The sequence below is a fragment of the Mauremys mutica genome, chromosome 7, assembly GCF_020497125.1.
Source record: "Mauremys mutica isolate MM-2020 ecotype Southern chromosome 7, ASM2049712v1, whole genome shotgun sequence".
Lineage (NCBI taxonomy): Eukaryota > Metazoa > Chordata > Testudines > Geoemydidae > Mauremys > Mauremys mutica.
In genome coordinates this window covers 46,107,574-46,251,384 of record NC_059078.1, presented here as the reverse complement: position 1 = coordinate 46,251,384, position 143,811 = coordinate 46,107,574, and the positions used below count along the sequence as shown (strand labels likewise).

The 143,811-nt window shown below is 48.6% G+C and overlaps 2 protein-coding genes and 1 non-coding gene across 8 annotated transcripts; 2 read left to right on the top strand and 1 right to left on the bottom strand.

The window, feature by feature from the left end:
* Positions 1-42,376: 42,376 nt before the first annotated feature.
* Positions 42,377-105,290, bottom strand: HEMK1 (HemK methyltransferase family member 1). Of its 5 annotated transcripts, none has more exons than XM_045025067.1 (11): positions 104,931-105,290; positions 102,932-103,059; positions 101,931-102,022; positions 100,772-100,865; positions 70,145-70,306; positions 67,206-67,270; positions 62,633-62,682; positions 59,467-59,572; positions 56,578-56,673; positions 43,545-43,658; positions 42,378-43,202 (listed from the first exon to the last, which is right to left on the bottom strand). In XM_045025067.1, the coding sequence occupies exons 2-11, from the start codon at positions 103,010-103,012 to the stop codon at positions 43,103-43,105; spliced, it is 960 nt and encodes a 319-aa protein (XP_044881002.1). In that variant the 5' UTR covers positions 103,013-103,059; positions 104,931-105,290; the 3' UTR covers positions 42,378-43,102. The 5 variants fall into 5 exon arrangements, with proteins under 5 accessions (XP_044881001.1, XP_044881002.1, XP_044881000.1 ...); XM_045025065.1 differs by having other exon boundaries at positions 102,563-103,059; positions 104,931-104,950; XM_045025066.1 differs by lacking the exon at positions 56,578-56,673 and having other exon boundaries at positions 42,377-43,202; positions 102,563-103,059; positions 104,931-104,950.
* A 1,949-nt stretch (positions 105,291-107,239) lies between these two features.
* Positions 107,240-127,717, top strand: C7H3orf18 (chromosome 7 C3orf18 homolog). Of its 2 annotated transcripts, none has more exons than XM_045024872.1 (5): positions 107,240-107,720; positions 118,245-118,652; positions 122,836-122,861; positions 125,651-125,780; positions 126,593-127,717. In XM_045024872.1, exons 2-5 carry the CDS (start codon positions 118,419-118,421, stop codon positions 126,671-126,673), a joined length of 471 nt encoding a protein of 156 aa, XP_044880807.1. In that variant the 5' UTR covers positions 107,240-107,720; positions 118,245-118,418; the 3' UTR covers positions 126,674-127,717. The 2 variants fall into 2 exon arrangements, with proteins under 2 accessions (XP_044880807.1, XP_044880806.1); XM_045024871.1 differs by having other exon boundaries at positions 125,651-125,864.
* A 5,780-nt stretch (positions 127,718-133,497) lies between these two features.
* LOC123375226 lies at positions 133,498-133,601 on the top strand. Its single transcript, XR_006581348.1, has one exon. It is a non-coding gene; the product is annotated as a U6 spliceosomal RNA (small nuclear RNA).
* The last annotated feature ends 10,210 nt before the right edge of the window (positions 133,602-143,811 follow it).

Genomic DNA, 143,811 nt, shown 5'->3' with positions numbered 1-143,811 from the left:
CCTCTAGGTAACTATGATGCCAACAGACCAGCCATCAGTTCATGCCACGGCCCCCAAGCCTCACTGAACTAGGGTGACCAGATGTCCTGATTTTATAGGGACAGTCCCAATTTTGGGGTCTTTTTTTTATATAGACTCTTATTACACCCGACCCCCATCCCGATTTTTCACACTTGCTGTCTGGTCACCCTACACGGAACACTGATAAAAGCATAGCTAGAAACCAGTCTGGCTCACCTGTGTGCTAGCACTGTTCGCATAGATGTTAATTTGCTACGAATATGTTGAGTGTTTAGATTTGATGAAATGCTTGTAGGATGCTGCATGTATTGATCTGCATGGTATGAAGTTATATGGAGTGTTTGCTTTGTAAAGCTCTGTACTTGTGTAATTCCCCAAAAAGGAAAGAAGTGTTAACTAATGTTAAGTGCTGGTCCTGCACACAAGAAGGCCAACTGAAACCCAAGGAGCCATAGTGAAACATCAAAGGACAACAGCAGTGAAGATTGTCCTCCCACCCCCACACACCCATGAAGAGGAGGCAGGTACCAACACTTGCTGCATCCGTGAGAGCTCTGGGGGAAAGGAATAAAAGTCCCTGACCAGATGGAACCGTATCACTGTGGAATTTGGAGAAGGCAATATTTCTAAGCATAAGCAAGGGATCCCCAAGCCACTCAGCTTGGGTTAGCCGTAAGGGACATATAGAGTTTGCATATTACAGCAGCTTCTATTGCCTTTTGAAACCTAAGACTGTAACTCATTTGTATGTGTATATATGTTTACCTGCTTTAACCTTGTAATTAACTCTCATTTCTTTTTCCTAGTTAACAAATCTTTAGTTGGTTTATTAGCGGATTGGCTACAGGTGCTGTCTTTGTGGAGAGAGATAAGATACAACTGACCTGGGGTAAGTGACTGGGAGTAACCTGAATATTGTTGTGATTTTTGGTGTAAGGGACCATCTATCACAAAGGCAAGTTTGCGTAGGTGACTAGATAGACCTGAGTGCCGAAAGGGACTGTCTGTGACTCTATGTTAATGGTTGTTGTAGTGCTTGAGGAGTTCACACTTGATACTTCATTGGTGAAACCTAAATGTAGAACACACAACCAGTTTGGGGTTTGTGCCCTGTTTCTTAACAGTCTGTGCTGAGCTTGGCACTCATGGTCATAAGCCACTCTAGTTGGCTTGACAGTAGCATTATTGTAATGCTTTTTCTAGCCCAATGGCGACTGTGTTCAGTGTTGGATGAAGTGATCTTTGTGAACATGTACAGAGCAAAAATTCTTTCCTGAGACTTGAGATTCTGCTATGGCATTAAATATAGCTGTATGGATGCTGTGGGTCAGACTGGAGCTCAGGCTCTGAAGCCCAGGGTGGGGGTTTCATCCCTCACCATAGGCTTCAGAACCTAAGCTCCGCCTGAGCCGCAATTTAAAAGCGTTGTCTACCAGCTATTTTTAGTGCAAGCCTCAGTCTGTTGATCTAGACTTGGAGGCTCATGACAACTGGCTGTGTAGACACACCCAACGGGTACTCAGCACTTCTGAGTAAAAATTTCCAATACACCTAACTGACTCAGGAGCCTATGTCCCACTGAAAGGCTCCTAAGTAAGTTGGGTTCTTGGTGAATTTTACTCTAGGAGCCTAAATTTAAGCCTCTCTTTTTGAAAAGCATGGCCAACTGGCCCACGTGATTCTCTGCAGCCTTCTCTCCCTCAATTTGTTACTCAGCTGCTTTAGAACAAGTTAAAAGTTTCTCTACACTGATACTAGGGTGGTAAGAAAAGTATAAAAACCTAGATTTACCAATTGGTATCAGCTGGGGGTCTATGCCAGCCTCGTCTCTCTTTGCTTTGCACTGGGTTCTCTGTTCTACCCCGTAACACAGGCCTGCCCTCGAATGCTCTCCTCCAGTGAGAACATGACCCGTTCTTAGCACTGCTCACAATCAAGGTGCTGAGCCTCTTTTCTAAATCTCCAACCTATGGAGGCCTCAAGTGGGACAGAAACACAGAGTAGGTGCTGCTGTTTAAACAGCAGCTGAGTGGGTGCTCCACCAGCAGGAATTTTGTTAGAGCGAGATAATGCAGTCACCACTGGTATACATACTAGGAGGCTCCTGGGAGCTCTCTTGGTACGCTTGGTATGAATCCTGTTGACTCAGCTCATCATAAAAGACACTCAGCAAGAACGAGCACCAAGAGAGGTGTCTGTCTCAGCTGCTGCCAACCTCCTTGGGTGCTTCATTGTTTGCTTTATGCAACAGTCATAAAAAGCCTCAGTCTGTGAATATATAATTAGATATTTTACATCTTTTCTGCCTCTTTAATTTAGGATGAAACACAGCAAGACTTTCATGTAACAGAACAGGGAAGGAGAGTTTTGTGCTTACAGACCACATTTAGAGCAAGATCATTCAGTGTAAACACAGTGCATGTGCTTCAGAGGGCTCCATGCAAAAAGCAGGAGTTATGAAACAGCACATGCTTAACCCATTGGTCTGGAGCTATAAGCCCTTGCTTCTCTCCTCTCAGGAGCTATACTCAGCATTGTTTCCAGGAGCACCCTGACCAGGTACTTTTCCTCCCAGAAGCTGCACCCAGAACCCATTCAGTTCCTGTTCTTCTCCAAACAAGATGGGTCATTCCAGAATGAATGACTTAATGCAAACACGTTTGAAAAAAAAAAACCTCTTAAGCAGAAGAGAAATAGAGAGAAACACTTAAAAGCCTTAGTGATAAATTTAACTCGTCTTCCTTAACCGGCTTCAATTTAAATGTAAGCCTTTGGAGATTTATACAATATGTGGTGCTGTAGCGTGCAGTCAGAGACTTATTAGCACAAGTTTAGGATGGCTGCATTACTCACAAACATCAAAGCCACAAGAGAATGAGTTATGCAAATCATCCCAAACGAATGCTGAGACAACCTTTATCCCACTCTACCACATTGTGTGCATTTACCACATTTTACAAATGAGCTAGTTTAGAAATATTTGAGAGAGGTATTTTTGTTAGACTGTTTTTTAACTTCCTCTGCAAGTAAAGCTAAGGGGCTTTAATACCCCACGGGCAATTGTAGACGGCTCGGAGGTAGAGGAAAAGGATCATTTTAGAACCCTGTAAAAATACCATTGGTGTGCGTATGTTGGTGGTGGTCTGCCTGTATTTGTACTTGTACAGCTCCCTGGCATGAACAATAGCTGGAGAACATAGAAGAATTCTCTGGATGGCATGTGGTGGCAGACAGTGGTCAACTGACCATTATGAATGTCCTGGAAAATTAGGGTGAAATGCCCAATCCCTCTTACTTCACTCATCAGGTTTACCGTCTGCTGCCTATCAGGGAGGCTAGATGAGTTTGGTTGATTGATAATGAGTCAGAGAGCACCACTCACTTGTAGGGCACTAGAACAAATCTGGCCTCAGTTTATGGTGACATTTAATGCCACCTAATTTGCCATCAGTGACCTCTCTGAAAGGAGCTGGTCTCAGCCCTAGAGGATAGTCCAGTTTAAAAAACTCCCTTTTTCCAGGTGGCCAAACAGGTTTTGAACAAGCTAAATGGGCTTGTTTGTCTCCCACTGAATTGTTCAATGGAAGCCAAATGAACAATTCAAAAAGAACCTAAGTGAATTTCCAGTAGGGTATCCATTTTCTTGTGGACAGAAGCCAGCATTGCAAAAGTGGACCAGTCAAATCATTGTTGGAAAACTCAGTAGGAAGGCAGAGGACTGAATGGACTTGGAAAGTGACTAACACTCTGTCTCCTAAAGCAGTGGTTCTCAACCAGGGGTACACATACCCCTGGAGGTATGCAGAGGTCTTCCAGGGGATACATCAGCTTATCTAGATATTTGCCTGGTTTTACAATAGGTGACATAAAAAGCACTAGCAAAGTCAGTATAAACTAAAATTTCATACAGACAATGACTTGTTAATACTGCTCTATATACTATACCAGGGGTAGGCAACCTATGGCACATGTGCCAAAGGCAGCACATGAGCTGATTTTCAGTGGCACTCAAACTGCCCGGGTCCTGGACACCAGTCCGGAGAGCTCTGCATTTTAATTTAATTTTAAATGAAGCTTCTTAAACATTTAAAAAACCTTATTTACTTTACATACAACAATAGTTTAGTTATATATTATAGACTTATAGAAAGAGACCTTCTAAAAACGTTAACATGTATTACTGGCACGCAAAACCTTAAATTAGATTGAACACATGAAGACTCGGCACACTACTTCTGAAAAGTTGCCGACCCCTGTACTATACACTGAATTGTAAGTACAATATTTATATTCCAAATGATTTATTTTATAATTATATGGTAAACATGAGGAAGTCAGCAAGTTTTCAGTAGTAGTGTGCTGTGACACTTTTGTATTTTTATGTCTGATTTTGTAAGCAAGTAATTTTTAAAGAAGATGAAACTTGGGGTATGCAAGACAAATCAGACTCCTGAAAGGGGTACAATAGTCTGGAAAGACTGAGAACCACTGCCCTAGCGAAGATTCCTGAAGGTTCAGGGCATCTCAGCAATGTGGTGCAGACAAGCCTGGACTGTTGTTGCTCATGCTATACTTACTTTGCGGGGATAGACAGAGGGCTGCAGTCGCAAGAGCTGTTCATCCGGGACCTTTCACTTCATCTGCAAGAAGAAAAAGAAAAGAAAAGAAAAAAAAGAGCTCAGAAATCCACATTCTAGCACAGATACACGTGGTATTATTTGCAACCTGTGTGGGATCCCGCTTCTGACCAGAATATGCTTAACTTGCAAATCCAGGGCTATAATTCAAGAGAGAGAATATCAGTTTTTATTTGGACTCCATAGCACACTGTGAATACAGTAGGGGTGAATTTGGCACATTGCCTTGAAACCCTAACCCATATTTACTTTTACAGAGATTTTGCTTTTCCCAATACTCTCAGAACTCCTGAGTTTTTACATCTCTATTGTAATTTGATCCTGTTCATGCCTGTCATGTGACTGGCTCAATTTTTGTTATTTAAAGAACAAAAGACTAGTATTTTCCACTCTCTTGTACCTCTTATTAGATAAAAAAAATAGAGTGGAGATTTTATCTTAACTAGCCATTGCCACTCTGAAATGGGTAGTAAAGCACAGAGACTATATAACTTTTAGTGCCTCTCTGAAGGATCTATTCCAGGGGTTCCCAAACTTCATTGCACCGCGGCCCCCTTCTGACAACAAAAATTACTACACAACTCCAGGAGGGGAGACGAAAGCCTGAGCCTGTCCAAGCCCAGCCACCCCTGGTGTGGGAGGCCAAAGCCCAAGCCCAAGAGCTTCAGCCCTAGGCAAGGGGCCTGTAACCTGAGCCCCGCCACTCCAGCAAATTTAAACCAGCCCTGGTGACCCCATTAAAACAGGGTCACGACCCACTTTGGGGTCCCAACCCACAGTTTGAGAACTGCTGATCTATTATTCTACAGTAACTAACTCACACATATTAGGCACTCATAGCACCTAATATGCTGCTAGAGCAACACACAATTAATAATGAGGAGCAGAGCTATGAAATGAAAAATAAAAATGACCAAAATATAAAATTTAAAATTTGAAGGGGGGTTGATTTGTTTTCAGGTTTTTTGCAAAGGAAAAAATGGCATTTTTAACTTGGCCTAATAAGGACCTTCCCTTCTTATATCTATCAAAATGAATATTTTTATATTACTTTGGAGTCAGATTTTTCAAAAGCAGTCAGTGTTGGTCTAACTTTGCTCCCATGGAAATGAAGGAGAGTTTTATCACTGATTTCACTGGGATTAGAGTTAAGACAATGCTAAGTGCATTCAAAATCCCATTTTTAGCACACATCAGCCAGCAAGACTATTTTTATTAAACACATGATCTAAAGACAGACAAAGCAAAAAGTCTCCCATGCTGACACTGCCATCCTTATTCATACATATTGACATAATAAAGCAGCAAGAAAAGTTGGATGCAGGGGGAAGTTATTTCTGCACTGGTAGTGTTTTGGAATGTTGTGCAATGAACCACAACTAAAAAAAAAAAGAAAGTTATGCACAATTCTACGCTTTTCACTCCTTGGCTCTTTATACATGACCGGAATGCCATAGGAAGAGTTAGGAGTACAATTCAACAAACTTAAGATAGCCCCTATTATCACCTGGCTCAGTTTGTCTCTCTTTGTGTGGACACCAATCTGTGATGGCAACTGCTGAATCTGAAGTGCTGTTAGGTGACTGGTCATTATCCCTAGCTCTGGGTCTCGCAAGCAAACACCCAGATACACCGCCCAGTGTCTGAGACCCTTCTTGGACACTGGGACCCTGCAGCCCAGCTGCCAAGATCCTGGAAAAGACGGTTACTCACCTGTAGTAACTGTTGTTCTTCGAGATGTGTTGCTCCAATCCATTCCAGTTAGGTGTGCGCGCCGCGCGTGCACGGCTCTTCGGAAGATTTTTACCCTAGCAACTCCGGCGGGCCGGCTGGGCGCCCCCTGGAGTGGCGCCGCTATAGCGCAGAATATATACCCCAGCCGGCCCGTCTGCTCCTCAGTTCCTTCTTGCCGGCTACTCCGACAGTGGGGAAGGAGGGCGGGTCTGGAATGGATTGGAGCAACACATCTCGAAGAACAACAGTTACTACAGGTGAGTAACCGTCTTTTCTTCTTCGAGTGATTGCTCCAATGCATTCCAGTTAGGTGATTCCCAAGCCTTACCTAGGTGGTGGGGTCGGAGTGAGACGTGGCAGAGTGTAAAACTGCTGAGCCGAAGGCTGCGTCGTCTCGAGACTGCTGCACCAACGCGTAGTGGGAGGCGAAGGTGTGGACCGAAGACCATGTGGCCGCTCGACAGATGTCCTGGATGGGGACATGGCTCAGGAAGGCGGCAGACGAGGCTTGCGCCCTCGTGGAATGAGCGGTGAAGCGGCCCGGGGGCACGCGAGCCAGCTCGTAGCATGCTCTGATGCATTGAGTTACCCAGGAGGAGATGCGCTGGGAAGAGACCGGCTCGCCTTTCATGCGATCGGCGACTGCTATGAAGAGCTGTGTAGAACGCCGAAAAGGCTTTGTCCGCTCGATGTAAAAAGCGAGCGCTCTACGGACGTCGAGGGTGTGTAGCTGCTGTTCCCGAGGCGAGGCATGGGGCTTCGGGAAGAAGACCGGGAGAAAGATGTCCTGATTGAGGTGGAAAGCCGAGACCACTTTTGGCAGGAAGGCCGGATGCGGACGAAGCTGCACCTTGTCTGCGTGGAAGACGGTGTATGGCGGACCTACCGTCAGCGCCCGGAGCTCCGAGACTCGTCTGGCCGATGTTATGGCGACGAGGAAGGCCGTCTTCCAGGAGAGGTAAAGAAGAGAACATGTGGCCATAGGTTCGAATGGTGGACCCATGAGTTTGGACAGGACGAGGTTCAAATCCCAGGTTGGGGCCGGACGCCGCACCGGCGGGTACAATCGGTCTAGGCCTTTTAGGAAGCGGGAGACCATCGGATTGGAAAAGATGGAGCGACCTTCCAGAGAAGGACGAAAAGCGGACACCGCTGCCAGGTGTACCCGCAAGGAGGAGACCGCCAGACCTTGCTCCTTAAGGTACCAGAGGTAGTCCAGGATGGTAGGGACGGGGACGACGAAAGGGTTGAGTCCTCGTTGGTCACACCAGAGCGCGAACCTCTTCCATTTCGCCAGGTAGGTGGAGCGAGTGGAAGGCTTTCTGCTCTCAAGCAGGACTTGCTGCATGGCCGCCGAACAGTCCCTCTCTGCGTGGGTCAACCACGCAGGTACCAGGCTGTAAGATGGAGGGACTGCAGGTTCGGATGGTGGAGTCTGCCGAAGTCCTGCGTGATGAGGTCCGGCCATAGTGGGAGGGGGATGGGATCCCGAACGGAGAGCTCGAGCAGCAGGGTGTACCAATGCTGTCTCGGCCAGGCCGGAGCCACGAGTATGACGGTGGCTCGATCCCTCCGCAGCTTCTGGAGCACTCTGTGCACGAGCGGGAAAGGAGGGAAGGCATAGAGGAGGTGAGTCTGCCAGGGATACAGGAAGGCGTCCGACAGAGAGCCCGGCGAGTGACCCCGGAACGAGCAAAACTGGAGACACTTCCTGTTCGCCTTGGAGGCGAAGAGGTCGACCCGGGGAAACCCCCACCTCTGGAAAATCGTATGTGCAACGTCGGGACGAAGGGACCACTCGTGGGAGAGAAACGACCTGCTGAGATGGTCGGCCAGCGTGTTCTGCACTCCCGGAAGAAAAGACGCTTCTAGGTGAATGGAGTGGGTCACGCAGAAGTCCCACAGGAGGATCGCTTCCTCGCAGAGGGGGGAAGAGCGGGCTCCGCCCTGCTTGTTTACATAGTACATCGCAGCGGTGTTGTCCATGAGTACTGTTACACAACGGCGTTGTAGGTGGGAGCAGAAGGTTCGGCAGGCGAGGCGGATTGCCCGGAGCTCGCGGACATTGATGTATAGCGCGAGCTCCTGGGGCGACCAAAGGCCTTGTGTGTGAAGCTCGCCCAGGTGGGCCCCCCAACCGAGCGCTGAGGCATCTGTGGTCAGCGTGACGGATGGGCGAGGAGGATGGAACGGGACTCCCGCACACACGACCTCCGGGGTGAGCCACCAGCGGAGGGAGTCTAGGGCCGTCCTGTTGACCGTGACCACCATGTCGATGGGGTCTCGATGAGGCCGGTACACCGTCGCGAGCCAGGACTGGAAGGGGCGAAGATGGAGCCGCGCATATGCGGTGACATATGTGCAGGAGGCCATGTGACCCAGAAGGCGCAGGCAGGAGCGCACTGTTGTGGTCGGGAAGGCGACGAGATCCTGGATGATGGAAGCCATCGTCTGGTGCCGGGCGCGAGGAAGAGAGGCCCTGGCAACCGTGGAGTCGAGAACCGCTCCGATGAACTCCAGCCTCTGCGTTGGGAACAGGGTGGACTTCTCGGTGTTGATGAGAAGACCAAGGCGCTGAAAGAGAGACAGAATTTCCGCCATCTGTTCTATCACGAGCTGACGGGACTGAGCTCGGACCAGCCAGTCGTCGAGATACGGGTAGACGTGCACCTGACGACGGCGGAGGGCTGCTGCTACGACTGCCATGCATTTTGTAAATCCCCTCGGTGCCGTGGAGAGTCCAAATGGCAACACGGCAAACTGGTAGTGGGCGTTGTTGACCACAAACCGAAGGTAACGCCGATGAGGAGGATAGATCGCGACATGGAAGTAGGCGTCCTTCATGTCGAGGGCGGCAAACCAGTCTCCCGGATCCAGGGAGGGAATAATGGTCCCCAGGGTGACCATACGAAACTTGGGCTTGAGCAGGTATTTGTTCAGCTCGCGAAGGTCCAGGATAGGACGTAGCCCGCCTTTCGCCTTGGGGATGAGAAAATAACGGGAGTAGAATCCCCTGCCCCGCCTGTCTTGAGGCACAGCTTCTATGGCCCCCACGCTCAACAGAGTCTGAACCTCTTGCAAGAGGACTTGCTCGTGAGAGGGGTCCCTGAAGAGGGACAGGGAGGGTGGGTGGGAAGGCGGGGGTGAAACAAATTGAAGGCGGTATCCCGACTGGACTGTTTGAAGCACCCAGTTGTCCGATGTTAAGCGGGACCACGCCGAAAAGAAATGGGAAAGGCGGTTGTAAAATAAAGGGGAAGGATCCGGTAGGGAGAGTGATGGGCCGTCCTCGACCGCCCCATCAAAAGGCCTGCTTAGCCCCCTGAGGGGCCTTGGAAGCGGCCTGGCCCTGGTTGCGGCGGTTGCCGGACGGACGACGGCGATTTTGGGCCGGTCGTCGGCTGACATAGGGGCGATAGCGCTGTTGGTAGCGGGAGGGCTGCGGCCGGAAGGGCCTGCGCTGCGTCGCCGGCGTATGCATGCCTAGCGTGCGAATTGCAATGCGCCCGTCCTTCAGGGTCTGGATCCGAGAATCTGTCTTTTCGGAAAACAGACCCTGGGTGTCGAAGGGAAGGTCCTGGAGGGTATACTGCACCTCCGGCGGCAGGGTGGAGGACTGCAGCCAGGAGATGCGCCTCATTGTCACGCCGGATGCCAAGGTCCGCACCCCGGAGTCCGCTGCGTCGAGGGCGGCCGTAATAGATGACCGGGAGGACTTCTTTCCCTCGTCCAGTAAGGCGGAGAACTCCTGGTGTGATGTGGAAGGCAGGAGCTCCGTGAACTTCGCCAGGGACGTCAGGATGTCAAAGACGTACCTGGCGAGGAGGACCATGATGTTTGCGATCCTAAGCTGCAAACCCCCTGCGGAGTAGATCTTACGGCCGAGCAAGTCCATGCGCTTGGCGTCCTTGGACTTAGGCGCAGCGGCAGGCTGGCCGTGCCTCTCGCGGTCGTTAACAGATTGGACTACGAGGGAGTCCGGGGTTGGGTGGGAATAAAGGTACTCATAGCCTGATGGTGGGGCTGAGTACTTCCGCTCGACCCCGCGTGCTGTGGGTGGAATGGAAGCGGGGGTCTGCCAGAGCATAGTGACGTTTTTTTGAATGGTCCGGACAAAGGGTAACGCCACGCGGACGGGAGCGTCCGCACCCACCACGTTGGTGATTGGATCCTCGTCCTCTTGGACCTCCTCGACGGGAAGATTCATGGACGCCGCCACCCTGCGAAGCAGGTCTTGGAAGGCCCGGAGGTCAATGGGCGGGGGTTCGCTGGCCGCAGCACCTGCCACCGCCTCGTCCGGCGAGGATGACGAAGATGCACCCTGCAGAACCGGCTCAGGCTCTACGGCCGGTGGCTGAGCCTCCTCCGAATCGTGGGGCATGGGTGATTGGCGGGCCGGATGAGCAGAGGGCTCGTGCGGAGGCGAGGGAGGCGGCCGGCTAATAGTCGCTTCAGGGACCCTGGTGCCGGTGGTCACATCCCTCCTGGGAAACGGGATACCCTGCCCTTCATGCTGCCCCCATGGGACCCAGTAGCCCCACTGCTCGTGAGGGAGTCCTTGTGGGGTCGGCCACCGGTGGGTAGCATCATCGGCACCGGAGGCCACGGATGCTGTGCGGGATGGCCAAGGTGGTGCTGTGGTGCCGACGGACTGAACCGCTGAAGGTGGGAGGCCCTGCACCGACGGTACCGAGGGTCGATACGCAGAGCGCCGACGGGACGGTGACCGGGAGCGTGGGCTTCGGCGGTGCCGGGAGCTCGACCGGCGCCGGGAGCTCGACCGGCGCCGGGGGCTCGACCGGGAGCGGGATCCGCGGTGCTGGGAGTGACTCCGAGAGTCGCGGTGCCGAGACGACCTCTGACGGTACCGACGGTACGGTGACCTGGATCGGTGCTGGGAGTGCGACCGGTACCGAGATCGAGAGCGGTACCGGGACTCAGACCGGCGTTGGGATGGCGCTCGGTGCCGTGAAGAGGAGCGGCGACGAGATCCCGAACGGCGGGACGGGGACCTGCGCCGAGACCGGGACCGGGACCGGGACTGGGACCGGGACCGGGACCGTCTTCCATGCCGCTCGTCGATAGAGGGCGGTCTTGTCATCCTGGCTGGCTTGCCCAGAGAGACAACAGCCCGCACCGGTGGTGCCGGGGGCCGGAGGCTCGGAGCCTCTATGAGCCTGATGAGGTCTCTCGCGGAGGAGAAAGTCTCCGGCGTCGAAGGCAGCCTTGGCTCAACCTCGGTCGGTGCCGGGGAGCGGGGCGGTGCCGGACTCGACGGCGCTTGCGGAGCCGGAGTCGAGGGCTCAGGGCCCGCTTTACGCACTGCCTCAGCCACTCTCGTGGCGGTCTCTGTGCGTGCCTTCGCTACAGCCTTCGCCAGTCTCTGCTTGCGTGAAGGCGAGAGCGAGCGGTGCCGGGTCGTCTTAGGCGGCGGTTTGGGTACCGTGGCCACGGTGCCAGAGCCGGTCGGTGCCGCGGGTGCACTCTGCACCGAAGAAGCCCTCGGCGCCGGCGCTGACGGTGCCGCGGGCTGGAGGGACGCTTCCATAAGGAGCTGTTTGAGGCGACTGTCTCTGTCCTTACGGGTTCGCGGCTTAAAAGCCGAACAAATGGCACACTTGTCTGTGCGGTGTGCCTCGCCCAGGCAACGGAGGCAGGAGCCGTGAGGGTCACCCACTGGCATAGGCCTCTGGCACGCTGCACAGGGCTTAAAGCCCGGTGCCTTGGGCATGAGCCCGCACCGGGGAGGGGAAGGGAGGAAATACTCCCCCTATCCTTATCTAAAACGCTAACTAACTACTAAAACTAACTATACTAACAGTGAAGAACTATATACAACAACAAGTAGAGAGAGCTAGGGATGTGGAGGACTACTGAGCACTCCACAGTTCCGACTGCCGTCACGGGCGGGAAGAAGGAACTGAGGAGCGGACGGGCCGGCTGGGGTATATATTCTGCGCTATAGCGGCGCCACTCCAGGGGGCGCCCAGCCGGCCCGCCGGAGTTGCTAGGGTAAAAATCTTCTGAAGAGCCGTGCACGCGCGGCGCGCACACCTAACTGGAATGCATTGGAGCAATCACTCGAAGAAGAACCAGTATCTCAGCCCTCCTCAGCCCCCAGTTGCTTAGGCACGTTCCTTCCAGTGTTCACCTGGCTATACAAGCTATATTTTTCTCAACTAATCCCTTCAGTAAAGCCAGGAAACACAGGCTTAGCAAAGGAATTTCCTAAACACACACACTTTAGTCTTAGATCGCTCAGAAGAGTTACAGATCTGTAGAAAACAACACATTATTGAATTTAATACCCTTGGTCTGATCTTTTGTGAGTCTTTGGGTTTGGTCTAGATCCTTTAATGGGGGGAGGTGCAAGGCCTTCCTGCCTTCACTTCCTCCGGCTAGGACTTCTGTTTCTGGTGGTAAGATGGCTCGTTTTGCTGAGGAAGTATGCCTCTTCTAAAACAGCCTCTGACACCTTTTCTGTCTTCACTCTTCTCTGGCCTTGCAGGGGATTTTCCATTCACCAACCCCACAATCCCATGACCAAACTTCTGGGAAGAGTCATTCAAAGCCAGCAGTCCTGCTAGTTGAAACCCCACTGCTCCAGTAGGGAAGAGTTGTTGACGTTGATGACCCTGGATTGCTCTGTCACCACTTTCCAGGCACAGTCTCTGCACTACGAGTCAAGTTCCGACTACAGCATGAATGCTCAAAGTCCACTAAATATAACAGTCAAAATAGAGGCTGAAATACAACAGACATTCACAAAATAAAAATGGAATTCATAAGTTGACATAGACATAGCCCCTGGGCTGTCACAGCTCCATCTTATTAGCACATTAATGCCCCAGTTCAATCACCATGATGTTCAGAATTAATGAGCCTGATTCCTGTTTACATTAAGGCCCTTTTATGCTGCTCTGGCAATGCAAAGGTTGCACCGTAAAGTGGGTACAAAGTGGTGTGATGCAGCCTTAATGCAAATGAGAATCAGGCCCAGGTTACTTTATGTGCTCTTAATGCCGACATACATCTGATTTCTCTCTCTAACATACCATTAGATTCTGAATGACTCAAGCAGCAAGTGTAAGATGGGCATTTGGCATCCCACATCAGATAAACAGGGCCATTTGCCATGTGACTCATAGATTCCAGCCTCAGCCATTTAAAATGTGCTACAGACCACACTCACTAGCTCCTGGTCCACTACAATGTCCCAGCATGCACCATGTTAAATAACCATGGAGCCTTGCTGGTGACAGCCTACAGGGACTCAGGAAATGGGTTATTCTCATGTGATTGGTTGTTTTTAAGATTGCTTGATACTTTTAGAGATACAACACAGGAAACATAAGAGGCCATTAAATAAAACAAGCAAAACACCACTAAGTACAGCCCGTATGGGTTGTTCCCTGCTCTTGTGGTAGCTGTGATGTCACAGTGTGGGGCAGAGTCTGATATGTTCCAGCCAGACCTTCCAACAAGATGTCAGTAATCACTAGCAGATACAAGTGTAAAAAGAAGGAGGATCCACATTTTGAGGAATTATGCAGATACCAAAGTAGCAGCCCTCCAAATTCTTCCTTACAGAGAATCTATCAGAGCTGGTCCAGCAAACAAGGAGGTCACTAATCACTTATGATTCTCATTCCAACAGCCAACCTCCCTTAAACCCATTCTAGAAGCAACATGTTCAACCAGAATTGTGAGAAATTGTGAGCAAGGGGGGACAGGCAACAGATCAATCTGTGACAGTACACATTTCAGGTTCAATGGTTACAGTTTGGCAATGTTATAAGCAGTTAGAAAAAGTGGTCATAGTGGGAAGTGTTTGGCAACCTCAGTAACAGGCATTGCTACATGTGCACATTATAATAAATATCAGAAAAAATATTGCTGATATACATATTTAGATCAAAATGGTTTTATTTTATTGTGTTCTTCTCCCCCACACCTCTTAGATTGGAAACTCTTCAGGGCAGAGCCAATGTCTTCAAATGCCTTTGTGCACAAAGGGATCAGGGCCTCTAGGCTCTCCTCTAATGTAAATATTAAACAACAACAGACCATTGTCTCACATGGAAATCCAGAATTAATAGATGGGTAAGAAAGATAACCTAGTGCAGACTGGAGAAGTGGCAGTAGCAATAGCCCAATTTCTGCTATGACTCAAGAAGTAGAGCCAGAATGGGGACTCGAAAGGCAGTGTAAAAGAGAAGGGCAGATAGTAAACACATGAGGGAAATGGTGGGGGTTGGGTGCAGAACAGAGAATTGGAAACTTGATCACATTTGGCTGTGAAGAAATGTGTCCAGTGAGGCCCGCATCTGGCAGTGAGCTACAAAAGGCTGCACTGTGTTGTCTACACAGCAAAGATCTGAGTGGGGGATGATACCTGCCATGGGTGAAATTCTGGCCTCTTGAAATAAATGGAAAAACTCCCACTGATTTCAATGGTGGTTGGATTTCACTCCATGTACATTGGCAGCACGGGAAGGGTTAAAGACGGAGTGGCAGCCCTGACTCTATTTCCTGATTTGTGGGGTTTATCTCAGACTCTTACATTGTTTTCGTTGACTTCTGCTGTGCCTGATCTCCTCTCCATTGCCAGGCACCGCCCTCTGCTCCAAACCCAGACCCTTCCTGGTCTCCACTGCACGTCCCCTCCTTCCACTGTGCATCTATTTGTCAGTATAATTTTAGTGCAGTGAGAAGTCTGTGATGCTAGCTTCACTTGCCCTGAGATGTTAAAAGGAAATCTGGTCATTTTGGGGATATGCCTGTTGACAGCAGGGGCATCCATCCTCGTCACAGGTCTCCTGACGCCAATCAGCAGTACGCCTCTGTGGTAAGACAGCTTCTCCAGTCAGTCCTTTGGTGAGCCAGACATAGGGTAAGAGACACTCAGGGTCAAATCCAGTGCAAGTATCTTGTCTGGGCACTGGGACTCTCTGCTGGGGACGGTGGTTGTCAGAAGGTTTCCTCTGATTCATGAGGGAGAAGAGCAGGGTAACCTTAGTGGGCCTAGCACCCCTTACTCAGTTCATTTTGTCAGCTCACCCTCCAACCCCTTGGTCTATTCTGTCCACCTCTTGAGTTCAATCGGACACCCTATGCTGTGAGCGCTCCGGGGTCCTGACTGAACTGATTCTGCTACCAACCGTCCCTCCGCATCCAGCAAACTATGGGCAGAATCTGCCCCTCCAGGCCAGACTCTTCTCCTAGCCATGGTGGAATCTGGCCCTCTGTTGCGAGCAAAAGGTGAAATGACTAAAGGATAGCATCATGTCACTTGATGCTGAGCCAAGCTAAAGGGATTGGGTTTGGGTGTTGCTGTGTTCCCTCCCCAAGGAGCAATAAAAGGGGTATTTATAACCTGTTGTGGCTGGCTCATCTTTCAGGAAAGGCTGCAAGATCCAGTCCGCTAGTCCTTTGAGTTCTGCAAGGGAGGAGAGAAAGGAGGAGAGGCACAAAGCTCCTCGTGCCTTCCTGATGATGGCAGAGCTCCTTTTCAGCCATAACCTTTTCTCCAGGACGGCAGGGTGCCTGGCTCTCTGCAAGCAATCACACTGTAGTGATCTCCCTCTGAAAGTGGCCTCAGCTGCTAGGGCTGACAGAGGTGACATTCAGCAAATGCAAAGGGTGTTAGAATGATAGAATGGAAAGAGGGGTTCTCTTAAATCAATGTGCATTCAAATCTGGCTTCTCATGTCCTGTCTATCAGTGGTTGCCCAGCACCACCTGGGGGACACAGCCTCTCCTGGGTGAAGAGAGGAATTCACTCTTTGGGGTTACTCAACACAGGGCTTCCTCTTGACTGTTTTACAAGTAAATCTCCAACTGAGACTAGGAGAGGATCATACTCTCTCAAGGCGTGAGGAGGAGAGGAATTTAGTCTTGCCTTCTTGGGCCAGGGTGTTGTTTCATGCCACATCCTGAGGGGGTAGGACTGCACTTGTGTGTGGGAAAACTCATCTGTTGATTTAAAAAACCTCATTTCTTTCAACATGACCATCTTGGCTAGTTATCAAATAGCTTCCAGTTTCCTTTTATTGGAGAAAACTGACCGGGTAGCTCCAGGAACATCTATGCTTCCAACAGCTTGGGGGTGAGGGCTGGCACCATGCCATCATGTCACTGGGACAGCTCCGGTGAACGTGGTCATGTAATTGATTGTGTTGCCACTTGCCTGCATTAGCCTACTCTGCACTGAGCATCTGAGGAACCCTGGGCACCACAAAGGAGAGGTTACCCATTTTTGTGACTATTTCATCAACCTAAAGTGGGAAAACAAAGCCACACAAGAATGTGTTAATAGGAGATCTAGCTGAGCCCATTGCTCTGTCTCAGATGAAGTCTGGTCCTGCAGCTAAAGCACACGATCAGTAGCTAGAAGATGTGAGTTTTATTCCTGGCTCTGACATTGACTTTGGACAAGACACTTCAGATATTTTCCAAGTAGCTAATGATTTGGAGGAATTGTTGTGTTTGGTGCCCAATCTGAGCTCTAATAAGCATGAGTTATAGGATTGCTGAGCATGAGCAACTTCCACTGACTTCAAGTAGTAGCAGACATGTAATTGTGCAAGCTCAGCATGCGTGAAAAGCAGCTGCATGGTGCTCAGGCACTCTGCAGGAACTCATGCTGCAAAAGTGGACACGGGGCTTAGGAAAAATAAAAAGGGAATGATACTTTTTCCTAAAGTTCACTTAAAGTTTCCTCTCAAAATACTGCCTATTGGCTGGATCCTGCGCACCACTGAAATGGACAGTGTTGCCGATTACTTAAATGGAAGCAGGGTCAGGTTTTCAGAGCCCCAAACATATATTCTGACCTTTGTGGATTACTCTGAAGCAGTTTCTAAACCTTTATAAGGAGTGAGTACAGAAGTGGAAACATCAGCTAAGTGCAAACTAAAAAACAACAATACACTGGAAGGGCAAAGAGTGGCATACACATAGCCAAAGACAACCAACACTAACACAACAGACAAGTGGAGCATGTGCCATGCTAATGATTCTGTGCCTGCTTCTCCATTGCACAGATGTAAAGAACTGCCCAAGAGGCAGGGCAAAGGGGATGTGAAAAACAACTATTCTGATTGGTAGCAAAGAATCCTGTGGCACTTTATAGACTAACAGACGTTTTGCAGCATGAGCTTTCGTGGGTGAATACCCACTTCTTCGGATGCAAGCAGTGGAAATTTCCAGGGGCAGGTGTATATATAAGCAAGCAAAAAGCAAGCTAGAGATAACGAGGTTAGATCAATCAGGGAGGATGAGGCCCTGTTCCAGCAGCTGAGGTGTGAAAACCAAGGGAGGAGAAACTGGTTCTGTAATTGGCAAGCCATTCACAGTCTTTGTTTAGTCCTGAGCTAATGGTGTTAAATTTGCAGATGAACTGGAGCTCAGCAGTTTCTCTTTGAAGTCTGGTCCTAAAGTTTTTTTGCTGTAGGATGGCCACCTTAAAATCTGCTATTGTGTGGCCAGGGAGGTTGAAGTGTTCTCCTACAGGTTTTTGTATATTGCCATTCCTAATGTCTGATTTGTGTCCATTTATCCTTTTCCTTAGAGACTGTCCAGTTTGGCCGATGTACATAGCAGAGGGGCATTGCTGGCATATGATGGCATATATTACATTGGTGGACGTGCAGGTGAATGAACCGGTGATGGTGTGGCTGATCTGGTTAGGTCCTGTGATGGTGTTGCTGGTGTAGATATGTGGGCAGAGTTGGCATCGAGGTTTGTTGCATGGGTTGGTTCCTGAGCTAGAATTACTATGGTGCGGTGTGCAGTTGCTGGTGAGAATATGCTTCAGGTTGGCAGGTTGTCTGTGGGCGAGGACTGGCCTGCCACCCAAGGCCTGTGAAAGTGTGGGATCATTGTCCAGGATGGGTTGTAGATCCCTGATGATGCGTTGGAGGGGTTTGAGCTGGGGACTGTATGTGATGGCCAGTGGAGTCCTGTTGGTTTCTTTCTTGGGTTTGTCTTGCAGTAGGAGGCTTCTGGGTACACATCTGGCTCTGTTGATCTGTTTCCTTATTTCCTCGTGTGGCTACTGTAGTCTTGAGAATGCTTGGTGGAGATTTTCTAGGTGTTGGTCTCTGTCTGCGGGGTTAGAGCAGATACGGTTGTACCTCAGTGCTTGGCTGTAGACAATGGATCTTGTGGTGTGCCCGGGATGGAAGCTGGAGGCATGAAGGTAGGCATAGCGGTCGGTAGGTTTTCGGTATAGGGTGGTGTTAATGTGACCACCACTTATTTGCACCGTGGTGTCTAGGAAGTGGACCTCCCGTGTAGATAGGTCCAGGCTGAGGTTGATGGAGGGGTGGAAGCTGTTGAAATCATGGTGGAATTTTTCCAGAGTCTCCTTCCCATGGGTCCAGATGATGAAGATGTCATCAATGTAGCGTAGGTAGAGAAGGGGCGTGAGTGGACGGGAGCTGAGGAAGTGTTGTTCCAGGTCGGCCATAAAAATATTGGCATATTGTGGGGCCATGTGGGTGCCCATAGCGGTGCCACTGATCTGGAGATATATATTGTCATTAAATTTGAAATAGTTGTGTGTGAGGATAAAGGCACAGAGTTCAGCAACCAGTTGTGCTGTGGCATCATCAGGGATACTGTTCCTGACAGCTTGTATTCCATCAGTGTGTGGGATGTTTGTGTAGAGAGCCTCTACATCCATGGTGGCTAGGATGGTGTTTTCTGGAAGGTCACCAATGCATTGTAGTTTCCTCAGGAAATCAGTGGTGTCACGGAGATAGCTGGGAGTGCTGGTAACATAGGGTCTGAGTAGAGAGTCCACATATCCAGACAGTCCTTCAGTGAGAGTTCCAATGCCAGAGATGATGGGGCGTCCAGGATTTCCGGGTTTGTGGCTCTTGGGTAGTAGATAGAATAACCCTGGTCGGGGTTCTAAGGGTATGTTGATTTGTTCCGGTGTTAGTGTAGGGAGTGTCCTGAGTAGATGGTGCAGTTTCTTAGTGTATTCCTCAGTGGGATCTGAGGGAAGTAGCCTGTAAAATTTGGTATTGGAGAGTTGGTATTCTGATTGGGTGTAAATAGCTACACAAAGTGTAGGACAACTGAGAATTGGGCCTTCTGTCTTCACCATTGCTATTTGATGGGCTACTGAAGCAGGTGCCAGGAGGATATGTAAGGGTTTGTCTACATACAGAAGTTCAACAATTTAACTAACAGAGTTTACAAACCAATTTGGTTGAATCAGTACTTCAATATAAGGCACTCGAACGGATTTAACTTAAGCTGTCAGAGAGAGTGGCGTAGCAAAGGACGAGAGAGAAATAGAAAGGTTAAGTGGATAGAGAGCTATAGAAATGTGATTTTGCTACTCCTTGGTAGATGCTGTATGGACTACATTGTGAAAGTTTGTAGAAGCTCTTAGGAGAGAGAGAATTCCTTTCAGGTTACTTTTTCTTACCTATGAGGAAAATGTTCTCTATTCGAAGTATTGAGTAGGTCAGGGGTCGGCAACCTTTCAGAAGTGGTGTGCTGAGTCTTCATTTATTCACTCTAATTTAAGGGTTAAATTATTAAATTTAAATAATACATTGTACTGTTTTTAGAAGGTCTCTTTCTATAAGTCTATAATATATAACTAAACTATTGTTGTATGTAAAGTAAATAAGGTTTTTTAAATGTTTAAGAAGCTTCATTTAAAATTAAATTAAAATGCAGATCTCCCCAGACCGGTGGCCAGGACCCGGGCAATGTGAGTGCCACTGAAAATCAGCTTGCGTGCCGCCTTCGGCACCCATGCCATAGGTTGCCTACCCCTGGAGTAGATCCTCTGCTCCCATTCACTTAAAGAGAGGATCTTGATCTTTCCTATAGCATGTAAACTCACTGCTGCTCAGGCAGGTTTTCTAAACTACACTGGAATAGGGGTAATAGAAACCATTTGGCCAAGTGGATGAGGGGGCAGCATCTTCTGATACAGAGGCAAACAAAATTAAATAATTCTCAGAGAGAGCAAACTGTTAACACCTTTCAAAGGAAGCTAAAATGAAATCCCTGCTACCCAAGGATTACAGATCCAGGCTCACCACACATGAATCTCATCTGTGAACGTCTTGCAAGCAGACAGAAATGCACCCAGACTCCATACCTTGGCATCTTGGTATCTAGAATGCTTAGAACCCCAAACTACAAAGGTGAGATAATGTTGTGGGAATTATTCTCTCTTGACAAATTCAGAGCTGCTAGAGTTGACAGTCTCCAGTTGGTGAGGAATGCTCCTTGTCTTTCAGTAACTGTTAATACTGCTGGCCTTCAAGTGCTGGTGACAGGGCTGTGAGATACAGGGCTGTGAAGACTGTTCTCAATAGACTGAGCTCATTGGCTCCTTGCTCATCTTTGTGTGTGTAAAATGAGACTTAGGCTTCAGTTCTGTCTCTTTGCCTTTACCGTATGCAGAAGAGGGCACTGGGGAGATCACAGAGCAACATGGGAGAACGTTTCTAAAAGCCTGGCAGCTGGAGCGGGTACTGCAAAGAGGCAGCCAGCAGGGGCAAGCAATGCTCTGGAAGGTACCGGAGCTCCTCACCAATGTCTAGCTTCCCCAGGTCACTCATGCACAACCACTGTAATATGATGGAGGGGAAAGAATTGTACAGAAACCAAAGGATCAAATCGATATCTGCCTTGAGAGTGAACTTCACTCCAAAGGGAGAAGTGCTCCAAGGTCTCTGGACCCTGAAGTGTGTGCTTCCTGGGAGTGGGGGTAAGGGAGATGGACCTTTGGTTGGGTTGAAGAGGAGAGCGGTTTGTTAACTGGTGGAGCTTCTATCAGATCATGCTGGGCTCAGCCCCCATGATTCCCTCCCAATGAAATCTCTGCTTCTAACAGAAAGAGCTTTTGAAAACGTGGAGACAGTATGACTTAGGGAGGTGGCAAAAAGCAAGACTGACAAGGCCAGATTACCCTTCCCCCTGATAAGTTATTACCAGAATTCTTGGGTTCCACCCAAGCCTCCTGGGAGGTGTGGAATTTTTCCTAGTCACTTTCTCCCTTAGCATCTCTCCCTCTGGCCTGTATCAGCCATTAATGGCAACATTTAAGCTGCTTTACTTAGGCAATTTGTCACGGCCAAGCCAGCATCAGGCATGAGACCAAATACCTTGTGTCTGCTCATGAGTCACAGAGAAAGCACGCAAGGAAGTGAAAATTAAGCAGAGCTGCATGATGGAGATTTTAGCAGGAACCAAGAGAAAAGCAGATTGTTGCAGGATGAGCAACTTTTTCTCCAGCCTCCCTTGAGATGCTCCTGACACCCTCTGTGTTATATCCTTGGGGGCAGCCGGTTTAGGAAGAAATCACTTGAGGCCAGACAGCAGACAGCTAACAAAACCACCATTTTATTTACAGACTCAGAGAACTCACCCAGCCAGCTGAAGCTGGCTGAGCTATCCCCTAATAATCTAACTCAGTTACCATAGGAACCAAAAACCATAACAACCAAATACACAACACTCTGGGTCAACTCTTGGTTGCACATCCCTTTACAATCCTCGGGGCCAGAATCCCACCCACCCACCGAGAAAGAGGCTACTCCTGTGAGGTGCTGAGCATCCTCAACTCCAGTTGACTTCATTGGGAGATGAGAGGCACTCAGCACTCTGCAGTACTTTGTACTCAGTACTTGGAGGGAATGGGAAGCAAAGTATTTGCCCTGGACATTAAAATTTGTCAAGGGGAACTGAGGCAGCCACCTGCTTCATATACTGTTCCTTCCTCCACCCCCCATGTTCTTCTCCCAGTCACATACGGGGACAGTGCTTCCTTCTTGCAACCCTTCTATTTCTGGCTAATTCTGTCTCCTAACAAATTTGTTTGCATTCTCAGAAACACCTCTTTACCTTTTTGTACTGGGAGCTAGTTTTCTGGCATGGCTGTTCACATTACCCTTCCATTTTCTGTCATCCAAAGGTTCAGATTATCCTACAGGAGAATGTTTGTGGCACTCAAAGCTACACCCAGGGACCCCCATATTCAACACTGTCATATAATTATGATATATTTTGTACACAGTATGCCTTGTGAGGTATCATTGTAAAAGTCTTGATCTGTTGAACATTAATAACCTGTTGGATTGTATGTGCTATCACTGTATGTGAGGTTAAAATATTGCTGCATATGCTACTGAAATATGTTGTAAGGTTGGGAACACCCACATCCAGTCTTTGAGGTACAACAATAGAGTAGCCAGATGTGCTGATAGCCCATTAAAGATAATCCACTATCCCAGGAACTGTCTACAATGGAAACTTCTCAGGGAGAGCACATAGACAATGGAGACTGCTTGACCTCATAGCAAAACGTCTTTCCAACAAACTGGAAGAAATTATAAAGAGGGGAAACGACATCATGACTTGGCCTCACTCCCCCCACAACTCAACACCTGGAAACATGTCTGGAGGACAAAGACTGAACTGGAGAGGGTGGTCCCAGGCTGGAATGTTAGGATATAGATATTCAGGCCTGTCTGCAAAGGCCTATACTTTAAGAATTTAGATGTATTTTTATCACTTAGCTAGTTATAGAGGTATAAAAGAAAGAATCAAAAATCACTGTCTGTGTAGTGGCCTTCTCTTACTGTGACACTCTGAGGCCTGGTTCTTTAGCAGCCACAAACTGGGAAATGTATGGTCATGTCCTCACATTCCAAACTAGTCATATTAAAATAAGGCAATCTGGGGCTGTTAGGAAGGTGATTCGATCTATCACCTCCAGAGAAAGGAAAGAGCCTATTAATTTAGTTTGATAATTTTCTGTCTGGTAAGAACTTACTTATCAATAGACACAGCTGCAGAACCCTTATGTCTGTATAGATGTAGTTGTGAAATCCTCACTTCTGTATTGTTTTGTATGTTTATTTGCATGGTCTCTGACTGCTGTATAATTAATTTTGCTAGGTGTAAACTAATTAAAGTGGTGGGATATAATTGGTTAGCTAATCATGTTACAATACGTTAGGATTGGTTAGGTAAATTTGAGTAGAATGATTGGTTAAGGTATAGCTGAAAATATTACTATATAAATTAGGGGCAAACAGGAAGTAAGTTGGGATTCGAAAATAAGGAAAAGGAACTTGAATTTAAGCTTGCTGGAAGTTCACCCCAATAAACATCGAATTGTTTGCACCTTTGGACTTCGGGTATTGTTGCTCTCTGTTCATGCGAGAAGGACCAGGGAAGGGTGAGAGTGAAGGAATAAGCTCTCTAACATCTTGGTGCCGTGACTCGGATGCATTGCATTGGATAGGTGAGTGGCAGCCTGTGAGTCCCCCTCTCCAACAGTCCGCGCAGCGGCTTGGAGGGGGTATGGCGAACTCTTGTGATGGTAGTTGCCGGTTCTGGCAAGCTGGGGTAACGGATTTTTTTAACAAATGGATAAGGGCCCATACCAGGTGCAGGGATCCACCTGGGGTAAGATTGAGAAGGAGATGGGGGAGGTTTTGAAAGACCCCAAGGGAAAGGAATGTATGAAAAAGGGAATGGTATTACAAGGTTTGTGTGCTGGGATGGCATACTGGGTAAAAAGGGAAACCGATCTCCTCCAACACATTAAGGATTTGGAGGGGATTGTGGATCAGCAGCGGATTTTAACAGAAAAATCTGTGTTAGCAGTAGAGGTGGCAGATTTGAAGGCACGGGATGCTGCACGGACAGAGGAGTCTTGTGAGGCAATCCGGAGAGAGAGGGATGAACTGCTGGGGAGGTAGGAAACTTAGAGGAGGAATTGTATCAATGTAAACATGGGGCAATGGACTTGGGGACCCCAGACCATCCGCCCCACTAATGGAGCTGAAGGAGACACCTCCACCACCCTATCCTGAAAAAACACTGTACCCACCACTGCCAGTGGAAGTTGTAAGCTGGCGATCCACTGTTACAGCCCCTGCGAGAAAGGCTACCCGGGAGGAACTACAGGAGGCAGGAATAGTGGCCCCAGTTGCAGGGTGGGGGGGATCATGCCCCACAAGTAGTAGAACAGGCAGAAATCCGCCCCTTGTCCCTGAAGGACCGGGAGGCAGTACTGGGCCATTTGGGAAAGGTACCCCAGGAGGATTGGGATCAGTTTGTGCTGTGGCTAGTGGAGGTGGGCAGGGAGATGGAGGGTCTAACTCGTGAGGACCAGGTGATCATATGGCGTAGTCTTTTGGAACGGGGCACCTTAGGAATTGATGTGGCAGGAGTGGCACATCCATTTCTAATCCCTGGACAGGTGGCAAAACAGTTGTTTGGGGTGTACTCTCGTACTGCGGGGATAAATAAGATGAAGCGAATCCCTGGGGAAACAGGGCAAGATGCACTTAATCGCATACAGGCATGGGCACAGTGCTGGGTGGATCCCCTAGACGGTCCATGGGTGATACCCCAGACAGGGGCACCAGGACCTGGTGGGGGTGTGGAGCATGGTAAGGGTGTGGAATTGCTGGAAAAATGGTTGGAGCTGAGCGATCCTCAGTTCGTGGGACATTTAAGGTTGCAGCATCCTGAACTTCTCCCAATCAGCTATCCCAGTTTCTGGTACAGGCAGATGTGTGAAGGCAGATGCATCGGGGGGAGAGCCGGTCCATGTTATTACTGAAGGGGATCAGTACAAGGTGGAAAGGGGTGGGTCAGCCCGGAGGGGAGGAGGTAGAGGGCGAGGTTGTGGCTTTGTGGGGGTAGTCAGGGATGAGAGGGCAGCTATAGAGCAACAGATCCAGAGACTGCAGGCTAGACTGACTACCCAGGATCTTACCAGATCAGGGGGAACGTGGCCCCGGAGGCCAGGGGATTGGGACTGCCTGAAATGCCAGACACACAATTTTGCTTGGAGACAGGAATGTCTTCGGTGCCAGGACCCCCGCCCCCCCTGTGAACCAGTGGGAGGGACAGAGGTGGATGCTGCGATTTAGGGGTGCCCTGGGAGGCATCCTGTCCATGTTCTCAGTTTAGGACGGGATGCATCTGGTCGCCCCACGCTCCAGGGAGCGATTGAAGGAGTCCCATGAGGGATTTTTTCATAGACACTAGAGCAGCCATCAGCTTAACCACATGAGGGCAGGGGAGGCCCTCAGAAGGAACTGTAACAATTGTAGGGGCAACGGGAGGGGAGACACAGTTAACCCTGAGGCGGGGACAGATCAAAGGAGTCTGGGGGGAAGGGGAGATTATGTGGGGTTGTAATGATGTGCTAAATCTGTTGGGGGCAGGAGATTTGCCAGGCACAACCCACCTCACAAGGTGCTAAAGGGACAATTAATGAGACAAGCCCCCAGGGGACCTTGGGAAAGGATACAAATTGATTACACAGGACCCCTACCACCAGATCACAGGAAAAACCGGTTCATGTTGGTGGTAGTGGATTCTTTCAGCAGGTGGGTGCAAGCTTTCCCCACAAAGTATCAAACTGCCCGCCTGGGTAACTGCTGCAATACTGGTAAATGAGGTATTCACTCGCTGGGGGGTCCCAAAGGTGATTGACTCACACCAAGGAGCTGCTTTCCGGTCAGATCTGTTAGGGGAGCTATCAGCCCTCACTGGAATCACACAATTGTTCCATATTGCTTATCACCCACAGGCTGCGGGGCAGGTGGAACGCATGAATCGCACCATTAAAAGTAAGCTAAGAAAGGGAGTGGAAATGGGAGGAAAAAACTGGTCACAGTTACTGCCCTTTGTCTTAATAAGAATAAGGGCCCGAGAATAAAAGGGCACAGGATTTTCTCCATACAAAGCTCTCATGGGAAGGCCCATGGAACGGTGGGAAAATCTACTTACCCCAGTACCTGGGGAAGTCACTACACACAGCTTAACGCAAAAATGAATTTTAACTCTAATTGACCATGTTAAACCGGTACAGCAGGCAGTGGCCTGCTGAGACGAGCAAGGAGCAGCAAAAGTCAAAGCATGGTATGACCTGCCCGGGGAGTGTAATTTACCCATGGTGGAAGACACGCTGGGTGTATAATGAGTTAACCGTTTTACAGAATGTAACCCTACAGGTAATATGAATGCCAAGTTGGAAGAATCCAAATTTAAAGTGGCCACAGCCTGGAGCTGAAAATATTCCCCGAAGAGCAAATGTATGGGAGTCATTGTGGAAGCAGGTGCAACCAGCACTTTTTAATGTGTCCTTTCACTCTATTACATGGGTGGTACGCCCCAAGGAATGGTGGGTGGACCAAGTTCATCCTAATTGTAGTACGTACATAAAAGGGTTGAAACAACAATTTAATTGGTGGGTGAGGGGACACACCTGGAATCGTCATCGGAAAAGGGGACTGTGGGCAGCGGGGAACACTATGCTGGGTACATGGAATCTGGGGGACGAGTGGGTAACCAAACAATTAGTAAGCCAAAATGTAAAATTTTAATAACAAATTAATAAATAATGGCACAGCAACTATCTGCAGTTGCCACAGGGTGGAGGACAGCAGTAGAGGTAAACTTGCAGTTAACTCATTGGGCAGGGGACCTGGTAACATGCGTTGGGGATGGCTTCAGAAGATTAACATGGGGAGAAGCATGTGTGGGTATTCAAAATGCTCAGTTAATAATGTTAATGGATATTATGAAAAATGCTTGGTCGGAACAGTGGCCTTCAGTATTAAATCGTAAGGCTAGCCCATATTTATCCACAATTGGAAAAACATACCCATCTACCAGGAAAATAACATCCCCCACCTGTGGGGAGAGTTCTTGTGTAATTGTTACTATAATACCATGGGAAGGAAATGCAAATAAGGTGGTCCCCTTGAACCCTATGGGAGTAACTAGGGAAGGGGGAGCACATTGGGAGCCATTAGGAAATAGGTGTGGGGGGGTGGAATAGGGTAAATTGGACTGTCATCACATTAAGCAGTTGTATATCCAGAGGAGGAATATGGATGTGCCCCTCGCCTATGACTATGGAGGAGCAGAATCAATGGCCTATTGCAAAGGGGGGGCATTTAGGGGTAATGTATATGGGGTATGGTGTATTCTGTTGGGAATGGATGCAGTCCTGCAATATAACACTAGGAGGCAAAATCCTTCCAGTATATGACCAAATTATGAACTTCTATACACTGCCACCTGGACTATGGTGCACCAATGGATCAGTGGACTTAATCGTTGTAAACAATCAAACCAGCACCCACTACCCCATGCCGTACCAAGTAGTTGAACTGGTTTGGACAATACCAAATTTCACTGTGAATATTCAATGGACACACAATATGGACAAAAGCACATAAAAATTACAAGAGCAACTTGCTGCAAGTGCCAACAGTTGGACACACTTACAATACACACTACAGGATGGTGCTGACAAAATTTTAACCCTATCAAAGGAGGAGAAGCAGTGTTTTTGGTGGTGGCCAGGATGTTGGACCATACTGCAGTGGTCAGGACTCTCAGTGTTGCTGTGGATTATCATAGCAGCTGGTGTATTGTTAACTGTATTTGTGTTACGTTGTATATGGAAACAATTAAGGGGGGCACAACCCCCTAGTAAACAGCCACTAATTATAACCTATACGTAATGTAGTAAGCCCTCCCCCTCAGTGCACTAAACAACCCAGACCCAACCTTCTCAGGCCCACTATAATGGAAAGTCTGGAACACTAATTGAACTAGGTGTGGTACGTCCATATGAAAGAAGGTGCAGGGCACTGTACTACACAAGGGGCAGTGGGACAAATGAAATATCGACACCTTCCACCTTGATGCCTGGCCCTATCAGAAAATGTGTCGCCATATGTCCTATGCTTTTCCAGGGATAGCTGGGCAGGAGGATCCCAAAAGAAAAAAAAAGAGGTGGAGTGTTAGGATATAGATATTCAGGCCTGTCTGCAAAGGCCTATACTTTAAGAATGTAGGTGTATTCTTATCACTTAGCTAGTTATAGAGGTATAAAAGAAAGAATCAAAAATCACTGTCTGTGTAGTGGCCTTCTCTTACTGTGACACTCTGAGGCCTGGTTCTTTAGCAGCCACAAACTGGGAAATGTATGTTCACGTCCTCACATTCCAAACTAGTCATATTAAAATAAGGCAATCTGGGGCTGTTAGGAAGGTGATTCGATCTATCACCTCCAGAGAAAGGAAAGAGCCTAGAAATTTAGTTTGATAGTTTTCTGTCTGGTAAGAATTCACTTATCAATAGACACAGCTGCAGAACCCTTATGTCTGTATAGATGTAGTTGTGAAATCCTCACTTCTGTATTGTTTTGTATGTTTATTTGCATGGTCTCTGTCTGGTTCTGTGATTGTCTCTGACTGCTGTATAATTAATTTTGCTAGGTGTAAACTAATTAAGGTGGTGGGATATAATTGGTTAGCTAATCATGTTACAATACGTTAGGATTGGTTAGGTAAATTTGAGTAGAATGATTGGTTAAGGTATAGCTGAAAATATTACTATATAAATTAGGGGCAAACAGGAAGTAAGTTGGGATTCGAAAATAAGGAAAAGGAACTTGAATTTAAGCTTGCTGGAAGTTCACCCCAATAAACATCGAATTGTTTGCACCTTTGGACTTCGGGTATTGTTGCTCTCTGTTCATGCGAGAAGGACCAGGGAAGGGTGAGAGTGAAGGAATAAGCTTTCTAACATGGAATGCAGTTCCAGCCTGTGTATTGAAGATCAGTGACCTGTTTGTACCATCTATCAGGTTGACACACTGCTTGATTCAAATCCTGTTTAGTTTATAGAACTCAGACTGTGAATTTACTTTTATTTTTTAGGTAACCAACTTGGATTTCTATGCTTACTACCTATAATCAGTTAAAATCTAACTTTCTGTAGTTAGTAAATCTGTTTTATATTTTATGTAAAACAGTGTTTTGGTTGAAGTGCAAAGGCTTGTGTATGTCCACTCTACATCAAAGGAGGAGCGGACTGGGTAATGAACTTACACTGGTCAGGCTTCTGACCAGTGCAAGACAGTACAGTTCTGGGGTGCAAGACTATGGAGAAGTGGCTGAGCCTCTCTATTGTTGGTTCATGAGTGGCTGGGAGAAGCATGCATGTAACTCAGTTGAGTGTGTCCCTGCCTGTGGCTGTCTGTGAAAGTGCAGCACCTGTCAGATTTGTAGCTTGGCAATAGCATCAAAGTGTGAGAGGCAGCCCAGATTGGTGGGACAGAGGGTTCGGTGATGCCACAGTCCAGGCTGCATGCCGGGAACCCCGTCACACTGTTCCTAAGCCCAAGTTGAGGTAGAACATTGTGCAGAAAGAAAACTTCAAGGAGCAATTTTTTCAATTGCCCACAAACCCCAAAACCTCCCCAGATGACTCTTTCAGCCAAGCTTCTGCTTTCAGCCAACGTGTGGGTTTTTGCAAGGGGCTTAGCCTCTCTTCTCAGGAATCTCTAACACGTGCTCTATTACACCCTCACTTTCCCCTTTTGTCATCATACTGTTTCACTGCAGGAGGTTGCCACTGAAGAATGGTGAAAATAGGGCAAATTGCAAAAAGTTTAAAGATTCCACTGGGTAGAACCCCAAGTGTGGGTGTTTAGCTGAACCACATCTAAGCATCTTAGGTCTGCAATTGCATGCCAACAGGCTCTCGTGACATTCCCAGCCCCTCTAATTTTGCTCCCAGCATTTATAGTACACCACCTTTCATCCACAGATTTCAAAATGCTTCACAAAGGTGGGTAAGTATCAGTCTCATAAACCGTTATAGAAGGGGAAATGGGGGCACAGAGAGGTAAAGTGACATTCCCAATGTCACGCTGCAGATCAGCACCAGGACAGAACAGAAACCAGGGGTGGATCCTGGCCCCATTGAAGTCAGTGATGTAAGATCATGTATGGGGGTGGAGGGTGTCAATCTATCACAGTGACAAAACTCCCATTGACTACATTGGAGCCAGAGATTTACCACAGGTTTCCTGAATTTCAGTCCCATGTCCTCTGCACTTAACCTCCTCTGAGAATTGGTTTTCTACTGGTGTTTGAAACTTCTGCTTTTAGCCAAAACCCAAAGAAAAATGGTGCAATAAATAAATACATACATACAGTGGACGCTGCTTAACAGCAGTCCCAATGTTAGCAACTTTTACCAGGAACTGATCCCATCCCACTGAATCTAATGTTAATGGGATTCACAATGATTTTGTGGAAGAAAGGTCCCAGCTGGAGGCAGGTTTGTGAGGCTGCCACCAGGACAAGAAATGCTAGGACGTGCAGCCCAAAAACATGTCCCAGGACTTTCTTCCCTGGCTGCAGCCCCACAAACGTAACTTTCACTTATTGGCAACTCTTCGATAATAGTAACTTTCTTCTGGGAACTGAAAGGTTGCTACTAAGTGCAATCCACCGTAGTTTAAAGACAAGTGAAAATATTTTCCTGTTTGGATGTGGTTAAATTCTGAACAAAGGTCTGGGGAGAAAAAAAATCTTATATTATCCAAACCCCAATTTGCTCTCATGAAAAGGGCAACAAAGAACATATGCTGTTTTGTGGAAAGTGAATCTTGTTGAGCACACTCCTGGAAACAGGTCCTTGGCTATTTTATTAGCATAGGTTCAGCAGCTGCTCCTATAGGCTGGCTCCTCCCATGCCTGTCTCCCTGGTGGCAGTGGAACCAGGTTTTTATGTTATAAGAATACACTAGCCTTGACTCAAATGCTGCTATCTTTTTCCTCCTCCTATGTGCCAGGTCCTGCTGTTACCAGGTCTTTAACTGGGGCTCATTCCTGTCTAGCTGTTGGCATTTCCATTCCTCCTTGTTGCAGGTCTTTGCCTGATGAATCACCCCTGTCTCTAGCACAATAGAGTCCCCTATGCTGGTACCATTGAAAAAGCTTTTCAAATATTTATAGCATTGGGAAACTAGCAATCCTGGCTGTATAAGGCCAGGCCAGCACAAGCAGGCACAATGCAAGCATACCCAAGATTCTTTATACCTTTAAAATACTGGTGTGCTGCGATGTATTGTGCAAAAGGAGACGAGAAATGGAATGGTTTTTCACTACAAAATCCTGTCTGCCCAACCCTGCTGCCATCCCAGTCCTGAGCCATATCACAGCACTGTCAAAGCACTTGCAGCCCTCTGCTATTTTAGTCTTGGTACCAATGCACCTCAGTCCAGCTATTCCAATCCTGGGCCTTTCTTGAATAAAAGTTATAATCACTGAAAGGTAACTTCATAAACAGCTCCCACCATATCAGCAGCAAACAAGTGACCCAACAGCCAAGCATCTTCCTCTCTCCCAATATTTCCCAGGTCTTTATATATGTAGTCGGATCATCCAGCCTCTTAAAGGGCCATACCACATGATGGGGTGGGCTGACCATTAGGCTCCACCATCCTTAAGGGGCAGACTACTCAATCACAGTTTTATTCTGCCTTTCTCCCCTGCAGGCAAACCAGCAGCCTTCTCTGTTCTCCCAACCACCACCAAAGCAACTCTGAGCTCCCTTTACACAGGAAAGGTCACACCCTTTGTGTGGGAGACTGCACATTTCACCTATGTCATGTACCTGAAACTAAAATGTTAAATGCCCACACACACACCTCTGCAGAAAAGACCTATCCTCTTCAGGGGTGGGCAGGAATCCCTCATCATCAGCAGCACACAGACAGTACCTCTCTCCCTGATGATTTCCACCTGTCCTGCTCCTGTCTGGGACATTAGGTATAGGCTATGAGCAATGGTAAATACTTAGGCAAAATCCAGAATCTACCAGTGCAAAGCCTGAAGACCAGAAGCTCACACTGTAGGATCAGAGAAGGCCTCGAGTTCCAGTCTTGAATGAGGAACTAGAGGATGTTGTGCCGCTAGAGGTACTTGCCCTTTTAACTCACCCCTTATCCCTGGCTCTCCCCTCGTAAAAGAGGGAAGAACTTACTACTGCCACAGGCCTTGGCTGGGAAGAAGGCAACCCTTTCCAAAGAGAGGGAGTCTACTCTCCCCCTTTCTCCCACATTGGCTTCTACCTCTTATCACAGTCAGTCCAAATGGAGGGACATGCCCTGGGACAGTCACCTCTGTTCTCCTGGCATTGCCATTACTGACCAACACATACCACACACTCAAGCAGTGCCTTAAATTGCACAAGTTACAGAATCACACAGCTTAAGCCACTACAGGAATGAAAACTGTGGACTTTGTTGATACAAATAAACAAACACACAAACACAAAATCACTGACCTAGCAGCTGAAGCACAACACCTGTTCGCAGCCTGAGTAACCCTGCCCATGTGGATGGATGGAATAGATCTCATTCAAGCAAGGTCTGATCTTAATCTGCTATGTCTGAGCATGAAGAGCATGAGTGCTGGTAAACTGTTAGCAGCACAGCTCCAATCCCAAGAAGCCCCATCCCTAACATAACCACATCAAGAGCAATGCAACGCTTTCTTTGGTAGAGCTTTTCGTACAAAATGTATCCTCAAATTATCTAGGGTTAAGTGATACACTTATCCAGTCCAATCATAAACAGTGAGAGCAGGGAAGATACTGGCAAGGGAGAAATGACAAGTCTCCTTTGGAAACTTGAAGAAAGATGGAAGGGGGACAAAGAGGAGAGAGCTAGGAAGGCAATTCCAGATGTCAGGAGCCACAGAGAAGGGTCTTACAGTAGCAGCAGGAAACAGGCTGCCCAAAGGGAAAGAGAAGAAGCCACTTCTAGATAAGCAGAGAGAGTGTGGAAGGGAGAGAGAATGTGAGGTCAGCTGTGTCAAGTCCCCAGACGTGTTCAAAAACAATAGCAGGGTGGTTACTTCATCCTGCTGGGGGCCAAATTCGAATGTGGAGTAGGAGGCTGCAGCTCCACTGAAGGCAATGGAGTTGTACCCACTTATACCTGTTCTGAATTTGGTCCTGGAACATCAAAGGCACCTTGCAAACATCACTAATTAACCATAACCCAAATGACAGCTGGGAATGTTGCAAGTTCTGCAAACGTCTCTATACACCAGAGTGAGGCAACAACGCCAACAGCCTTGTTGATGGCACTCAGACAAACCTCTGTAACAGACACTGAGAAGCTACAGCGGAGAAGCTGGTCTTCTGTTGGTTATCATTATTTACTATTTCTATGATGGCTGAGCCTGAGGATTCCAGCACAGGCATGAGGCCCCATTGTACTAGGCATGATGCAAACAAACCACCGCACAGAGTCTGTGCCCCAGAGAGCTCACAATATAGCTTTTAGACAAGACACAAGTGGTGCAGAAACTGACAAAGGGAGTGTAGAGGGAGGAACCAAAGTAACCTAAGGACAGGTGTGTTTGCATAAGACTTTGTAATCATAGCAGTCTGCCAGGATGAGATTGCTCAAGACACCACATCACTAAGTACAGGATGGTCCCGAGTGAGGAAAGGTTACCCACTGAGTCCCATACAGCCTGCCAAGAACCAATGCTGACAATGCAATTGCTGCTTACAGAAATGAAACACATACTTTAAACAGTGTTCCCATGCCTTCGCCAGTTCCAAGGGAGTAGTAGATACCAACCCCCATGATGTTGCGCTGTGTCTGCCATGGGGCTCTCTCCCTATTTAAAACCTAGGCCAAGCTGCCAGTCTAACAGGACAAGGGGACTGGTTCCCTCCTTTGCACACCCTTCCCCAGGAGGGGTTAATGGGGTGGGGTACTCATCTCCAATATGCGGTCTGCAATTTGTGGGACCCAGAGCCCTCCCACCGTCATCTCTGGGAAGCAGAGAAGGAATACATTCTAAGGTTGCCAATTTTGGTTGGACATATTCCTGGGAGTTTCATCACATGACAGTCCTGGAGGGTTGGCAACCCTAAATACATTAGAAGGGGATACCTCTTCCAAACCCCTAACACATCACATCAGCCAGCATTTCCTAAAGCGGCTTGGCCTTCTCCATACTGACCATGTGCCTTGTTCTTACCACCAGTTCCTTTCCCCTTCTATCATGTGACAAAATGATGAAGCCTGCTCTTCCCATTTTTGTCTGTTTAGATCCGGGGTATTTGGCGGTGGCTCTCATAGCAATCCATGCTGTGAAAGGCATTCTTATGACAAATACTGAGAGCAAGGGATGCAGTGATACTCAACATGTCTGAGTGATAAATTCTCCCATTTTCCCTAAACAAAGAGGAGTAAGAATGAGATTCTCCTGCTTCCACAGCACTATCATCCTCCCAGAATAGCAGGTCCAGGGTGACAAATGGCAAGGAATACCCAGTTGCACTGCTTTAACAAAGGACTTGAAAATAGCATATAAGACAACCCAGTAGGTAGGACACCAGATTGGCAGGTCTCTGTTCCAAGCCGCCAACCTCTTGGGTGACTTTGGGCAAGTCACTTCCCTTTGCAGTGCCATCCCACTCTGTGTTTGTCTTATCTATTTAGATTGTACAACTCTTTATGTCAGGGATCACCTCTAATTACGTTTGTACAGTGCCTAGTGCAGCTGGGTCCTGCTTTTGATTGGAACCTTCAGGCACTATTCTAGACCACACCATAATGAGGCATCAAAACTTCACAACAGTATTTACACACTATAAAATGCACACGAACGCCTGTATGTGGCTGTATATTTATTTGCTTATGCCAGATCTAATCTCCTGCATATAAGTCAGGTGACAGATATTCTAATTGGCAGTGGGGCAGTTCCAAACCTGGGATCTGACAATCCCCTGGGTTCTGTCTCTTATATCCTCACCAATAATGCTGATTGAGAAACTGGAATTCAGCTGGTGCTTTTGTTGATTACAATGTATGAGGCAGAATAGAGACTAGCTCACTGTCCCATTACTGGGCTGCATGGGCAACAAAAGGCACCGTTTTTGTAGGTAAGCAGGGAGACACTCAGAGTCAGAAGGTACCACTTTAACATTGTTACTTTTCTAACCACACACAAGTGCTAGACAGACCACATTGTGTACCAGCACTTCTCTCAACTGTTATTTATACCAATGAGATATTAGACAAACCGGCTTATGCACTGTAAAAACACCACTGTTTTTGCGAACAGGATGTAGGCTCAACTTTCTCAGCACTCAGCAGTAGGCTGGTTTATGTCTGCATGTCATGTTCTCATGCACTTACAGAAAGATAATTGTTTTAGAAAAGCAAGCGGTGACAAGACAACTTGCTCCCACATCCTTTGGTTTTGCATTGGCACACAAAACATTTCTTGGAATTAGCGCAGTGATAATGATGTACCATTCATGACCCCATCTCTGCAGCTGGGCATGCACAGGGCACTGGGCAGCCCAGAAGACATGTATTTAATGAGGGTTAGATTATGCCCAGCCCCGTATGGATGTGCAGTAAGGGAGGGTGGTTAATAGGTATGGTCATGGCCCTTTTGGTCTGTCTATATAAGGTACTTATGTGCCCCTCGTTATCGTAGTAGCTGACCGCTTTCCAATCTTTAATGTATTTAACCTCACAACATCCCTGTATGGTAGGGCAGAGCTATTATCCCCACAGTATAGATGGGGAAATTGAGGCACAGAAAGGTTAAGTGACTTGCCCAAGGTCACACAGGAAGTCTCTGGAGTAGCAAGCAACTGAACCCAGGTTTGCTGAGTGCCAGGCTAGCACACTAACTATCATCCCTCTCACCTTGATCTCGCCACCTGAGGTCTGTCAAGTCTAGGGCAGATAGCAGAGTTAAATTTCACACCAGATACAAAGAAGGGCCAGTGGCCATGCCTCCCTTCTGCACCATCTGGCAGGGTCGGGGAGTGCAAGCTACACTCTATTACTGGTTGTAGCAAGGCCCACTCAGGCACAAGTTGCTCATGTCAGGGAACTGCTGCCAGTGGGTAATGGCTTAAAGCCACAATCTTTTCTCCAGCATATTACTTGTCTGAGCACTGAAACACAGCAATACGTGCTGAACTGAAAAACAAACTGCGACTCAGAAAAATAATGGACTTTTAAAAAAAGGCTCAGAACTAGCAGTCATCAGGATGGAACTGCAAACTAGGCATTTAAATGGGACAGGGTCCCTGTCTCATTACAAACACTGAAGCTTAGCATTCTTTAACCAGACCTTTTCTTATCTGACACTTACCTGATTGGGATAGCATGTGTTTTGGTCCCCATCTTTTCAGGTACACATTATTTTTGTAAGCCAATATTTTTGATATGTTGTCATTTACGTAGAAGAACAAGTCAAGAGCTAATAGAATGGCATGAAAGAAATGAATAAACAACTAATTAAAAATTCTAATGCCTTTTGAATGCAGCTTGGGTGATCACAGCTTGTCAATCACACACAGAAGCTACTAAAGATAGACATTTTTAAAAGAGAAGGTGGGTGATGTAAACATTTTTAAATCAGCAGATTCAGATAACTTGCATCCAAGAGTTTTAAAAGACCTGGCTGAGGAGCTCGCGAAAGCTAAAGTTGTGCCAGCCTGTCAGCCTGACAATGATCCCAGGCAAGATAATGGATTGGCTGACAGAGCACTCGATTAATAGAGCTAAGAAGAACTAAAGGAGGGTAAAGTAATTAATGCAAATCAACAAGGGTTTATGGAAAATACATCCTGTCAAACTAACTTGATATCTTTGTTTGATGAGATTACAAGCTTGCTTGATAAAGGTAATAGTATTGATACAACATACTTAGACTTCTGTAGGGTGTTTTACTTAGTACCACACATTTTGATTAAAAAAATTGAATGATATAAAGTTAACATGCCACACATTAAATGGATTAAAAAGTGGTTAACTGATAGATCTCAAAATATAACTGTAAATGGGGAATCATTCATCGAGTGGGTGTATTTCCAGTGGGGTCCTAGAGGGATTGGTTCTTGGCCCTATGCTACTTAACATTTTTATTAATGATCTGGAAGAAAACAAACTCATCAATGATAAAGTTTGCAGATTACAAAAATTGGGGAAGTGGTAAATAATGAAGAGGGCAAGTTACTGATTCTGAGCCATCTGGATTGCTTGGTAAACTGGGCATAAGCAAACAATATGTGTTTTAATATGGCTAAATGTAAATCTATGTATCTAGAAACAAAGAATGCAGGGCATACTTAGAATATGGGGAACCCAATCCTTGGAAGCAGTGACTCTGAAAAAGATTTGGGGGTAAATAATCAGCTGAACAAGAGCTCCCAGTGTGACACTGTGGCAATCCTGAGACAGATAAACAGGGGAATCTCAAGCAGGTGTAGAGAGGTTACTTTACGTGTCTTTGGCACTGGTGCAACTGCTGCCAGAATACTGTCTGGTTCTGGTGCTCACAATTCAAGAAGGATATTGATAAATTGGAGATGGTTCAGAGAAGAACCACAAGAAGGGTTAAAGGATTAGAAAATCTGCCTTATAGTGATAGACTCAAGGCGTTCAATCTATATGGCTTAACAAAGAGAAGGTTAAGGGATGACTTAATTGTAGTCTTTAAGTACCTACATGGGGAACAAATATTTAATAATGGGCTCTTCAGTCTAGTAGAGAAATGTGTAACATGATTAATGACTAAAAGTTGAAGCTAGACAAATTCAGACTGGAAACAAAGCGTAAATTTTTAACGGTGAGAGTGACAAACATTGGAACAACTTACCAAGAGTCGTGGCGGATTCTCCATCACTGACAATGTTTAAAACAAGACGATGTTTTTCTAAAGGCTCTGCTCTAGTGATTATTTTGGAGTTCTCTGGCCTGTGCATATGCAGGAGATCAGACTAGATTATCACAATGGTCCCTTCTGGCCTTGGAATCTAGGAATCTGTGTGTTCTCAGGGATGAGCAGCAGCCAGCACATCAAGAGCAGTAACCTGTAAACCACTCTCACCACCAGCAGGTGCAGATGAAAGAGACAAGCCTCTGACAAATGGCAACCCTCAAAGAGGTTCAAGACCCAGATTCTCTGCTGAAGCCAAAAACTGCTTGGTATAGTTAGGGATTCAGGGCGTGTGGCAGCTGGTTATTGTTCTTCATCCCAGTTACGGCACATGCTAGAGTGCCCTGGAGGTCACCGTAGCCACCTGGCAAGCCTCAGAAGGACAGCCTGCAAGCTGGGGACAGCATGTGCACAGCATGTTCTGGCCATGTTCCCAACACCTGGGCTGCAAGAAGTGGGTGTGGTGACTATGCCAGGCCCTATGCCCTCTGGGGACTCCTCCAAGCTGGGGAGATGCAGCCCGTTTCAACTGCAAGGGACTGGAGTGGGACTGTACCTTTGGCCCTCCTCAGGCTGGAGAAGCATTTGAAAGTTGAGATGCCCATCCAGAGAGCATCCAAACCTCTCTGAAAGAGACATTGGGCTTGAAGTCTGGCCAGATCAGACTTGAGATTCCAGCACTCCCTGGTTTGGCCATGCAAGGGCAGCTTACCTCACTGTATTTCAGTATTCCAGCCTCTGGATGCAGCCTGGAGCACAAGCAGGGCACAGAATTTATCTTTTAAACAAAATTAAACACAACTTCTCAAACCTCAAAGAAAAAGCAGTGTGAGTTTGGGGTTGGCTCTTACTGTTCATGAAATGGCTCATCCCGAAGAATAAAATTTTGTCATGGCTATTTTTAGTAAAAGTCACAGACAGGTCACTGGCAATAAACAAAAATTCACAGAAGCCTGTGACCTGTCCATGACTTTTTACTAAAAATAACTGTGCCAAAATAGGGAGGGAGAAGGGTCCAGCACCCACCACTGCTAGGGCTCCAGGGTCCCTGCTGCTGCCCACGGCGGCTGAGAGCCCCGGATTAATGACTATCAGGTGCTCAAATATCCCTCATCACCATAGTATCTAGATCAGAATGCTATAAACAAAGATAGTGTCTGTATTTCAGAACAGACTTTTCAGAAAACATGGTGACTCTGAAACAAATAACAATCCTGTAGTGAGGGTTGCCAATGTTGGTTGGATGTATTTCTGTAGGTTTCATCACATGGCATAACCTTTAATTAAATAATCTTTCATTCCTGGAGACTCCAGGACAATCCTGGAAGGTTGGCAACCATACCTGTGGCCGGAACGGTTCTCTGTCTCTATATCTGTATCTTCCTGCTTAAGAGCAGTCGCCAACACCAATGCAGCTGAGACTGGGATCACAACGCCACCTACTGGGCCATGTGGTTTGCAACCTCTTTTCCAGGAAATGGTCCTAGCAGGTACATCAACAGCCCCTAAAAACACAACCTCCAACCTCCAACAGAAAAAAACAAACCTCTTCAAATGTTGTTTCAGAAGAATAAGCCACCTCCTTGATAAGACTTCATGGAATTAAAGCATGTGCCAAGTAATTGAGAATGAGCCCAATAAATTATTTGATTGTGTAAAATGTAAGCAGAAATGTTACTCTTCTTGCAGCTTCATTAATCAATTGCAAACTTCTCAGAGAGCTAATCTCAAATCCTATAGTTTAGGTGTTAGCATCGTCCCTCTCTGGGTGGATAACTGCCCAGTCCAATGGGAAAGCAGGAATTCTGGAAGTGTCAGTGGCTCCTTCACAGCTTCTCACAGCCATTTTGAAAAGTTTCTGCACCAAAAAGAGTTTGGCCAAAGGTATATCAGACACTATGGAACACACTAGACAAACATGTTCCCTGAGCTGGGAAATACTGCCCAACCACATGGGGGAGAGAACAGGATTTCTCCCCACTCTTGTCCTTAAGAGAAGATCAGCACTGTTACATGATCACACAGAATCACAGTACAGCACAATGGCTGTGATGTAATCGGTTTTCTAAAAAAGAGAGACGAATGTACTGCCTTAGTACAGTATCCTGCTCTTGGCTGAGGCCAATAATCAATGATTCAGAGGAAAATTATAATGCTCCTTGCCACCCATTCATTTACCTGCACTGGGGCAGTTCATTCTGGACTGCTGCAGGTGACCACTTATGCCTTGAATAATGCAGTATGATGACATTGAAACCTCATCTAATCATTAAATTACCCAGTCATTAAATCATGCTTTTAAAAATCCTGCTGGAGTGAGTTACAGGTTGTCTATATGCGCCGTAGATAAGTACCATTTAGTAGCTACACCCATTGCTGAGTCGGGGAACTTGGTTTAAACTCAGTTTAAAAAGACAGTTCTAGCTCTCAGTTTAGGTGGAAGTGGGGTTGTTGTTTTTTTAAGTTATCTGAACAGCTTGGTCTCTCCGTCACTGGCCTGCAAAACTGCTAGGAATCATCTCAGCTGGAATGGGAGTAAAACTAAGACAAAACATGGTTCCCCAACTCACAAACCCAGGGTGAGCATCACTGCAGCTGGAGCCTGAGTCCCACCCTCCCTGCTGCTCTTTCGTTAAATTTCTCTTAGCATGTTCACATGAAGGAGGGTCCTTTTTTGTTATGAAGGCTTTTGGATACCAGAGGGGCCACTTCCAGTGGTGGGGCAGGCCCACATGATGCACTTTTGGGGGAAGGAGGGGCAGGGACATGATTGTGCAATAGGCAACAGTGGGACTGAGGTAAAGGCTGGGCTGTGAGGGATGGTGGGGTGGGCTCTGGATGGGATCCAGGCTGGGGTCTGGGCATTGGCACATCAGTCAGGGTTGAGGTGACTTGCAAAGTTGCATGCAAGGTTCCAGAGGGAAAATGAGAATGAAGGAGTGGGCAAGAGTGAAAGAGTGATTATGAAAGCAGTGGAGAGAGAGAGGGAGGGAGTGTGAGAGTGTGCTGCTGTTTAGTAAAGCCTTTGGAATCTGGTGGTGCTTTCTAAACAGCCCCACGTGTATATGCCAAAGCTTGATGTGGGCAGCACTGACACAGGCCCCAACTAAGTGTCTGAGTAGGCACTCATAGCCCAGCCTTGGAGGATATCCCAGCAGCACATCCTGCTGTGCTCAGAGACCGTAGAGGTCACCAGATGGATATTTCCATTCCACAAGTGTGTGGTCCATTCTGATGACCTCTCGCAGCTTTCCTCTGAGATCAGCTCAGACTCCTTGGCTTGGCTATTCCTTTCTGCTGGCCAAAACTGGCCAGAAAAGGAGCTACCAACTGCAAAACAAAAAAGCAACTTGGCTTTAAATCCTCCCATTACTTATAATAGACTGCTCTGGCTCTCCACTCCAGTGAATTCTCACCCTGCTCTTTCAGACATCTCTATTGCCTGAGTCACTTCCCCCGATAAAACAGAACAAAGAAATAAACCTTCGCTATTCCAGCTGCACTGTTGAGGAGCCAGGAGTCCTAGCTGCTATTCCAGGCTAAGCCACTGGCCTGCTGCATGACCTTGGGCAAATCATGTCTCCCTGTGACTCCGTTTCCCCACCTGTAAAATGGGGATAATGCTTGTGACCTCCTTGGTAAAGTGCTTTGAGATCTATGGGTAAAACATGCTACATTGGAGCTAGGTATTATTCTCTGAGGGGAGTGTGGATGAGGGTTTTGATTCGGGCCCACTGCAATACGCAAAAGAATTATTTTATTCTTTACCCAGCAATTCTTGTGTGAGCTGGTTTGAACTGAGGCTCATTTCCATCTACAGAACATGGAGCAGTGGTTTTATTAGGTTTTTATATTTGTTACCTGTAACATTCACAATGTTCTAGGTGTTGTATAAAAAGAAAGCTCAAATGGAATATCAGAAGTATTTCTCCCAGTCCTCTAGAGCAGTGGTCACCAACCGGTCGATCCTAGAGAATCTCCAAGTCGATCGCGATCTCTGGCGGCAGTGCAGTGTGGCTGCCGCTAAGGCAGACTCCCTGCCTACCCTGGCCCCACACCGCTCCCAGAAGCAGCCACTGCAGCCCCATGGCCCTGGGGGCGGGTCCGCAGGGGTCTCCCACCGTGTGCTGCTCCTGCCTGCAAGCATTGCTCCTGCAGCTCCCATTGGCCGCTGGGATAGGCAGGGCTGGGACACTTGCTGCACCCACTGCCAACCAAGAGCCACTAGAGGTTAAGTGCTGCCAGGTGGGAGGTTGCATCCCAATCCCCATCCCTGAGCCCCCTCCTGCACCCCAAACCCTAGCCCTGAGTGCCCTTCCGGAGCCAGCACCCCATGCCCCCTCCTGCACCCCAACCCCCTGCCCCAGCCCAGAGCCCCCTCCTGCACCCAAGCTCCCTCCCACAAAGCATTCCATTATGGATCCCATTATCTGAGCTGTAGAATACTGCCCGTTTGGGAATAATGGCTGCAAATGTGCTGGTTTATTACTGAAAGGTCACTCAGGAGGCCAAAGACTGTGCATGCTGCCTTGTTCTTGGAGGGCTGCTCAGAAGCAACAGGCTGCACTTGGTGCTTTGTCATGGTAGGATCACTCAGGAACACTGGGGGCTGCGGGGACAGACTTGAATCTGAAGCATTAGTCCTGGAACCTCTGAGCAAACTCGCCAAAAGAATTCGTAGGCTTTGAAAGTGGAGGTTTAAAAAAAAAATAATTAAAAAGAAACAGACCTACCAACAATCTTAAGTTCTTTTTCCAGGGCAAGACCTATGTTGTTCATTACAAACTAATAGCACCATTTGATACATGGAGAAGTTGTATTTTTATCATATGTACTTGCAGCTTCAACAAAATGAGATGCTTGGAATTGAGATTCCCTCTATGCTAGGTTCTCATACCTATTTCTTGTTTAGCTGACTGAGCTAATAATCTGTGTCCGAACATCTGTGGGAGCTGAAACACCTCTGCAGACTCAGACCCCTGCCCCACCTCCCTTCTAGTGATCCTCCAAGTGAAATCCTCTGTCAGCAATGGATGCACCAGTGACCATCTGAAGAGATCAGAATGCTGGGAAATGCAGTGGAGGGCCAGGTTCCTGTTGCTGTGCAGGGATCCAATAGATGACTCAGCAAGAAACTCCAGGGAGATGAACGCTCGGACAAGCAAAGCTGTTCTTGTTGATGCGGTCACCTGCTTTATGCTTTTGGATGTGTAGGAACCTTGGCCTGTTGGGGACAAGAATGAACACGGCATTACATTTTGCCAGGGAGAATATGAATCCACACCCATCATGTAAAGCCACAATTTTCCATGAAGGATAATCCCATCAGATAATGTCAACACTAAGATGAGTCAGGAATGCTTGGCACTGCCCCCACTTCAAGATAAACTAGAAGTTTGAGGAGTTCAAAGGATGCAGGTGTTTAGGAAGGGGGTGCACTAACTTAGTGACTGAGTCCCTCTGAGTTTAACCTCAAGACACCAGGGTGCAGAGGGAGACTGTACCCAGGACTGGATGCAATTGCATATAGTTGAAGGGAACAGTCGGAAGAAGAGAAAACACTTACTTTCCAAAGAAGTCCTTGTGGGTGGCAGAGACGGAGAGGGACAGATCAGGGTGATTCTGCAGCCAGTTCTCCACCATCTTTGGGTGTCTGGGATCAACTTCTAGAAACACACTCCTGAAAACACGTGTGGGGATGTGGAGGGGAAACAATCACATTTTGTTTGACCAGCTTAGAAATATCAGACTCTCTTTCCTAGGATGGTCCAGATAATTCCGTGGAAGGATCCAGTTGACCAGCTTGTTTGGCCTGTGAAACTCTGGAACCCAGTGACCCAACAACCAACCACACTGGACTGTCCAAACAAAGTGGTAATGGAGCTAATAAATGTAAGATACTAAAGGCTGAGTTCAATAGGACTCGTCATAGAGTAAGGTTCTATTCAACCTGCGTAATTAAAGCACGGCCACTGAGATGCAGGCTTAGGATTATGGCCTGTGAATCAGTAAACCTATAATAGAGACAGCACTAGCTATGGACGCCAAAGATTTAAGGTCAAGGCAGGCTGCCGGCGAAGGGCAAGCTCTAGACTACAAACTGTAACTGAATGATGGGAGTAACAATTCTCCTCTAGCATCAGTTGGGTGGCACCAAATCCCCATGGGGGATAATCATAAAAAATAATTGTATCTGCAAAGCATCCCCACCAAGCAGCTTGGGGCCTTGCACAGGAAATGTCTTCATAACTCAGCCTGATAGAATCAAGCTCATAAAACGACCAATAATAAGAACATAAGAAAAGATGGTTACTCACCGTAGTAACTGTTGTTCTTCGAGATGTGTTGCTCCTATCCATTCCAGTTAGGTGTGCGCGCCGTGCGTGCACGGCTCTTCAGAAGATTTTTACCCTAGCAACTCTGGCGGGCCGGCTGGGCGCCCCCTGGAGTGGCGCCGCTATAGCGCAGGATATATACCCCAGCCGGCCCGTCCACTCCTCAGTTCCTTCTTGCCGGCTACTCCGACAGTGGGGAAGGAGGGCGGGTCTGGAATGGATAGGAGCAACACATCTCGAAGAACAACAGTTACTACGGTGAGTAACCGTCTTTTCTTCTTCGAGTGATTGCTCCTATGCATTCCAGTTAGGTGATTCCCAAGCCTTACGTAGGCGGTGGGGTCGGAGTTAGATGTTGCAGAACGCAACCGCTAAGCCAGAGGCTGCAACAGCTCTGGACTCCCGGACCTATGAGGCAAAGGTGTGGACCGAGGACCAGGTAGGTGTACAACACATCCCCCGAAAGGGAATGCGAGCCAGGAAGGCAGCTGAGAAGCGTGAGCCCTGGCGGAATGTGCAGCAAGGTGGCTCTATGGCACATGGGCCGAAACAGAAGAGGTGCAGATGCACAACGTCATTGAAGATGAAATCCTCTAGGAGGAGACAGGTATGCCCTTCGTCCGGTATGCCGGTACGATGAAGGTTTTGGGGGGCGTTACGAGAGGGCTCAGTCCGCTAGATATAGATTGCGGACGCCCTGCAGATGTCGAAGGAGGGCAACCGTTGCTCTCCTTGCACAGAGAGTGGCTTCGGAAAGAAGACCGGAAGGAAGATATCCTGGTGGATATAAAAGGCCGACACCTCCTTGGGGAGGCAGGTCGGACGTGGTAATAACTGCCCTTGTCCTTGAGGAACACAGTATACCTTGGGCCTATTGTGAGAGTCTGAAGCTCGGAGACTCGTGTGGCCGCAGGAAAGACTACAGGAAACTGCCTTGCAGGACAGTTATATGAATGAGCATGTTGACATTGGCTCGAATAGGGCAGTCATAAAACTGGGTAGAACCAGATTGAAGAGCCAGGTTTATGGCGGGGCCCCACTTGGGGGGGGCGGTGTATAAACGCTCCAAGCCCTGAGGAACCAGATGGAATAGAGTGGGATCTCGGGGGGAGAAACATTGCGCGTTTCGGAGCAGCATGAGAAACGCTTCCACTCGGCCAGATACTTTAACCGAATGGATGATTTTCTACCACCCCGGAGAATCCCGTAGAACCGAGGCCGAACAACGTAACTCGGATCGGTTTAGCCACGCAGGAGTCCTGCTGTGAGGTGCAGGGATTACAAGACCGGGTGGTGAAGGTTGTCATGATTCCGCGTCATGGGGTCTGTGCCAAGAGGGTTGCTACCGACAGGTGTAGCAACATGGTGTGCCAGTGCTGCCCAGGTTACACTGGAGCGAACCCGATCAGGGGCGCTCTGTCCCTGCGGAGTTTGAGCAGGACCTTGTGAACCAGCGGGGACAGTGGACAGCGTACGGCAGATGGCTGATCCATGGCCTCAGGAAAATCCTCCAAGACCGAGCCTGGGGAGAGGCCTTGGAACGAGGAGAATTTCTCTCCCTCTTTCCGTTCTCGCGAAAGCGAGGAGGGCTATGCGGGGGAAGACCCACTTCTGGAAAACGGAATAGATAAAGACGGGAGGCAACCACCACTTGTGAGACCGGAAGGATCTGCTGAGACGATCCGCCAGCTGAATCGCCTGGTACACAAGGCAGACTGCTCTCAGCTCTCGGACATTGATGTGTAAGGCCAGCTCTTGCACTGACCGAAGGCCGTGAGTGCGAAACTACACCAGGTGCGCACCCAGCCGAGAGATGGGCTGTCTGTCATGAGGGACCCCGAGGGGTGAATGAAACAGCATCCCCGGATACACCGGGGAGGACGCCGACTCCCGGTCGAGGGAGCCTAGGCTGCTCGGGGGAAACGAGACGACCACAAGTATGCCATCTCTGCCCGGGTGGCACCCCCAGGTGAGCCACGATTGAAGTGAACAGAGGCAAAGCCTGGTATGTTTAGTTGCAAACGTGTAGACAGCCATGTGACTCAGGAAACCGAGGCAAGAGCGAGCCCAATTTGGCGGGAAGGTCCGTAGACCTTGTACAATTGTTACCCTCGCCTGAAACCAAGGCTGAGGAAAGCAGGCTCTGGCGAGTCTGGAGTCCAGGACGGCCCCAATGAATTCCCATCCCTATATGGGAATCAGAGTGGATTTTACTATTGATCATCAGGCCTAGACACAGGAAAAGGTTCGTGTCGATGCCCACATGACTGGTACTTTGGGCCGGGGGTTCTTCGAATGAGCCACTCGTCTAGACACGGAGAACGTGTATCAGACGGTAGCGAAGAAAGGCGGCGATTACAGCCATGCACCTTGAATACCCCTGGGCTGTATAGAGGCCAACCGGGAGGGCCGTATACTGGGAATAACGATGGTAGGCCCCAAACCGATGGTACCTTCTGTGTGGAAGAGAAATGGCAACGTGAAAAACACGCGCCCTTCATATCGAGGGCGGCGTACCAGTCTCCGGGATCCCAGGATGGGATGACGGTCGCCCTGGGTACCATGCGGAACTCATCTGCATCGTGACTTGTTGAGTTCCTGCAGGTCTAGGATAGGTCTGAGACCTCCCTTCGCTTAGGGGAATAGGTTTCGCCCTTAGGTACCTCCTGTATAGCTCCGATGAGGAGGAGCGTCCGCACCTCTTGCCAGAGGAATCGCTCGTGAGAGGGGTCCTTAGGAGGGGCGAGGATGGGTAGGCTTTTGCCCCATTGGTGATCAGAAGGACCCTAATTCGGGCTCCTTTGGGGTGCGGATTGATGGCCACGACCGTATAAGCCACGCCCGCTGGCCATGTCCTGACCTTGTCAAGGCGCAGGGTAAGAGCAGAGGTTGGGGATGGAAGCGTCGGCGCTGAATTACCGGCGTGTGCATGCCGAGAGAGAGAGAGAGAGAGAGCAAAGTGACCCTGCTGCCCTTTAGGTTCTGCAGCCTAGGGCCAGTGTTGTCAGAGAACAGGCCTGTGCCACTGAAGGGCAAGATCTGTATAGCGTGCCGCAGCTGCGAGGGAAGGCTCGATAACTGGAGTCCTGAAACGCGCCGCGTGGCAACACCCGAGGCCAGAGTCATGGCAGCGGAGTCAGCTGCGTCCAACGAGGCCTGGAGGGAAGCTCTCTCCAGCTCCGTCCTTTGCTGCAGGAGGGCATCGAACTCTTGACGGGAGTTCCGAAGAACCGACTCTGTAAATTTGCCCACCGCCACCCACAGTAGCGGATAAGCAGGGCTTGCTGGTTCGCTACACGAAATTGCAGGGCCCCCTCCGGGTACATCTTATGGCCCAGTAAGACCACACGCCCAGCCTCTTTGGATTTAGGGGCTGGTCGCATTTCGATTACAGGAGGGCCGGAGGGGTATGTTCCTGCCCCCGCCTCATCTGGGGAGGAGGAAGAAGAAAGGCCCGGGACAAGCGGGTCCTGTGTGGGCTCGAGCTCCTGGACGACCTCCTGATCCGGTGGGATCTGGGAGCCCGGTGCCGAACCGGGGGTTGCTCTGTACGGGTCGGACGGGGACGACTAATTGTCACCCAGAGCTCGGAGGGAACGGAGCGAGATGGGATCACCGGTACGCCTCTGGCGTGGTAGTACACCCACGGCGTCCAGAATGACCACTGGTAGGTCTCCTGGAAGACTCTGGAGGGCACATCGGAAAACAGAGTGCTACGCATATGAAGTGTCCGCACGGGACGACACTGATGCGTGGCTGGATGGCCCTGGAGGAGCTGAAAGCTCTTGGTAGAGTCTCCGTCTGTAACTGACGTCGCTCGATGCGGCACCGGGGATCGGTACCGGTAGACAGACCGGTACCGAGAAAGGGACCTGCCACCGAAGCTGTGCCGGGCGGTCGACCGAGGGTGCGAGGCTCGATGATCAGGAGTGGCTACGAGCGTCCCGGTGCCTGAGGCTTGATCGGAGCTGAGTGTCCCGGACCGGCGAACGGGATGCTGACCGGTGCCGCGAGCACTACTAGTACCAACATGGAGAACGGTGCCGAGACCTAGATCGGTGACGGGACCGAGAACATCTGCGGGACCGCGACCCTGAACGGTGCCGCTGTGCGGTGCCGAGGTAGGGTGGTCTGATCAAGGCAGGCTTGCCCATCGACTATGTAACCCCCACCGGCGGTGCCGGGGGTTGAGGCAGCGTAGATGCTGTCGTTGCAATCAGCCCCCTCGCCGTGGACACTGTCTCCGGCGTGGAGGGAATAGTGAGCTCGACCATAGCTGGCACCCCGGATGCAGCTTCATAGTGAGCTCGACCACGGTCCGTACCGGGGAGCGTTCCAGCACCGGACTCGACGGCTTTTGCCTGGCCGGAGTTAATGGTGCGGGCATTGTCGGTGCCGCGGTAGACATCGGTGCCGGGCGATCCGATGGAGCATAGCGCTCGGCTGCGGAGCAGGCGGCTCGGACGCAGCTTCAGGGCGAGCTCGACCACGGTCCGTACCGGGGAGCTTTCCGGCACCGGACTCGACGGCTCTTGCCTGGCCGGAGTTAATGGTGCGGACATTGACGGTGCCGCGGCAGACATCGGTGCCGGGCGGTCCCACTGAACATCGCGCTCGACTGCGGAGCAGGCGGCTCGGACGCAGCTTCCGGGCGAGCTCGACCACGGTGCGTACCAGGGAGCTTTCCGGCACCTGACTCGACGGCTCTTGCCTGGCCGGAGTTAACGGTGCGGATATTGTCGGTGCCGCGGCCGACATTGGTGCCGGGCGATCCGACGGAGCATAGCGCTCGGCTGCGGAGCAGGCGGCTCGGACGCAGCTTCATAGCGAGCTCGACCACGGTCCATACCGGGGAGCTTTCCAGCACCGGACTCGACGGCTCTTGCCTGGCCGGAGTGAAAGGTGCGGATATTGTCGGCGCCGCGGCAGACATCGGTGCCGGGCGATCCGACTGAGCATAGCACTCGGCTGCGGAGCAGGCGGCTCGGACGCAGCTTCCGGGCGAGCTCGACCACGGTGCGTACCGGGGAGCTTTCCAGCACCGGACTCGACGGCTCTTGCCTGGCCGGAGTAACTCTTCATCCTCCAGGAGAGAGGTCCATGCCGAGGGTACGTCGGAGTCAGCGACGGTGGTGCCAGGAGGCCTTGGCAGCACCGGCAGTCCGGTGCCGAGGGAGCGCGCCGTGAAAACTAACTAGCGCTCGGCGCCGAGAGCGGAGGAGCAAGAGCTGCCTCCCTCAGGAGCTGCTTAAAACGAAAGCCCCGCTCCCCTTTGTTCACGGATTAAGGGCCTCACAAATGCGGCACTTATCTGTGAGGTAAGATCCCTCGAGGCACTTAGGAGAAGATCTCTTGTCGGCAGCGGCTTGTGGCCGGTCGAGCATTAGAAAACCCTGTGGACCGGGCATCGGCCCCGGCCCCGGGTGAGGGGAAGGGGATAAACCCCAACCCCTGTAAAATAAATACACTATACTATTCTACAAACAAACAGAGTTAACTACAACTATAAACAGAACGAGAGAAAACTACGAGTAGCTAGGGCAGTGGAGGTCAGCTGAGCTGTGCTCCACTGTTCCAACGGCCGTCACGGGCGGAAAGAAGGAACTGAGGAGCGGACGGGCCGGCTGGGGTATATATCCTGCGCTATAGCGGCGCCACTCCAGGGGGCGCCCAGCCGGCCCGCCGGAGTTGCTAGGGTAAAAATCTTCCGAAGAGCCGTGCACGCACGGCGCGCACACCTAACTGGAATGCATAGGAGCAATCACTCGAAGAAGAACTGCCATACTGGATCAGACCAACTATCCGTCTAGCCCAGTATCCTGTCTTACGACAGTGGCCAATGCCAGGTGCTTCTGAGGGAATGAACAGAAGTGGTAATTATCAAGTGAGCCATCCCCTGTCACCCATTCCCAGCTTTTGGCAAACCAAGGCTAGGGACACCATACCTGCCCACCCTGGCTAATAGCCATTGATGGATCTATCCTCCAGGAATTTATCTAGTTCTTTTTCTAACCGTGTTATAGTCTTGGCCTTCACAACATCCTCTGGCAAAGAGTTCCACAGGTTGAACATATAGCAGGGGATCGTACAAAAGAGAGGGGGACAGGGAAAGGATCTAGATAGGAGGAAGGATGGTCTAGGGGTTAGGCCGCTAGCCTGGGACTTGGGAGACTGCGGAAAATTCCCTTCTTTGCCACAGACTGTGTGACATTGGGCAAGTCTCTCTGGGACTCACAGTCCCTTCTCTAAAAAGGGATGGGAGCCCTGCCCTGCCTCACTAGCACTCGGATACTATGGTAATGGGGGTCATCTAAGTACCTAATATAGACAGAGATGAGGCAAACAGGGAGTGGTGATGATGGAGGTCATTGCAATATGAATGACTGTGAGCCTGAGGCACTAGGCTGAGGGGAGAGGGCTGACTAGACCTGAGGTACACAGCGGTCTGAGTCCCCTCTCACAGCACCTTCACATCAGGGTAGCCGCACTGAAGGTACTTAGCTCCTAAGGTACACCACCAGAGTGACAGGAGCCTTTATCTCCAGGCTGCTTGTCTGAATCTGGTCACCTGACAAGTGGTGCTGGTCTCAGTCCAGTTCCTACTGGACAGGGACCCAACTCAAAAAAGCCACCACCTTGCCAGATGTCTCAACAGAGAGGCCAAAGACTAGCTGGGCCTGGACTCTATACTCTGTCTTGCATCCATTGATATAGGTGCTGCAGGTTGCGCATGACTCACATCAGCAGGGAATGTGGTTGGAGGTTTGTGCTGCCGCTGCTCATACTGTTCCAGGTCGGTGAATACTTAGGGCACATCAGTTTCCAGAACTGTCAACCCAGCAGCTTTCAGCGGCTGTAAATTCACTCCAGTATAAAACTAGGAACCTTGGAATATAAAGCTCTCCGTGTACACAGGTAGTGTGTTTACGGCTATCACTGAACTATCTGAATTTAACCGTAGTCTTCTGGAACTGATTGCAGCCCCTGAAAGTTTCGTAGGCTACACCAAACTGCAAAAAAAAGAGCCAAACCCCAACTATATGCTCCTCTGAAAATCCCCAAACCTTCCCACACTGAACACTTTCTTTACCTCAGCCAAATTAATTACATGCCTGGATTTGGATCTCATTCCTGACCTTAAAAACTCCCTCCCATCAACATCAGCTCCACCATAAAATACAAAATAAGCACTCTACAGAGCTTAATCCTGGGAAACTCTGAAGAGGATTTTGTGCTTCAGTGGTCAATCAAAGCTCTAAGAACGACTACGACTCTATGTCTGCACCCCTGTAGCACAATGACACTGAATATTCCTGTTCCAACATTGCACAACAGGAGATTTTCAATTATTTCTCTTGAGCTGGTAAAAAGTCAGGACTGTCACACTAGACACTTAGGGTACGTCTACACTACGGGATTATTCCGAATTTACATAAACCGGTTTAGCAAAACAGATTGTATAAAATCGATTGCGCGCGGCCACACTAAACACATTAAATCGGTGGTGTGCGTCCATGGTCCGAGGCTAGTGTCAATTTCTGGAGTGTTGTACTGTGGGTAGCTATCCCGTAGCTATCCCATAGTTCCCGCAGCCTCCCCCGCCCGTTGGAATTTCCGGGTTGAGATCCCAGTGCCTGATGGGGCAAAAATCATTGTCGCGGGTGGTTCTGGGTACAGCCTCACCCCTCCCTTCCTGAAAGCAGCAGACAACTGTTTCGCGCCTTTTTTGCTTGGTGAACTGTGCAGACGCCATAGCACAGCAAGCATGGTCCCTGCTCAGCTCAATACCGCAATTGTGGATGTTTTAAACACCTCACGCACTCTCGTGCAGTATATGGTGAACCAGGACCTTCAAACCGAGGCGAGGAGGAGGCAGATACGGCAGCGCGGCCATGACAGTGATGAGGACGTAGACACAGAATTCTCTCAAACCACGGGCCCCTGCGCTTTGGAGATCCTGATGGTAATGGGGCAGATTCTATCCATTGAACGCCGATTTTGGGCCCGGGAAACAAGCACTGACTGGTGGGACCGCATTGTGTTGCAGGTGTGGGACGATTCCCAGTGGCTGCAAAACTTTCGCATGCGTAAGGGCACTTTCATGGAACTTTGTGACTTGCTTGCCCCTGCCCTGAAACGCCATAATACCAAGATGAGAGCAGCCCTCACAGTAGAGAAGCGAGTGGCGATAGCCCTGTGGAAGCTTGCAACGCCAGACAGCTACCGGTCAGTCGGGAATCAATTTGGAGTTGGAAAATCTACTGTGGGGGCTGCTGTGATGCAAGTAGCCAAAGCAATCACTAAGCTGCTGCTACGAAAGGTTGTGACTCTGGGAAACGTGCAGGCCATAGTGGATGGCTTTGCTGCACTGGGATTCCCTAACTGTGGGGGGGCGATAGATGGAACCCATATCCCTATCTTGGCACCGGAGCGCCAGGGCACCCAGTACGTAAACCGGAAGGGGTACTTTTCAATGGTGCTGCAAGCACTGGTGGATCACAAGGGACGTTTCACAAACATCCACGTGGGATGGCCAGGGAGGGTTCATGACGCTCGCGTCTTCAGAAGCACTACTCTGTTTAAACGGCTGCAGCAAGGGAATTACTTCCCAGACCAGAAAATAACAGTTGGGGATTTTGAAATGCCTGTAGTTATCCTGGGGGACCCAGCCTACCCCTTGATGCCATGGCTCATGAAGACATACACAGGCAGCCTGGACAGTGGTCAGGATCTGTTCAATTACAGGCTGAGCAAGTGCAGAATGGTGGTGGAATGTGCATTTGGCCGTTTAAAGGCGCGCTGGCGCACATTACTGACTCGCTCAGACCTCAGCCAAACCAATGTCCCCTATATTATTGCTGCTTGCTGTATTCTCCACAATCTCTGTGAGAGTAAGGGGGAGACCTTTATGGTGGGGTGGGAGGCTGAGGCAAATTACCTGGCCGCTGATTACGCGCAGCCAGACACCAGGGAGATTAGAAGAGCACACCAGGAAGCGGTGCGCATCAGAGAAGCTTTGAAAACGAGCTTCATCAATGGCCAGGGTGCAGTGTGACTGCTGTGTTTGTTGATGAAAACCCAACCCCCTTGATTGACTCATTCCCTGTAAGCAACTCACCCTCCCCCTTCGAGTACAGCTTACTTATGCAAATAAAGTCACTCTCATTTAAAAATCATGAATTCTTTATTAATTCATTATAAAAAGAGGGAGAGAAGTAAGGGTGTGGTTTGGGTGGAGGATAGGAGGGATGGAGAAGGCCATTAAAAAAATTTCACAGTAACGACAGCCTTCTGGTTGGGCTGTCCACGGGGGTGGAGTGGGCGGGTGCACGGAGCCTCCCCCCACGCGTTCTTACACGTCTGGGTGAGGAGGATGTGGAACATGGTGAGGGTTGAGGGTGGTTATACAGGGGCTGCAGCGGCACTCTGTGATCCTGCTGCCGTTCCTGAAGCTCCACCAGACGCCGGAGCATGTCAGTTTGATCATGCAGCAGCCCCAGAGTTGCATCCCGCCACCGCTGATCTTCCTGCCGCCACCGCTGATTTTCCTGCCGGTCTTCCTGCCGCCACCTCTCATCTCGGGTGTCCCTCCTGTCCTCACGTTCACTGGCATCTTTCCTGTAATTTGATACCACGTCCTTCCACTCATTCAGATGAGCTCTTTCATTGCGTGTAACTTCCATAATATCCGAGAACATTTCATCTCGCGTCTTCTTTTTCCTCCGCCTTATCTGTGCTAGCCTTTGGGATGGAGGAGGGACGCTTGAAAAATTTGCAGCTGCATTAGGGAGAGAAATATTTAAAAAGATACATTTTACAGAACAATGGTTATACTCTTTCACAGTGAACAGCACTATTCACCTTACATAGCACATGTGATTTCCCTACAAGGTCGCATTTTTCATGTTAATACTGAGTGCCTGCAGCTCTGGAGTTACAGATCTCACAGACACAGGTCCGGGCATCAGAATTCAGCTTGCATGCGGCCATGGTAAGCCACTGTCTTTCGGCTTCTGTAGTGATTTACCCCTCCCCCCAACGCATGGCTAATACCACGCTAGCTCCCTGCTAATCAACACCCTTCTCACCCCCCCACCCACTGCGTGGCTGGTAGCTTGGGGAAGATCCCCGCTGACCAAACACAAAAAAGATCATCGGCATTTCACTCCTCCCTTCCCCCCCGCTTGGCTACGTGCAGGAAAGGATTTTTTTTTTAAGCTGCTGCAGTCCACGAACCCAGTAGGAAAATGGCCATCCCCCTTACTTAAATTCCTGATTTTTAACCAGGTTATCCTGAATGATATCACTTTGCTGAGGATAACACAGCGAGATAAAGAACGGATGCTTCTTGAATGCCAGCAATCACCGGGACCATACGCTGCTATGCTTTGCCATGCAATGATACCTGATTACTTGCTACATGCATGGCGTGGTAAAGTGTCCTACCATGGTGGGCGGAACAAGGCTGCCTTGCCCAGAAACCTTCTGCAAAGGCTTCTGGAGTACCTACAGGAGCGCTTCATCGAGATGTCCCTGGAGGATTTCCTCTCAATCCCCGGACATGTTAACAAACTTTTCTAAGTAACTATACTGTCTGCGAATGCATCCCAAGTCCTCAGGGCAAATCAATCATTAAAAAACGCTTGCTTAAAAAACAATGTTTGCTATTTGCAAAGGTACACTCACCAGAGGTCCCTTCCATGGCGTCATTGTCTGGGATAGTTGCTTGGGAGGGCTGGGAGGAGGGTAATTCCGTCAGGGTGAGAAAAAGCTCCTGGCTGCTGGGGCTCACGGAGTGCTGTGTGCTCTCTGCTAGGTCGTCCTCCTCTTCTTCATCTTCATCTTCCCCGTCTGCATAATCCTCAGACATGGCAGAGATTACAACCCCCACCTCGGAATCCACGGTCAGGGGTGGGGTACTTGTGGCGCAGCCCCCTAAAATTGCATGCAGCTCAGCATAGAAGCGGCATGTTTTTCGACCTGCCCCGGACCTTCCGTTTGCTTCTTTGGTTTTCTGATAGGCTTGTCTGAGCTCCTTAACTTTCACTCTGCACTGCATTGAGTCCCTGCTGTGGCCTTTATCCATCATAGCCTTAGAAATTCTTTCAAATACTTTTTCATTTCGTCTTTTGGAACGCAGTTCTGTTAGCACTGAATCCTCTCCCCATATAGCGATCAGATCCAGTACCTCCCGTGCAGTCCATGCTGGGGCTCTTTTTCGATTCTCAGGAGACTGCATTGTTACCTGTGCAGATGAGCTGTGCGTGGTCACCTGTGCTGATGAGCTCTCCACGCTGGGGAAGCAGGAAATGAATTTCAAAAGTTCGCGGGGCTTTTCCTGTCTACCTGGCCAGTGCATCAGAGTTCAGAATGCTGTCCAGAGCGGTCACAGTGGTGCACTGTGGGATACCGCCCGGAGGCCAATACCGTCGATTTGCGGCCACACTAACCCTATTCCGATATGTTAATCCCAATATTAGCGCTACTCCTCTCGTCGGGGAGGAGTACAGAAACCGATTTAAAGAGCCATTAAAATCAATATAAGGTGCCTCCTAGTGTGGACGGGTGTGGCGTTAAATCAGTTTTACGCTCTTAAAACCGGTTTAAACGCGTAGTGTAGACCAGGCTTTAGAATGTTCTGACTAAGTTGAGGGCTACAGTGCTGATCTCTAGTATCCCATGAGGGACATCACAAGGTAGTGAATGGAAGCAGGGAATCTCCCAGTCATTTATCATGGAGAAGATTAATCCCTCAAGAAACAACCCCTGGGATGTTTGTTTTTTTCCCCCTCCTGGGATGTTTTATAAGGTATCTTACCACAGTCCACAAATATCACTGACCCAGGGGTGTCTACAGTACTTCTCTCTCCAGATATATCTCCGCTTAACTGTTTTCTTCTTTTCTGCTCTCCCTCTTCATCTCTTCCCCTGCTATTCTCTTCTCTCTGCGTTTCCTCATTTCTTTAAGTTTTAGGTACCCACTTAAATAATGACCAAACAACAATACCAAGCAGCTGGGGTCACCAGCGTGATGCATAATCCCCTGGCTGATTGTATTAATATAAGTAATTCTTTACTAATGCATGTGACATTCTTATGTTAAGAGGGAATGGCTTTTTTCCCCTCTTTTCTTATGTGCATTTGACTCCCCCTCATATTTGCTTATATTTCTGATCATAAAAAATATGAGGTGGGAATAGTCAGAAGATATGAAAAGTCAAATGTAGATAGGCATTAGGATTTTAGTACAGCATCAGCGCTTACCCATGATCCTTCAGTATACAAGGAGCCAGAGCCAGAATTTTTTTGATCACTCTCATCCCATCATTTCCCCCATCCAGGGCACCAAGGTCCTCATAGCTGGAGGTTGAAGACAAGGGATGAAATCTCTCCATTACCCACCATTATACACAACAGTAAAATGTGTTGTTAGTAGCATCTCACACTGGAAACAAGTACTAGAGGGGTCACGTGGCACATGAAAGCGATGGCTTGTGGGACTGTGTCCCTGTGGAAAAGTCACAGTAACTTTGGAATCTGTAAAGAGGGAAGTTTGTAAGATCCCTCTGGCAACCCAGATGGGTGGTATGTGTAATAGAGGAAGTTATTCGGAGATTGCCACTGAGACTAGGCTGAGAGAGTCTTGGGGCAAACATCAATAGGCATTCCTGATCTCCTGTTGACAGCTATAGCACTGCTCCTGCCGGTCACATTTAATAATAACAGTACAGTAACTTAACGTTGTAGTTATGTTCCTGAAAAATGCGACTTTAAGTGAAACAATATTAAACAAATCCAATTTTCCCATAAGATTTAATGGGAATGTGGAAGGTTAGGTTCCAAGGAAATTTTTTTGGGGCAGACAAAAGGCATTATATACTGTACAGTACTGTACTGTACTGTGGTAGGGAGGTGCCCCTGGCTTACCCCTGGGGCTCAGGGCTGGGGATGCAGGGTCTGGGAGGGAGTTAGGATGCAGGAGGGCGCTCAGGGTGGGGGTGCGGGAGGAGGCTCAGGGTTGGGGCAGGCAGGAAGTGCAGAGCACTTACCTGGGGCAGCTCCTGTTTAGTGCAGGGGGTGTGCAGGTGGCTCAGTGCAGCGCAGCACTGCCCCCATGGCCGCGATTCTGGGAGCCGCAATTCTGGGAGCTGCCCACACCCCCACCCCCAGCAGGCAGGGTCACCCGGAATGCAGGGGCTGCAGGGTGCTGGGCTAAGGGGGCCCCGTGGCCCCGGCCTGCAGCTCTAAAGCCCCTTTCGGAATGCGACCCTGCAAGCATGGGCCAGAGGACTCAGGAGGAGCAGGGGCGACCGCACAGCCAGTGGCCGGAGAGAAGCGGCGCTTTCCTCTTCAAATTGCCGCTTCTCTCTGGCTGGCTTTGAAGGGGAAAGCACCGCTTCTCTCCAGCCGCTGGCTGCGCGGCTGCCCCTACTCCTCCTGAGTCCTCCGGCCCATGCTCGCAGGGCCGCATTACGAAAGGGGCTTTCGAGCTGCAGGTCAGGGCCATGGGGCCCCCTTAGCCCAGGGCCCTGCAGCCCGTAAAGCCCCTGCGTGCCAGGTGGCCCTGCCTGCCGGGGGGGCGGGAGGAGGGGGCAGCTTCCCGCTTGCTCACTCCCTGCCTCCCCCCCAGAAAGTCCTAAGCGCCGCCAAACAGCTGTTTAGTGGCAGGCGAAGTGCTGGGAGGGAGGGAGGGGGAGAAGAGGAACTTGTGCAATGCTCCCTTGTAAAGTCAGCCAAACGACGTTATAAGGGAGCATTGCACAACTTTAAACGAGTTTTTTCCCTAATGGAGCAGCGACGTAACTTTGAAACAACGTTAAGCGGGAGGATGTTAAGTGAGGAGTTACTGTAATAGTAATTCTTAGCTCTGGCACAGGCCTTTTCCTCTCAGAGTGCTTCACAAAGGTGGATAAATGTTTTACCCCCATTTTACTGTGAGTAAACTGAGGGGGGAGAGGTTAAATGATTTGTTTCAGGTGCCACAGAATATTCAGGGCAGAACATGGACTAGAACCCAGGTCTCCGCACTTGCCATCCGGTACTCACCACGCTGCCTTCTCAGCCTAAGGGCGCTCACCAGAACCACAGCTCACTTGGCCAGTCGGTGGCATTATTATTATTCAGTGCTTCAATTGGGCTGCTAGGTGCAATTATGTCACTGGTGCAAAAGTGAGTAGGCAGCAGAACAACGTACCACTTTTTCTCCTGGCTCAAGCACTGCCAACAGCCAAGTTGAGCTGCCATCTAACCTAACACACTGTGGGGTACAATACAGAAGGATCTACCTAGTTCAGAAAAGTTTGAATTTGCACATCATTACAACAGGAAGTTTCCGCCTTTCAGGGATGGGGGTGTTTTGTTCTGTTTTTGTTTTTTGTTGTTTTTTTTTTTTAGGGGGGAGGGCAGACTGGCATCATGCCAGATGGACTCAGGAATCAGTTCTAACCTCCAGTTCAATCAACTTTGTGGGAAACTAACAGGCAAAGAGGAAGGTGATGCATCACATCACTGGTCCAGCTACTGTCCCCAAATGGCCTTACTCAGAGCTTTTTCATTAGACAAAAGCCTTGTAACAGATAGTGGCTCTTGTTATAGCTATCAGTGGAAAGCAAGTCAGTTCTAAGCTCTTGCCCCTCTGAGCTGCAGCTTGATTACTACAGCTGCTCCATTCAACCCTGAGGGTATCATTACCCAGGAGACATTCAGGAGCGTACTGCGGTGAGTTAGCATGGGAACGTGCCAGGCATTCGACACCACTCCTGCTCTCCCAGAAACAAGGGAAAGTGTTTCCAGCTCACAGACCCTTTCTCTAAGTCATGAAGCATTTTCACATGTCTTCTGCCCAATTCCTCATGGTATCACAAGTAGGCAAGCTCACCAGGGAACAAATGGGCCAAGAGGGAATCTCTGAACTAGGTCTGAAGGAGAGAAAATACCAAGATCCTCAGTTTGTGCAGGAATGAAAGGGATGGGCTTCCAAATAAGTGTATTGTCAGGTGGTTGCCCTTCTTGGACTGCATTCCACCACTCCCCATCCCCAACGGATATCTCCTAACTTGTTGGTACTAGACCCCTGAAACTTCTCTACAGAGAACAGAGAAGGGTGAAATAATGCATGGGAAAGAGAAAGATAGAAAGGTCTTATCTGACCACCTGAGGATCTCTTCAGCCAGGTGACTCATGTCTCCATGGAAGACATAAGGTGGGTTACTGACTATAGTGTCCACAGGACCCCAGGGGAGGAGCTGCTCCCAGGAACCTACAGCAGAAAAAGAATGAAAACCAAATATCAGCCATAACTATATACCTTCAAAGCTCATTACTCAAGTAAGATCTTGATAACAGCAACTCTATAGGTACAGGTTTGTCTCTCTCTCTGTGGACAGCCTAACAAAATGTGAAATTAAATGCTAAGCTGAATTGGTCCACCTTCCCACCTTAATTTAAAGAGCATGTCTACATTGCAATCCCAGGTGATGGCATCTTGGGTAGACAAGTCTGTGTTTGCTTCATCTATGTTAGCACTGCTAAAAATGAAAGTGTAGACATGGCGGCATGGACTTAAGTGCAGGCTAGCAATGAGAGTACGTCTCCAAGGTCCTGGCTGGGCTTGGACAACCTATGCTGAAGCCCATGCCATCATGTTTAGCCTGCTATTTTTAGCAATGCTAGAGCTGGTCTGTCCACCCAAGCTGTAAATGCACCTCAGGCTGCTGTGTAGACATACCCACAGAATAGGATAACAGAGAGCTAAGCACATGGAAAGAACCAGTCATTCACACAAACAATGTCCTGTAACACAATGCTTTGATGTAGTGGAGGATACCGAATCCATCTGGATCCAGAGTGAAAATACCGTATCCATCTGGATCCACAAACAGAATTTTAGGCTGCACAGAATTACTACAGTTTGAATTTGGACAGAACACCGGGGAGAGCACCCCTACTCTTCCTTAAAGAGCTATGGGAGCACAATTGGTCAGTACCTCGGTTACATGCGTATGTATAAGACACCACTCTCCACAGCACAATGCTTGCTACCACCCAAGTGGGGCCAGTTTCAGGGAGAAGAGTGTCACATACTGACTCATGAACCCCATTTCCTGCAGCACCCTGGTTTTCTTTATACATCTCCAGAGGTGGATTTACCATTGAACAAACAGTGCAGTGGCATGGGGCCCCCAATGACAGGGGGGGCCCCCAAAATGCAGGACAAATCTCATCTGACAACCTGCCCCCAAGTCCCGGCTGGTGGCGTAGCAAGGCTCAGGAAGGCAGGCTGCCTGCATTCCGCGGCCGGTGACCCCACGCCGCTCTTGGAAGCTGCTGGCTGCTGGCATGACTCTGCGTGCCCTTGGTGGGGGGGAGGCAGCTCTGCACGCTGCCCCTGCCCCAGGCAGTGCACAGAGACCCGTTGACCCCCTCCCCCAAAGGGAGATATGCCAGCAGCAGTGCAGCAGTGCAGCAAGGCTAAGGCGTCTCCCTGCCTGCGCTGCCTCCCTACCTCCACACCGCTCCCGGAAGCGGCCAGCATGTCCTTGTGGCCCCTGGGGAGGGGGGATGTTTCTGTACGTTGCCTCTGCCCTGAGTGCCGACTCCACAGCTCCCATTGTCCAGGAACTGCAGCCAATGGAAGCTGCTGGGGCAGCACCTGCGGGCAGTGGTGTGCACAGACCCCCTGGTTCCCCCTCCCCGCGTAGGAGCTGCTGCCAGAGGGGTGTGCTGATCACTTTGGGAGCTGAGCCACCCAAGGTAAGCCTAGCCCCCCTGATCCTTCTTGCACCCCAACCCCCAGCCCAGAGCCCACACCCAAACTTCCTCCCAGAGCCCGCACCCCTCATCCCCTCCCACCTCTCAACCCCCTGCCCCAGCCCAGAGCCCGCACCCAGCCTGCACCCCAACCCCAGTCAGGGTACCTCACTTTATTTTCATTTACTTCCTATTACTTATAACAGGGGTAGGCAACCTATGGCACGCGTGCCGAAGGCGGCACTCGAGCTGATTTTCAGTGGCACTCACACTGCCCGGGTCCTGGCCACTGGTCCGGGGGACTCTGCATTTTAATTTAATTTTAAATGAAGCTTCTAAAACATTTCAAAAACCTTATTTATTTTACATACAACAATAGTTTAGTTATTATATTATAGACTTATAGAAAGAGACCTTCTAAAAATGTTAAAATGTATTACTGGCACGCGAAACCTTAAATTAGAGTGAATAAATGAAGACTCGGCACAGCACTTCTGAAAGGCTGCCGACCTCTGATTTATAATATAGGAGGAGGATGAAGAAAAAAAGAATGAAAAACGGGGGGGGGGAGATAAGAGAGAATGTTCTTTTTCTTGGCTGGGTCCCAAGGGGGGGGCCCGAAAATGAAGCTGCATACAGGGCCCCACTAACTCTAAATCCACCACTGCACATCTCCCAGCCAGGCAGTGACCAGGCCCAACCCAGCTTATCTTAACAAATCTGACAAAGCTGCAGAGAGTATGGATATGAAGGAGTGGAAGAAAAGGGAAGGAGTTGGGAGCTAGGGAAGATATTTGTGGGACTGGGGGGAGCCGAAGGAGGGACAGAGGATGGGCACTGAGCTGGAAAGAAGATGCACATGGACAGATTTTCCCTTGGGGAAAAATATCAGATTTGTTTTTTAAAGCTGAAGCAAATTCCTGGAACCCCTCCCTGCATATCCTGGCACAGAGACTGCGTATCTGACACAAAGGGTCACATTTTGAGAAAAGGAGGCTCGAAGTCCAAATACAGCTATGTGCACTTACCCCTACATATGCAATCACCACAACTGCATGCACAATGAATGCTACTGCGCACACAAAAAGGCATCCATTTACCCACTGGGTTACCCATCTCCAGCAACTACATCTGCAAATGTTAAGCGCACAGTAGTGCACACATTCTCCTCTGTGCACTGGTGCCTCTGCAAACTGAAAGTCCGGCCAGGATAGCTTTGAAGACACAAGCTTGCACTGAAGAGGCTGACTCTCAGTTCTCACAGTATGTTTCCTGCTACTCCAATACTGTACTGACACCTGATATTCTACAGCAGCGTAGGGACCTGTGCCCTTCTCATGTGCACAATGTGTTACCAGCTTGCAGTCAGCCATATGCACATAATGTGAGGTGAGATCTAAGTGTAGCAACAATCAGAAACATGCACATGCCAGAGCTGTCTCCTGAGTTACCCATCAGGCAGGATTAGGTCATTCCTGCCCCAATTACCTATTGTTTTCATGCCCACCTCCCCTCAGTAAAGTAAAATGGAGAAAACATCAGGGGAGGTAGAAATATGAAAGGAAATTACCAGAGAAGACATTGTAGTGAAGAATTCTTATCCTGTCCTGTAGCTGCAACCTGCAGGCCCAAGAACAGAGAAAGGTGAGTGTAAGAGATACACACAATACCACACTCAGACATTCAATGGCACATAATGGCTAAGATTTTGTCACAGAAATGTCTCGTAAAAGTCAGGGATAGGTCGTCAGGCTTTCATGAATTTTTCTTTCTTGCCCGTGACCTGTCCCTGACTTTTATTAAAAATATCCCTGACAAAATAGGGAGCCCGGCTGTGGGCTCCCCACACTGCCTGCAGAGGTTGGGCAGCTGCAGGGGCCCCTCCAAGCTCTGGGGCTTTGAAAGACCCCCAGCGGCTCAGAGCTCCAGGGTACCCTCACCATCTGCGGCAGCTGGGATCTTTGGGGTATGCCTGCAGCATCTTGGAGCTCCTGGGTCCCCTTCCCCGCATGTCCACCTTAGCTGTGGCCTTCACAACCACTGTAAATCCCCTTTGTGCTGCTGGGGTGGAGCATGGGGGGTCCAGACGTGGGAAAGCTATGATTAAATTAGCCTGCTATCTTGGCAGTAATCCCATTTAACAGAAGGGGCCACTGAGGCACAGTGCAATGAAGTGACAAGCTCCAAGTCGCAGAGTGAGGCCAGGTCTACCCTACAGATTTCTGCCGGCATAGCTCTGTCTGTCGGGGGGGAGAGGAGATGTGATCCCTGACTGACAGAGCTGGGCCAGCAAAAGAGCTAGTGTAGATGCAGTTATACCAGCAAAACTGTGATTTTACCAGTCTAGCTTATTTTGTTTAGGGGGGTTGGATGGTGGTGCTGGAAAATAAGCTACACCAGCAAAAGCACAGCTTTGCCAGGTTAAGCTGCATCCACACTAGGAGCACTTTGTGGGTATAGTATAGTGGTATGGCTATCCCTGGCAAAGTGCTCCTATAGTGTAGACATGGCCTGAGATAGTGGCCCTAAGGAATTGAACCCAACAGTCCTAGTGTCCCCCGGCTGTCTGCCTTAATCACAAAATCACCTCTCTCTTCTGAACACCAGACGATCACTTCTTTGCAAAGCCACAGGATTTCTCAGGGTTAGCTGGAGGAATGAGACCCAGGCAAGTGGTGACATCCAGGTCAGCATGTTCCTGAGAGCATTCTGTGATGATTCCAAAGACACTCCCCATTCCCCTACACTCTATTATACACTGAATTAGAAGAAGCTTTTCAAAAACCATCCAGCTCCTCCCAATACACACACTCCCTCCATGAAGAATAACTCACATAGCAGACTAAAACCCAGACAAAGGAGTACAGCATCCAGGATTTTCCTCCCCAACTTTTTTATCCAATGCACTAGTGAATTTGGGACACATAGGGGGCCTCATGCGCCACATGGTGAGAAAGAGTCCTGTTCCATTCCTAGGCCCCAGCTTGTGGTCTGAAAGACCAGCACACATTGGCAGTGGGGAACAAAGGGAGTGTAAGGTGTCTATCTGCAGTGCACCCCTCTGGGTGACCTGGGAGCGACATGATTAGCTGACAAAGATTCTCATCCAAGCCCCCCTCCCTTTTAGGCAAGTTAGCTGTGACATGGGGCTTTAAAAGGAGGGTGAGCACAACAGTGGCTTTGATCAGACAACAGGATGGATTATTTCAAAACAGTGGCAGGTTTGCGCATATGTGAGATTGTTTGGCTCCATGTTTAATACTTCTGATCCAATTAGCACAGTAAAGGAGCGAGGAGATGAGTTCTCTGACTGTCAGAGCTACAAACTCAGCCAGGGAGATGAAAATCCAGCTGCTGTTCTTCCTATTACACCATCAACCCATTGTAAGAGTGTCTGACGTTTGGGCAGAGGTCGATTCTACTCTACCTCATTTGCCCCCTCCCCTCCCCCCAGAACAGCACTGGGATATGCTGGTTGTGTGAGTGAAGAAACAGCGTAGCGGGTACGGTGGACATGGCAGGACAGACTCCGTTCTGTGCTCTAGCCCCTATACTCACTCCATCGGCATGTAAGGGCCAAAACTGTATTGCAAGGAGCTGGGGCATAATTCCCCATTGCATAGGGCCACTTAAGCAGCCCTATGTTGCACTGCCCTTCCCCCCTCCCCCCCGCTTTGTAAGTCTCTGTGCGAAGAGACGGGGGGCACATAGAGGGTAGAAAGGGGAATCGCCACAGTGCACACCACTACGAAGATTCGGGACTGCTCCAGACTGTGGAACAGCCCTCTGGGAATTCTCAGGAAGCTGCTGTAAATTAGAGCACCTTTGAGGCTGCTCTAATCTACACCAGGGGCCATTTCAGCCCCTAGAGCAGCCCAGAATCCTGGGGATGCAAGGGAATGATCAAACCACCTGTCCTCCTGCACTGTACTTCCTGCAGGTGCCACATAGGATAGGTCTCATGATGCAGAGATACATAAGGAAGCCAGATTCTGGTGTCAGTTACAACCTGTATTAACTCACGTGGAGTCACGCTGGATTTCCACTGGTGTACAGAGAGCAGAGTTGGCACAGGGAGCTGAGGGGTAAATGAGACCGTGTCATTCTGACACCAGCACTGTCCTGACCACGATTTCATTGTCAAGTGACAGTTATGGGAGACTGCATTGTGGCATTAGACAGCTGCAGAGCAGAGCTGATTCTGAAGCCCTTAAAACCAAGCCACAGCACAGGTGGCTGCTGTGGATTATAGTTCATTTGGTTACAAGTCTGTGCTAGCGACAGCCCAGAGAGGAAGAAGGATGCTGTGGGACACCACACTGACACACCCAGAAGTCTAGGTGCTGCCTGAGGAGCAAGATAAAATCTAGAAGTAAGAACAGAAGCAAGGCTCTGTCTGAAAAGGGAGTCAATATGGTGTAGTGAGTCAGAGGGAGCCAGGCGTTCTGGATTCTGTTATTGGCTCTGTCACTGACTCGCTTTGTGACATGATGTGACCATGTAGCAATTTTCTGTAATATTTTTATTATGCCTTTGTGTTCCTCAGTTTCCCCATGTACTTTGCATTGCTACCCAATGATTGCAAAAAGGGTTAGAATGTGGCTTTTGGGGCAGAGCGGGGGACATGAGGTGCTGTGTCACTTCGCTGTCTGGGATGAAATGAATGGATCGTTAGAGGATTGGCTGTAAGTGACCCATATCAATGGAGGTTCCAGAAAGACAAAGGGAGCTGCACCTACTGAACGACTGACACTATCCCAGGAACATGTGAACTCAGCATGGGTCAGCAGGAAGGGGATAAGTTTAGGTTCTTGGAGGGACTCAGCAGCCAGGGCCGGCTCCAGAGCCCAGCGGGGCAAGCACCTGCCTGGGGCGGCCCTTTCCCGGGGGGGCGGCAGGCTGGGCCGGCGGACCTGCCGCAGTCATGCCTGCGGGAGGTCCACCGGAGCCCCGGGAGCAGCGGACCTGCCGCAGGCATGACTGCGGAGGGGACGCTCGGCCGGCGGCTCCAGTGGACCTCCCGCAGGCATGACTGCGGACGGTTCGCTGGTCCTGCGGCTCGGCTGGACCTCCCGCAGGCATGACTGCGGCAGCTCAACCGAAGCCGCCGGACCTGCGAACCGCCCGCAGCTGCGGGAGGTCCAGCCGAGCCGCGCGACCAGTGGACCCTCTGCAGTCATGCCCGCGGGAGGTCTGCTGCTCCCGCGGCTCGGGGGCGCCTCCCGGGCATGACTGCTTGGGGCGGCCAAAAACCTAGAGCCGCCCCTGTCAGCAGCTCTCTCCGAGGACTGACAGAGAGCCTGGAATTCTATGACAGCTTGGCTGGCTGACTGGCTTGGCCAGTATGCACCATTTCTTAACCTGAGATTCTCTACATTCACCTTAGGACTTGCCAACGCTGTGTTCCAGTCAACTAATAAACCCTACACTGTTTTAGAAAAGGTTGCCCGGTGTCACCGCAAATCCTCACAGAGAGCCCTGAATGGTTACAGTACAAGCCTCCTGCAGGAGTGTTGCTTGGCCAGACTTGCTGCAGGGAGCCATGGAAGGAGACAGGGTTCTCTGGTGCCCAAAGACCCAGTTTCTGAGGCTGCAGCCCTGCCCTGTGGAATTGTGTGGGTCCCTGGGGCCCAGCACATTAAAGGGGTCACTCTCAAGGCACTGGTAATAGCCTGTGGCATGGACCAGACTCTGTGAATCTGAAACATTCACTAGGTCTCAGTTTTCCCATTCACAAAATAGGGACAAGTCTACTGACCCAAATTTGGTCTCCTTGCAAGAAAGGTGCGACGTAAGTACAAAACATCTCTATTATTCCATTTCCTTCCCAGCTGGTGGTCTGGCAAAGGGGATTCACAGGTCAGAAAAAGGGTTTTCTTGTACTGAAGTAAAAATTCAGGGAAAATTTGTTCCAAAAATTCCTAATTTTCTCTGGATTTTCCAGAGGTTCAAAGCATTTAACGCACCCTGGCACCTGATGGTGATGAACATGATATCCAGCCTGGGGCTGAGACACGGCATATTTGAGAATCATAAGTCAGGACTTCGGTGGCTATTCACTTGTCTCAGGGATCAGTGTGAGGGGTTCTAGGAAGCAATGGGCACTCAAAGAGAAAAAAAATGAGCAATGCATGTGTTCCTACCTCTGAGCATTCTCTCTGGTGAGATTCACAGCAGCTTCCTCTTTATCCACAGCGATTACCCGGCTCTGGCACAGAAGGAAACAAAACACACATTATGTCACCAACATGACTGCTGTTGGCTGATGACTGGACGTACAGGCTGTGGCAAAAGGGGCAAACAAGACAGATGATGCCAATATAAGGTATTGGAAAGGGTTCCTCTGTCGTTCTAACACCAAAATCAGAAATAGCCCCTGAAGAATCCATCTTAGGACTTCTGTGGGAGCAGGACACTTTGGGGTTGTATAGTTGCTTGTAGCTAGGCCATCAGGATAACTGAATATTTTTATTACCATTACTAGCATTTTACCTTAATAAAAAGTCTTAGGGCCAGACCTTCTGCTGGCTTGAATCAGCTGGAGTCAGAAGAGCTACACTGATTTGCATCAGCTAATGACCTAGTCCTAAATGTATCTGTGATGCTGGCAGACCAGGTGCTAACTCATGCCAAGACCCCTAGGCCACACTGAACATTGCCAAATGCATAGCTGGAAACCAATCTGGCTCACTTGTGTGTTAGCATTGTTAAAACAGATGTTAAGTTTTTACAAATGTATTGAGTGTTTGGACTTAATGAAATGCTTATGAGTTGCTGCCTGCATTAATCTCACTTATAATAGCTCTTATTTGGGAGATGGTAATAGTTAAGTGTTTGCTATGAAACTGGAAACCCCCACTGTCAGGAGAGAAGCATTACCAAGTGTGAGATACCAGTTTATCACAAGAGTGATCTCCTGCCCAACAAAAGAAGGCCTATAGACACCAGCTGAACCACTGTGTAACATCAGCAGACAAAAGACTTTCCTGATTGCTCCCCGCACACCCAGGAAGAGGGGACATATACAAACGCTCATCCCATAACAGTTTGAACTCTGGGGAAGGGAATAAAAATCTCTGACCAGAAGGGTCTGTGTCCCTATGCTGTTTGGACTTCAGGGAGGAGGCAACACTTCCAAGCATAAGCAAGGGATCCCCAGCTGTTTAGCTTCGGTAAGCCCTAAAGGACATCTAGAGCGTGCAAATTACAGCAGCTTCTATTGCCTTTTGAAACCTAAGACTGTAACTCGTGTGTGTGCACGTGTGTGTTTACCTGCTTTAATCTTGTAAATAACTCATTTCTTTTTCCTAGTTAATAAATCTTTAGTTAGTTTATCACAGGATTGGCTACAAGCACTGTCTTTAGGGAGAGATATAAGGTGGGGTAACCTGGGGTAAGTGTCTAGGACTAGAAATAACCTGAATATTGTTGTGATTTTTGGTGTAAGAGACCATCTATTACAATGGCAAGCTTGTCTGGGAGGCAAGAGTGCCCAAGGGGGACAGTCTGTGACTCCAGAATAAGGCTGTTATAGTGCTTTAGGAGTTCACAGTTGATACTCTGTTGGCAAAATCTAATTATACAACATATAACCAGTTTGGGGTTTGTGCCCCGATTTATAAGGCTGCCTTGAGGCTGGACCCATGTTTGTGAGCCACTCCAGACAGCTTGACAGTATCAACTGGTAACCTGGGACAGAGCAGCCCAGCAGAACAGAGAGTGAAGGGTAGAGAGGGAACAGCTTCATGAGTTCCTCATCTCTGATGCAGAGAGAATCCATGCCCTAAGGAATCCACTCCAGCTATAAAAGGAGACACACTGTATGCTGGGACAGGTGACCTGGGTTTGCAGTCTGTTCTGCAAAGAGCTCTATCCTCGCTGTAACCATACATGACAAGTTGCTAGTTCTTCATCTTAATGCAGCACTTTAAGGCCAAATTCTGTCTTGATGTACATGTCATAGACACTAGTATGGTTGTGGGATGTGAAAGCCAGCACAGATTTAAGATGGACTATTCACTCAAGGCTCATGCATGTTGGCCATTTGGGGAAGGGCTGACGTAACATACAAGGACAGACTGACACAGTTGTTTACGTCTGAAAGGCAAGGAGAGCAGCGTGGTGCCTGAGTAGGGAAACCAGAGCAATTTATAATTTGACCTAGTGAAAACTAAACATCAGCCCAACGGTCACTGGGCAAAGGGACATGAGCTACGGGCATGACCCTCCATAGACCTTACACACCAACACTCAATGCTTCCTCTCAGTTGCGTGCCAGCAACAACTCACTGACATGCCTTAGGCATCCAAAATAGCGTCCTCCATGCAGCGTGACCTCGCACGTACCGATGGGCCAAGGTGATTCTGTGTGGAGGATGCCATTTTGTTCTATCAAATGGTGTCCTCCATCGTGGGAGCTGGACGGAGTTATTCTGCGGGCCGGATGCAGCCCACAAGCTACCAGTTGGACAACACACAGTGGGTTGGCATGCAAAGCATGCCTAGCATACATAGATGGCATATCAGTGATTCTTCTCCCAGGGTGATAATCAGCCTGGATGAGACTGAGGGATGAACTGATCTCCGGATCTGGAGCAAAGGAAGGCCTTTTTCTCCCCACGGCATGTGGGCAGGGACCTTGAGTCATTCTCCCTCTCCTGGAGCACTCAGCAGGGATTATCCATTGTGGTCTGAGTTGGGGGCGGGATATATCCCAGTGACTGATAATCTGAAACTGAAGGGGGCTTTAGTCACTTACAGATCCCAGTCCTTCCTGTGACTTTGTTTCCTCCTTTACCAGTGAGGGATTATGTTACTGGGGAAGGGACAGGCACCAAAATGGGCTCTTGACAGTGATCAGGTAGCTGTTGAACTGTGAATACTGCTCATTTCATTGCTCACAAATGCCTCATTCTTTCCTTGTGCTCTTTTGTCTGTCTGTATCCACCTGTTGTCTCTTGTCTTATACCTAGAGTGTCAGCTCTTTGGGGGCAGGGACCATCTTTTTGCTACGTGTCAGTACAACACCTGGCGCAATGGGACTCAGTTCTACCATAATACAAAGGAGCAAAAGCTCACTCACCTTGGTCAGTTTGCTCAGTAAACTCAGTGCAATAGCCCCTGAGCCACAGCCGATCTCCAGGATCACAGGGTGAGGGACAACAGTGGGGCACTGGTGACCTGCAATAACTGCAGGGCTCCCGCTCCTCTGTAATTCTTCTTCCAACACCAAGGAGACAAGATCCTAGCAGAAAAGGGATAGTGAGCTATTTCTGTTGGGGTCTGATGATGACTCAAACTAACACCCGAGAGCTTGGGAAGGGAAGGTGAAAGAGCCCCATTCCTCACTTTTGTAAACAAATCAAAGACATCTCTGTATTTTAAAAAAAGCAACACATGGCAGCAGCAGGATTGAGATCCCAGAAACAACTTCAGCTCCACATAGTGCTTTGACTATAACCAAATCTGCAAGTGTCCTACAGATCCTTTGATATCTTTTAGGACATTTGAAAAGAATAAGCAGCTGGAACACACACATTCCCCTCCCCCCCTTCTTTTGCCACACTCATTAACTTTTATCTCTGAAAGCCTCACTACTTACCAGCCTTAGCCTTGCCATGTCTGAAACTCTACTCATGCTTTGAAATAGTTTGGTGGTGAGCATGTAACCCCCTAAGACCAACCCCTAAAGCACTAGGCCAACCAGCAGATGGACAAGAAATACAGTAAATGGCCCAATCAACTGGGCTTCCTGTGTTGGCTTGCAATGCACAACTACACACGCTGGTTTGTTATTGTAGGGTCACACTCAGGAATGGCTGGCTGCTAGCATGGATTTTTATTTTATTTTGACAAGTCAGCATTGGGATCTTTATTGTGAATCACATATAAAAACCCACAACAAAGAACTGCATGGATTTTGCCAACAGGTATAGGAGCAGAAAGATGCTCCAGGGTAAATTACAGGCCTCCCATTCTTACTAGCAGCACTCTATGTCAATCCATACATTAAAAACGCGTGACTGGTGGGAAGGTCAAAGTCCTTTATGTAAAATGCTAGATTTTTCTCAGGAGCCAGCATTAAGCTGCCTGCAGAGTGAACCCTATTTGCATGGACATCCCAGCATTTTCCCACACCCTGCTTTGGAAATCAGGCCTAAAGTGGATTAGAGAGCACAGAAGGCCTCAGGCAAAAATGCTTGGTTCATCCATCTCTGCTGGTTATTCCACACCACAGACCAGTTTGTGGCATCACAGCAAGCTAGTGTCGAAATAGTTAAGATGTTGCAAACAGATGAAGAAATAAGGAGTCGTGGCAGACGAGCCCTTAAGAAACAAAGATCCTATTTCCATGCAGAGAGCTATCCCTAGCAATAAAGGAAGACGAGCAGGTGAAATACCTGGGAGAGGTCAGTTGACTTCCTAAGAAACCTCCAGAAACATTTCGTACAAGGCATGAGCTGCTCTTCAACCCATTAATGAAAAAAAATCCACATATACTCCGTCCCGACCAAGAACTGGAGCTTGCAGTTGATGAGCAGCCTGGCTTGTTTCAATGTTCCCCTGACCTGGACCTGACTGTGGGAAAGAGTTTGACTGGCCCATTTTTAAAGGGAGCTCCTTGTCTGTGGATTCCTCCTGCAGCAGGGTCAGAGCACATGCAGGTGAACTCAGGACGCAGTGTATGGTGTTCTGGCCAGGTGTCCATGCTGCCTCTGGCCAGGTCTACACTGCAAAGTGCTGTTGGGATAGCTACATTCGTCAGCAGTGTGAACAAACTGCCCTCCGGCCAACAGGAAAACCCACCCAGTGTAGACGCAACTTGGCTGACATCTTGGCTCCTGTCAACCTAGCTAATGTCATTCAGGGAGGTGGTGTAAACATGCAGCCAGAAAAACATCTGTCAGCATAAGCTGTGCCTTCATTAGGGGACTCTGCCAATATACTTAGTCCAGCAAAGCATGTGTTGTGAAGACAAGGCCCCTCTCTTGGAGCAGAATCAGCTGGTTTTAGGGAGGCTGGCTGCAGACGTGAAGCAGCACTCTTCCTCACATCCTCAGAAGGAGTTAGTACCCAGAAAGCTTGGTCAGCAAGGGTGCCCTTGCATGCTGGCCGTCTCTGATCACTTACAAAAGGGCGATGCTTACAGGAACACTCCAGTGTGACAGAGGAGACAATCACAGTAAATGAGTACAGAGCAATAGTGCCTTCTTAATCTATGCCTCAATGATCTCGTATTGCCAGAGTATTTCCTCATGAAGCTCTTCCAGGTCTCTCTCCAACAACAAATGCTGTTGCTCACTGTTTTCTTCTTTTGCCCTCAGGCGGGCATATTCCTGGTCCAGTTTTATGGATTGAGCCAAAACACTGTCCCTGGAGAAACGTCTCTCTTCCAACTTGGCCTGCAAATCTGTCTAGACTTGGCTGACCTGAAGACTTATTTCCTTGAGCCGGCTGTTCACTATCTCATTGTGTCTCTGCTTCTCCACCGGCACTGATTCTTCTCTAGGTCCAGTGCTCCTTGATCCAAGGAACACGCAGTCCCCGCTATCAGACCATCTGTGTCATGCAGATCCTGGCATCTGCCATATTTATGAGCTGCAAGTTTCTCTACTTAGGTCAATTTCCTAGCGCCTGAGCAGAAACAACCCCACCGCCCTCCTGAAGCCTGTATGGCTTCCGCTCCTCTCTCTCTTGCTCTGCTTCCTCTTCCTGTTTATGCAGCCCAGCCCTAGGGTGGGGGAAAGCCCTCTGGATTACCCCAGGCTGCCCCAGGTGTAGGTTCCAGCCTGTCCCTCAAAGGCATAGTATTCTCCTTCACAGACCCCATCCCAGGGCAAGCACCCTGGTATTTCACTTAGGAAATATGCTCATCTGGGAGAAATCAGCTTTCATGTGACTACACAGCCAGGAGACTAAGGGCTTGTCTACACAGGGAAATTGATCAGCATTGCTATACCAGAATAAGGGTATGCCTCCATGACAATTAAACATGCGTGGCTGACCCATGTCAGCTGACTCAGGCTCATGGGGCTCAGGCTACAGGGCTGTACAATTGCAACAGATATGTTTGGGCTCGGGCTGGAACCCAAGCTTTAGGACCCCGCGACGGCGGAGGGTCCAGAGCCCGGACTCCAGCCCAAGTCTGAATATCTACACTGAAATTTTAAAGCTCCACAGCCTGAGCCCTGCGAGTCCGTGTCAGCTAACACGGGCCAGCGGCGGCTGTTGAACTGCAGTGTAGCCATACCCTAATTGTGTCAATATAACACCCCCTGTGGACTCTATTCCAGAATAAAAGTGACTTTATTTTAGAATTCCAGAATAGTGTGTCCACAAATGGGAGTTATACTGGGATAGCTACAGCAGGATATTCCACTACAGCTCTGCCAGTCAATTTCCCCAAGCAGACAAACCCTTGGCAAATAGGCTTGTATTCAGATCCTACTCTACATCATAAGACTGGAGCAAAATGGAAGTATTAGAGATGCCAGCACTTGACATAGCCATAGAGAAACTGAACACAAACCTCACCACTCCAAGTACAACCTACATTTCTTTGACCTTGCATTCCCTAACACAAACATACAGCCATATGTATACTAACCCCTGCCCTCCTAAACCCTATCAAAAACCCCTCTCCACTGCACATGCTGCCCTCCCTGGGGAGAGGCTGAGAGAACAAACAACATGTGACAGGTTTTAGGCTGCTTAATGAAATACTGGAAAGTGCTCAAATACTATGGTGATGAGCATGGTAACAGAAATATAGACTAGAAATAGAGGTTTCTAAAATGGCTTTACATATTAATTATACAATATACCTCTACCCCGATATAACACTGTTCTCGGGAGCCAAAAATCCCTACCGCGTTATAACTGATACCCCGTTATATCGGGGTAGTGGCGGCAGGGATTCAGCGGTGATTTAAAGGGCCTGGGGCTCCCCGCAGCAGCCAGAGCCCTGGGCCCTTTAAATCGCCAGCCGAGCCCCGCTGCCGCAGACCTAGGGTAGCAGCGGCATGGCTCCAGCGGTGATTTAAAGGGCCCGGGGCTCCCCGCAGCAGCCAGAGCCCTGGGCCCTTTAAATCGCTAGCCGAGCCCCGCTGCCGCAGACCTAGGGTAGCAGCGGCATGGCTCCAGCGGTGATTTAAAGGGCCCGGGGCTCCCCGCAGCAGCTGGAGCCCTGGGCCCTTTAAATCGCCAGCTGAGCCCCGCTGCCGCAGCCCCGGGGTAACAGCGGCAGGGCTCCAGCGGTGATTTAAAGAGCCCTGGGCTCTGGCCGCTGTGGGGAGCCCAGGCCCTTTAAATCGCCGGCCGAGCCCTGCTGTCGCAGCCCCAGGGTAGCGGCGGCAGGGCTCCATCGGTGAGACCCCCGGGCTCCGGCCGCTGCGGAAAGCCCAGGCCCTTTAAAGTGCAGCCCAAGCCCCGTTGCTACACTGCTATATGCGAACCCGTGTTATATCAGGTCGCGTTATATCGGGGTAGAGGTGTATATAGTATTATTCTCATATTGAGAGTATTCAGTGAGCTAATTACTGCTGTAGAATGCAGATTTCCTTTCAGTAATTTCAATCCACTAATCTAGTAGACAAAGGCATAACAAGATCCAAGGGCTGGAAGATGAAGTTATGAAATTTCTAATTGGAAATCACATTTTAACAGTCAAAGTAATTAACCTTTGGAACAGATTATCAAGGGATGTGGTGCATTCTCCATCACTTGCTGTCTTTAAACTGATTGAATTGGATGCCTTTCTAAAAAATATGCTCTAGTTCAGACACAATTTATTGGGCTCAGTAGTGCCAATTACATAAAAAGGAAGAGCAATTCCTTCTACTGCAGGAACTACATGCAGTACATCAGACCAAATAATCATAGTGCTCTTAAAATCTACAAAAATTGGATATCTAGTCATTCTATTTAGCTTAGGTGTTTATATGTCCCCATTAACTACAATATGGTGAGCACTTATCAGTATTTAATGTACTTATCCTCACAACACCCCTGTGAAGTAGGGAAGTGCTATTATCCCCATTGTAAAGATAGCAAACTAAGGCAAAGAGAGACTGAGGCCATGTCTACACTATGGGCGGTAGAGTGGCACAGTTGTAGCTATGCTCTGGTAGCGCCATAGCATAGATGCTTCCTATGTTGCTGAATAGGGCTTTTCCATCAATGTAGGTAATCCACCTCCCTAAGCGGTGGTAGCTAGATCAATTGAAGAATGCTTCTATTCTGAGGGCTAGGTCAGCTTAACTAAGCAACTGAGCAACACCACTTGGTTGATCTAAATTTAAGTGTAGACCAGGCCTGAGTGACTTGTCTGAGGTCACACAAGAAGTCTGTGACAAAACAGGGAAGTGAACTTGGGTCTCCCATGCCCCAGGCTAGGCCATTTTTCCCCTTTTGGCATGGCTCTGAAAATTTGTGCTGAGTGTCTCTATCTCAGGCGGCTGGGAAAAGTGAAGATCAGAAAGGTCAGAATCAGATGGTGCACATCATGTCAACACAGGCTTGGTTACCACAGGCTTGGTTACCAAAAAAACTATTTTTTTGTTTTGCTTTTACTGCTGCATATTAAAAACCTCAGACACACATTAACAATTCACCTTAGATATTCAACCTAGTTAGATATTTATCACTGGGCACTGGAGAGGTGTGTTATCCACTTGATGGAGAAATGCTCAATTATGGGGCTATTAAAATGCAAATGATTGCTTACAATAAATGTCAGAGCCAGTGTGCGTGCAGCCCACATGCTCAAAATCCTGCTGACCTGAATCACCGCTACAGATAGTGGCAGAGCTGCTGGATTTATGCTCCTTTCTATGCAACCGAGTGTGTGCAAGGGAAGTTTGTTTAAAAGAAAATTCCCCATCTAATCCCAAGAATAACCCCTACCAGCACCTTTTCTCTGGCATGCAGTAATCTTTAGGGGGTGAGGGAGCAGGGGGAGGGGGGGACGGACTGTGAGATCCTCCTCTTCTTTCGCCAGTGGAAATGGGACCTGGGCACACAAAGCCATTAACAGCCTTCAAGGAGAGATGTACATTTCTCCCAGAGGCTGGATACCTAAAGGTGATCCACAGCAGAAGGGAAGGCTGCAGAAAGGAGGGAGAGAAGAGGATGGTGACCCTGGAGTGTAGCAGATGGAGTAAGGCAAAGGCAGGATACTGACCCCAGGAGGGAAAGAGTGACAAGGGGATAGAGTAGAGATGATGGGCTGGACCAGTGGTGCATTTAGTGTGGGAATTTCACTACCAGAACAAAAGCTTGGAATTTCCCTCCCAGATGAGGAGGCCAGTTTCCTCCAGTCCCATCCAGGGGGGCAGGGTCAGAGGTTATGCCCCAAATCTGCAGTACTCCTATCCTTGCCCACATAAGGAGTGCCCATCTGCTTCACTCTAAGTCCAGCAAGCAGGGGCACGGCCCACCTTCATGCTGTCTATCGTCCAGCACAGCTTTGCTCTATGCCTTTGCTTAGCCTGCGAAGGATGGATGGTGCTGCAGCAGGGCTCTTGGCTGAGACTCAGGAGACCAGGGTTTAATTCCGAGCTCTGCCACAGAACGAGAGAGTCATGTTCTTTCTTTGTGCCTCAGGCTCCCGCCTGTACAGTGCTGACAATAATTCCTCATCTCACAGGAGCAGTGTGGGGATAAATCCACAAATATTTGGGAGGCTCTCAGAGCCTGTGATGATCCATACATAATAGCCCCATCCATGGTGATCCATACATAATACCTGTGATCCATATACTGTGTAATTGTCTATATTTATAGGATGAGGGGCTGGGGATATAGGAAAAGGGCAAAGGGTTGCTATGTGTGGGGATCTGAATTTGGCACCCCCACTGAACCAGGCTGGGAGAACTTCAGGGGCCCTGGGTTCAGTGAGCACATTGCTTTAGTGATCCCCTTTGGCAGAGAAATGGGGTGCTGTTCACAGCCTCTGGAGGCAGCGATTTCCAGCCCCCCTTCATCTTTGACACGGGGCGGGAATTTAAGAAAGACTGGAAAAGGAATAGAACAGGGCATCCTTGGAGTTTTGGGGGAGCGAAAGAGCTTTCCAAACAATCTCCTTTACCAAGCAGGGGGAAAAAAAGTGCATTCACTTGCTTGATTCCCATCATTCTGAAAAAAGAACAGGAGTACTTGTGGCACCTTAGAGACTAACAAATTTATTTGAGCATAAGCTTTCATGGGCTAGAGCCCACTTCATCGGATGCATGTAGTGGAAAATACAGTAGCAAGATGTATATATACACAGAGAACATGAAACAATGGGTGTTACCATACACATTATAAGGAGAGTGATTAGTTAAGGTGAGCTATTAGCAGCAGGAGAGAAAAAGAACTGTTTGAGTGATAATGAAAATGACCCATTTCCAGCAATTGACAAGGAGATGTGCTCAAATAAATTAGTTAGTCTCTAAGGTGCCACAAGTACTCCTATTCTTTTTGCAGATTCATACTAACACGGCTGCTACGCTGAAACCCATCATTCTGAGGTTCTCAAACTTTCACCTGCCTTAACAAAGCAGCCCACCGAGCCTTCAGCTGCTTTTCCACAGTGACTTGTTTGACTTCACTGTCTGAATTCAGCTAACTTCATGCTATGGTTTATTTTTTCCACTTTCCGAGCTAATTGTGAAATAAACGTGCACATTTGCAAACACCCGCAGTTCCCCATGAACCCTGACTCCACCCCTCCAGCACACACATTCTCACAGGTTCTCGGTATTAGCTCCCCCTCCCTGTGGCCGAGTCTCTTGTTCACTGTGTTTCTTGGAACTGCAGCTGCACAAAGAGAAAGTCAGGGTACTGCTCGCCAGAACCCAAACCACAAGCTCTCCACCTGTGCAGCTCCATCCGGCAGGCAGTATGTGGCCAGGCAGCTTGTAATGCAAAGATGGAGAAGTGGAAATACACTTGAGAGTCTCATGGACTAGAGCTGAGCAAATACCTACAAAATTCACCTTACCCTGTTTCTTACTATTAGCTAGAAACAAATTGCTGAATCTGAACTGGCCAAGTTCACACCCCTTTCCACTGTCTTCTAGAGAGATGCTTACATATGCCCCGGGATATCTGACTTCCTTGCAGTCATTAATGGGTTTATTCTCACCACACTCCCGTAAGAAATTTGACCCCCATGTGACAGAGAGGGAACTGAGAGATAGGAAATCTGTTGCTGGTCACCGAACGTTCTTTCTCTACTCACTTTCCAACAGCAAAAACATTCACATCAGCAGCAAATCTAAGATTCAAAGTACAAGCATCCACCTTGGAAACTTGATTCCTAGGCCTGGACTACACTTAAAATGTTGATCAACCCAGCTACATTGCTCAGGAGCATGAAAAATTCACACCCGAGTGTTGTAGCTCTGCTGACCTAACCCCCCCCAGTATACAGGCTGGTAGGTCAATGGAAGAATGCTTCTGTCAACCTAGTTTCAGCCACTCAGGGAGGTGGATTTCTTACTGTCACAGAGTCCCCGGGCGATGATCTGGAGCTGCTCCCTATGAAGCCAGTCAGGACTCTGGTGAAGTCTCCTCTCTGTGAGCAGACTGTCTTCTGGGCCAGAAGCTCACAGGGCTTCCACCTTCCTGGGTCTGACCTTGGAGCATTCAGCATCCTCTGCCCCTCTGTGTGCTTCCCTCAGCGAGTCCGCCCAGGCGGGGTCCTGGGGATCCTGCATGACTCTTAGCCAGCCAGTAAAACAGAGTGTAAACGGGTCGGACTCACCCCTGCAGCGCCTCCTGCTGGTGACTCCGGGAATTAGCTCGTTCCAGTGCTGGAGCACCCTCTGCAGGCCGGTGATCCACCTGTCCTCAGGCCCCCCGTGTCCCTCCCTGGACTCGGTGCCCTTTTACATGGGGTGCTGCCCCCTGGCAGTAACCCCTTTCTCTCAGGGTTTCCCCTCTAAGGGAATCCCCACCCTCTATCCCCACCTTGCCTCAGTGTATGGCTACTGCCAGTCATTGTCTAGCCCCATGTCCTGGGACAGACTGCAGTATCAGCCTATTCATCACTGGCAAGGAGGGTTTGGACCTGCTGCTTTGGCCTACCCCTGGGCTGCCCTCTGCAACCCCCAGTACCTGTTAGCCCAATACTAGGCCGCAGCCTGGGGCTTTCCAGGCTGGAGCTCCTCAGCCTGTCCCCAGCCCTGCTCCCCTCAGGTACTTTGTCTGTAGCTCCCTGCAGCCAGGCCCTTCTCCCTCTACAGGCAAAGGGAGACTGTCTGTTTCTGGCTTCCCTGGCCTTTTATAGGGGCCAGCTGTGGCCTGATTGGGGTGTGGCCCCAGCTGCAGCCACTTCCCCAATCAGCCCAGCCTAAAGCCCCTTCCCAGGGCTGTTTTTAACCCCTTCAGGGCAGGAGCAAGGGTCCACCCTGCTACACAGAGGTTTATTAGATGATAGGAACACGGTCTAAAACAGAGCTTGTAGATACAGAGAACAGACCCCTCAGCAAGGTCCATTTTGGGGGGCAGTGAGCCAGACACCCACATCTGCACTTCACTCCTCCTCCCCAGCCAGCTCCAAACTGAAACTCTTCAGCCCCTCCTCTCTGGCCTTTGTCTCTTTCCTGGGCCAGGAGGTCACCTGATCTCTTTGTTCTCCAACACCTTTAGCTATCCCCTTGCAAGGGGGAAGGGCCCCAGCCATTAGTTGCCAGGAGACAGTATCGGCCATTTACGCACACTGGCCTTTATCCCACCACCTAGAGACTTAAGAAATGCATAGGGGGAAGTGAGGCACCTCTACAGTATTCAGAGGAAACATTAAGAACAGTCCCACTTCGTCACACTTACACTGGTGGGAAAAAACCTTCTGTTGCTGTAGGAAGCACCTAAACTATGGTGCTAAACAGCTGTAGCTGTGTCACTGTAGCACCCACACTGAGTCAAGCCCTAAGGCCTTGTCTACACTACAAGACTATTTCGAATCTACTTAAGTCGAATTTGTGGATTCGACCTTATGAAGTCGAATTTGTGTATCCACAGTAAATACACTAATTCGAATTTCTGAGTCCACAGTAACGGGGCTGGCGTCGATTTTGGAAGCGGTGCACTGTGGGAAGCTATCCCACAGTTCCCGCAGTCCCCGCTGCCCATTGGAATGCTGGGTAGAGCTCCCAATGCCTCCTGGGGGAAAGATGTGTCGAGGGTGCTTTTGGGTAACTGTTGTCATTGAACCGTCAATCACGCCCTCCCTCCCTGAAAGCTCCGGCGGGAAATCTGTTCGCGCCCTTCTCTTGTCAGTTACAGCGCGTACGCCACAGCACTGCGAGCATGGAGCCCGCTGCGATCATCGCTGCACTTATGGCCGTTGTCAACTCCTCGCACCTTATCGTCCACCTCTTCCACAGTCAGCTGCTGAGAAATCGGGCGAGGAGGCTCCGGCAGCGTGGTGAGGACAGGAAGTCACAGAGTGGCGCAGACCTCTCACAAAGCAGGGTACGCCGCGCAGTGGAGATCATGGTGGCAATGGGTCAAGTTCATGGTGTGGAACGGCGATTCTGGGCCCGGGAAACAAGCACGGACTGGTGGGACCGCATAGTGCTGCAGGTCTGGGATGAATCACAGTGGCTGCGAAACTTCAGGATGCGTAAGGGCACTTTCCTTGAACTCTGTGACTTGCTGTCCCCTGCCCTGAAGCGCCAGGACACCCGGATGCGAGCAGCCCTGAGTGTGCAGAAGCGAGTGGCCATAGCCCTCTGGAAACTTGCAACGCCAGACAGCTACCGGTCAGTAGCGAACCACTTTGGCGTGGGCAAATCTACCATGGGGGTTGCTGTGATTGAAGTAGCCCACGCAATCGTTGAGCAACTTCTCTCAAAGGTAGTGACTCTCGGAAACGTCCAGGACATCATAGATGGCTTTGCCGCGATGGGATTCCCAAACTGCGGTGGGGCTATAGATGGAACTCACATCCCTATCCTGGCACCAGCCCACCAGGCCAGCGAGTACATTAACCGAAAGGGCTACTTTTCAATGGTGCTGCAAGCACTGGTAGACCATAGGGGACGTTTTACCAACATCTTCGTTGGGTGGGCGGGCAAGGTTCATGACGCGCGTGTGTTCAGGAACTCTGGTCTGTTTAAACGCCTCCAGGCAGGTACTTTCTTCCCAGACCACAAAATAACGGTTGGGGATGTGCAGATGCCTACAGTGATCCTCGGGGACCCAGCCTACCCGCTAATGCCCTGGCTCATGAAGCCCTATACAGGCGCCTTGGACAGAGAGAAGGAACTCTTCAACTACCGGCTGAGCAAGTGCAGAATGGTGGTGGAGTGTGCTTTCGGACGTCTCAAGGGGAGATGGCGGAGCTTACTGACTCGCTCGGACATCAGCGAAAAGAATATCCCCGTAGTTATTGCTGCTTGCTGTGTGCTACACAATCTCTGTGAGAGCAAGGGCGAGACCTTTTTGTCCGGATGGGAGGTTGAGGCAAATCGCCTGGCTGCAGTTTACGCTCAGCCAGACACCCGTGCCGAGAGAATATCCCAGCGGGAAGCGCTGTGTATCCGGGAGGCTTTGAAAGCAAGTTTCCTCGGAGAGCAGGGTAACCTATGACTCTCCACTTGCTTTCAAGAGAAACTGACCCTGGGCCTGTGTCTGTATGTGTCGATTTCGATCTGCGGTTACATACCCCGTTCTCAAAGTTTCCCCCACTCCCAAAGCACGTTTTAAAGCAAATTAATTGTTACACTCATTATTAATAAATCTTTGTTTTACTTTGCATTTCTGTTCAGGTGTTGAAACATGGACGCATACTGTGCTGGGCACGGTGTGCACTGATGTACAGACCGCTTGTTCCATAGAGGAATGACATCCTCCTGCTCCTACATAGGTCTCTGGGGTGGGGGACGGTTGCAAGTGGTTGTGCATGAAGGGGAGGGATTGCAGGAAGGGGTGGGTTTGCAGGAAGGGGCGAGTGGTGCCTTCTTTGGATAGGGGTTTGGATGACGGCATTGGGCTGCGGGTTTGGGCGTAGGAAGGGGTGAGGGGTGTGGGGGAAGGGTGAGTATCTGTCCATGGATGAGGGCTCTTGTTGGGGCTCAGGGCAGCGGAGAGGCTCGTTGCTACGGTGGAAGTGCATGGTAAGGGCAGCGTGCCTTAACATTAAGGGGATGGCAGGCGCTAGGACCCTGGACAAGCATACACATCACAGAATGACCCGGGGCAGCATACACCACACAGAGTGACCCTGGTGCCTACTGACTGCAGTGTGTGTGTGCCCTGCAGTTGATCATGGCCCCAAGTCTGTACCCTGGTAATGTAGGCTATACCGTGCAATTATAAATCCCCTCCCCCCCCCGCATACACAAAAAAATCCTCTGACACGAAAGACGTGACCGAAACAGTGAATAACAGCAAACAGCTTTTAATAATCTAATACACAGTGGGGGGATGAAACTTGGATTTGGGACTGGGTGAGCCTGTAAGGGAAGCACTTCTACAAATTTATAGCGTGAGAGGTGTGTGGTACATTAGCGCTATGCAGTGGTGCAGTGACAGTTCTCACGGCCCCTACCGCCCCTCCGTCTTGTACTTTTGGGTGAGGGGGGGGGCAGGACTTCTTGGCGGGGGAGGGCGGTTGCAGATACACTGCAGGGGGGCTCTGTCCTCCTGCCTGCGGTCCTGCAGAACATCAACAAGGCGCCGGAGCGTGTCCGTTTGCTCCCTCATTAGCCCAAGCAGCGTTTGAGTCGCCTGCTGGTCTTCCTGCCGCCACCTGTCCTCCCGTTCGATGTGTGTGCGATGCTGTTGACATAGGGTCTCCCTCCACTGTCTCTGCTCTGCCGCCTCGGCTCTGGAGCAGGCCATCAGTTCCGCGAACATCTCGTCCCTAGTCTTTTTCTTTCGCCGCCTAATCTGCGCCAGCCTCTGCGAGGGGGATGCCGGGGCAGTCCGGGAAAGAGCCGCAGCTGTGTGATGGGAAAAGTAACTGATTTCCTTGAACAGATACATGTTTGCGAACAGTGAACACAGTCTAGTCAGTTTCTCTGAACAAGACCATACAGGGCAACAAGTCTCACGAGATCTCAGGACAAGTTCGAGATTTCGGAATACGCTCTCATTGGCTGCGGCATTGCACAGGAGAGCGGACAAGTGGGGAGAGACAGCTGAATCCGTCTAGCAGACAGTCCTGGTAAGCCTTACAGTACATTCTGCTTATCAGTTAATGGATAGCTGTGCCCTCCCACTAAAGGCAATCTGGAAATCATATACTCTGACCCTTTTCCAGCCACTCCTGCCAGTGCACGGGAAAGATCAATGTATGCTTTTCCTATGTGGCCTACAACACGTGGCTGTTAAGCGAGGGTCATTGTTATGCAAAGTAAAAGTCAACCATTCACAACAGTAACAATACACTAATTGCCCTAATTAGATGCAGCATTTCATGAACGAGATCACCCTGATGCGGGTCCCTCGGAGTCACAAAGAGCGGATGCTAAGGGAAGCCCTGCAGAGACCAGGACCATATGCAGCCATGCTTGTGGAGGCGATGATTCCCATCTACATAAGGATGTCCTGGCGCGGAAGAGTGTGCTTCCACGGAGCACCCAACAAGGCACCTCTCCCCAGGAACCTCCTGCGGAGGCTTTTCGAGGACCTAAATGAGACCTTTCTTGAATTGTCCCTGGAGGATTATTGTTCAATCCCTATATGTGTGGACCTACTTTTCATATAGTTTTTCATTGAAAATTTTATATATAGTATTTCTATTTTTTTATACCTGTTTTATAAAAAATAAATGTTTACATGTTTAGAGCACTTACCGCCTGATCCTTCCCCTGATTCTGAGTCCGGGTTAACGGCCGGGGAGGGTTGGTAGGGGATCTCTGTGAGGGTGATGAAGAGATCCTGGCTGTCGGGGAAAGCGGTATTGTAAGCGCTGTCGCCTGCGCCGTCCTCCACAGACCCTTCCTCATCTTCCCCATCGGCGAACATCGAGGAGGAACTGTCCAGGTTCACTATGCCATCCACTGAGTCCACGGTCACTGGTGGGGCAGTGGTGGCAGACCCACCTAGAATGGCATGCAGTGCCTCGTAGAAGCGGCATGTCTGGGCCAGGGCTCTGGAGCGTCCGTTTGCCGCTCTGACTTTTTGGTAGCCTTGTCTCAGGTCCTTGATTTTCACGCGGCACTGCATTGCATCCCGGCTGTATCCTTTCTCTATCATTGCTTTGGAGACCTTCTCGAAGGTCTTTGCATTCCGCTTGCTGTAGCGCAGCTCCGACAGCACAGACTCCTCGCCCCACACACCGATCAGATCCAGGACTTCCCGGTCTGTCCATGCTGGGGACCTCTTTCTATTCTTGGATTGGCCGGACTCCTCTGCTGGAGAGCTCTGCATCGTTGCAGGTGCTGCGGAGCTCGCCCCGATGTCCAGCCAGGACGTCAGGTTCAAAGTGCCCAGACAGGAAAATGAATTCAAATTTTCCTGGGTCATTTCCTGTGTGGCTGGTCAGAGAATCCAAGCTCCGACTGCTGTCCAGAGCGTCAACAGAGTGGTGCAGTGTGGGATAGCTCCCGGAGCTACTAAGTTCGATTTGCATCCACACCTAGCCTAATTCGAGCTAGCCATGTCGAATTTAGCGTTACTCCACCTGTCGGGGTGGAGTACCGAATTCGAACTAAAGAGCCCTCTAGTTCGAATTAAATGGCTTCCTGGTGTGGACGGTTGAGCGGTTAGTTCGAATTAACGCTGCTAAATTCGAATTAAAGTCCTAGTGTAGACCAGGCCTAAGAGTTAATGGTCATCCACTCTGGGAACAGAAACCACAGGGTGTGATGTGTGTTTCCAATCAAAATGATCACATGTATGGAAGATCACAATGAACTGTTAGTGAATGTTTCGAGGGCCATGACTGTTCAGGAAAATTATTTGACAGATTAATAGAATTTTGCAAGCCGTTCACAGGAAATTTGTGAATTAAATAAAAAAAAGTGAATTTCATGGAATAAGTTATTCATCACAAACTATTCACTGAGTCCAGGCTCATTACAAGAACAAATTATTTGAAAAACATCTTCGTCAAGAAACTAGTTAAATGCGAAAAGCTCCTGTGTAATTAACCTCTTCACCCCAAGCACTTCTCTGCCTCCCAGGATGGAACACAGTGTGAACTTTGGACCAGCACTGCTTTACTGATGTCATCCTACCTCCCATTTGCATTAGGAGACTGCCGTGTGAAAGCTGTCTGCAGAGGTATAGAGAGCGATTCATCTTAGGCTTTGGTGGGGGGGCTCATGCAATCTCTTATGGGTACAAGAGAAAAGAGCCTGCTGATATCCAGTCATCCTCCAGTGGCTGTATAACGGTACCACAGAAACCCTGCAGTTTGGTGCTGCTAGCAGCCTCTGTGCTCAATAGACGTAGGACAAGGATGCTGCAGTTCAATACTGTGCATACTGGAGGGCAGGACAGGTACCACAGGGTGGGCTGTAGGCCAGGGCTGAGGTGCAGTGGCAGAGCTGTGTATGGGCCCAGCAGTGGGATTATAGAGTATTAGAGGTTGGAAGCTCATTGGAACAGGGACTACCTTTCCCAATGTTCTGTGTTTGTACAGCATCACGGTCTAGCACAATCAGTTCCTGGTCTATGACTGGGGCTCCTATACGCTATGATAGCACAGATAATAAATATTAATAATAATCAGTACTGTCAGAAAAACCGGAGAGTAACCCCATGTTTTTCTTTCACATAACACAAAATACAAAATTAACAGCTGCAAGGGCAGGGAGACAGCTTGTTAACCCTCTTAGCACCCCAAATGCTTTCTTCAGGCTCTCACGCTTTTCAACACTCTCTGGGAGCATCCCTTTGTGTCATGCCATTCCTGGCTCAAGTGTCCTGAAGCAGCAGGGAAGATGAAGTTTGAGTGTCTGTAAATCTCTCAGGTTAGAGTTGGGAAGCAGGGGGGAGACAGTGAGGGATACAGAAGGCTGGGTGTACACCCCTGTCCAAACACCCAGAGACACACACTGTCACTTCCTGGGAATGTTTTTACATGTGGTTGTTTTTTTTTTCCCTAGAAACCGCACTTCCAAGAATCCAGGACTCTCTGCAGAGCCTAATCTGATCGCCCCCTTCCTGTCTGTTTGTCCACTGGCTCCCAATCGATCTGCAGCAGGGCACATGGAGGCCAAGCAGGAAACGTGAGCATATGGAAGCCATGGAAAATTCCCCTCTGCCCCTATTAAACACTAGGCCTCCAGGCCAGCTCCATGTTCAGATGGCAGCACAGCTCACAGCAATCCCAGTTCACCCACTGGCTGGCAGCGTGGGGAAAGGGACACACCTCACATACCCTCAAGACTCCCACACGGACCCTAGACAACCCCATGCCAATGAAGTGCTGAGGCAGCCATACTAGTGCTTTCGGGGCAGCAGCCCAACACAAGGCCACTGAGGGGGGCCTTTGATCCCAAACAGACCAGGAGGCAGCTACATGGATGCCTCCAGCATTAATCTTCATCCCCTCATAGCTGCCCCTGAACATTCGCAAAATGCTGGCTTCCTCTGAAGCTGCAAGTACTGGCCATTGTCAAAGACAGGATCCCACACGACATGAACCACTGATCCAATCCTGTCTGGCAATTCCTGTGTTCCTAAAACCCCATTTAGGCTAATGTTGGTGAGAGACAAAGGAAATGGGTCGTGGATTCTGTAGAAGTTAATCTGCAGACTTTATTCAAATGACTCTCCCCAATTACTTTTCTGCAGTAGTTTCACCCAGCTCTAGTCCTGACTTCCCACCCTGTGCTTTAACTGCTAAACCACACTGCTTCTCAGCTAAAGACCTGAAGAACATGGACCTGAGATCCCAGTCTCAAACAGAACAGGATTCCAAAGGAGCAGAGGCTTAGAAGGCAGGAAAGTAAGAGCCCATGTGTGGTATGAGAGCTGAGAGATACAAGGAACAACTAGTATGGTGGAGAGGTGATAATCAGAGCATACGTTAAGTCAAATCATTCCAAGCATGTCCAGGTCCATGTGTGCCCTTAAAGGAAAGTTGTCTCCTCTCTGCCCAGCACCAAGGGGAGCGAATAGTGTTTGCAAAGAAAGGTTGGGGATTTTTAATTAAAAATTGACATTTCCAAGTCTCTTTTGGTACTCCCCAGCTGCCCTGGCATAGCTCCTTTTATCAAAGGATCCCAAAGCCCATTCAAAAGGCGGGAAAGCATTGGCATCTCCACCTCACACACAGGAAAGTCAGAGGCACAGAGGTGGGAAGTGATTTGCCATGGGCCACACAGCAGTTCACTAGCTCAATGGCTGTAGTCACAGTAACATGAGCAGCGGCACAGGCTAGTTACAATGAGTACAAACCCACCTGGACCCTGTGGGTACGTAATCAGGGCAACTGGATCATGATACTATTCCCCAGGTTACTGTGGCTACACTACTCTTTTGAGCTAATATGAGTATATCTCTGCAATCTAGGAATCACACTGCTAGCTGAAGGGGGCAAGCAGACAGCAGTGGTTTTAGTGCATACTCCCATTCAAGAACATCAGAGTTATAAATAAAACACAATACCCCTGCTCTTGCCAGAACAAAAAAAAAAGAGTCAGAAACGCACAACTAAGGATGCACGTTCTCAAAAAAAACCTTAACTCTGCCCCATAACAATGCTAGCCAGCCGGCCATCCCTTTTTCTGTCTTTGCACGTAGAGTATCGGAAATGTGCACCACAGAAGATGGGGTTTACAATTTTTCATACACACACATCTCTCATGCTGAATGTGCCTCTTAGGGGGTAGCTACACTTGCAGATGTAGAGCGCTTTGAGTTAAACCGGCCTTCATAGAGCACAGTAGGGGAAGTGCTGCAGTCTGTCAGCACTGACAGCTTCAAGCACACTGGGGTGGCCACATTAGCAGCTCTTGCAACAGCCACAGAGAGCAGTGCATTGTGGTAGCTATCCCAGCATGCAAGTGGCTGCAACGTGCATTTCAAATGTGTGTGTGGGGGGGGTCGAGTGTGATAGGAAGTATGTTTTGTGTATGTGTGGGGGGGAGTAGATTGGGAGGGGCTGAGAGCATATCAGCATGCTGTCTTGTAAATTCAGATAGTAGCAGACTCCCCCATTCCCCCACCTCTCTCTCTCTCACACAGCATTCCACAGACGGAGCTTTCAAAGGGCATATCCAAAACAATGACAAGAGTGGCCAGTTGACTTAAGGGATTATGGGACATTTCCAGAGGCTGACGAGAGCACAGTAATGCAACACCTCGTTCACACTGATGCTGGAGCGCATCAAACATTATTCTACTTGCCAAGGTGTAGTCAGAGCGCTCTACATGCCTTGCCAGTGTTGATGGGGAGTGAGCTAGTGCGCCCGGGGCTCCTTTAACGCACTGTAACTTGGAAGTGTAGCCACGCCCTTAGTCCTGACTCCATCCTTTCCTCTTTACAGGTCAGTGATTTATTTCTAAGATCTAGCCCCCAAAACCAATCTAAGACATGCTTGTCTGGGATTAAAAAGCCTCCTACAGCTCTGAAATGGTGCTGAAATCTCAGTGAGCCACAGGGCTGTGGCGCTGTCAAAGATTGCCCCCATGAATCCCCTAAGGCTCAAGTGGGGCAGTAAGCCCTGACAAGGTCTAAGGGGAGGGTCAGCGGTAGTGCTAGTTAACCAGCTTCTGTCTTCTGGCTGAAGACAGAAGCTGCTGCTGAATTGCCGCCGCCGTGGAAACGCGCGTGCCGCCCTTTGCAATTCGGCGCGCTGCTTGGTGCGGCGAAAATAGTAGAGCCTCCTAAGGATAACTGAAAGCTGTCCCTTCCTGTGGCTCTCCATTCAGCAAGTCCACAGGAAGGCATTTCAGAAGGTTCTGAATGGACCCGACTGTCCCTCTCTGGCATTAAAGCCATCTCTAGGGGAGAGGGATTTGGAGGGAGACAGTGTTTACTTTTAAAAGCGAGCCTTCCTTTGCCTAAAAATACAGCCTCACTCCGGGAGGAAAACAGACACCGGAAACCCTGTTAATTATCAGCAACAGGAAAATAATTCCTGGAAGTCAAAGGAACCTAGGTAGCGGGGAGTGAATCTGAGCCTGGAGTGCCCTCTAGGGGTGAGATATATGTTACAAAAATAATCTAGGAGGTAAACAATAGGACCAGATTAAAAACTCCTATATGTGAAATTATGATGAGGCTTAATTTAGCCTGTGGTTACACATGTAAGATAATATCTGGTTTGCCTCTGGCTTGAGACATCCCTCACATGATTTTGTTTTTCTCTATTCCATAAGAGGCTAAAACACCTGTACACTCGGCAGAAGAACAGCACACAATCTAGCCTGGGAATTTGTGGAAGATGTTTCCCCAAAAGACCAAGGCCCCATTGTGGAATTATACTCTATCTAGTCTGTAAGTTCTTTGGGGTAGGGACTGTATTTTTGTGTTTCTACAGCACCTACAACAATGGGTCCTGGTCCATGATGGAGACTACTAGGCACCACTTCAATCCAAAAAATAAGATACATAACAATACATGAAAAGTAGAGAAGAGCCAACCTTTGGCAAGAAAATCTCCACCCATTCAAACTGCTAATACAGGTAAATCTGTGGTGTAAATACAGAAATAAAGCCAACCACCTAGCTTGCAAATGGTTTTTGGTGTCTTGAGTCTTTCACTTTGATACTCAGAAATCTTATGCAGCCCTTGAATAGGCAGAAATTTTCTGAGACTGTTTAGTATCGGTTTCTTAAAGAAATCTGGCAAGGATCTGAACTGAACGAGCACTCGTGGACCCAAAGTCAATGATTAGATTAAAAGAACTCTGATTCACATGAAATTTCAGCTTCACCCTGATGGGTTTCAAAGAAATCCAAATGCTAATGTAAAATACAAGAAAGGGTGTGAAACTGTAGGAGTTGAAATGAATGCAAAAAATTGTGGGTTGAGAGTTTACACACCATGGAGATGGGTACAGTGTAAGAACTTGAATAGACTAGAAAGCAATGAATTCCACACAGGTGGAAAAGAAAACCAGAAAAAGGAGTTTATTTTTCATTTATATATTCGCTCATACAATCAAATATGATTTTGCTAGTTTCACACTCCTTACGTGTCTGTTTCCTTATTCTTTTTTGTATTAATGTAGCACCTTGGGGCCCCAATCAAGAACCAGGACCCCATTGTACTAGGTGTGGTACAAACGTGTAATAAAGACAGCTCCTTCTCCTAGCTTGTGCCCACGTTTACAGGCAGGAACATTTGTGGAAGCAGCAAAGTTTCACCAAATAGCAACAGGAAGCACATTTTGTACTTGTAAATACATCTGCATCAGAGTCTCAATAGTAAGAGTTACACTCAGCCAGTCAGGGAACAGAAACATGTCAGATGACTTGCGTGCAATCAGAATGAACCAGTTCAAATATGGGATAACAATTACTGGCAGTGAGCTGCCTGTGGATGATCTACAGACCAAGAATTATTCAAACATTATCTGGTGAATGATTTCTAACCACCAATCGCTATGAAAACATTGCAAACTGCTTCCAGACAAATCACAAGCAGGAAGATAGCTCAAATGTACTGACTACATTATTTGCTCAAAAAATAAATTAGAGATTTTCCTGTTGTATTTTTAAAGTAAAATGGAATTCCTGAAAAGTTACATTGGCAACATATGCAAAGCAACACCCACCCCTGAAACACACCACACAGAGCTCAATGTTTGAAGCAGCAGATTGAAAGGAGCTGGACACCTACTCAGTTTGTGCAACAGATTATACACAGTATGTGGTGTTGGAAAGAGTACATGCACAAAGCATCATCCAGCTGGACGGTGCTCAATATCTGGACCTGTCCCCACCCACTTCCTATCCAACTAAACTCCCCCAAAGCTGGCCCATGAGTGCTCCCACATAGTGTCACAACCTGATAACTGGGCCACGTGTTTGGTGTGATTGTGATGTAAATGGTCTTGCCCACACACCTTCTCAAGACAACAAACAACTGAGTTCCCAATGTTTTTGTCAGCTTGACATTAAACTAGAGGGCACGGCTGGGAATGGTGACAGGGTAGGATGGGATTAAGGCCAGGCAGAAAGAACACACAGATCTTCAGCCGTCTCTGCATCAGATACCAGAAGTGACTGCCTCAAAATACAGCAGCTTCATCAGAGCCAGCAGCAGGTGCTCCCATTATTTAATGTACAATCAACAGACTCAGACCTGAGCAATACACAGACTTATACAGCAGCAAGAGTGAAACTCAGCATACCTCACCATCTCTCACCATGCCACTGCTGACCAGCATATGATGTTACAGAAATGATGATGAGACAACAGAAAGCCAAGAAACAGCAACAGCTACAAGAGAAGCAGCAGCAGCCTGGGGGATATGCTGCTGCTGCTCTGCTTTCTGAGTAAGACAGATACTTACTCTGCCACAGGGTAGGTTCCCCTCTAACCCCCACTCATCAGCACCCGCCCACTACTCCTCCCTATCACCCTCACTCATCAGATCCTTTGTTATTTCCTCTTATATTTCCAGATGAAATGATACATAGGACAACTCCTCTGTCCTCCCAAACTCAGCAGCAGCACAGACCATCTGCCTGCCAGCCTCTGGCCTCTCACAAGTGCCTGCCTGATTGCTTCCTCCTTCCAGTTAGGCTTGGCAAATTAGATCTAAATTAGTGGGTGGCAAGACATGCCATGTTTCTATACAAAGGAATTTGCTGACATAAGAAACATTCCCAGGAACCTCAACAAAGGGGAAATTTAAAGCCTTTTGAATTTCTAGGAGTGCGCCAACAAAGGGTTCAGCGCCCATGTGCAGAAGAGGGGTGACCCTGAGGCGATTTCAGCTGGGATCCACTTGGGTGGAATGAAGAAATGTGGCTGCATTCTGTTGGTTAAAAAGGCACTGTGGCTGGGATGTCTATGGCCTTGTCTGCATGGGAAAGATTTTTTGTTATAACCTAAGGTGTGAACCACTGTAGTTATACCAGGATCAACTCCTATGTGGGCAGTCTTATTCCAGTTTACAGTGACCTTCTTTAGGTTTAATTTATGTCACTTGTGAAGGGATTCAAGCTATACCAAACAAAAAAGCCACTCTTATACTGGAATAGGAGTCTCCACACAGTGGGTTATAGTGGTCTAACTGGTAAAAATTTCCCTTGTAGACAGGGTTCCTGCCTGCGCTGAACACCTTTAAATGCAGCATGTTCCAGCACACTGCATTGTAATTTGGGCCAGTGGAGATGCATTTACCAAATGGGCACAACCACCAATGCTCTCTTGCATTGTTAATCATGGCCTGCTCTGTATGCAATAGGCCTTTGTTTAAGGACTGGCGGGCAGGGCCGGCTCTAGGCACCAGCATTCCAAGCAGGTGCTTGGGGCGGCAATCTTCAAGGGGCAGCAGTCCGTGCGTTTTTGGCCCCAACCAGTGCGCCTAATTGCCGCTGTGGATGGTGGGGGCAGTCCGTGTGCCGTTAGGGCGGAATGCGCGTTTCCGCGGCGGCGGCAATTCGGCGGCAGCTTCTATGTTCAGCTGTCCGCGGCGGCGCAGCTTCTGTCTTCTGGCTGAAGACAGAAGCTGCCGCTGAATTGCCGCCGCTGTGGAAACGCGCGTGCCGCCCTTCGCAATTCGGCGCGCTGCTTGGGGCGGCGAAAACAGTAGAGCAATTCGGCTCTGCTGGTGGGGCTGGTGTTGCATGGAAAGAATTAGAGCATAGCAGCGAAGGAAGCCTCATCAGCAGATGTATTGACTTTCAGAACATACAAGCTCCCTCTGGCATTTGTGCCAACATTGCAGCCATGAATTAGAAGAGGGTCAGAGACCGGAAATGCTCTCTGAAGTTGACAGGAACAGGACTACCTATGCAACACAGCTGCTAGAAACTCTACTTTTTGGCTGTTGATTTTGGATGTAGCTGTTGAGGGGAAGCTCTCTAACTAAGAAAACAATCATCATTCAGGGCACCTGCTCCAAACAAGGCATTAGACACAACTCGGGGAGTCTCCACTCTTCGATGCGAGCACTACATTTTGAGAAAGTAATCTTGGTGCAATTTTGCCTAGTAGGTAGAACTCTGCATGGATAAAAAATTTGTATCTGCATCCAATCCACAATCTGCAAACATGGTCCACAGATGCAGATATCCACCGATTTCCAGGGCTCTATTAGTAGGAAACTAATGAGGTTGTGCTGATATCACAGTCCTGACTGGGACTCCAGCGCTGAACATTCATGGGATTTTTCACCTAGGGCCTGCTCATCCTTCCATTAAAATCAATGGGAGCTTTGCCACTGACTTCAGGAAGAGCTGGATCGGACCCCTATACTCTTGCCTGACCAAATAATAGAAATGTTTTTTTCTCAAATATTTTATTTTTGGTTAATGAAAGAAGCAGGATGGACAACCCTGGGGACTGGAGGTCCTCTCTTTATCTACAGATCAGGTACAGTGCATCTAGGTGCTTTCCACACACAGTCTTCCTCACCCCCCACTCCCCATCCCCAATACAGCTCACCCGTGAGCTAGCAGATCCGCCCTATATGGGTTATGTATTTCAGTCTCCGTGACTCATCCTTCCTTTGGCATCTCTGAGACTACCAGCAAGGATGCTAATTGTATCGGTCACTTTTGCGACGTGGGCACCTACCTAGGAGGAACTGAGCAGTGACCCACCAATTTAGTTCATAATGGCCACCAAGCTGTAGTCAATTGGTAAAAGCACTTAGTTACTAACAGTTGGGAGCAGATTTGAGCCAGAGAGCTAGAGATGAAAAGCTCCATGGCCAATCCTCTTAGCCATCCAATTTCCTTACTGTGTCACCAGTCCAGGTGGATGAGGAACACAGTGTGACTCAAGGGATCGGTATGACCCCACCATGTCTAGGACACTGGTTCAAATACAGTCCATGCCAGAAATGACCTGTTTGGTGGCCTAGGAAATGAGTCAATGATCTGAGTCCAGTTTCTTCAGTGCTTGTCCGGCAGAAGCTACCCAAAGGGAACAGCTTCCATCCTCTACCAACCCAGACTCAATCTGAAGCAGCAAAGACACAAATAGGCTCCAGGTATCCCACTACCAATATCCTGAAATTTCAAATGAGTGATTGCTACCTTCAATCACAGGCTGATTTTGTTAACATAAGCTCTGAATAGCTGCAGGCTTCTTATTCTGGTATCAAAGTAGCAAGCCAGTGGGCTCTATTAACAATGTCCTTAGGCTATGGAGAAAGCCATTACCATCGCAGAAATAAAGGAAAATGCTCCAACTACTTCCACTTGGGGTTTCATTGTGACTGGCCAAGGTGAAATAGATTTGCTTACAAAGCCTGCCCTAGTGTGAGGCTGGGAGAAACACAGTCTCTCCCCTAAGAGCATGGGCCAGGAAGCAAAGTTCACCTACAACAGTCTCAGATAAGACGGTTACTCACCTTTGTAACTGTTGTTCTTCGAGATGTGTTGCTCATATCCATTCCAATTAGGTGTGTGCGCGCCGCGTGCATGTTCGTCGGAAGATTTTTAGCCTAGCAACACTCGGCGGGTCGGCTGGGTCGCCCCCTGGAGTGGCGCTGCTATAGTGCCGAATATATACCCCTGCCGACCCAACGGCCCTTCAGTTCCTTCTTGCCGGCTACTCCGACAGAGGGGAAGGAGGGCGGGTTTGGAATGGATATGAGCAACACATCTCGAAGAACAACAGTTACAAAGGTGAGTAACCGTCTTTTCTTCTTCGAGTGCTTGCTCATATCGATTCCAATTAGGTGATTCCTAAGCCTTACGTAGGCGGTGGGGTCGGAGTGAGATGTTGCAGAATGCAAAACTGCTGAGCCAAAGGCTGCATCATCTCTGGACTGTTGGACCAGTGCATAATGTGAGGCAAAGGAGTGGACCGAGGACCAGGTAGCTGCATGACAGATCTCCTGGATGGATACGTGAGCCAGGAAGGCAGCAGAAGAAGCCTGAGCCCTGGTGGAATGTGCACCCTGGTGGAAGGTGTGAGGTGGCTCGATGGAACATGGGCCAAGTCATAGCAGGTACGGACGCACAACGTCACCCAAGATGAAATCCTCTGGGAGGAGACAGGTAGGCCCTTCATTCGGTCTGCCACTGCGACGAAGAGTTGGGGTGTTTTACGAAAGGGCTTTGTCCGCTCGATGTAATATGCGAGTGCCCTACGGACGTCTAGGAAGTGCAACTGTTGCTCCCTTTGCGATGAGTGTGGCTTCGGAAAGAAACCGGAAGGAAGATATCCTGGTTGATATGAAAGGCCGAAACCACCTTAGGGAGGAAGGCCGGATGTGGCTGCAACTGCACCTTGCCCTTGTGAAACACAGTATACGGTGGGTCCACCGTGAGAGCCCGAAGCTCGGAGACTCGTCTGGCCGATGTAATGGCTACGAGGAAAGCCGTCTTCCAGGACAGGTATAGCAGCAAGCAGGTTGCCAACGGCTCGAATGGGGCAGTCTTAAGTCTGGTTAGAACCAGGTTGAGGTCCCAGGTTGGGGCGGGGCGGTGAACTTGGGGGTATAAGCGCTCCAAGCCCTTGAGGAACCTAGAAACCATAGGGTGCGAGAATACGGAGCAGCACTCTCCCCTGGGTGGAAGGTAGAAATGGCTGCCAAGTGCACCCTCAATGATGATACCGCCAGGCCCTGCTGTTTGAGAGACCAGAGGTAGTCCAAGATGGAATGGATCGGGACCTCGGTGGGAGTAACATTGTGCGTTTCGCACCAGCAGGAGAAACGCTTCCACTTGGCCAGATATGTTAACTGAGTGGAAGGTTTCCTACTACCCAGAAGTACCTGTTGAACCGAGGCAGAGCAACGTAACTCGGATCAGTTTAACCATGCAGCAGCCATGCTGTGAGATGCAGGGATTGCAGGTCTGGGTGGTGAAGTCTGCCGTGATCCTGCGTTATAAGGTCTGGGTGAAGAGGCAGGGGAATCGGGTTGGCTATCGACAGGTTGAGCAACATGGTGTACCAGTGCTGCCTGGGCCACGCTGGAGCGATCATGATCAGGTGCGCTCTGTCCCTGCGGAGTTTTAGCAGGACCCTGTGAACCAGCGGGAACGGTGGAAAGGCGTACAGCAGTTGGCTCGTCCACAGCATCAGAAATGCGTCCGAGATCGAGCCCGGGGAGAGGCCTTGGAATGAGCAGAACGTCTGGCATTTCCTGTTCTTGCGAGAAGCGAAGAGGTCTATGTGGGGAAAGCCCCACCTCCGGAAAACAGAATGGATAACGTCCGGACGAATCGACCACTCATGAGACAGGAAGGATCTGCTGAGGTGATCCGCCAGGGTGTTCCGAACCCCCGGGAGAAAGGAGGCTACCAGGTCTATCGACTGGGCTATGCAGAAGTCCCAGAAGTGGATGGCTTCCTGACAAAGAGGGGAGGACCGTGCTCCTCCCTGCTTGTTTATGTAAAACATGGCTGTTGTGTTGTCTGTGAACACTGAGACACAACGGCCTTGTAGGTGCTGCTGAAACGCCTGGCACGCAAGGCGGACTGCTCTCAGCTCTCGGACATTGATGTGCAAGGCCAGCTCTTGAGCTGACCAAAGGCCTTGGGTGCGAAGCTGACCGAGGTGAGCACCCCAGCCGAGAGATGACGCGTCCGTTGTCAGGGACACCGAGGGCTGGGGCGGATGGAACGGCATTCCTGCACACACCAGGGAGGGCGTCGATCACCAGTTGAGTGAGCCTAGGATGCTCGGGGGGATGCTGTCTCTGCCCGGGTGGTACACCAAGGTGAGCCACGATTGGAGGGGACGGAGGCGAAGTCTGGCATGTTTGGTCACGAACGTGCAGGCAGCCATGTGACCCAGGAGACCAAGACAAGTGCGAGCCGAAGTTGTCGGGAAGTTCCGTAGATCTTGTATAAAATTGTTACCATCGCCTGAAACCGAGGCTGAGGTAAGCAGGCTGTGGCGAGATTGGAGTCCAGGATGGCCCCAATGAATTCTATTCTCTGTGTGGGAACCAGAGTGGATTTCTCCATATTGATCATCAGACCTAGACGCAGGAATAGGTTCTTGATGATGCCCACATGACGAGTAACTTGGGCCTCGGAGGTCCCCCGAATGAACCAATCGTCTAGATACGGAAAAAACGTGTATCCGACAGCGGCGGAGGGAAGCGGCGACTACAGCCATGCACTTTGAATACTCTTGGGGCTGTAGAGAGGCCAAACGAAAGGACCGTAAACTGGAAATGAGGACGGTTGGCCACAAACCGGAGGTACCTTCTGTGTGGAGGATAAATGGCGACGTGAAAATACGCGCCCTTCATATCGAGGGCGGCATACCAGTCTCCGGGATCCAAGGATGGGATGACGGTCCCCATGGATACCATGCGGAACTTCAGCTTTATCATGAACTTGTTGAGTTCCCGCAGGTCTAGGATAGGACTGAGACCTCCCTTCGCCTTGGGGATTAGGAAATAGTGGGAGTAGAACCCCTTCCCCCTTTCGTACCTCCTCTATAGCTCCGATGGTGAGGGGCGTCCGCACCTCTTGCAAGAGGAATTGCTCGTGAGAGGGGTCCTTAAAGAGGGACGAGGATGGAGGGTGGGAGGTGGGGGACAAAATAAACTGGAGGCGGTACCCAAGTTCCACCGTGCGTAGGACCCAACGATCTGAGGTTAGATGGGACCACGCAGGGAGGAAAAAGGAGAGGCAGTTGTAAAAGGGAGGGAACGGATCCTGGGTAATAACTGGTACACCGTCCTCGGGCGTGCCTTCAAAAGTTAGGCTTTGGCCCCATTGGTGGTTTAGAGGGACCCTGATTTTGGCCCCCTTGGGGTCCTGACTGGCGCCTACGACCGCCTCGGCCACGCCTGCTGGCAAAGTCCTGTCTTTGTCTAGGCACAGGGTAAGGGCGGTGAGGCTGGGGATGGAAAGGTCGGCGCTGAGTCACCGGCGTGTGTACACCGAGAGAGCGCATAGTGACCCTGCTGTCCTTTAGGTTTTGCAGCCTAGGGTCAGTTTTTTCGGAGAACAGGCCTTTGCCATCGAAGGGCAAGTCCTGTATAGTATGCTGCAGCTCCAGGGGAAGGCCCGACACCTGGAGCCATGAAATGCGCCTCATGGCAACACCCGAGGCCAGAGTCCTGGCAGCGGAGTCAGCTGCATCCAGTGAGGCCTGCAGGGAAGTTCTCGCCACTTTCTTCCCTTCTTCCAGGAGGGCAGCAAACTCTTGACAGGAGTCCTGAGGAATCAACTCCGTAAATTTGCCCACCGCCGCCCAGGTGTTGCAATTGTAGCGGCTAAGCAGGGCTTTGCTGGTTTGCTATGCGGAGTTGCAGGGCCCCTGCCGAGTACACCTTACGGCCCAGTAAGGCCATTCGCCTCGCCTCCTTCGATTTAGGGGCTGGTGCCTGCTGGCCATGGTGTTCCCTCTCATTGACGGACTGAATGACAAGGGAGCAGGGGGGAGGCTGTACATATAGGTACTAGTACCCCCTGGAGGGTACCATGTACTTGCGTTTGACTCCCCTGCCCGCGGGTGGGATAGTGGCTGGAGACTGCCAGATGGTATCCGCATTGGCCTGGATTGTCCGAATGAATGGTAGGGCCACTCTAATGGGGGTGTCAGCCGACAGAATGTCTACGATCGGATCCTCTATCTCCGAGACTTCCTCCACTTGGAGGTTCATATTGAGTGCCACCCGTCTCAGGAGGTGCTGATGGGCCCCCAAGTCGATTGGAGGAGGGCCCGAGGAGGATGTTCCTGCCACCGCCTCATCTGGGGAAGAGGAAGAAGAAAGGCTGGGGACAAGCGGGTCCTGTGTGGGCTCGTGCTCCTGGACGACCTCCTGTTCCGGTGGGATCTAGGAGTCCGGTGGCTGAACCGGGGCTTCCTCCGTACCGGTCGGAGGGGGACGGCTAACTGTCGCCTCTGGCACCCAGTGCTCTGATGGAACAGAGCGAGATGGGATCACAGGTACCCCTTGGGCTTGGTGGTACGCCCAAGGTGTCCAGAATGGCCACTGATGGGGGCCAGGGTCCTGGGCCTGGGGCTCCTGGAAGACTCTGGTGGGCACATCCGAATCACGGTCCTGCGCGTATGAACTGCCCGAGTGGGACGACACTGATGCATGTCTGGATGGCCACGGAGGAGCTGAAAAGCCCTGGGCAGAGTCTCCCTCTCTAGCTGACGTCGCTCAACGCAGCACCGGGGATCGGTACCGGGAGGCACACCGGTACCGGGAGCGAGAACGGGACCTGCGACCGGAGCGGTGCTGGGAGGTCGACCGAGATCTCGAGGCTCGACGTCGGGAGTGGCTACGGGAGTCACGGTGCCTGGAGCAGTGCCGGTAGCTGGATCGGTGCCGAGTGTACCGGGCCGGCGAACGGGACGCTGACCAGTGCCGCGAGTACGACCGGTACCGAAATGGAGAACGGTGTCGGGACTGCGAGCAGCGTCGGGATCTGGATCGGCGACGGGACCGAGAACGTCTGCGGGACCGCGATCGTGAACGGTGCCGCTCTGCGGTGCCGACGGAGGGTGGTCTGATCAAGGCAGGCTTGCCGATCGACTGTATAACCCGCACCGGCGGTGCCGGGGGTTGAGGCAGCGCAGACTCTGTCATTGCAATCAACTCCCTCGCCGTGGAAAATGTCTCTGGCGTGGAGGGAATAGTGAGCTCAACCACGGCTCTCACCGGGGAGCTTTCAGGCACCGGACTCAATGGCTCTTGCGTGGCCGAAATCGACGGTGCCGATATTGTCGGTGCCATGGCAGGTATCGGTGCCGGGCGGTCCGACTTAGTATAGCGCTCGGGCTGCGGAGCAGGCGGCTCGGACGCAGCAGGAGTCTTGTGCCTCTTCGCCCTCGGGGAGAGGGATTGGTGCCAAGCGGACGTTGGTGCTGGCGACGGCCGGTGCCGAGAGGCCTTGGCGGTACCGGCGCGATCCGGTGCCGAGGGAGCGCTTCTTGAAGACTGTCCAGCGCTCGGTGCCGAGGGCGGAGGAGTAAGAGCTGCCTCCATCAGGAGCTGCTTGAGACAAAAGTCCCGCTCCTTTTTGTTCTCGGCTTAAAGGCCTTACAAATGCGGCACTTATCTGTTAGGTGAGATTCCCCGAGGCACTTAAGACAGGAGTCGTGGGGATCTCTTGTCGGCATCGGCTTGTGGCAGGCCAAGCACGGTTTGAAACCCGGTGAACCGGGCATAGGCCCCAGCACCGGGTGCGGGGAAGGGGATAATCCCCGAACCCCTCTGAACTATACTACAAATGAATAAAGTTAACTACAACTATATAAATCTGAACTATATACACAAGAATTAACGAGAGAACTACAAGTAGCTAGGGAAGTGGAGGTCAGCTAAGCCGCGCTCCACTGTTCCAACGACCGACATGGGCGGTAAGAAGGAACTGAAGGGCCGTTGGGTCGGCAGGGGTATATATTCGGTGCTATAGCGGCGCCACTACAGGGGGCGACCCAGCCGACCCACCGAGTGTTGCTAGGGTAAAAATCTTCCGACGAACGTGCACGCGGCGTGCACACACCTAATTGGAATCGATATGAGCAAGCACTCGAAGAAGAAATCTCCTTTCTGCCTCCTCTCCCGCCCCACCCCAAAGGAAGTGTGAGGTGGTCGGTCTGGGCATCTCATCACCTATAGACAGACTCTCATGCAGTACAGGGCACATCTGTAGCAATGCAGTGCATGGAAGAGCAGTTTAAATGCCTCCTTTCCAAGGTCTTACCTCTGTCTCGGGCCGAGGAATGAAGACTGGGGGTCTCATCTTGAGGGTCAGTTCCCGGAAATCCCACTCACCAAGGACGTACTGCACAGGCATCCTGCAACAGGAGGGGGTGGGTTATGCATCACATTAGGACTAGGCTCCCCTGTTACAGACAAGCCTTCAACCATCTTCTTATCAACCTCCAAGCCATGGGCATTGTCACTGCCAGCACCTTTGCTTCAGGGGATGAAGGGCAATGCCTGGCGCTGCTAAAGATCCTTGGATGTGGAACTGAAGGGGTCTAACAAGATGATCCATGAGCACGTGGGCAGTGAGGAGATAATACATGAAGCCCAGCATCCACTGCTGACACACAGTGCCTCTTCTAGAATCCCCTACATACTCCCCTGTCATGCATCGCAGAGCTAACCCTCACTGCAAGACACAAGCATGTTCCATAACCACCAGTCACATGGATAATTTGGAGGATGTATGTCTGCAGTATCCAAAGGGTTAAGTTTTTTTCCATATCTCCTCTGGGCTCACTCCAGATGCCTTCCTGGAGGTCTCAGTTTTCTCAATGATCCAAGTCCCTAAGGATTTCCTCTCCTCACAGACTGCCCCACCATCTCCAGTTCCAGGTGACTTGCAGACACCAGGCCCAATTCACCCCTGTACTGAGAGATCCTGTGGGGAGGGAGGGAAGGGAATACTGGGTTTTGCCAACTCTACAACAGCCATGGAGACCCCAACATCAGAAAAATTCCCCAGAGGCTGGATCTGCCATCTCTGGGGTGGAATGTGACAACTATTTAACACTGCACAGCAACACTGCACAAGAGTTGAGGTCAGGGAGCTGAGAAGAGGACCATAGCCAGCGGAAACTGACAGGGGAGTGGTGGCACAAGGCACTACTGATAGTTTCTCTAATGGACTCGGAGCCAACATCCAGCTGGGCCTGGCCTCTTTTGTAAGTTCCACCCCATGCATCCTCCTTGTTCCAATGGCAAACTCCTATTACCGCCGCTCCCTGGTCATTCAACAACAAAAAGGTGCTAGCATCTGCTCTAGCACTTGAGTGTGAACACAACCCCCCTCGCTCTGTTTGTTTCCTCCATGCTACTTCCTTTCCCACTAGGAGGAGGAGATGCTGGATGATTTTAAAAGGAGACGCTCCTACCTTTGTAGCCGCTTCATACTCAGCTGCTGGATCTGCTGCCGCTGCTCCAATGTGAGTGGGGTGGAGAGGCTGCCAGCACCCAAGCTGTGAAACTGAAGAGGAAATCACTTTAATACCTGCCCAACTGTGCAGCTTGCTCACCTCTTTCTCCTGTCCCTGAACAGCACCTTTAAAAGGTATTGGAACATTCACCAATAAATAACACCCCAGACTCTTTGAGATCCCAAATCGTTAGCAGAATCTACATAGAAACTTAGAAGTGACTGATTCAAACAGTTCCCCTGCATTTACCTGCTAAGTTCTGGGGTTCAGGAGAGTGGGCCAAATTCAAGGCCACACAGCCACAGGTCCAAGCACAATCTGGGTGCCTGTTTCCCATGCTACAACCAGTGCTAACCCTGGCAGATCCCTGTATAGAAATCATTAGAGGAGGGCAAAATACTGTAAAAAAGGTAATGAATTTAGCCTCACCCCCATCCCCGTATGAGACAGGAAAGTGTCAACCTCCCCATTTCATAGCTAGGGAAACAGAGGCACAGAGAGATTAAACAATCTAGTCAAGATCTCCAAGTTTATTGACAAATCAGGAGTGCTGTGACCACACAATCATAATCCCTTCTGCACTACTTAACTGTCTTTGCTCCCAGGATGTAGGAAACGATATACTTGCTGGATTCCTGTGCTTCAGGGATCCCATTTGCCTCAAACACACCTTGCCAGTAGCTGACCAGCTCAGTGGCTGTCACTTTAGCACTGAAATTCTGCCTCTGAAGCAGGCGGTGGGGGTTTAGGACACAGCATTTGGGAGGACTCCCTCCCTCTCCTTCACAGAGATTCTGGAGGCCCAACAGCATCCGGCGCAATGGGCTGGTGAGGAGCCTCATCTCATCAGAGGCCACTTATGGTTTCCAAGCTGCCACGTGTGTCCTTCCTTCCCAGGCCACCTTCACCAGACCTAGTCAATCTCAAGCCTCAGCAGGCCAGCGGCATGGTCTCCTCACCACATCACGGCTGCTAAATGCCCACCAGACACTCTGCTGCTGCAGGAGTCTTCTCATGCCCATGGGCGTTGTGAAAGGCATCCTGCGGGCATCTCCTCACAACACCAGCTCAGGGCACCATTCCTCTGCTGAGAGAGAGAGAGAGAGAGCACTTGTGGCTTATGGGCTAGTGAGTCAAAGGGAATCCACCCACCAGAGTGAAGGGTGCTTTCCCCACTCCCAGCCAGAAAGGCTCTCATGGTGCACAGGAAAATACAAACAATCATTCATGCTATCACAAAATGCATCTATGGTTAAAGGACTGAGATTAAACAGCAGGGAACTAGTAGGGGCAGGACACTGGGAATGGGGAGCGGGAAACGGGGCTTTTCGCCTCTTAGTCACCAGCTCCGTTTCGTCTTGGACAGTAGCAACTGAGAGTTACAGTCTAAAAGGTGACTCCCGTGTGAAATGAGTCCATAGTCTCAGCCCCCTGCCCTGTGAACAAACATCCACACACCAAACCACTGCCACCATCCCTGGCTCAAAGTGCTCCCCACCCTCTTGCTGGCATTACAGAAGAGGCAGCGAATAGATGCAGAGTCCAGACTCCCCTGTAGGTAGTCGCTGCAGGGTTGAGGTGTGTTGCTGGTGGTCTGTGGGGACCATGGTATACTGTTGCTTGTACTGTGGATAAACAGACTCCAGGTCCCGGCTTTGGTTGGGGAGAAGCCAGTACACAGCTATGGTTAAACAGCCATCACTTCTTGGTCTTGGACCTTTTGTCCCACAATGCACATGAGGTGGCTGCATTGGACAGCGTGCCTGCCTCGGTTCTATTCTCCCCAATGCACCATCTCTGTATCCTGCCACCCTTGCTCTATTTCCAATCTGTCCCAAATTCTCCATCTTAATGTGAGCTCATGACACTTGGAGTGAAAGAGTGAGAGCCTCGCAAATTCACTGCCAGTCACCCTCCAAAACACTCTCATGAGCTGCATTGGAGAGTGAGCAGGAGTTGGGCTCCGGTCTCCATGTGAAGAGGTTGGGCATGGGAAAGGAGTGAGGACAGACAGTTGAGGGAGAAGGGATGGAAGGTAGATTGGCTCATGAAGGGTAGGAATGGGGGAGGGGGGAGGGAGAAACACACTAATGTGCAGAAAGGCCAGTCAGGACAGGAAAATCTGCCAGAGGGAAGTCCTGGACATCTTGGGGAGAGAAGAACAGCTGCATCCATGCATCGAATGAAGAGAAAAAAACAGGAAGACCAGAAGGAAAAAGGAGGAAAAAGAGAAAGGGAGCCAGAACTCTATAAAACAGTTGTTCAGCACCACACTTTGGAGCTGTGATTTAATGGAGGACACAGGCCAAAACTTTCCCCCCTTGTTCTCTGCAAGGGGATGCTCTCCCTTCTCAGTCCTTGCTCTCTGCAGCTGCTATGGCTTCTCCTTACCCCCACATTTTCTTTTTGGAAGGCTGACAGGGGTGCTGCTTAACAACCCTATAGATGCCTGTCCCCCGTGCACAGAGGGTCATTGTGAAAAGCAAAATAACCTTTCCCAGCTGCAATATGGCCTGAAATAGAACGACAAATGTTTTCCTATGAGGAATAACACAGGAGAGAACCAATCAGGTGAGAATTAAATGGACAGATTCAACCCACCTCTGCCCGCGCCCGGAAGTTTTACTAACTTCACTAAGGGAAATGTTCGCGCCCTGGTTTGTTTTTAAACTAGACTAGTGGGAACAGTGGCTTTTAACGACACACACTGTCACATCCCCCCGGTGCAGTATTTGCATCCCCACCGCGGCAACAGACCGGCGGGAGGGGGGGGGGGGCGGACTGACTACAAGCAGAGAGAACCAGGCGGACTCCATGGATTTTATCCCGCTGTGCTGAGGGAAACGCAAAACAAACGAACAACCAGCCAGAGGGGGGAGGGGAGTTCTTTGCGGTTTCCCGCCTGTTCCGGAGCCTAGGTGCTGGGACAGCAAAGCCACCAGGTTATTTACAACGTACCAGCGACCCAGACTCCTGGCAGTCCCCGCTGCCTTTTCCCCTGTGCGGGACCCGAGCCCGCCCAGCGGCTCTGAGTCAGGGACTCCCCGGGAAAAGCCGCAGCCTGCAGCGCGCGCGGCAGCGGCCCGTTCTCTCGACTAGCACTCAGGGCACTTCCTGCTGGGGCTGCAGGCAGCGCAGCCCAGGGTGCAACCGCGGCCTCCGTGCACGGTTCCCTTCGCTGCACTGTTCCCCAGCCAGCAGGGCTCCAGGCAGAGCGGCTGCTAGGAGGGAGAAAAGGTCGAGCTCACGGTAAAGCAGCGGCGGCGGCAGTAGCAGCTCGAACAATCCCGCCCCGCAGCGGGGGGGGAGCCAGGGGAGGGGGCCACTTCTCCACCAACCCCGGCGGCCCCGCCCTTGTGCGCTGGAAAATAGGTCCCAGTGCAGAGGTGGGTGACAAGGGAGCGTCCTCGAACAGTGCCGCTTGCACTATGGTGACTGCCACGTCCCGGCTGGGGTATTTTCAGGAGTTCAGAACAGATATTCCTCAGTTTCATTAAACCCCATAATGCAATTAACAGTGCCCCTCCTTGGAAGACTCAGGCAGCCACCTTTGAAGACTGGACCCCGTGCCTCATGATCCAGACATGGGATCTAATGGGATCTGTTCTACTTAGACTGGAGACCTTTGGGGGCAGGGACTGTCCTTTGGCGGTTACACGTGTGCACAATTCCAATCCTCAGCCGTCCATGAAATCTCTAGTGGCAGCCACAATGCAAACAATAAACATAATTCAGGGGACTGGTTTCAGCCACTAACACAAGGGTCTCTTCTCTGTGGAACCTGGAAAGTTTCTGTCTCTCACAACAGAAGTTAGTCCAATAAAAGATTTATTTTTTTTATTAAAGCTAATGTTAAAATGATCAAATACACAGGTTAAGGAAAGAGTGACTATACATCTGAGTGTAATGCTTGAATTGTCCAAAAGTACAAAGTTTTGTTTAAAAGTCATAATATATATATAAAAGCAGCAAAGAGTCCTGTGGCACCTTATAGACTAACAGACGTATTGGAGCATGAGCTTTCGTGGGTGGTATTCATGAAAGCTCCACCCACGAAAGCTCATGCTCCAATACGTCTGTTAGTCTATAAGGTGCCACAGGACTCTTTGCTGCTTTACAGATCCAGACTAACACGGCTACCCTTCTAATATATATATAGTACCCAATCTGCAATATCCCAAATTAAGGTTAATAAATTTAACAAAACAGTTTAGATATTAACATCCAGATATTCAGGTACATCACTCATAAAAGGTTATACCAAGAGTAGCTTGTGGAAAGCAAATATAGCATTGAGTGTAGATTGTCCCTCAGTAATTGAGAATTTAGGATGGATTGTATTTACTGAGGGACAACCTATCCGATAAGTATTTTAGTTACTTTCCTGTCGCTTCTCAAAGGCACTCCAGCTCCTCTCTCCTGGTATTGCCAATGTCCAGTGATGTTTTCTAAATAGACAGGTGAGCAACATGCATGCATCTGATGCTGATGCTGCTTCCACTTAGAGCAGATTGATTTCATGCTGGTGAAACGTCATAAAGCCGCTCCTAACTGACCCCAATGTAAAGGAGCTCGATTTCCACTGCCGCTATCTTCCAAATTCCTTCCCACAGACTGAGGCTGAAACTACAAGATTGGATACGAGGCACCAGTTAAAGTTATGTGTGTGTGTGTCTTGCTTTAAGATCCTCAGATGAAAGATGCAAGACACAGGGGTGCTGGAACTAGGGATAGCACCCCCTCGCTTGAAGGAGTAATAACAAAATACATGGTTTCTGATTTCAACACACCCACTGTAAAAATTGTTCCATCACCCCTGGCAAGACAATAAGGCAAAGTACCAATTGTCATGACCATCACTGGCAGGGACGTGAGGCAATTGCACTGAGTAAAAGGCACAGTGGTTATGAGTGGGGATAAATGACCTCTTGGTGGATTTCCCCTGAGAAGACTTGGGCAAGGCTGGAATTCCGTATAACCAAGAGCACTGCAAAGCAAAACACAATCCTAAAGGTTATACAGGAGCTAAAATCTCCCCATTCCGCCCCTGCAAATTCTGTGGGGCATTGGCATGTGTGGCATCCTTCCAGACTGAGAGTGCATAGTGCTACAAATCCCAGCTTCCCACTGTTTAACCTCAATCTCCCTGCAGCAGCAAAAGCTCATGAGTGACAAACAGGCTGACCAACCCTGAGCCAGAGCCCCATCCTCTCCCCGCCAATCCCCAGCAAAAAGGAGATCAAAGCAGGAGATCAGAGAAAGGGAAGGAGGGGTGGGCAGCTCCTGGCATCTTGGAAAATACAATGGCAAGTAGAGCAATAACAGCAGCCGTGGGTCCTCTATCTCCGGCACAAGCAATCTGAGTTCCAGTGCCAAAGGCGGCTCGTCAGCCCTGTCTCCACCAAACCAAGAATTATCCATCTGCTAAGGTCATTCTCTGCTGTCCATTGGAAGCAGCTTTCTGTATGAGAGGGCAATTTGCTTCTATCCCCCAGCGTGCACGCACTCACACACACATCACCCAACCTTTTGCACTTGTGCTCTTGTCCCAGTTGTGGTAGGAGACGACGAGGTTAGACAAACAGACAGCGGCTCTCCGGGGACAAGGCCAGCGGCTACTGTGTCTGTGTGGGCTGTGGGTACTCCCCCTGCATGCCGGCTCGAGAGGCTTGGCCTGGGCTACTCTTCCAGTCTGAGACGGACACTGGAACCAGAAGGGGACTCGATTCCTCATCTGGGAGGAATTAAGTAAGTGCTGATGTCACGGTTTTGTTCAGGTGGTTGGAGGGGCATGCACCAGCTTATTACACTGAAAGTAGGTGGGAGGGGGATGAATCCAGAGCAGGCCACTGGGACTGAAAGCTGGTGTGAGAAGCAGTAGCATCAGCCTGGCCAGAAACAGTGAAAGCATATTGCTGTGTGAATATGGATCATACTGCAAGGAAATGCAGCTACTTCTGGGGTGGAATTTGACAGCCATCCTGTACCAGCAATACTGTAAAAAGATATTTTTAGAAGAGGGAGTGAAGAATAACTTTAATTGAAAATGCAGGGGGTGCAGGCTATTTTATGTAGGGAAAATAGAAGTGATGGAGCTGGAATTTGGCCAGGACATTGGAGTTAATATAGGCAGGCAATGAATTTCCCCCACCCATCCCCCTTATTCTAGTATGTCAAATCCCACCCAAGACTGAATGAAACCAAGAGTGAAAGGAGAACTCTGCAGATGTTCCCTGCCTCAATTTCCTCCTCTGAGGTGGGTCCCCTCAGCCTTCCTCACACAGGGTGGAGTTAGCCTTCCATCCAAGTCACTAACCAAAACTTAACCTGGGTAACAAGAGTCCATGCAAACAAAAAGTTCTTCTGCCCCCCTTGGACTCCTCTTCAGCCTGCCATCTGGGCTCAGTTCCCAGTCTCTTCTGGGCTCTTTTTAAATCTCTCTGCAATGAAGCCTTGACTCCCTTGCTCCTTCCAGCCCCTACTTCAGGCCCTTCCATGGACACCCAACTTTTTCCCTATGGTTCCTCCTCTAAACTGCATTCTCTGCCCTTTGAGGCCCTTGTATTCATCAGATTTTAACTTGACCACAATTAATCCTCTCTCCTTCGGCTGGGAGGTAGCTAATTATGGCACAGGCAGGCCTGGTCCCATTGCCCTTGTGACACCCTCTCATACAACAGGCAGACTTGTCTTCAGGGACATTTAGAGGAGTCAGGTTTGAAATTCAGCAGTCATGGATAATCCTGATAGAACTGCAATGTTGATTAACAGTCTCTCCTCCAGGAGAGACATATCCCAGCCTCTGCACAAGAGAATCTCTTAAGGCCCAAAAATGGTTTAGGCTGGGAAGGCTTGGCTCATTGGAAAAGTCTGAAGGGACACTTCCCAGTGCTCGGGGAAGTGACTGCCCATGAAGCTAACTCCCTGAAACCCTCTCTGCTCAGACCCCATCACCTTACTGTAGCAGCCAGCTCTGCAAAATTCAGTTGTCTCCTCTAGTCCTTGAAACGGACTTGGCTAGCTCAACAGCATCTCCCAGACCAATCAATTATCCAACTTTTGTGAGCCTTTGCAGGGTAGGGTTTGGGCAGATGCCATCCAAACACCTTCTAAGGGAGATCCTGTTATACTTCAGGACAGAGAGTGAGCAAATAGTACCCCCAGGGCAGTCCCTCTCCTGCCTGCTGCCACACATACAATAGGGAGAGATGTCAAGGTAAATTTTCTCAACAAGGTGCAATGAATGTTCCCGAGAGCAGTAGATAAAAGAGCAGACAACATGGCAGTCCTGGAGTTGGGGAGTAGGAGGAGGGGTAGGATAGAAGTCTGTTCAAGGGATGGCATCTCTCTCTCTCTGTAGAAGGATGGTAACCAGAGTGGCAAGGGGCCTGTGGGAGTCAGGCTGTGCCACAGAGGACTACATAGGAGGCTGAGGGGCCAGCCACCTATAGGGTGGTTTAAAAGGAAACCACAAGGTTTCACTCTGAAAACCCACATCCCATGAGGCTGCAATGACCAAATACCACTTGTTAGAGATGGTGGTTGATATTGAATATACTTCTCTTGGCTGATAGTTCCAGCCAGAGTAATAATGAACATCCTAATAAATCCTTGTCCTTTTTATCCAGACATCCCAAAGCCCTTCGGTAAATATCAGTGCCCTGCCATCCAGCTGGGGAACTAAGCACAGAGATATTAAAACTAAAATAGTCAAACCTGCATAGGCGCTGACTCCGTGGGTGCTCTGAGGCTAAAGCACCCATGGAAAGAAATAGTGGGTGCTCAGCACCCACGAGCCAGATCTTGAGTGTGGAATGCGATACAAAATTACTCAGAAACAATGAGAAGTCCTTGTGGCACCTTAGGGACTAACACATTTATTTGGGCATAAGCTTTCCTGGGCTAGAACCCACTTCCTCAGATGCAAGGAGTGGAAAATACTGGAGCAGATATAAATACATGAAATGATGGGAGTTGCCTTACCAAGTGTGAGGTCAGTCTAATGAGACAATTGAATTAACAGCAGGTTACCACGGGAGGAAAAATAACTTTTGAAGTGGTAATGAGAGTGGCCCATTTCAGACAGTTGACAAGAAGGTGTGAGTAACAGTAGGGGGAAATTAGTATTGGGGAAATTAGGTTTAGGTTTTGTAATGACCCAACCACTCCCAGTCTTTATTCAAGCCTAATCTGATGGTGTTCAGTTTGCAAATTAATTCCAGTTCTGCAGTTTCACATTGGAGTCTGTTTTTGAAGTTTTTTTGTTGAAGAATTGCTGCTTTTAGGTCTGTTACTGAGTGACCAGAGATACTGAAGTGTTCTCCTATTGGTTTTTGAATGTTATGATTCCTGATGTCAGATTAGTGTCCATTTATTCTTTTGCGTAGAGACTGTCCAATTTGGCCAATGTACATGGCAGAGGGGCATTGCTGGCAAATATCACATTGGTAGATGTGCAGGTGAACGAGCCCCTGATGGTGTGGCTGATGTGGTTAGGTCCTATGATGGTGTCCCTTGAATAGAAATGTGGACAGAGTTGGCACTGGGGTTTGTAGCAGGGTTTGGTTCCTGGGCTGGTGTTTCTGTTGTGTGGTGTGTAGTTGCTGGTGAGTAGTTGCTTCGGGTTGGGGGGCAGTCTGTAAGCGAGGATTGGCCTGTCTCCCTACTGTCACTCACACCTTCTTGTCAACTGTCTGAAATGGGCCACTCTCATTACCACTTCAAAAGTGGTAATTACTCAAGATTGCAGCCTGCTTTGGACTTAATTAAGAGTTACAAAGGGATCTCACAAAACTGGGTGATTTGGCAACAAAATGGCAGATGAAATTCAATGTTAAATGCAAAGTAATGCACATGGCAAAATATAATCCCAACTATACATACAAAATGATGGTTCCTAAATTAGTTGTTGCCCATCAAGAAAGAGAGCTTGGAGTCATCTGCAAATTTATAAGAATCCTTCTAACTGTGCAGGTATCACCCTGAACTCATTCTCCAGCTTGAGAAGATCTAAAAATCATCTCCAATCATCAATGGGACAGACACAACTGAATAATGTAGCTGTCCTTAATGTGCATCAAGATAATACCAGGGAACTAGATGTAAATAAGATTGCTGACAGTTTCATCCAGAAAGCTACAGTGAGACATGATGTCTTTAAACTGGAAGGTTAGCAGTGGTGGAAGTAGAAATAATTTCTTGCTGGTACTGCACTCATGGGAGCGACACAAGGTGGGGCATGTGACCTCCCCGTGTGACCTCTCCCCACCCCCAGCCTGGGGCCCACAGGCTCTCCCCATCCCCTCCGACACCCGCCTTTGTATATACAAACTTCAACATGCTTAACTACTCACTTTCCCCCCAAATATGTAGTATTTCAGTCTGTTTATATGGAATATGGGAGTTGGGTGCGGAGCCATTTCAGCATATGTATGACTTATTAAAAGACAAATTTTAAGTAGAACTGTATCCTAAACTGCTTTATGGTATTGTACCCAAACATTTCATTTCAATGAGGGATTCAACTTCCTTTATAGGAACAAAGAGTCCTGTGGCATCTTATAGACTAACAGATGTATTGAAGCATAAGCTTTTGTGGGTGAATACCCACTTCATCAGTCGTATGTAATAGAAATTTACATGCATCTGACGAAGTAGGTATTCACCCATGAAAGCTTATGCTCCAATATATCTGTTAGTGTATAAGGTGCCACAGGACTCTTTGTTGCTTTTTACAGATCCAGACTAACATGGCTACCCTCTGATACTTTATAGGAACAGACTTCTGAAACTCTTACCATTCCACTAAAGTGGTCCATAGTCATGCAAATACTCCCATTGTCTTCAGTGGGATTGATCAAATGATTAAGAGTTTACAGGATTAGGTTCCAAGTTTGTAAATTGTTCTGGATGAAACTGACAATGCCTGAGTTGTCAGATCAGAAGGCACTTCATTCAAATAAAGGTGGGCAGATGTGTGATAAGTCTAAGGCCTGGTCTACACTAGGACTTTAATTCGAATGTAGCAGCGTTAATTCGAACTAACCGCTCAACCGTCCACACCAGGAAGCCATTTAATTCGAACTAGAGGGCTCTTTAGTTCGAATTTGGTACTCCACCCCGACAGGTGGAGTAACGCTAAATTCGACATGGCTAGCTCGAATTAGGCTAGGTGTGGATGCAAATCGAACTTAGTAGCTCCGGGAGCTATCCCACAGTGCACCACTCTGTTGACGCTCTGGACAGCAGTCCGAGCTTCGATGCTCTGAGCAGCCACACAGGAAATGACCCGGGAAAATTTGAATTCATTTTCCTGTCTGGGCACTTTGAATCTGACGTCCTGGCTGGACATCGGGGCGAGCTCCGCAGCACCTGCAACGATGCAGAGCTCTCCAGCAGAGGAGTTCATGTTATCTGTGAATAGAAAGAGGGACCCAGCATAGACTGACTGGGAACTCTTCGATCTGATCGGTGTGTGGGGCGAGGAGTCTGTGCTTTCGGAGCTGCGCTCCAAAACAGGGAATGCGAAGACCTACGAGAAGGTCTCCAAAGCCATGAGAGACAGAGGATACAGGCAGGATGCAACGCAGCGCCGCGTGAAAATCAAGGACCCCAGACAAGGCTACCAAAAATCAAAGCGGCAAACGGACGCTACGGAGCCTGCCACCACTGCCCCACCAGTGACCGTGGACTCTGACGATGGGACAGTGTCGACGGCCAGTTCCTCGGTGATGTTCGCGGACGGGGAAGATGAGGAAGGGTTTGTGGAGGACGAGGCAGGCGAGAGCGCTTACAACGCTGGTTTCCCCGACAGCCAGGATCTATTCATCACCGTCACGGAGATCCCCCAACATCCCTCCCCGGCCATTAACCCGGACCCTGAATCAGGGGAAGGAGCAGTCGGTAAGTGCTTTAACCATGTTAACTTTTATTCTTAATATAACAGCGATCTTAACTGTGTGAAAAGGAGGTCTCTCTAGATATGGGGATAGAACAGAAATCATCCTTGGAGATCTCCACGAAGCTCTCCTTGCGTTAATCGAAAAGCATCAGCAGGAGGTTCCTGGGGAGAGCTGCCTTATTGGGTGCTCTGTGGTAGCACAGTTTTCCGCGCAAGGCTTTCATGAGGTACTCAGGGAGCACTGCCTCCCCGAGCACGGCTGCATCGGGCCCTGGTTCGTGCTAGCTTTCACGCAGCATGCGCTCTCTATCTCCTTCAGTGACCCTCCTCAGGGTGATCTCGCTCGGAGACTCCTGCATCTAATTAGGGTAATTACTGTAATTTTACACCTGGTCCAAAGTATTTTTAAAAAAATCTACGGACAGACGGCATAGCACAGACTCAGCACGCAGCTGCATGACGAGCGTAACGGAAAGCCAAAGAATATAATGGACGCTCATGGAGGGAGGGGGGAATGAGGACGCAAGGTATCCCACAGTTCCTGCTGTCTCCGAAAAGTATTTGCATTCTTGGATGAGCTCCAAATGCTTCTAGGGTCAAACACAGTGTCTGCGGTGGGTCAGGGCATAGTTCGGCAATTTGCGCACACACCCCACCCACCACCAGAAGTGAAAACAATCCTCTGTTGACTCTTTTACATGTCACCCTATCTTTACTGAATGCTGCAGATAGACGCGATGGTGCAGCACTCAACACCAACATCCTTGCTCCCCCCACGCTATGGATGGCTGATGGTACAAAACGATGGAAATCCGTCCTCATCATCAGCCTATTGGCACATGGGGCAGTGCAAAAGGGCTGGTAACCATGCCGACTAGCATCAGTAAGGTCGATCAAGGGCGCCTGTCCCTAATTTTTGATGGCAGATGGTGCAATATGACTGGTAACCGTCCTCATCATTGCAACAGGGGGCTGAGCTCCATCAGCCCCCACCCTTCATTGTAAATAAAAGATTCAATTGCCCCTGGACTAGCAGAGGGATGATGGGCTCCTTCATCCACACTCCTTAATGTCCTGCCTGGACTATCATTGCAGCTGGAGGCTTCCTTCCACTCATTTCTCACAAACAAGTCACTGTGTCTTATTCCTGCATTCTTTATTACTTCATCACACAAGTGGGGGGACAATGGTATGGTAGCCCAGGAAGGCTGGGGTAAGAACGGAATGAACAGGTGGTGTTGTTGCAGGAGCACCCCCTGTGAATAGCATACAGCTCATAATTTATGCAGGATCGGACACAGAGCAGCTGTGCTCTCTGGTTCTATGATACAGTGGTTCTCTAGTACACTTGCCTATAATCTAGGCAGGACTGATTCTATTTTTAGATACCAAAAAGGAGGGATTGACTCAGGGAGTCATTCCCAATTTTTGCTTTTGCGCCCCTGGCTGTTCGGCCAGGGGCACTTATGACAGCACCAAATGGGGCAGTGCAAAAGGACAGGTAACCATGCCCATCTTATTACCATCTTATTACCAATTTATGGTATGGTAGATGGTACAATATGGCTGGTAACCATCTCTGCTGTCATGCAAAAGCAAAAGCATGCTGCTGTGTAGCGCTGCTGGCCCGCCTCTGTCAGCGGCATCTAGTACACATACGGTGACATACACAAAAGGCAAAACAGTGTCCATGGTTGCCACGCTATGGCGTATGCCAGGGCAATTCTGGGAAAACGGGCTTGAAATGATTGTCTGCTGTTGCTTTCCCGGAGGAAGGAATGACTGGCGACATTTACCCAGAATCCACCGCGAAAATGATTTCTGCCCCAGCAGGCACAGGGGTCTCAACCCAGAATTCACAGAGACAGCCTAGACTCAGTGAATTGTTCGCAAAAATGTATCCTTGCAAGGAATTCACTCCCTGTTTCCCATCTCACAGCTTCCACTGTCTCCAGACCTGCCACAGCATCCCCCTTGCAGAGGCTGGCAAAGATTAGGCGGCGAAAGAAAAAGACAAGGGACAAGATGTTCGAGGAACGTATGGGCTGCTACCTAGCAGAGGCGGACCAGCAGAGCCAGTGGAGGGAGACCGTCTCTCTGTGCCAGCGCTCACACAGCGAACGGGAGGAGAGGTGGCGTGAGGAAGACAAGCAGGCGACTGAAACAATGCTTGGACTAGTGAGGGAGCAAACGGACACGCTCAGGCGCCTTGTGGATGTTCTGCAGGACCGCAGGAGGACAGAGACACCCTGCAGTGTATCTGCAACCGCACTCCCCCGCCACAAAGTCCCATACCCCCCTCCCCGAAAATAATCAGGAGGAGGGGCGGCCGGGGACGTGAATACTGTCACTGCACCACAGCACAGTGCTCAAGTACCCAAAAGCTCTCATACCCTACATTTGCCGAAGTCCTTCACTTCCAGACTCACAGTAGTCCCAATCCCAGTCCCATCCCCTAACTGTCTACTTAATTAATAAAAATGCTTTGCTGTTAATTACTGTTTCCGTTATGTTTTTTCAAAGAAGACTGTGTTTGAATGGGGGGCGTGGGGAAGGGGGTGGTTAATTGCATAGGACAGTCACCTTTCCCAGGGTACAGACACGGGGGCAGGATCAGCAGCGGGTCACACACACGGTGCAGTCAGTAGGCACCCTGGTCGGTTTTTGGAGGTGGTTTCCAGGATCTGTGTGGGCGGGGGAGATGTGACTTTGCAGCGGGGGAGGGCGGTTACAGATCTTATACAGCGGTCCTTGTCCTGGACCGCAGAGTCACACAGCTGAGGAATCTGTATCCGTCCTCCTCCACCACAAGGTCACATATCCGCCCGCACACAGAATTCCATAAAGAGGGATGGCAGGCTCCATTGAAAGAAGCCTTCCGGCACTGCGGACCGCTCTAGGAGCAGGAGCCTGTCATTCCTTGAGTTTAGAGGCGGTCTTTACATCACCGCACACCCTAGCCAGCACAGCCTGCGTCCCAGTTTCAACCCTTTCACGAAAAGTCATGAATAAAGAAACCTTTGTTAAGTAATAATGGGACATGTATTTTATTTTTACACGTGTGCTGGAAGTGGGGGTAACGGGGTGAACGGGGTATGTAACCGAAGAGGAGAGTCAACAGTAACTGGGTAAAGAAACAGGGGCAGGTTCAGCTTCTCTGTAAAGAAACTGAACAGTCACAGGTCACGCTGCTCGCTGCTCGCTGGTATTTGAAGAGTTCCTTGTCGCTGTCCCAGGCGCCTGTATAGGGCTTCATGAGCAAGTGCATTAGCGGGCAGGCTGGGTCCCCGAGGATGACTATAGGCATCTGCACATCCACAACAGTTATTTCGTGGTCCGGGAAGAAACTACCTTCCTGCAGGCGTCTGAGCAGCCCACAGTTCCTGAAAACACACGCATCATGAACCTTGCCCGGCCACCCGACGTTGATGTTTGTAAAACGTCCCCTATGGTCCCCCAGTGCTTGCAGCACCATTGAAAAGTAGCCCAATTTCTCATCAGCTGACTGTGGAAGAGGTGGACGATAAAGTGCGAGGAGGAGAAAACGGCGATGATCGCAGCGGGCTCCGTGCTTGCAGTGCTGTGGCGTCCGCGCTGTCACTGACCAGAAAAGTGCACAAACAGATTGCCCGCAGGCGCTTTCAAGGAGGGAGGGAGGGAGGTTGTGATTGACGGTTCAATGACGACACTTACCCAAAACCACCCTCGACACATTTCTCCCCCCAGCAGGCATTGGGGGCTCTACCCAGCATTCCAATGGGCAGCGGGGACTGCGGGAACTGTGGGATAGCTTCCCACAGTGCACCGCTTCCAAAGTCGACGCTGGCCCCGTGAATGTGGACTCAGAAATTCGAATTAGTGTATTTAGTATGGATACACAAATTTGACTTCATAAGGTCGAATCCACAAATTCGAACTAAGTTGATTCGAAATAGTCTTGTAGTGTAGACAAGGCCTTAGCTCCATTGCTAAGATGAGGAACATATTTTCAGCGAAGTTCTTGGCAGGTTCCTGAGGCAGCTGGTTTAAGGCCATCAGTGTCCATCATTATAATCTTCACTTACAGTTTGCTCACTCACAAAGCTGGAAAATGAGGCATTTGTTTTCTTTGTTTTGCTGCTCCAGTTAACAAAATGCATGTTAGACTATTTTGGCTGCAAAGAAGAATTCTATGTACACTGGGGACAACACCTGATTCCCATAAGGTTGCAGAACTGGGCTGACATCAGAATCCAAACATACTCTGGTCAGTACAAGCAGAGGCATTCCAATAATGATTTGGACTTGATGTGATGCAGTATGGATGTCATGGATAATTCAGACCAATGTGGAGAAACAGAATCAAAAACACTGTTTAAACATCTTCCGTCCCACCCACCCCTCCCCTCTTGAGGACTCCTGACCAACTACCAAACATAAACAAAGCCTTTATTTAAGTTTGTTAGCATATGTATTGTGCTGTTAAAGCCATTTAAAGAATGAATGCCCTCCCTAGCCACATTCTGCTCCTTTAAAGAGCAGAGTGCAACCCCCGCTCTCCTCCCCCGACCCGAGGGGGAGCTAGCCCCAAGTCTTTCCGGTACCCCGTACCCATTAAAAATCTCTTGCCAGTACTGCATACTGGAGGGTACCACCCTACTTGCACTCCTGGAGGTTAGTGAAGACAGCTTGTAGGTGATTGAAATGATTTTAATATACTGTAATTCATGATAATGTAATTATGTAGTTCATAACAATTTAATCATTATTAAAATAGTAAAGATACCAATATAGATGCATTCAATAACTAGAATATGAAATAACTATATAAATATGCTGAAAATAGCCTCCCCCCACAAAACTGGCCGACACACACACCTCCTCAAAAGTACCCACTGGCAAAAACAAGTCAGCGCCTATGCAAATCTGGGAGTCTGAAATTAGCCACGTAAATCAATGGTCTGATTTTAAGAGGTGCTGATCATCCACAGCTCCTACTCAAGTCAAATTTGAAAGTGATAAGAGAAAAGAACCAGGCTCTCCTGACTCTCAGCCCCCTAGACCCCAGCATAAACGTGGCAATTGATTTTGGATGCCTTAGGTTTTAGAAGCTCAGCTTGAGAATCTCATGGCCTGATTTTGACATGCCCAGATCCCACTAACTTCAACTGGAGTTGGAGGCGCTCAGCATCTCTGAAAAGTCAGCCACTTTCCATCTACGGTGAGCACCCAAAAATACTCTCTAAGCCTCCCCTCTCCCCCAAAATTATATCTAATCTATCTCATACTCAGAAACAGTTTCCATTTCAGAAAATGTTGGTCATGTATCTTTAGGACTGTCACCTTGTGCATCTGTGACTCATAAAGCTTCTGCTTATCTCTCTCAAACACAGGGAGAAGCAACAGGATTCCCTCAAAGAAGGGCCAACAAGGAAGATGTTGCACAACAGTGCTCACAGGAGGGTCCTTGACAGAAGGGGAGACCCTATGACTTTGTAGCAGAAATCAAGGCATCCTGAGTGGGTGGAGACAGTTCAGTCAGAGAGGACGTGGGGTCCTTGTCCAGGATGAGTTACAGCACACCCTCTGTACACGATTTGTACCGCAGCACCACTACCACCTCCGAGCCAGACCCAGGGTCAACCATGGACAGGGCTCTACCAGAAACTGCTACTGTAAGCCCTGAAACTACCAGCTTTAACAGCACCAAAATTCCAGACGTGGTCAACAGTGAGCCCGGCCTGAGCACAATGCTCCTCTCATTTGGAATCATTACTATGATTGGGTTGGCTGTAGCAATGGTAAGAGAGACCCACTCCATCAGGCATTCTAAATACTTCTCTTTCTAAAGTAGGAAGGGTGGGTGTGATTTATCAACACTAGTTTTAATCCCAATAACTTGATTGAACCAAGAAAGAGCCACCACACTGGACAATCATACAAAAGTTATGGGCACTGAACGTCTCTGAGATCCACAACTTTTAACTGTCTTTATCCAGTGCTCAGAATGAACCAAGTCTGGGAGGCGTGCATAGGCTCCCAGTAGGAACCCAAATTGCAGCACAATGATCAGCGCTGCTGGGATCTCCCAGGACTGGGTGCCCAGTAGTTTTGAGGATGCCAGGAACCAGTTCCCATATGTGGTATCAGCATTTTTTAAAATAACTGAGGAGTTTATTTAAAAGAAAACGGGGCAGATTCTGCTCTGAGTTGCTCTATTCTATCTTATGTAGGTTTTTATACCATGCTTATCACTGTGGCATCTAAGCATCTTCCAGTAGTGCATTAAGCCACATGACTATCCATCTGTTATTTATGCTCTCATCCTCCCCCCAGAGGAACATGCATGTAGAGTGGAAAGTCTTGGTCTGGTAGGGTGTCTGTTTTTTTAAATAAAAATATACCTGTTACTGAGTGTGTGTTAGAAGAGGCAAGGTCAGAGAAATGTGCCTTGCACTTGCAGCAGATAGTTAGGTTTGTGATGGCTCTCAGTTCCTGGGGAAGTTCATTCCACAGTCTCTGCCCTTGCAGAAAGTTCTGTCTCCCTTGACTGAGGGGAAGTTAGGGGGGCCTGTCTAGCTTCCTGTGATATGACTGGACACAGCATAAGTGGGTCAGCACTTCAGATAACATGTGGTGATGCATTATTAGGCAGTGAAGTGTTAAGAGGGGAATGATCTCCCCTCCCCTTCTTCCCCGCATTGTCATGTTTCCTTTCAAAGCCAGCTCCCGAGTAGATCCCTTGGCAATTTGGAAGTCAAAAGACTTCTGAATGTATGGTGGGTTTCCTACATAACACCTCAGCCATCTCACATATGGAGAGTTAAAGAAAGGAGGAAGGTTCTGTGTTTGTACAAAGAAGCTGTTATCCATAACGGGCATGTCCCATGATGTGTGGTGTGGAGTCTGTCACACTCTTCCCACAGGATATTGAACAAACCCTTAAAATTCCCTGTGCTGCTCCACAGAGCCAACCCTTCTAGCTCCGCTATAGGTAGTGACTTCCTAAACCTTTCTTCTCACCTATCCCTGAATAGGTGTGTCACTCACGAAGAGGGCAGTGCAAAGGGCTGTGGTCCTTCTCTAATAGAATAAGCTAGTTTACCTTTCAGCAGAAGATGGGTGGTAACAACAAGAATAAGTTCTTAGGGTCAGCTTCCCTTACAAACTGCAACAAGTTAATTTGTGGAACTTGCTGCTGCAGAATTTTCTTGCAGACTTTGGGTAAAGTTTTCAAAAGTGCCTAAGTGCAAAGACAAAAAGCAAGTCAACCTAGACCAGTGGCTCTTTTAACCTTTCCAGACTACTGTACCCCTTCCCTTTCAGGAGTCTGATTTGTTTTTTGTACCCCTAATTTCATCTAAAAAACTACTTGCTTACAAAATCAGATATAAAAATACAAAAGTGTCACAGCACCTTACTGCTAAAAAAATTGCTACTTTCTCATTTTTACCATATAATTATAAAATAAATCAATTGGAATATAAATATTGTACTTACATTTCAGTGTATAGTATATAGAACAGTATAAACAAGTGGTATGACATTTTTGCTTGTATTGATTTCACTAGTGCTTTTTATGTAGCCCTTTGTAAAACTAGGCAAATATCTAGGTGAGTTGATGTACCCCCAGAAGACCTCTGCGTACCCCCAGGGGTACATGTACCCTGGTTGAGAACCCCTGATCTAGACCATCCCTGTTAGGTGTTTGTCCAACCTTCTCTTAAAAACCTCCAGTTATGGGGATTCCACAACCTCCCTTGGAAGCCTATTACAGAAGTTAACAACCATTATGGTTAGATATTGGGAAAAACTTTCTAACTAATCTCGCTCTTGCTGCAGATTAAGCCCATTACTTCTTGTCCCACCTTCAATTAACATGGAGAACAGTTGATCACCATTCTCTTTATAGCAATTCAATTCTATTTGAAGACTTATCAGGTCCTCCCTCCCACCCCCAGTTTTCTTTTCTCAAGACTAAACATGCCCAGTTTGTTGTGTTTTTTTAAAACTTTTCCTCATAGGTCAGGTTTTCTAAACCTTTCATTATTTTTGTTGCTCTCCTTTGGACTCTCTTCAGTTTGTCCACATTGTGACAGGTTAGATCACAGAAACTCCCTTAGGAGTTGCCAAGTGATGTGCCAAGATTACTTCTGCCCCTGCTTTCCCTGACAGCTCAGGAATCCAGCACCCTGTCTTGCTGAGCCAGACACGCCCCTCTGCTCCAACACAGACCCAGGGTCTGAATTACTTGCCCCAAAGCTGCAGACTTAACTGAAAGCAGCTTACAGAAGTGCTCTTGTCTTTAACACTCAGATGTCCAACTTCCAATGGGGTCTAAACCCAAATAAATCCATTTTACCCTGTATAAAGCTTATACAGGGTTTAAGTGGTTCCAAGTAGTAACAGACAGAACAAAGTGAATTACCAAGCAAAATAAAATAAAACATGCAAATCTAAGCCTAATACAGTAATACAACTGAGTACAGATAATATCTCACCCTGAAAGATGTTTCAATACGTTTCTTTCACAGACTGGATGCCTTCCTAGTCTGGGCACAATCCTTTCCCCTGGTACAGCCCTTGTTCCAGCTCAGGTGGTAGCTAGGGGATTCCTCATGAGAGCTGCCCCCTTTGCTCTGTTCCACCCATTTATATATCTTTTGCATAAGGCGGGAATCCTTTGTCCCTCTCTGGGTTCCCACCCCCTCCTTCTCAATGAAAAGATGGATTCCAGTTCAGGTGACATGGACATTTTGTAAAACAGAGCCATCTACAGTCAATTGTCCTGGTTAATGGGAGCCATCAAGATTCCAAACCACCATTAATGGCCCACACTTTGCATAATTACAATAGGCCCTCAGAGTTATAGTTCTATATTTCTAGTTTCAGATACAAGAGTGGTACATTTATACAAATAGGTTGATCACACTCAGTAGATTATAAACTTTGTAATGATACCTTACAAGAAACCTTTTGCATGAAGCATATTCCCATAAAATCATATAGAGTGCAACGTCACACACATCTTTTCTTAAAGTGTGGCACCCAGAACTCGACACAATACTCCAGCAGAGGCCTCACCAATGCTTAGTAGAGCGAGACAGTTACCTCCCATGTTTTACATACAACACTCCTGTTAATACACCCCAGGATGATATTAGCTTTTTTGCAATTACTTCTCATTGTTGACTCATTCCATTTGTGATCCACTATAGCCCCAGATCCTTTTCAGCAGTGCTAACACCTAGCCAGTTATTCCCCATTTTGTAGCTGTGAATTTGATTTTTTTCTTCCTAAGTGAAGTACTTTGCACTTGTCTTTACTGAAGTTCATCCTGTTCAATTCAGACCAAGCCTCTAGTTTGTCAAGGTTGTTTTGAATTCTAATTCTGTCCTCTGAGCTTGTTGTCACCTGAAGATTGTATAAGCACACTCTCTACTCCATTATCCAAGTCATTAATGAAAATATTGATTAGTACCAGCCCCAGGGCAGACCCCTGCAGGCCCCTCTAGATACACCCTCCCAGGTTGACAGCAAACCATAACTACTCCAAGTATAGTCTTTCAAGCTGTTGTAAAGTAATTTATAGTAATTTTATCTGGACCCCATTACCCTACTCTGCTTATGAGAATGTTAGCTGGGACTGTGTCAAAAGTCTTACTAAAATTGAGATATACCACATCTACTATTTCACCCATCCGCTAGGCCAGTAACCCTGTTAAAAGAAGGAAATTAGTTTGGCTTGGCATAGTTTGTTCTTGACAAATCCATGTTGGCTATTCCTTATAACCCTATTATCCTCTATGTGCTTACAAAATGATTATTTTGTAATTTGTTCCAGTATTTTTCCAGGTATCAAAGTTAGGGTGACTGGTCTATAATTCCCCAGGTCCTCCTTGTTCCCCTTTTTAAAGATAGGCACTATCTCTTGCTCCTCTCCTCACTGGGACTGTTTTAATAGTGTTTCTCTTTCTCCTCTAGGTTCTCTATATCAGGAAGAGGAAGAGGTAAGTGCAGTCTGCTTTTGGGGAGTCTCAATGCTTCAAAACTAAGGCAAAGGCCAGGGAATCTCTAGCAGACAGGGAGGCCAGGGGAAAGGAATCAGATGGAAATGCAGAGTTCCCTATCTTTCTTCCCCCCATTGTAGATTTCCTTTTCAAAGCCAGCTCCTTGCCATTTTGGAAGCCGAAAGTCCTCTGAATGCATGGTAGGTTTCCTACACAACACCTAATCCATCTCACATACGGAGGGTTAAAGAGAGAGAGTTTGTACAAAGAAGCTGTTATCCATATAACAGGCATATCCTATGACCTGTGGAGTCTGTCACATTTTAGCCAATCCCGAACGCTATGCTTACAGGCAGGGCTCCTCTGCTCCAGCAGCCTTACATAATGAGGTTTGCCTGGCAAGGCTATGTCTGCCAGACCCCAGTTCTCAAAAGCTTGGGCTTACCTTGACAAGGGCAGTGGGCCTACCTTTCCCCCTGCTTTCCTCTGTGTTTATGGCAGTGCTGCTAGGTGAAATGCTGGACTCCATGCTTTCCAGGGCAATTTCCTCTGGATCCTGTTTTGCAAGATACTAAGTTTCCTAGCTCAAGACTTAGTGGTCTCCCCCTCATCCACCCACCCATTAAGCTTGCTGCTGAAAATCAGAAGAATGGCAGACAGGGAAAGACATCTCTCCTTGATTCGCCTGCTATTTTGAAATGGACACAGACATAGGTGGATTTCTGTGCCATGGACTGTGCCTCACTTACTGATTGCTGTGGACAATGCTGGGTGACCGAGACAAACGCAGGTTTGAGCAAGTATTTAATTGAGAGAGGAAAATCAAAATGTGACAGATTGAAATTTCAAACCACGTGGCCGTTTATTAACAAGGGATAAGTTACAACTTGGGCCAGGGGGAGGTAATTTATCAACTAGAAATACTATCAAGATAAACCACACACAACTTGAAAACAGTCTATTTGCATCTAACAACAAGAACTAAATGATCTATGATCAACCGCTCACTAAAATTCAAAATAGACCCGCAAACTGAGTAAGCTGTGCACGCATTAACCGAATGTTGTGAAAGTAACCACAACAGTAATCAATACAACAACTTGATTCTCATATACTGTATACACAACTTTGCACCAAATAAGGGAGGAAAAAAGGGAAAAAAGAGAAGGAGAAAAAAAAAGGAAGAGGCTAAGCAAACAAAATGTTTACAGAAATTAAAATGCACATACCACACTCCAGGCGCAGCTGACCAGCAGTACAGACACAGAGTGCATGACGAATTGAGGGGAAGTAATCCTAACACGACACGACACGAGCCGGCAAAATCTGGAGGAGACCCTGGCTGAAAGGGTGATCAGGCCTTCTAGCTAACACGCGGGCACTCCCGCCGTTTTTGGCGCGAGATACAGTTTTATTCGAAGACTCTTACTCGTGTCAGCGTCTAATTGGTCCCTAGCTCCTTCGCCCTCCAGGTTCCGAGCTGGAGCCCTCTACGTCAACAGGAGCTGCACCCGCCACACTACTCTTTTGCACACGACACGCTGGTATTGTAGCACACGGCACCAACTTGACCCACAACTGACCAGATAGAAGGTTCGGGAATAGGCACACGGCACTATAATGTTGCACACCGCACTACGGTGTTGCACATGGTACTAATGTGACCTTTTGACCGACAATTGGCCATACAGACGCCATGTTTGAGCATGAGTTTAGGGTTGCGACACTGGGCTACACACTAGGCAGAAAACTTACAAGCTGGTTCCCAAAGCAGAGACTTGAGAGAAACAGAAGAGGCTAAAGGCAGTGCTGAAACATTTAGCCTGTAAATACACTGATGGTTTAGTAGTCAGAACCCAGCCAGAGGCAGGCAAGGGTCATGCAGAGAACATGTCATCTGAGCCTTGGCCAAAAGGGACCTTGACCCTGCCTGGAACAGCTCAGGAATGTCTTCCTCCCCACAAAACGACACCCACACGATATGCTGGGGCTTCAACAGCTACACTCAAGTATGCCTGTTTCGTGGAGTCAGCAGTCCCTCTCATCACTGCTTTGTCTAGGCCAGCATGAAGAGAGACCCTTTGCGGGGTCAGGCTGCATTGTTAGGGTTAGAGCAGGTAAGCCACTCAGAACTACAAAGTGTTTGTGTGTCCATCAGCTCCCTCCAGAGCTCCTTTTGGATTTTATGTACCAATCCCACATTCCTCCTTCCCAAGTTATTGGCAGAGATTGAACTCAGAACCAGACACAGGCCTCTACCACTTGAACCGAAGATGTAATTCTGCCAGCAGTAGGAGGTTTTTATCCAACATGTGGACTAGCCACTGCGGGGTGTGTGGGGGGTGTACATCACACCGAGCCAGCGTGTTACATGCTCCCCCTGCCACATAAAGCTCATCCTGAGATTCTAGCTCAGTTTAAATCCCCACATGGGCCTCTGCTGTGCAGCCACAGGTTACCGGGGGTAACTAACCCTGCACATTCAGTACTGGCCTCTTCCACTTTGTCTAACCTAGTTAGCTGGTAGCAGCAGTTGGATCTTATCCTTGCCCCTGGATAGGGACATATCACTTAGTGAGTTACAGCCAAATACTCTCTTAACAGCAAGAAGCACCCTAGAATAGAAAATACACCCCTCCACACAGGCCTCCACTCACATCCATACACATGCTTCCGCAGCTGCCCAGCAATGGAGTGGGGAGGGAAGACTAACCATTTGTTTTTCACTCTCCCTCTTTCCTCGGCCACAGGTTTCGATGCTGCTCTTATGCTCTTCTTTCCGTTGGCAGGTTAGAGAAGCTGCGGCACCAGCTCATGCCCATGTACAATTTTGACCCCACGGAAGAACAGGACGAGCTGGAACAAGAGCTGCTGGAGCATGGAAGAGATGCTGCATCATCCCAGGCCACCCAGAGCAAGGTAGTAGTTGCCTTCCACAGTCACATCACCCTTCTTTCTGCCCAACCCACTCAGAGATGTGCAGGCCTGTTATTACTGAGCTTGGTAAGTGCATTGGAGGTAGTCTTGTAATGAACATTGCATGTGGAGTAAGCCACACAGAGCCTTCGGGGACTTCATTAGCCACATGGCACAGGTTGGGGTGGAAGACCAGAGTAGCTTGGCGGGTAACAGGGAAAGGGGGAGGTCACAGGGTTGTCATTACAGAGAGATGGTGGGAGGGAAAATGCAGAATTTGGCAAGCTAGGAGAGGGAGGGTTTCAGCAATTAGGGAATAGGTTTCCTATAGCTAATCTCTCAACATGCTGCAAGGGCCCAGCAGAGCATCAAGTGGAGTTGGAGCTGGTATGTGCTGGGAGTGGGAGCTGACAAAGAGCCCAGCACATGCAAGGCCAAGTGTGCAGCCCTTACACAGGCCATGGAGTAGGGCATCCTCACCTCATGAGCACCCCCTCCTCTCTAGTGACAGCATTGCAGGGGGTCCTGGTCTCTAGCATTCCCCCTTCTGGGCTCTCCCTGAGGCTGCAATGGCCTGTCTCAGGCCGCATCTTCTCCTGACTCCCTCTCTGGGGTTCTGCAGGTTGGTCATCCAGCCAGACCAGATAGAGTCTAAACCCCCTCCACAGGAGCACAAACAAAATCTAAATAAAAGTTGAAACAAATGATGAATGTAGGTAAGATACAGTGTGTAAGTTTATGGACAGACGTGTGGGTTTGCATATATCCCTGCAGTTCCTTGCCTTGTCTCATCTCTCACTGCTTCATTTTTGCAGATCCTCCTGACGAGCCAGGGAACCATCCAGAGACCCAGCCGTCTTGTGTTCACAGATGTCGCTAACGCTATCAATGCATGAACGACACCTGCCCCTGCTTTGGATCACTCTGAGATCAGGGAGGATGGAGCCAACCAGTTACATACCACAAGCATGGATGAGGATACCAAGCCTACTGACCACCCCATCATTTTGTGCTGCGACTGGGGAGCAGTTCTGGGCATTTACACACTTCAGGCAGCAAATGCTTGGTGGTGGCTGGCTGCAGCAACTTTTGGTACATACATCGCTACCAAAGGGCCCTGAGCTGCCATGCCCAGATTTCAGGAGCGATCCTGGTTAGTGCCATCTTACCAAGCTGTGCAGGGATGAAGATAAACTGTCTTGAAGCTAAATCGGTCAGAACACAGGACCCTACTGAGTCATGGTATCGTGGTGGGAGTGGGAGCACTTGTTTTGAAGGGCTTTCCCAGTGATTTTTTACCATAACATTTCACGATTTGAGTCCTGTAGTGTAATCTAATGGTTTCCACAGGCCTGGGGGTGACTTAAGCCCCCTTGAGCTGGGAGGCAGGGCAGCTGTGCCTGCCTCCTCAGCAGTGCCCATGAGCACATGATGTTATCCCCGGGGCAAGCTCATCTGTCTTGCCTCTTGTGCTGCCTAGATTGTTCAGAAACACACTCACAGGGTAGCACTCAGGGTTTCTGCAGCACGGGTGTTTCACTAGTTTTAAAGGTGAACCAAAGAGCTTTGGAGAAACAAATTGATTAAATAAATCTAAAGTGAGGAAATGGTTGAATGTCCCAGATCAGTGATGTAATAAGAATGTAGGGACAAGCCACTCAGCTCCTAGAAGCTGGGCCCTCTCATCTCCCTCTGGCTTAGCTAGGAGTGGCAGTGATTGGTGACCGGATACCACAGTGGTAGAATTAATATAATAAAAATAAATGGGCTCGGATGTACTCCCACCCACTCCTGTGCTTCGGCCAAGGAAGATGGTTTTTACAGAGTAAAGTTTTATGAGGGAAGAACACTTAGAGAGAGTGAGTGAAAATATATCAGAGGGGTAGCCGTGTTAGTCTGGATCTGCAAAAGCAGCAAAGAGTCCTGTGGCACCTTATAGCCTAACAGACGTATTGGAGCATGAGCTTTCGTGGGTGAATACCCACTTCGTTGGATGCATGACGGTGCATCCGACGAAGTGGGTATTCACCCACGAAAGCTCATGCTCCAATACGTCTGTTAGTCTATAAGGTGCCACAGTGAAAATACAGGATAAATAAATTTCAGTCAAAAGTCAGATCCTTACTTACTTGCCAGAACCTGCATTCAGGGTTCTTTGCTTCTCCTGCTGAAATAGGTGACCGCATCTAAAGCAGCATACAGAGTATAAGAAAATGCTCTGCTTTATGTCCCAGTCACATCGGCCAACAATGCAGATGAAATGCAAAATCTTGAACTCAAGTCTTGATAGGAAAAAACAAATCCTTTCAGTTCGCCTTTATCACTAGTACACTTCTCTCTCAGCTGTATTGTTAACTGATACGGCGAGTGAAGAGTGCTGAAGAGGAAGCCCCTGGGCAAGAGTAGTGTTATGGGGCCTGTCAGGCCCTCACTGCCACTGGCCACCTTGGTACGCTGCAGTATGGAGCTGGCACTGTAATGAGCAGAGCTTTCCGGCAGTCACCAAGAACAAGTGCAATATGGCCAGGCACTGCAGGGAGAACATCAAAAGCAAGTAGCAGGACCTAAGCAATGATAGTAGGAAAGTATAAAAACAGGCTGTCTGTAAGTTTCCCTTCACCCATGTTCCCCAACACAGCCAGATCATAAGACAACTACCCTATTTTTCCTGCTCCGTTCTCCAAGCCTGAAATTGAAATGGGAAACACGTGGAACCTAGCAAATCAGAGAGCCCCTGCCTGTCCATGATATTCTAACCTCAGTGACTCCCTCCACTCCCTGGGCAAAAGTCCTGATTGATATAGTCATGCCAAAGGTAGATTGTAATACCAGACGATGGGTCTGTACCTATGGATCTATATAGATAATATTCAAGAGATCCAGCTATCCCACCAATAAGTTTGAGACCTGATGTATGCAGCACATGCATGTGTCCATCACAGTTGATGCACTGATTTATCTATTGGTTTTCCTTTAGCACATGCATTTGTCAAGCAGAACTGCCTTCTGCCCAGGAGCTCCAGTGCAGAGAGAGCCAACTACATGACTCTCAAAGTAAAGAGCTCTCTTTAAATTGACAGCCAAAATCTGAATGCATACCTATATTTAGAAAATGGGCATTATGCAAAGAGTCAGGTGACTGGCTGGCAGAATGTCCAGCAGTTTGAGTATTCAGTAGAACTGCTCAAGTCGGGACTTGTGGCCAGTGTACCCTCCCTCAAATCATTTTCCTACAAATTTCCCCCTTTCATATATACAAATACCTTTCCTGCTTATGGGCCCGATCCTGCAACCCCTTCTCATGCAACTTGCCCTTACCCACCAGAGTATTCACTGACACTACTCACCTGCATAAGATTTTGCAGGACTGAGCCTTTTTGGGGTTTTATTTTTTTAAACTTCCCCTCCCACGTAAAGCTTGAGAATTCTTGGAACCTGTTTGATCCTGGAGTCTGTAGCTGCCATTGGGAAAATGGCCCTTAGTGCATAGCCAGAAGACAACTGGAATCTACAAAAAGGCATCCCAGCACCTCAGCTACAGGCTGCCATTAGTGTTCCCACTCCAAAAGGATTGCTCACAACAGGGTGAGGTATATGGAAATAAGCTTGATCCTCAGCTGGTGTAATACAGCCTAGCTCTACTTTGAGGTTTTGAGTCTGAGCCCTGGAGGCTTCAGTGCAGCTACACTGATTTTACCCCAGGTGAGAATCTGAACCAAACACATCACACACTTTACTCTGCTTTGGGAGAACCAGCATCTCTTTCCATTTGCCCAGAGATGGCTGCCAGCAACTGAGTTGTCAGATTTCTCCCCTGTAGATTTCAGCTGTTGCTGTAAGGCCACTGGGGCTTGGCAGGCCTTAGGGCTTCTGAACGATTTTTAAAACTAAACAACATTGTTTTTTTCTTTTTAGAGGAACATTTTTCAAGACTCCTTATCACTGAAGTGAATTTTTTTAATTCTTTGATTCAATACACAAAACTGTAACAAGGAGTATTTCCTAAAAGCAACAACATGCTTTGCAAAGCGCTGTGAACCCCTTCCTTGCACTTCTCAGGCAGTTGCTGAGTGATTCACTTGCTGTGTATCTGGAACCAAACCCATACCTTGTCATGTATTGGGGTAAGACCTATATTATATAATGAATGGACAGACTTCCTCTCAGATTCAAACAGTTCTCTTATATAAGGGGGCTCTGACCTGTGTTGGGGGCCCTTAAATCAATGTAATATAGATGATAAAACTAAAAGAATATTACCACTATTGGCTGGGCTTTAGCATTCTTTTAGTGTAATAGCACCTCCTTACAGGGTACTGGACATATATGTACAATGTAGTAGATGTGTTAAGGTGTAATTTAACTCAAGTTTTAAGCATTCAGATGTAATTAAAGTATTTACATGAAATCTGGCATGATTTTTAGTCTTTTTTTCTTTCCTTTTCATTTTTCAAGAAAAATGGCTGAGCACATATACACAATGCATGCTGAATCAGCATGTTCCAAGCACTGTACTAGACACTGAATACTTGACCAGAAACACTTCCTCACCATGAGAAAAAATATTAACAGGTTGGTATGGACAAAATCGACAAGATTGGACTTGCAGAGTTTCTGCTGTACGCTTTTCTCTGGGGGAGAGCAAACAGTGGGGTTAGACATCCCACATTGCAGATCACAAGGATGCATGATCAAGGAGTGTAGAAGCCAGGGCTTCTGTGGTTGGAGCTGTGTGCTCTGGCAGCCCAGCTTCTCAACAAGCCACATTCTCACTGACATCCCCACTCATACCAACAATAAATCCCTCTGAGATTTTTTTTTTTGCAAAGTGGGGATGAATACTGCTTCAAGAAGCACTGAGAGTGCCTTGCTGATATACACTAGACTGTCTACCAGGGTTGCAGAGACCATAGGAATTGTAGAAAATTGATAAGAGAAGCAAAAGGACACAAGGCAAAATCTACAGCCAGCAGAGTTAAGGACAACAAGGAGGGTTTTTTAACTATATTAGTAACAAAATGAATCTTAATATATTTGTCTATTACTAGATGGAAATGATAGAATTATCAATAACAACATAGACAAGGCAGAAGTGTTTAATAAATATTTCTGTTCTGTATTTGGGGAAAAAACAGATTGTCATGTCATCTGATGATGACATTTTTTCCATTCCTGTAGTATCTCATGGGGATATTAAACAGCAGCTACTAAAGTTAAATATTTTTAAAATCAGCAAGTCCAGCTAACTTTCATCCAAGAGTTTTAAAGAATGCTGGCTGAGGAGCTTGTTGGACTGCTAATGTTGATTTTCAATAAGTCTTCAAACACTGGTGAAGTTCCAGAAGACTGGAAGAAAGCAAATGTTTTGCTAATATTTAAAAAGGGTAAATAGGGTTGTCAAGGTTCCCTCCCCACTCTGAACTTTAGGGTACAGATGTGGGGACCTGCATGAAAGATTCCCTAAGCTTATTTACCAGCTTAGGTTAACAGTAAGCTACCACCACCAAGCGTGTTTCAAATCTTAGGGGAGAGCCACTTGGAACTCAGCCTTTCCCCAAATATTTCCCAAGTCCCTAATGCCCCCTTTCCTGGGCAGATTTGAGACTAATTCCTCCCCTCCCCCCCAAGTCCTTACACCCCTTTTTCTGGGTTGGCTTGAGAGTATACCCTCACCAATTAGTCCTGGTGAACACAGATCCAAAACCCTGGGATCTTAAAACAGTGAAAAATCAATCAGGTTCTTAAAAGGAGAATTTTAATTAAAGAAAAAGGTAAAAATCATCTCTGTAAAATCAGGATGGAAAATAACTTTACAGGGTAATCAGATTCAAAGAGCCCAGAAGAACCCCCTCTAGACTTAGGTTCAAAGTTACAGCCAAACAGGGATAAACCTCCCTCTAGCAAAGGAACATTTACAAGTTGAGAAAACAAAGATAAAACTAACACACCTTGCCCGGCTGTTACTTACAAGTTTGAAATATGAGAGACTTGTTCAGAAAGATTTGGAGAACATGGATTGATGTCCGGTCCGTCTTAGTCCCAAGAGTGAACACCACCAAAACAAAGAGAAAAAACAAAAGCCTCCCCCCGCCCAAGATTTGAAAGTATCTTGTCCCCTTAATGGGTCAGGTGTCAGCCAGGTTACCTGAGCTTCTTAACCCTTTACAGGTAAAAGGATTTTGGTGCCTCTGGCCAGGAGGAATTTTATAGAATTGTATATAGGAGGGTTGTTACCCTTCCCTTTATAGTTATGACAAGGGTGACCTGGGTAATTATAGGCCTATCAATCTGACATCAATCCCAGGCAAGACAATGGAGTGGCTGTCAGAGGACTCAATTAACTAAGAAATGAAGGTACTATAATTAATGCCAATAAACATGGGTTTACGGAAAGTGGAGCCTGTTTAAGACTGACATATTTTTGACAAGATTACAAGTTTGGTTGATAAAGGTAATAGTATTGATGTAATAGACTTCTGTAAGCCATTTGGCTTGGTACAGCATGATGTTTTGATAAAAAAAAATCAAAATGATATCAAATTGACACGGTACACATTAAATAGATTAAAAGCTGGTTGACTGAGAGGTCTCAAAATGTAAATGTAAATTGGAATTATCTTTGAGTGGGTGTGTTTCGAATGGGGTCCTGCAGGGATTGGTTCTTGGCACTACACTATTTAACATTTTTATTTAACACGTTATGACCTGGAAGAAAACATAAACTAACTGATAATGTTTGCAGATAACACAAACCTTGGGGGGGGAGTGGTTACATAATGAAAAGGACAGGTCACTGATGCATAGTCAGCTGATTCTCTTGGTAAGCATAGCGCAAGAAAACAATATGTGGTTTAATATGGCTGAATATAAATGTGTACATCTAGGACAGATATTCTCAAACCGTGGATCAGGACCTTGTTTTAATGGGGTCGCCAGGGCTGGCATTAGACTTGCTGGGGCTGGGGCTGAAGTCCAAGCCCCACTGCCCAGGGGCAAAGCCCAGGCCCAACAGCTTCAGCCCTGGGTGGTGGGGCTCAGGTTACAGGCCCCCTGCCTGGGGCTGAAGCCCTTGGGCTTTGACTTTGGCCTTAGTTTCCCTGCCTGGGGCAGCCGGGCTCAGGCTTTAGCTTGGCCCCCTAAACTGGGCAGTGGGGCTTGGGCAGGCTCAGGCTTCAGCCCCCACTCCTGGGACTGTGGAGTAATTTTTGTTGTCAGAAGGGGGTCGCAGTGCAATGCAGTCTGAGAACCCCTGATCTAGGTACAATAAATGTAGGCCATACTTACAGGATGGTGGACTCTATCCTGGCATGCAGTGACTCTGAAAAAGATTTGGGGGTTGTGGTGGAGAATCAGCTGAATATGTTCTCCCAGTGCAATGCTGTGACTAAAAGGACTAATGCAATCATTGGGTCCACTCACTGCTGATGGCGCCTCCTCCTGGCCATCCTGGGGAGTAGGTCTGGCCAGGCATTGTGCCCTCCTCCCATGGTGTCTCTCCCAGTGTTCTCACACCATCTGCCCCTCAGAGAGCTCCCTCTTCATGACTTGGCCCTACGGTCAGGTCACCATATGTATTGCCCTTTGCAGGTGTGGGGAGTAACAAAGTCTTTCCAGAACAAATTGTTCCAATGTGACGTTCCCCTCTGGTGTTATCCAGACCAGTGATCTGCTAGGTCACTCCAATCCTTGACTCTGGGAGCCAGACTTACCCTGCTCTGCTGTGAGAACAGCAGCACATATACTAAAATTGGAGCAACATAGAGAAGATTAGCATAGCCCCTGTGCAAGGATGACACACAAATTCATGAAGCGTTCCATATTTTTTTGCGGGGAAGGACAGTTCAGGTTTGAGCATAGGCCTGCTAAACCCAGGGTTGTGAGTTCAATCCTCAAGGGGACCATTTAGGGATCTGGGGCAAAAATCTGTCTGAGTTTGGTCCTGGTTTGAGGAGGGGGTTGGACTGGATGACCGCCTCAGGTCCCTTCCAACCCTGATATTCTATGAACACCTGCTCCTGGACTGTCCACACACACAGCCTCTAGCATGTAAGCTTCTCCCAGCTACTTGCAACCAAATTACACGAGCCAATATCTCCAGTCCCAGACACAACCCTAGGAACCTCCATCTTGCAGTGTCCAGTTATGCCCCCTGGGCACTGCAAACTTATATAAGTTAATCAATTAACAAAGAAATTGATATATAACAAGCTTGTTATCCCAAGGGGAGCCTCTGACATGCTTCAAACCAAATGCACTACTTCAGGTAGAGTAAACAAATTAACTATAAAGATAGATTATAAATCAAAGAACAAGAAGTCAGATTTTATTAAATGAAATAAAACCAAAACACATTCTAAGCTGATCTTCACACTTTCAGTGCCCTTACAAACTTAGATGCTTTTCACCACTGGTTGCTCTTCAGCCAAGCTCTCCCCTTTGATCAGCACTCCAGTTGCTTGGTGTGGTTTGTGTAGATATAGGTGGAAGAGAGAAAGAGAGAGCGTGTCAAATGTCTCTCTCTTTTATCATATCCTTTCTTCCCTCTTGGCTTTGCCCCCTGTCAGGTGAGCATTACTGAGTTTCTCCAAGCAAGGTTGAGCAATTCCCCTGGTGTTGCCTCATGCAGGTGAGTCATTGCATTGCAACTCCCTTGCTGGACAATGGCTGTTGATGGGTTGTTTGACACCCCGCCGTGGTGGTTGGTTTCCTTGCTGTTGCCTCTGGGAAGCTAATATTTGGCTGATTCCCCCAACTTACAGCATGTTTTAGTGACAACCATACAACACAATTCTCATAACTTCATATGCATTAATGAGATATAGATAGAGAAATGACTTTCAGCAGATCATAACCTTTGCCCTGATACCTTACAAGGCATGTTTTATACATAAGATCATGATTATATGAAAGTGAGGAATATGGGGGTGATAGCACACTCCCCCAAGGTATAGAATGTCACATCCAGGCAGCCCACTATCCTCTGCCTGGTCAGTGCCACATTCCCAGTGGCTGGTAGGGGAACCCAGGCCCACTCTCTTCTCTGGATTCCTGCTCACGGGCCCTTTAATCAGCAGCCAACATCTGCACTCCTATTCTTTGCTGCTTTTCCCCTAAGCCACTTCCCCTGCTCTGGGTTCACAAGCCTCCCAACCCCCTTTACAGGAAATAACCATGACCTATCCTCTACACACCTAAACACTCCTCCCAGAGAGTGACTGCAGCCTGCTTCCCAGCAACCCCCAGCTCCTGGGCTTTACACAGGCCCCTCCTATTTCTGTCCAGCTAAGCCTGCTTCTAATTAGTGGCTCCTCCTAGCCAAAATCTCTCCCCTGCTCACTGCTTAATTGGTTGATGGACCCACCTGGCCTAATTCAACTCTCTTACAAGGTGAATCTCAAGTAGGAGTAAAGAGGTGATTTGGCACTGGTGTGACCGCTGCTGGAATACTGTGTCCAGTTCTGGTGCCTACAATTCAAGAAGGGTGTTGGTAACTTGGAGAGCGTTCAGAGAAGATTCAGAAGAATGACTAAAGGCAGACATGACAAGTCTCACTCACTGGGTGTGAGACTCACTCGTTAGCACGCTATCTTACTCTCACACATATTCCTAAACTTATCTCACTCATTTTGAGTAAATATACAGAGATTTAAAATACTTTTACTCAGGGGCTGAAAGAGACAACAATACACCTGGGGCTTCAGGCATAGGGCTTGGATATTGGAAAGCTGCTTTCTAAGCTAGTGTACTGTGGTAACCATGGAGACTACAGGCCCAAGAGAGGAGGCTATCTGGAGGTGAGGTATGGTTGTGTGTGTGAATACTTGATGGTCAAAAAAATGAGTTGGCCCAAAAAACGAGCAAGACTTGATTGAAAGATTGCAGGTTCTGCAAAATCCAGTTCAAAATTTAAACTATACTGGACAAATCCATGGCCCTTCATTGTCCTAGTAGCAGGCAAGACTTCTTTTTAAAATTAGGTTTTCTCAAGTTCCCATTACTGTTCACAGTTGCCAGGCTTGTCTTCGTTTTCCCCACTCAAATGCAGGAGAAGAAGAGCGTTCTGTCTTGTTCTAAAGGATAAGACACCGTTCAGACCAAACCTTGGACTAGAAGGGCCACTGGCCTCTATTATCCAAGTGAAGCTGGCAAATCCTGAGCCATGATACAAGTTTGAGCCACCAAAAGAAGTTATAAAAACAGCAAAGGGGGTCTCATGGCAATATAACAAAGCACATGAATAAAACGTGAAACCAAATTAGATATTAAAAGAAATGTGGAATCTGAATCCTTTATCTATGGTTTGTTAGCTTCAAATTAATTAAATTAAATTTATTTTTATATTTATGCAATGTATTATTTGGTTGTGGTTTATTTTAATTATTTATTTTAATGAATTTATTTTGCATTTATTTAATTTGGAATCTGATTATTTTAGTTTGTTGTAAATGTAACATGAGCAATAATATATGAACCAAATAGTATTTGTACTATTTTGTGTTTTTCAAATGGATGATCACTAGGACAAGGTGATATGCAAAATAAACATATTGTTGTATTGATAAAACAGTTTTCTTTTTTATTAGGTGTATATAAAACAGTTTATTTTTGAATATTTCTCTTGTTTTGTCCACTGACTGTGTGCCTAAACCAGGGGTTATTAACTGGCTGAGATGGGCCAAACAGAAAACTGGGAGGGCTGCACCTTCCCTCGGCATGAGGACCCACCCCTCAATTGGCCCTGTCCTCATCTGTGGCCCTGGTCAGGTTAGAGGCTGGAAGCCAGTGCAGGGCACTGGCTGGTCGTAGCTGGTAAGAGCTGCCTAGGCAGGGACCTGGCTCCAGGGCTGACAGAGGCCTAAGGGAGCAGCAAACATGGAGGGTGGGGCCCAGAACCCTGGGCTGAAGCGAGTCAGTACAGGCCACTATGGGGAATCCTAGACCCTCCACCTGGCCTGGGCGGCATACTCCAGTGGGCAGGGACATGGGATGGGGCTGATCTTGGGCCCCCCAGCCCTCTGCCCAGGCTTACTTCTGTGTTGCTGCTGGAGCTAGGCGCCCAGCCAGCATCCACCACTCTCTACTCTCTGCCTTCAGAGCTGGGTGGCTGGAGAGTGGCAGCTGCTACAGGGGGGATAAGGCAAATTTTGGGGTGGCTATAGCTCCCACAAGCCTCTCCTAGCACCGCCCCTGAGGAATGACCTAACATGCCATCTGGAAAGTCTCACTTTGTCATTGAATCTCTCTTTTCGGGGCTGTAAATCTCTCTTAAGGACAGCCAACCCTTGGCATCTCTGTTAAAGGATTAGAAAACATGCCTTATAGCGATAGACTCAAGGAACTCAATTTAATTACCTACATGGGGAACAATTACTTGATAATGGGCTCGTCAATCTAGCAGAGAAAGGCATAACATGATTAAATGACTGAGGCTTTGGCTACACTTACACTTCAAAGCGCTGCCGCGGCAGCGCTTTGAAGCGCTAAGTGTAGTCAAAGCGCCAGCGCTGGGAGAAAGCTCTCCCAGCGCTGTCCGTACTCCACCTCCCTGTGGGGAATAACGGACAGCGCTGGGAGCCGCGCTCCCAGCGCTGGGGCTTTGACCACACTGGCGCTTTGCAGCGCCGCAATTTGCAGCGCTGGAGAGGGTGTGTTTTCACACCCTGCTGCAGCGCTGCAAATTTGTAAGTGTAGCCAAGCCCTGAACGTTGAAGCTCGTGTGATGGAGTGTATCAACCCTGCACTGGAGAGGGGAGGCTCTGGATACAAGAGGCCATGCCCTTTTGCCCCTGTTGGGCTTGCTCCCAGTGGAAGGAACATTCAAAAGGGAGCAGCACAACTCTGGGCTGACTGAGGAGGAGGGCAGTTGGGAGCAGTGGCCTCCTGCTGGGAAGCTGTTAGGATTCTAAGCTATCTCCCAGCTGTGCTGCAGGAAGCCAGTTGCCCAGGGGAATTGCAGGGGATGACTTGCTGTTGTCAGTGGAGGAGACTTTGAGGCTGAATCAGAGGGAACACAAGAGGGACCCCATGTCCAACTCTGAGATGACCTCAGAGGGGCTAGAAAGAAGGCAGGAAGTGACCTAGGGAATGCACTTGGGGGTATTGACACCTGAACCCTGTGTCAGGGTAGCGTTTCAAAGGGTCGTGGGTCAGAACCCAGTGGACTAGGGTGGGCCAGGGTTACCCTCCCCTCCTATCCTCATGCTCACTAGTAGGTGACACTATCCTGTGATATTGCTGCCAGGAAGGTGGCCCTTGGACTCTTGCCAGTGGGTGACACTACTCTGTGATATTGCCACTAGGCAAAGCAGCTTGTGGACTCTCACCATTAAGCGGTATATCCCAGAGTGCTGCCGTGAGGTGGTGCTTTTCACCCGGAGCACTCAACCAGCTCCTGACAGCTGGACAAATTCAGATTGGAAATAAGGCACACATTTTTAACATTGAGAGTAATTAACCTTTGGAGCAATTTGCCAAGGGTTGATGTGGATTCTCCATCACTGGCAATTTTGAAATCAAGATTGGCTGTTTTTCTAAGCGCTCTGCTCTAGGGATTATTTTCGATAAATTCTCCAGTCTATCTTACACAGCAGGTTAGACTAGATGATCACAATGGTCCCTTCTGACCTTGGAGTCTGTGAAGGCTGCATTCTGCAGTGGCTTCCCTTGCCCTTCCACCATATTTGCAGCCCTTCCTGATCCAGGCAGCTCAAACTCTGCAGAGGTGTAGCTGACAAGCCCCCTCTGAGCTGTGAATCAGGGCTCAGTGGGGAGCATGCTGCAGAGTTACTGGTCCCTTTTCTGCTCTTCCTCCCACTCCAGCTTTAGGTCCCCCTGACTTGTGCAGAAATGAAGGGCAGACCTATGCAGGGATGGAAGATGTTCATAGTAGGCATAAAACCAAGCTGGGCTTCAGGGTGTACAGGGAAAACTCTGAATCTAAGAGGAAAATCCCCATAAAATTGGCTCTCTGCTGTATTTCCCTGCCTTTGGGGAATGACAGCCAATCAGAGCTGCTGTACATGCTTAGGGACCAGCTTGAAGAGGAAAATCCCCATAAAATTGGCTCTCTGCTGTATTTCCCTGCCTTTGGGGAATGACAGCCAATCAGAGCTGCTGTACATGCTTAGGGACCAGCTTGTCCATTAGCATGAGAAACAAGCATTGCTCTTGCCAACACAGGGCTGGAGCTTTCCTGGAATGCTCCAGCCTTGGGAACAAACAGCCTGTCCTGGCAGAGGGGGAAGAAGCAGCTCTCCTCTTCCAGGGCTTCAATTGCAGCCCCACATCACCACCTCTTTCCGGGAGGATGGTAAAGAGCCCTCCAGGGCTGCTGCCATTCTGTCAACCACAGACCCTGTAAAGCAGGGGTAGGCAACCTCTGGCACGCGTGCCGAAGGCGGCACACGAGCTGATTTTCAGTGGCACTCACACTGCCCGGGTCCTGGCCACTGGTCTGGGGGGCTCTGCATTTTAATTTAATTTTAAATGAAGCTTCTTAAACATTTTAATAATCTTATTTACTTTACATACAACAATAGTTTAGTTATATATTATAGACTTCTAGAAAGAGACCTTCTAAAAACGTTAAACTATTACTGGCATGCAAAACCTTAAATTAGAGTGAATAAATGAAGACTCGGCACAGCACTTCTGAAAGGTTGCCAACCCCTCCTGTAAAGAGATGTGTTTGGGAACAGGATTGATTAGGATGAAGGATAGTGTATGGGGGCAGAATTGATGGAGAGGTAGGACTGACTGTGGACACATGCTTCGTTGGGGAGTTGCGTGGGGGTGAAGGACTGATCAGCAGACTGTGGAATTAACTGGGGAGCCTGTGTGTGTATGTGAGCAGAATTAGTTGTATAAAGAGCTACAGAATTACTTTTATTGTGGGATGTGTGCAGTATGCAGTAAATTGTGGGAAGCATGCATTTGTTCAGGGGAAAGCAGAAATAATTGTTACTCTGATTAAACCAATTCCAGTTTATGCACCTTTAAATTTACTGTCTTTTTATCAGAAGATGCTGATAAATAAGGATTTAGGGGTCCAACTTTAGGCACCCGAATTTGAAAATTTGGCTTAAGTGACTTGCATATTCGTTCTTATGCTGCATTCCTTGGAGTTCATTAGCTATCATTTTTGTGTAGACCTGAGGGTTTGTGCCATACAGACCAATTATTATTTTATAATCTTTGTTTAAGGTGAAGGAAGGAAAACTCAGATGTCCTGTGGTTTGCAAATGCCATGCACTCTCACTGGGTTTATCACTCAAAGAGAAAGCACAAAGAACAAGAAAACTGAACCCAGAGATGCTGTGTGACTTACATCTTTATTAACAAAATTAAAAGCTAATCCCAAATTAACATTATATTTATCCATGGGCCAAAACCAGAACCATTTATCTGATCCTACTAAACTTTAGAGCACAGATAAAATGGGATATGGATTTTTTATTCTCAATTTTTATTCTGCAAAATCATAACCTGGCTAATGAGATTTTGCAAAATGAACCTGTCTTTCTTGTAGTTATTTTGATTTGATTGCAAAACTTAATATATTTGATCTGATTGCATTGCAAAGATTACAAATTCATAGGTTTAGATGCAGGGTTTTGGTTCAGGCCCATTGTTTTGCATAGACTGAAAAGTCAAGCGTGGGGAATAAAAAGCATTCTATTTTTTTTCTAAGAACTAATAAAGCTATGGGGTGAAATCCTGGCCCCATTAAAGGCAACAGCAATTTTGCTATTAACTTCAGCTGGGCCAGGTTTTCACCCCCAATCTCTACATGAACATTGAAACAAAAAGTACAGGTAGCTTTTTCACAGCACCCGACTCTTAAAAGGAGCAGACACAGATTATCTCCCAACAATATAGAATTCCACTTGTTGTTCCCAATATAGCCATGCTTTTATGGTGACTTTTTCTGTTGTGGTTGCTGAGTGAGACAGCAAGAGGTAGCAAAGATTGACTCATTTTACAAGACAGAGGACACTGATGTGGCCCAAGGGGAGCTGCCCTCCCCACCTGAAACTAACCAGATTTCTCAGTCATTTGTGTTAGAACAAAAGCCAGTCTCCTTTCCTTGTCTTTGTGCATGCCCACCAACTGAGAAAGATCTAGATAGTGTACTGAGAAATGCCTGAACATCAATCATGATACAATAATTAACCAGACCACATATTGTACAAGTTCTTACCCCAAATCCATTTCAGGTGAAGAGAAAATCCCAGTCTGGTATTTTGCCTGTCACACTCACAGATGAAAAATATTAGCTAAATGAGCATTTAGAGTCTGACAGACTGAGAACTCCTACAGTCTGTTAATTCACTTGTAGTCAAGAACTTGAAATGGATTTCTGTGTCCATCCAGCACAGCCTTTGAATTGTGAGATGAGCCACAACTGGATGGTTGTATCCACCTGATATGAAGCCCGGTTCCAGTACCTGAACTCAGAAGAACATGGAATGTACCAAAAATATGAATCTCGCCCATTATGCCACTGCAGCCAGGTTTGGGAATAGTTAAAAGTGGTAAGCAGTGGAGATATCTAAAAAAAAATTAGGAAAATGCAGCAGGAAATATGCTCATCCTTCCCCTTCCAAAGCCCCATCATTGCACTCAGGGAGAGGGATGGTGGAAACCACAAATGTTATTTTGTCCAGCTGGGGAAGATGGACTATTTCAGCAAGAATACCTACAAGAAAAATATGGGTGAGTGAAATATTATTCCTTCCTTTCTCATCGGTTTGCATCAGCATCATAGTCTGGGGCAGTTTTTGTGCCTGTGCTGATAAACTTTCATGGCAACTTTGCAAGGCTAAAATTTTCTCTCTGTATATCTGGGAGCAGATTTATTGCTTAGGAAAGACATCACACTGTCAACCCTGGGACCTGAATTCCTGTACTTATCTATAGAACAGGGATAGCATAAGTAGCAGTGCAATCTTTCCCAACCCTCACCTACATGCCTCATTCTTGACTAGGGATGACCATTGCATTGATAAGTCATTCAGTATCTGTACCACTTCAGCCTTGCCTGCTCTGATAAGATAGTCAGAAGAGCGGAAATGATAATTGTGATGTGGTGTCCAGCTGAGTCCATCTAACTCATTTCAAACAGACTACCATAAGCAGCCATTGGACAGAAACAACTATTAGAGCAATAAGTCCATCTGCAGGGAGTCAACTACAGGATTAGGGTCTTAGGCCCAGTTCCAAAGGTATTTAGGTGCTAAACTTCCATTAAAATAAATGGAAGTTAGGGGTCTAAAATCCTTAGTCACTATTATGTTGGATTGGGTTTGATCTCAGGACCTAGAGGTGAAAGGCCCTGCAGTCTGTTATCCGTTACTCCTAAAAAGCTACAGGGATTTTCCTATGTGAAATAATTACCTGCTAAAGGAACAGATCTTTGGTAAAAGATTATTAACATTTGAGCTCAATAAATCCAGCCATTTCACAGGTTTCTGCTGTTGCTTCCCTACATATATTGCCAATTATGTCCTATTAAATATTTTAATGAGTGTAAAAGCTGTCCAGTTTTATATCTTGTCCCATATAATTGAAATATCTACTCTGCCTATTTTATGAGACAGGCATCTACTCCAAGTGATGGACAATACCAGTGGGTTTCCACTGGATGGGACTGTATATTAAAAACACCCTGAACCCCAAGAATTAGATCAAATCTGGCACAGAAGCATGAGACCAACAGCCACTTGCAATAACCCAAAACTGATTAGCTATCATTATGTCCCAAGGCCCTCCTGAAATTGGAGTGTATTAAGATATTTTCATATGCACAATTGCAACACCAGAGGATGCTACACATTTAGTTTCTAAACAGGCAGACACACCAGTGGGTGACTGAATTTACAAGGTGGTTTTGGAGTTGGTAACACCAGTCATGAGGCTCAGTAAAGAAGCAACCCTTTTCCTGCAGACACGCCTGTTAAGAATCCAGGGGTATTTATTCTGTGTTTATCTAGTGCTCACTCAGGAAATATTCTCATTGACTTCACTGAGAGTTGTTTCTGGGTGTGGACTGATTGTGGGGATAATCAAATAATCCCTGGACTGACACTAGCTAGGATAAAAAATAAGGTTCATCAACCCAAATGCCTCAGGGAGCAAGATTATCAATAGGGGAGGAAGACCTCCTCCCCGACCCAGCAGTCCAGCTTTTTCAAGTCTTACACTTTCCTCCAAGGTCTCTAGACTGCTGAAGCAAGGATAACTGACTAGATGAAGCACTGGCCCATGGCAATACAGCAATTCCCATTGTTTTTTCTATTTGGGGAGAGTGGGAGAAAGGATTCTTCACTGCCCGAGAAAATGAGCAGCAACCTAATCCAGGAACTGGTCCCCAAGGACTTTCTCGCTGCTCTCCTGAAAATAGAGGCTTATTCCTCATTTCCTCTGATGATGTTACTAGGTGAGCTCAAAAAGTGGCAGTGTGATTAGGTCACCTGCACTGTGTCTGCAGGTATTAAGTCAGCTTCCCTTCCTTGTGGGACTATGGCCATTCCTGACAGCACAAGTTACAAGTTGTAAAGGCTTTTAAAGAGTTTAATGTAACCCTAATTCCTTGCAAAGGTCTAATACAAACCAGGTGAAGGAATCCCCTTCACAAAGAGGCTGCTGTTTTTTCAATACAGCAGGAGTGGCCAACCTGTGGCTCCAGAGCCACATGCGGCTCTTCAGAAGTTAATATGCGGCTCCTTGAATAGGCACCGACTCTGGGTCTGGAGCTACAGGCACCAACTTTCCAATGTGCCAGGAGGTGCTTACTGCTCAACCCCTGGCCCTGCCCCACTCCACCCCTTCCAGTCCCCTCCCCTGAGCCTGCCATGCCCTTGATCCTCCTCCCCCCCCCAGCCTCTTGCATGCCATGAAACAGCTGATCGGGAGGGAGGGGGAGGTGCTGATTGGCGGGGCTGCCAGTGGGCGGGAGGCACTGGGAGCAGGGGGCAGGGAGCTGATGAGGGGTTACTGATGTATTACTGTGGCTCTTTGGCAATGTACATTGGTA

Bases quoted from the DNA above. Each gene is read 5' to 3' on its own strand.
- HEMK1 (XM_045025065.1), bottom strand. From the start codon at position 102,814: ATGAGGCTCCTCACCAGCCCATTGCGCCGGATGCTGTTGGGCCTCCAG. The intron at 102,023-102,562 runs GTTAAGTAGTGC...TTTCCTCTTCAG, and splicing joins ACATCCTGGGAGCAAAGACA to TTTCACAGCTTGGGTGCTGG. The intron at 43,659-56,577 runs GTAAGCGCTGAT...ACGTGTTTTCAG, and splicing joins TGTATACTGAAGGATCATGG to GAGTGTGTTTCTAGAAGTTG.
- C7H3orf18 (XM_045024871.1), top strand. From the start codon at position 118,419: ATGAGTTACAGCACACCCTCTGTACACGATTTGTACCGCAGCACCACT. The intron at 118,653-122,835 runs GTAAGAGAGACC...TTTCTCCTCTAG, and splicing joins TTGGGTTGGCTGTAGCAATG to GTTCTCTATATCAGGAAGAG. The intron at 122,862-125,650 runs GTAAGTGCAGTC...TTCCGTTGGCAG, and splicing joins TATATCAGGAAGAGGAAGAG to GTTAGAGAAGCTGCGGCACC.